Genomic DNA, 144,179 nt, shown 5'->3' on the forward strand with positions numbered 1-144,179 from the left:
AGTATTATCTAGAAGACGGGATCTATCCAGAATGGTCAACTTTGGTTCAAGCTTATAGTCAGACAGGCTTTAGACCGACGACTGCAAAGGATAAAAAGTACTTTAACCGCCAACAAATGGCTCTGAGAAAGGATGTTGAACGTGCTTTTGGCATACTGAAAAGGAAGTTCGTCATCATAGATGGCCCGACACGTTTTTTATATATTCAATAAATGAACAAAATTATGCTAACTTGTATCATTCTGCATAATATGGTTATTGAGGAAACCATACGTGACCCAACCTGCACTAGTTTTCTAGAAGAAGATTTGAGGCGAGGCTTGTGGTACAACATGGCCATTTGGGAAGAAAATATAGATTTGCCACTGACAGAATCCAAAATCGAGGACTCTATGGGAAGCTAAGGGAATATCTAACTAAGCAGCTTTGGGCATAAAAGAAGCAAGAGAAGATGCGCGGGGGCATTAATACCTAGGAGGCCGAGGCTGATAAATGTTTTTTTTTTACGGCAAAGAGCAAAATTTATTAGAAAGGTTCTTTATCACTAACGCAGTGATAAAAAAGACGTGAGCAAAGTTACATGGATGTGTAGATAACAACATCCCAATTACACATAAGAGTAGAAAGATTGAAACCAGCAAAAATATTTGTATGCATAACCCTATTGTATAATAATGTCATGTACCTGCATAAGAGAAGAGGGTGCCCCTGATCATAATCCTGGTGATAGTTAATATTTAATATTAATTGTTGATTAGTAGTTTAATTAGAGTTAATTAATAGTTAATGATTTATTGTAATAGACGGTTAAGATGTAACCATCTGTGTGGCTTAGTGGTCCTTGGATGTAAGGATGGGAAACCTAAATTTATAAGTTATGTGTCTGTAAGAGAAGAAGGCAAGCAAATTATAATTAAATTATCTATTTATCGATTTAGGTTGTGTTCTTAGGAACCAATAGGCTTGATTCATGAGAATTGAGATATTATCAGTGTTTATGATCCAATTCATGTTATTGTACATCTAGATAGATAACATTTGGTATCAGATACACTTTCCTGGGTTACATTTCTTAATGGCGGAACTTCGACAAACCTTGCAAAGTATACACCGCAGTTTGGATTTTATTATCAAGTTCTTCAACATTCCCAACCCTAACCCCAACAACACTGCTGCTTCAATTGGGTTTTTAGATTCGAAATCAAAAATTGGAGAATCTACTACACCGATTAGAGATTTCAAGGTTGTTGAATTTGAAGAGGCAATACCAATTCCTATGGGTATTGATGAAGAAGCAGATGATTTGCTTAAGTTGGAATTGATCCCTCCATTTTTCTTTGTCGATAATGAAGAAGTTGATTCTCTAGAGGATTTGATTCCTTCATTTTTATTCGATGAAGCAAATGAAGATTCAGCCACTACTGTAGACTACTCAATTGCAACCAGATCTGCGAGTTTTCAATTCAATAAAATCGTGAAAGATTTTGAAAGTAAGAATCAGATGAAATTGGGTGAGTGTTTAAACATTCTTCTTAATTCTTCTCATAGCATATTCGATCGTGGAAAAGAGTTTAAAAATAAGACAGGGACTTCTCGTTTTGCTACGTGTGATTCTTGTTTTTGGTTTATTTTGGATAAATTCTTTGAGGAAAATGTTCAGGAGTTGATTTTTGAACACGGGTACTGGTCATTTACATGGTTTAGAGATAAAATTTCTTGTATGTTAGCTAATGGTAGAGTTTCTAGTACTTCCTGGAAGATGTTTGCTAAAATTCTTCTATTGAATAATGTGGGTTGTGAGAACGCAAATTGTATCAACCACAAATTGCTTACAGTGAAATCCTTTCACTCTGGTTTCAACTTCACTGATAAAGTATTTGATCGGGGAAAATTAGTTCAAATTATTGAGGGGTATTTCTATTCAGCTGGTGATTATGAAGACTATTTTCATACAGCTACTTCTTGTATGATTATACTTACTGGGTCGAGTTTGATGGATGAATATAATGGTGATTCTGTAAGTAATTTTGTAAGTAGGGAATTCCAGAGCTTGGGTGTTTACATGCATTTTTGTTTGTTGGTCATGGTGACTGTTATGCTGCTTGCAAGTTGTGTGATAAAATATCGTTGCAGAACAACGTATAGACTAATTTTATGACTCACTTTGTTTGAGAAGTACACTCGGTTAATGTGTGTTTGTATGATGAAATTATAAATACTAGTAAGGTGTTTGTTCAGATGTGCGTAGAAGAAATTTTTATTTTACAGCCGCGGTGTGGTTTGCTTCATGAGATTGCAGTTCATTCTCTCGGATTATTGGTAATCACTCATATTAATTTAGGGAGGTTTTTGTGACGCCCCAACTACTACACCTGCTTAGCTTATAGGATTACAACCTAACTGAAGTATCAAATCTAGATTGTTGATCATAAGAATCATAATTACATAAAATTCTATCAATAAAACCCAAATTCTCTGGCATTGTATAGATGAATTCCTTCTGATAGATATGAATACAATAATGTGTTGTTTTACAGAATAAAGATACATATAATAAAAGATACACAGCATCTCTATATCGATAAAGCTCTAAGATACGGAAACGGAAGTCTTCACGTACATCGTCTTATCTGGAAACTGAGACTGAAGTGGGAACGAATGAGCACATCATCTCAAAGGGTGCTCAATGAAAACATGTAACTCTCAAGTAATCACTAACATGCTTCACAGTTCTAAAAGAATATAAATTGAAAGAAATAAGAAGTAACTAATCATGCAGCAATTTATGCAACACGAAGCAAGTGTCACTCTAACCTCGCCAAACTCATTGGAGAAGACGACGCGAGAGGAACCCTAATCAATAATAATAACATCGTCCACACAGAGTGCTCATACAAACCATGATTCAGAATATTACCATCAAGATCAGAAAGTTAGACAAACAAGTATAATATGCACACGAGTGATTTCCCCAAAATAAAATAGTATATATAATAACGAAACGGGGAAGAAGCCGCCCTACTAGGTAATATTATAATTGGGAAGAAGCCGCGCTACTATATATTATTTATATACTATCGAAAGGGGGAAGAAGCCACCCTACTAATATATTGAAACGGGGAAGAAGCCGCCCACTTAAGTCATATTAAAACGGGAAAGAAGCCGCCATACATAACTTAGAAAAGAGCCGTGGGGAATCACAGACACTCCTTGCGGGGAATTCATACAACACATATTACACGCTCATCAACGCACATACAAGCATTTACATAGATAGTAAAACACACAAACATGCCAAAAGTAATAAAGACTCATCATGCTCGCAATAGATATAATGCTTAATGATTACAAGAAGGTTACAGAGTTCCCACCTGATTTGATGACAATCCAAGCCTACCTCGAGATCCACGATCCACTGGTTCATCCTTTCAGTCGATCTTTGTTAATAAAGAGTAACTGTTAATCACATAAGCACTCTAAAAAATTAGCCAAAAGGCTCTTATATACAAGATTCACAACGAGTTTATCTAATGGTTCTAAACCCATTTATAGTTCTACACCTTTTCCTTTTCTACCTTTAGCACTTCTAAGGGTTTACTAATCCAATTGGGTTGATTCTAAAGTTCATTAGATATGTCTTAAGAATATCCACAACTTTGTAGAAGTAACCAAGGTTCAATTCAGACCACAAGGGTCTTATTCATATTCATTAAGAAAATTAACTCTAAGCCCAAGTCCACTAACAATCCCATTAACTATGGTCCATCCCATCTGAGTCAACTAACGGTCACTAATGGTCATAGGTCAACTAAAAATGTCTAAGTTTCAGGTCAAAGTCAAGTCAAACTAGTCAGGTCAAGGTCCTGGTCAGGTTAACTGAGTCAGATCGGGTCAATTCCTGGTTACTGAATTAATTCAGTCAGAAGACTGATTCAGGCAATAACTAAACCGAGTCAGACTGAATATGTTCAGTCAGACGGGCCAAAGGCTCAAGCCTGAGCCATTATACAGACCACAACTTCTTAATGTGCTAAGATAACACAACATAAACAATAATACATCAATTTAAGTTCAAACAACACAATCATTCTAATACTTCATAATTCTAAGTTGCAACTCATCTACCAAACATAGAATCACACTAACTTCAGAGTCACAATCTTCATATCTGCAATATCCATCCATTTAACAACATCAACAAACCAAACATCCACTTCTTCAATTGTTATCAATTTTAGTTCTTCATATTCTACACCTCAGCTGGAACTGCTATCCTCATCATCACCTAAGACCTGTAATTTCACAAATTATCTCCACTGATATGAACTGCATCAGTTCAACATCATTAACTGCAGTTAAATTCAACAATCCTCCGCATTAAATCTCAATTCAAACATCTCTACAATATATAATATTCATTTAACTCTTCAACCCATTTTCCTCTATTCTGTCAAACTAATCCAATTGAGATCCACCACTTCAACATCCAACAGCACCAGCTCATTCTATTTCGTTCTCTACTGCAAACTCATATACCCAATTCAGGTCTCTCCATTTCCTGAAATGTACTAGTTCAACACCATTATCACCTCCATCTCCATTGGCATAACTATTTTATGTTTCACCATCTTCTCCACCACTTCCATTGCCACTTCACACTACAATTACAACTCCAACACCCTGCAATACCCATTACAGCTCCATTTACCATATAAAGTCACCACCACCAATTACTTTCCTTTAGAGACCTTCCCTGCGTTAGATAATCTAATCTACAACTTAACTAACAATCGTCATTATCATCTGAGATGCAAACTCAGGATTTCTAACACCACCACCATTTTTTTCTCCATGAAGTCTGACATAAACCTGGATTACAATCCACAGTTTCATTTCTGCACCATGAACACCAACAACTGATATTATGATCTTCACATGCAACCTGAACTACATCAGTGACAATCCATTGAACTCCTTTGCTCTTTTCCCAATTTCAGAAATCTTCTTCAAATACCTAATTTCATATTTACTCTCTGTTGAAGCTTAAATCAACAATTCAAACTCAATCACCAGCACCAGCTTGAAACAATATCATTCTCTTCCTTGAATCTCCAATGTTTCTTCATTAATGATTCAACAACAACTGCTCAACCCTAAAAAACCCTAACCTGAGATTCGATTATCCTAAAGAAACTAAAATTAAACTCTATACTTCACCAAACTTCAATTAAAAAAAAACCCATCTATAATCTATCATATTAAAAATGATTCAAACAACAAAATCAATCAACACAAAAACCCTAAATTATCTTACCCTTTTTATGTTCTTCCAGAGCCAAATCGACATCAACATCATCACCTTCTACCTTAATTCATCAAGTTACCCAGACTACTGTGACTTGTTTACATAAAATTTAGGTTTAATTCCATGGAACTGAATCCCACATAGAAGAAGGAAGAAGAACAAAAAAGAAGAAAGAAGAAGAAAGAAAAGAAAAATGAAAGAGAAATAGAAAGTCCTTGATCTTATCGATTTGGTTTTGAGTTATCCATAGAGGTGCCCCGAGAAGAATACTCGGTTGCCTTGATAACATTTTAATGTGAAATTACCATTTTACCCTCCACATAAAATAAGAGATATCTTCTTCGTCCGATGTCCGATTGAGGCGTTCGATTATTCCATTTTGCCTAATTTTTCGAAATTTATCTAGTGGTACTAGTTTCATGTCTAAATCGTTGTTAGGTTAATTTCTATTAATTAAGGTTCATCTCTAATTAATCGAGTCATTAGCGGCTTAGTCGTCTCTTGACTAGTCTAATAGCGTTGACGAGTCGAGAGTCCTTACAATTTGCCTGTATCTATGATTTTATCATGTTCAACATTGTCATCATACTTCACTATGGGTTCTTATATCTGCAACATTGGGTCTTCTTTCATGATGCTACAATTTTTGTTGAGAGGGAACTGACGGCTACAATGGCTGCTAGAAATGTAATTTTAGGTCAATTAGATGAGCCTGTAGTGGGAAGGTTCAGTAGTGATGATGCGGATATTCTCGTATAAATTCAATTTGATGTGCTTACTGATACAACATTCATACTTGCTGGATTGTTGGAGGTTAGTGCAGGTACACAGGGGCACAAGAAAATGTTGTCAACACCTAGAGACTATGAAAGTTTTGATGTTTGCGAGACGCCTTTGCATTCCCATTGGATTTATTTGAAACCATTTAACTACATTCCTTGTCTGATTTTTGGTTGCAACTATGTGGTGGGGGTGTATTCTTATCTTTCCTCTGGCTACTTACTTCCTGGTTTCAGTTACTTTTGGGGTTCGACATCTCACAAAGGCAGATTCTACTTGGACCCGATCTTTTATACAAAGCATGAGAACTCAGGCCATGTGCATAGTGTTTCATTTTCGATTTATGTGGATGTTGGTGGACTCCTTCAGGTGGAACTCTACCGTGTGTTCTTTTAATTTCTGGACTGTGAGGAACATTACTTGGGTTGATTTAGATTTTGCTTCAGATTTATACCTTGCCACCAGCTGGTTTTTGCTATCCACCACATTACAGGGCATTAAAGCTTCTCAGCACTTTACTGCAGTTCGCTTGCCAAGCCATGGAATTCTTTTCACCCAACTGTGGGATTTTTGGTTTTCGCCAACAGTGAATTCTAGCCAGGAAGAGTCTCTTCTGATGGGAGTTACCATGCTTGTTTGTACTGATGCTCATATTCTTCTCACACAATTTCCTTCTTGCGCATTCGTTAAACCAAAGGTATACTTCTTCATATACATGATTTTGGTTACTTCGATGTATACTAGTTTACCTAGTGTTGTCTATATTCGCCTCTTATTTGACCGTGGTAAAGAAATTGCACATGTGGAGTGGTGGTCCCTCTTATGCTAGCAATATCTCCAAATTTTATGTTACATCTTGTTTGATTGCTAATAATGGGTTGATTTTCACGAATGATTATGATGGCAAATATGCTCATGAACTGATTTTGGAATTAGAGTACCATTTCGTTATGTGGTTTGGACTCTCGCATGTGTTTGAGTTTATTCTAAATGGAGAAAGGTGTGATGATAGTCATCTGGTTACTGAAATGCCGCGGCAAGATTATATTCTTTGGTTTATTTTGATACTATAAATGGAAAGGAAAACGGAGGTTGGCAGTAAACCAGAGTTGTTTGGTCAGTTGCTTCTCAGGGTTACTAATCTTTCTCACCTCATGATACTTTACAAGCACAACCTCTTCAGTGGTTTTCACACTGTAATCTACACTATTTTATTGCCGCTCTTACCGTTGCTACCACAGATGAATCTTACACGCTCGCATTTTCCTGCCACGAGTTTTACTCCATGTCAGTTTCGGGTGGCTATAGGTGGAGTGGAAAAACTACACCAGTCAATCTCACCTAAGTCAAACGCCGATATGAAAGGGGGTATTGGTATGAGTACTTATCCAGCTGGAGGTGTTGATGATTATAGGGATGCCGTTACCATGGACAACACAAGACAACCAGGTTCAGGTCAATGGTGGACTTTACAGAAAAGAATCCTTCTTGGTGGCCATTTTCCTTTGCAATTTCTTTGCAGACAATGGACCCGTCCTCGCAGCTAGTTTTCTCAACATGTCCCTGAACAAGAGAAGAGGGTGACATGGAAAATCAGTTCACATCCTTGGGGACAAGTATATTTCCAAGGAGTGGGGATTGTCATGTACCTGCATAAGAGAAGAGGATTCCCCTTATCATAATCCTGGTGGTAGCTAGCATTTAATATTAATTGTTGATTAGTAGTTTAATCAGAGTTAATAAATAGTTAATGATTCATTGTAATAGACGGTTAAGATGTAACCATCTGTGTGGCTTAGTGGTCCTTAGATGTAAGGATGGGAAACCTAGATTTATAAGTTATGCGTCTGTAAGAGAAGAAGGCAAGCAAATTATAATCAAATTATCGATTTATCGATTTAGGTTGTGTCCTTCGGAACCAATAGGCTTGATTCGTGAGAATTGAGATATTATCAGTGTTTATGATCCAATTCATGTTATTCTACATCTAGGTACATAACAAATAATGCTTTGACTTCCATGATAATCTAATTAGTGGGTCTACTCAAGTTATTGTAAAGTATGTTATTCCTTTCTCTCCACATACTTCACCAAATAGAAGACGACAAATACCCCCAAAGACGTTCGATTTTCTTTTTACTTTTCTTGTTGTACTACTCCCACAAAGTTCTTCTAATATCATTTGCAAAAACCAATCTGATTCCAAAACTATGCAAGATATAAGACCATATCTCAAAAGTTGTTTTGCAATGCATAAATAGATGAGCATTGGTTTCTATACCTTCCTTGTATAAATATTCCAATGTTGGAGCCCTATTATAACATAAAATCCAAACTAAAAATGAGACTTTTAGCGGTACCTTAGGATTCCAAAGTTGTTTATCTGGGAAAGAAACAAAACCTTATATTTCTAGAGCCTCATATGCCGATGCAACCGAAAATCCTTCGCCATTCTCATATCTCCAATGTCTATCATCTCTAACAACATTATAGAGAATAACATTAGGGTCACTTATAACTTGCATCAATTGAATCACCTCTTATACTTCAAGTTCATTTAAAGCTCTTACAAACTGAAGGTTCGAAGCACCTTGATCAGACACCATGTCCTGCACCGTTAGTTTTTTACCTTTGGAAATTCTGAATAATTTAAGAAATCTCAGCCTCAACGACTACTCTCTTACCCATACATCATCCCAAAAATAAATTCCAGCCTCATCCATTAAAATCAAGTTGGTACCAGATTTAGTAAAATCTTTTGCTTTTAGAATAAGTAATAGTTTTGTTGGGGTGATTCGGAAACAAATCTTTAATTTCTCCTCCAAATTTCTGAGCTATAATTCTTCTCCCCGGGTTTTTTTCTCGCTGCCATATCTTCAAACCCATTTCACATGAAGAGTCTTATTTACAAGATGCAATTTCTTTATTCCTACACCTCTTCTGCATTTTGATATTGTAGCACGTGTCCACTTTACCCAACTCCTTTTCCTAGTTGCTGAACCCGACCCCCAAATAAAATTCCGCATAATTCTCTCTAGTTCTTTAACTACACTATTTAGAGTTTGAAACATAGTTATGTAGTATATTGGCAGACTGGCTAAAACACTTTGTATCATCACCAATCTATGACCCTTAGATAAGTGAGTTCTTTTCCAACCTGCTAACCTTTGTTGAAACTTTTGAATCACCCCATTCCAGATTAATATACTATTTGATTTACTACCCAATTGAATTCCCAGATAGTTCATAGGAAGTTGAGATGAAGAACATCCAAAGGTTTCAGCACATAAGTCAGCGTTATGCATTTGCCCCATCCCTATAATTGTGATTTTTCTAAAATTTACTTTTATCCCCGAGATCATTTCAAAATCTATAAGAATGTTATTTAAGTTCTGCACTTGTGTTTCATTGTCATCTAGAAATACTATTAGGTCGTCAACATATTGAAGTTGAGTTATCACAGTACCTTGCTCTGATACTTTGAAACCAGAAATCAACCCTTGATTTTCCGCTGATTTAAACATAAATGAAAGAACCTCAGCAACTAGAATGAATAAAAACGACGATAACGGATCACCTTGTCTGATTCCTTTATGACTTTTAAACAACTTTGTTGCTTCACCCTTGAGTAACACAAAAAATCTTGGTGTTGAAATACTCCATTTGATCCAGATCCTCCATTTATGACCAAACCCAAACCTAGCAAGTGTTTTATCCATACATCCCCAGTTTACGTCATCGAACTCTTTTTCAAAATATTAAACGTGAATCGATAAGTTAGGAAGCAATCACAATGCCATCATGTATCTGCCTCCCATACACAAAAGCACCCTGGAACTCTGATATAATGGAAGGCATCACCAACTTCATCCTTTCTGCTAATAACTTAGAAATGATCTTATACATGCTACCAATTAGACCTATGGGTTTAAAATTATGGAGGGAAACTGCACCTTTGCATTTGGAATTTGAATAATATTGGTACAATTGATTCTCCAGTCTAGTGAACAGTTAGACTCAAATTTTTTAATTACCAGCAAAAGATCAGACTTAATTACCTTCCAAGCATGCTTATAGAACTCCATTGTAAAGCCTTCAGGACCCAGACATTTATTTGTACCAAAATGGTCTACCACCTGCTTCACTTTCGTCTCAGTGAAATCCTTTTCTAAAGTGATATTTTCCATAACAGAGATAGAAGGCATCTCAAGATCATCGAAACTAGGTCTTGACACATGAGTTTCAGTGAAAAGAGAGGTATAAAAAGACTCTGTCTCTTGATCAATCTTCTGCATGTCAAAGCACAAGTTACCGTCAATGTTCAAATAATTAACATTATTCTGCTTATATTTAAAAGATGTGAACTAATGCGTATAACTCGAATTCCATTCCTTTCACCAACTTTATACCATCTTTCTTTCGCTTTTTGACCGAGTTTCCTAGCTTAAAAACAGAGACAAAGAAGTATGCTGAATTTTGGCTTGCTCCTCCGCCCCCACATCGTCATTAGATAAACCAGAAATTTCCTCTAAATTGCCAAGAACATCAATACTGATCTCTAAATTATCTATTTGAGACTGTAAATTACCAAATGTCTGTTTCTGCCAATTTTTGATGAAAATTTTACTACTTGCAATTTCTTGGCAAAATTGTAGTTGGATTTACCCACAAAACTAAGATTATCCCACCAAATTTTTAAGTTCACTAAGAAATCAGAATGAGATAATATGAAGTTATCTAACCTGAAAGGGGACTTAATCTTGTATCCAGAATTGCAGGAGAACATAATCTGCACGTGATCTGAAATTGGTCTACTTAATCTCAGTTGAATTGGCGCAGGACAATGAGCATTGAAAATGGGTGACAGAAGAAATTGTCCATCTTATTAACAGTGGGGGTTGCTGCAAATTCGTCCACGTAAATGTCCCTCCAGACAGAGGTAAGTCAATAAGATAAAATCTATTAACAAATGATCTGGATGACCTTGCATTAGATAACCGACCACCAGGTCTTTCCTTTCATCTGCACTAAACACCGCATTAAAATGACCACCCAACAGCCACGACTCTTCGAAAACCAACCTGGTATCTCTCAGTTCTTGCCAAAATTGACTATAATATCCAGAATCAGATGCACCATACACCGCAGTAAACATCCAAACAAAATCATTAGAGGCTAATAGATGTTGTATTTCAATTTCATGTTGTTTATTTTAATTAGATGTAACGATTTGGGAATATTTAAATTAGTTAATAAGTTAAGGCAATAACATTTAAATTAAACTTAAGTACTAAATAAAAATAAAAATTAGCTACATCATCGGCATCGGCATTGTCTTCCTCATTCTCATAATGGCCAGGTTGTTAGGGACTTGTTGTTCCGCCTTATCCATTTCCCTAGTCCATACAACAAGTTGTTGTGCATTCATTGTTGAAGTGTTCATGGAGAGTAGCTTGTTCATCTTAAAATCCCTGTAGTGTTGTTCTCGAGAAAGATGACTTTTTCGAAGTTGCCTTATTGCCAAGCCTTGGTCCCTGCTTCTATCTTGTTCTACCTTCTCCTCTAATTCCTTGAACTCAAGATAGTTGAACTCGTTTGAACCTCCTTCTAATACTCTTTGGGATGCGTTTCTCTTTGCTTTTCCGGCTTTTTGACCTCCTCTTCTTCTCTTGAAGTTAGTGTCAACGTCCAGATTGGTGTCTTTTGTTCCTGACTACCTGGAGACCCATCTTATGAATTCATTTCCTTTCGGTGAGGAAGTAGGCCCATCCATCATTTTGAAAATCTTGCGTGATTAGATCATGTGGTGATCTTGCAGGCATTTGATTACCTTCCAACAAGTATGGATTACAATTGTTAAGAACCTTCAGAATGTTGTGACAAGATTCGTGTTGGAAACCAGTGTTGTCGGATCTTTTTTACTCTTCCCGACATCTTCGTTCCACATATGGTTCAGTTTCACCACTTTTTTTGGAAGGCCGCATTTGCGTGATCAAAGCTACGTAGGCACTAACGTATTTGCTAATTGAATGAAAACGATGAGACAACCCGTCGGCATCACGATGATTGATGTTATTACCGGTTTCTTCAGAAAATCTCTTTGAAATTTTTCCATAAAAAGTATTTTTTTTCTTGTGAGCAACATTGATTTTATCTAATGTAAATAATACATAATTTCAAATTGATTCGTCTTCATCGAAAGTATACTTGACACCACGAATTCTAGTACCTCTTGCTTGAGATTGTTGTTGGGATTGTTGCGCTTGTTGCGAGGGGGGTGTCATATTTGTTAGAAAAAATGGATTATTTGAATTTTTTCTGATAAATTGGGATGGTATGAGTAGTTGTGTCGAAAAACAAGGAAAAAATGGTATCTAGATGGTATGAAATTGAGAAATTTAGAGGTAAAGGTGTAGAAGGTATGAATTTTAAGTTTGAATGAGCTGAATTTATAGGGAAAAAAGTAAGAGATGTTGGATGGCTGGACTGAGATGTGGCCTTTGGCGTTTGATGATCAACCGCTGGCGGGTTATCACAGCCCGCGCGGTTTCCTTCACCCGCCAGCGAGTTTTCTTCGCCCGCGAGGTTATAAATGAGACGCACGTCTCATGTTGGTCCACAGTGACAATCATTAAATTTGTTGATCTGGCGACCTGTTTTCATGTTTGTTGAGTCCATAGTGGGAGCAAAATAGGTTTGTTAACAGAAAATGCTCTACGTTCGAGCGTACATGTATCGAGACATTCATCTAGCTAGATACTAAATTAGGTTGCATTTCTTAACAAGGTTCTTCTCAAATATGACGACGTCATCACAAACAGAGCCGGGCTCCAAAAGTCCTTAATGGAGCTACGTGGCTTTCTCCGAGACACAAAATTTAGTACCCCGTTTTCATCGACAAATCATTTCACAAAGTTTAAACCTAACAGTCCACTTCTTTCTAGTTCAACAGTACACAAAAATGGCCGCTATAAATGCAAATTTCAATTCGTCATACCAATTTTTCTTCACTCTCGATTTTGATTTCTCCACCACCGCCTTGTTGTCTCTGTTCAACAACTAACAAAAACAAGAGTCCTTCCTGAATTTTTAATCAATGGCGACCAGTACTTCGTAAGAATTCTCAGTTCTTCTTTGTGGGTTTTCTTAAAAATTGTAAATTTTGTGTTTTTATTTGTGGGTTTTTAGAAAAATTAAGAATTCCGTGTTTCGATTTGTGGGTTTTGCTTCAGAAATGTTCAGGTGGAGGCTCTGCCACCTGCGCTTGATTCTACTTCAGAACCACCTACTATTTTTGATGGAACAACAAGATTGTATATTGCTTACATCTGCCCTTATGCTCAGCGTGTATGGATTGCCAGGAATTGCAAGGTTAGTACTCTTTGTAAAACCCTTGGTAGCTTCTTGGAAATTTTAACCAAATGATTTCTGATTTGTGATATTTGAGGTGTAGGGATTGCAAGAAAAGATCAAATTGGTACCAATTGATCTACCAAATAGGCCTGATTGGTACAAGGAAAAGGTGTACCCTCCAAATAAGGTGACTATATTTTAAGCACAATATGCATGTTTATCCATCACTTTTAGGTGTAAATTGAGGCAATTGGACTTTGTAATGAAATTGTAATAGGCTAAAAGCTTAAGAATATCTTGCCGGTTTTGGTCCCGAATTCTTTGAATTCTCTTCATTGATATTGTTTCTTTTTGTATCCTGCTAATTACAAGAATTGCAAATTATATTCAGGTACCAGCGCTTGAGCATAATGATGAAGTGATAGGGGAGAGTCTTGATTTAATCAAGTATCTTGATACCAACTTTGAAGGACCTGCACTTCTCCCAAATGTGAGTTATCAATCTGTCTTTATCCTTGATAGTTGAATTTATTTCTGGCTTTTAAGTGTGGGCTCTTACGAATGTTTTGAAAATTTGAAAGGACCCTGCCAAGAGAGAGTTCGCAGAGGAATTACTATCCTATGCAGGCGAATTTAGTAGCGGTGTGATTGGCTCGATCAAGGGAGGCACATATGTTGGTAAGAGTGAACCCTTTCCATATTTATGTATTTGATTTCAAATATGAAATTGAAGAATACAAAGGAACTTGCGGCAATAGATAAACTAACTTTGTAATTCATGGTTGAATTTCATTAGGTGCTCCCTTTGACTACCTAGAGGCAGCCCTCTCCAAATTTTCTGACGGGCCTTTCTTCCTAGGTGATTTCAGTCTGGTAAAAGCAAAATCCGTTTTGTAGTATATTTTATTATAGCAATGTCCAGCTTCGACCTGAGATTTATCATTCGCTGAATCTTTATACGTCTGTTGAATCCTTAGTTGTTGGGAAGTACCATCATTATGTTACACCAGCCAATTCCTTATCATTCTTCTAGTTTTTACCTGGTAACTGAATATGGAATTCTAATGGAAAATCCTTGATGTGTCAGGTTGACATAGCTTATGCTCCATTTGTTGAAAGGTATCAGCCCTTACTATTGGATGTTAAGAAGTATGATATCACGACAGGAAGGCCGAAGCTAGCATCATGGATTGAGGTAGTATACTCAACATTCCCCATTTTAATTTGCTAGTTTCGTCATTTGATTTTCTATTAGTGTCACTGTCATGGTTAATTGTATTCTTAAGAAAGGATAAATTTTGTCCACGCCCACGTCTTACACTCTTTTCAGTTAGTTAATATTGCGGCAAGTTTTACAAATTGAATGATCAATGTTACCCATCTGTAGCTAAAGTAAAGGCTTATATTATTGTTGAGATAAATCGTTGAACTACGTCTGAAATGTATAATAGGTACTTTTGATTTCGACATTGTGAAGCTAAAACAATGAATGATATGATCTTGCAGGAGTTGAACAAAATCGATGGTTACACACAAACCAAAGTTATTGATCCTGCAGAGATAGTTGCAAACATAAAGACAAAATTCTTGGTTAATAATTCCGCTCATCCTCTACTGCATTGCTAGATCTGTTGTCAAAATCTCTTAATCAAATCTTTAGCTGTTTCATTAGCAGCTAAAATTCTCTCTTCTTCTATTTCTGCAGGGACTTTGAGTACTATTCCATGCTTGGAAATCACCCTTCATGAAGCCTTTCACTTGAACATGTCGTACTATAAAAGTGAAGTGTTTTATTGCAAGCTCTGGTTGATATAACAATAATGAAAAAACTACATAAATGCGTATGTATTTACTGTTTGGAAGTTATAATTCCATCTCATAATAATAATAAAATACAGATTACATGATTGAAGCTATTCTCCGGTTCTTTCTGTCAGCATTACTAAGAAACAGATAGACCTGAAGCCTGAAGGGCAAAATTGTACACATGCAGGGCAATATGACCAACGAAAACACGATGTATCATGTAATTGAAGTTTGTAGTCAATCATGACCTGTGCACAAGATTTTTGATTAGATTTTGTTTCTCTTTGATTGTTAATTGAGCTCCAGGCCAGGAGGAAATGCATGTTGCTGCAAAAGAATTCACCGGAGAAATGCAGCAGTTGCATTATCCAATTTCCCTTGAACCAAGGGACTCAATGAGACCCCTCCCCTATTTCAGTCCTTGGGGTAAACCATGTGCCCTGTCCCACATCCCTTGACACCGGACTCCGTCCTGAAATCTGGGCAACCACTCTGATCCATACAACTGAATTTTATTTGTTACAGGACTCATTAGAATCAGATTCTGGAGAGTCTTTTTAGAGAGAAATACAAGGGAATTCTAGTGTTGACTATCTATTTCTTAACCATGAAAAGCCTTATGAGATATACACGCCTTCATCATAGAATCTTAAAACCTGAAACAAACAAACCCAAAAATCTCTATGCATTCAACATAACAGAAAACAACCCATTTTCTCTCTTCCTTCTCTGATTTTGCTTGTTTTATGAAAAGAAATCAAATGGGAGATCATTATGAGAAGAAAGCAGTAGGTGGAGGAGGGTGGGAACAAACAACACCCAGAAGGAATAACTCATCTTACTTCAATATTGGTGGTATTAGAAATCTAATAACATGGTTTTTCATTGTCTGTTCATTGATTTATATTCTTTATTCATCTAATCTTCTTCTTACTAATGAGCAACAAGGTTGTGTTTACACAACTAGCACCATCTCATCATCAACTGATGTCGCAGCAGCAGTTGTTGATGATGACCCAACAACAACAACCCTTTCTTCTGCTTTCACCAACTCATCTTCCGATTCTCTTGTATCTCTCAAGCAAGATGTAGAAGAAGAAGATGGAGATAAAACTCGGTTAATGCAGACCAGTATAACTCGTTTTGATGACACACAGCTAAAACATGTATTCTTTTGTATTGCTGCATCATCAAAGTTATGGGAACAAAGAAAAGAATATATAAAACAGTGGTGGAGGCCTAGAGTTACAAGAGGAATTGTTTGGTTAGATAAAAGAGTTAGAACTAGAAGAAATGAGAATTTACCAGAGATTCGTATATCTGGAGACACGAGGCGATTTCATTACTCGAACAGGCAAGGTTCAAGATCAGCTCTGAGGATATCAAGAGTTGTTTCAGAGACACTGAGGTTAGGTTTGAAAGATGTAAGATGGTTTGTGATGGGAGATGATGATACTGTCTTTTTTGTAGACAATGTAGTCAGAGTGCTTTCGAAATATGATCATAGGCAGTATTACTACATTGGGAGTTCTTCTGAAAGCCATGTTCAGAATATTTTCTTTTCGTATTCAATGGCTTATGGTGGAGGTGGGTTTGCTATTAGTTATCCTTTAGCAGTTGCGTTAGAGAAGATACAGGATCGGTGTATGAACCGGTATCCTGGGTTGTATGGTAGTGATGACAGGATCCAGGCTTGCATGGCTGAGCTCGGCGTACCCCTCACCAAAGAGACCGGCTTTCATCAGGTAGCCAGTCATAGTTGTTTTCATTTATAACTAAACTAGAAATTTCAAGCTGAGAATTTAGACGTAATACAGAATTATCTGGTTTCGGTTTAGATTTTCGCTCTTTATGATGTTGAATTTCAATGTACCTGTTTATTGCAGTATGATGTGTATGGAGACCTATTGGGTTTATTGGCTGCTCATCCTGTTGCTCCACTTGTTTCGCTGCACCATCTAGATGTGGTTGATCCTATATTCCCTAAAATGAAAAGAGCTAAAGCTGTAGAACATCTTTTTGAAGGCACGCAGTTTGATTCATCGAGTATAATGCAACAATCAATCTGTTACTCCAAGAAACACGCATGGTCGATTTCAGTTTCTTGGGGATATGTTGTTCAGATATTAAGAGGTGTAATGTCACCAAGAGAACTCGAAATGCCAACAAGAACGTTTCTGAATTGGTACAAAAGAGCTGATTACACTGCATATGCATTCAATACTAGACCTGTAACTAAACATCCATGTCAGAAACCTTTCATTTACTATATGAGTACTGTTCGATACGACAGAGCTAAGAAACAAACTATTAGTGTTTACATTCGTAGAAAAGAACCACACCCGTATTGCAGGTGGAAAATGGAGTCTCCAGAGAAAATCGAATCAATTGTTGTCATTAAAAAGCCAGATCCACTTCGTTGGCGCAGAGTAAGCTTCTTCTGTATAGACACCTGCATCCATCTCTACTGTCATTGCTGTTTGTTAACTTTGATTTTGATTTGCATTCTGTTGTTTCTGCTGCAGTCGCCGAGAAGAGATTGCTGTAGAGTTCTGCCTATGAGTAAAAATAAGAGCTCGACAATGTACATAGCTGTGGAGCAATGCCGGCCAGGAGAGATTAGTGATTTTTAGCGAAGGAAAAACAGGAACAGATTTTTGAAACACTGAACTATGTTAACTGAATCCAAATCGAAAACTCGGGTTTGTTTACATTGATATTGTCAGAAAACCCAATTGTCAGATTTGGAAAAAAGGTTCTCAGAGCACAATGAAATGTTCGATTTAACACTACTGTTTCATTACTAACACAATGCTGAAATTTCAATTCTGAATGAATAGCAATTCAAAGAAACAAACAGATTACCGAGTTTCGTTACATACGATTAAGATTTGCAGGAGAGTCCATCATATAGCTTTACTTGTTATATTTTCCTTGATCTCCTTAGCTTTACTTGTTGTATTGGTTTTGATCTGCATAGCTTTACTTGTTATATTTGTTTTGACGGGCATAGTTCTACTTGTTAGAAGCTTTATCTCTACGTTTTTCGGAACACTAGCCGAAGAATACAATGCGGTTTGATTACCACCATTAGTATTGTTCTTAAATTGCTCTGGCACCGGCATTTGTCCTACAGTTATAATTCTTCCGCCTGCTATCTTCACATCAACTGCATTACAGCAAAATCAAACATTCAAAGAATCCGATTAGTTAAACAAGAAATAATGCATAAATTTCTCAAGAACCCTAAAAAATTCAAATTGAAGAAACAGTGTCAAAAACCAGAAGAAACCCATGAAAGTACTGCTCATAATCTTTAAAAGAAACCCATGAAAGTAAATTATGTTCAATTTCAGTAACAGGGTTGAAATTTCAAGAAAATAGAAGAAACCCTAGAATAGAATTTGAGAGAAATTAGAGAAACAGATAATGTACCTGGATGAGAAAACCAGTAGAGAATCAATACAGAGACGAAAACAATCATAGGAATAACATGAATCCATCTTTCAGAAACAGAGAATCTTGTTGAACGAGAAGTACTCGTTTCTTTCTTGCTGCTACCACCATTAATGGATGATGTTGAGACATAGAGTGGTAATAAAAACTCATCATCATCTGAACTGTTATTATTATCTGTTGATTTTCTACTTCCTGAAGATCTTTTTACAGAAACCATTGGTATGTTTATGTATTCATCAGAGGTACGAATTGAAGTCGATTGTCTATGCATCTTTAATGTCTATGTGAGGAAAACAATCAAGAGGATTAAGAAACTTGAGAATGATGAGCAAGAACTTGTGAGAGAGGGAGAGAGCTTTGAAGTTAGGAATTAGTCCAATGACCGGAGACTTGAATTTTCTTTATGGTGTTTATAGTTTCCTAGTGGTTTCTTTGTTGGTACTCAGCTAAGGGTCGGTTCAGGTTCTGGACTTGTGTGGTACTGGCAATTATTTTCGGTGGTCGGTCCAGACTATTTATTTGGCGTTTCAAGATGAACCTGGCTAAATTGGGGCATATGCCACTTAATTGGAAAGATAAATCTAGGATGTCTGACTCATAGAAGGTGACAGAAATTCACCCTATTTTCATAGAGTAACTCTCTTTAGAAGAAAAAGAAATGCCATTAGTTGGATTAAGAACTCCTTGAATACTATTCTAACTGATAGAGATAATATTGGAAATTCTTTCAAAGATTATTTCAAAAGCCTTTATTCTTCCCACCCTCAACAGTTTCAAGATGAAATTCTTGCTGACCTTCCTATTAAATTTTCTGAGGAAGTTAATGCTTTGTTAAATATGCCTCTTACTCCAAAGGAAATAAAGAATGTTGTTTTCCAAATACGGGGGCAGACGGTTTTACTGGTCTTTTTTACCAAAAACATTGGGATATTGTAGGAGATGCTGTCATTGATATGACACAAACCTGTTTCAGAACATGGCATATTGATAAGGTCTTTAACCATACTAATATTGCTCTCATTTCTAAAGTCCCTCTTGCTGAACTTGTTACTCAATACAGGCCAATAGGGGTCTGTAAATTTATCTATAAAATTCTTTCAAAAACTCTGGCTAATAGACTCAAACCTTTTATGAACAATATAATTTCCCAAAATCAAAGTGCCTTTATTCCTAAGAGGAGCATTTCTGATAATATTTTGCTTGCCAATGAGGCCATATATGCGGTAAACCATAATGACAAAGTTGAAGGCATAGATGCCATCAAACTTGATATGTCTAAAGCTTATGATAAGCTTGAATGAGATTTTCTAGAAAAGGTTTTAACTAAAATGGGTCTGTCTAACCACTGGGTTAAGCTCATAAACCAGTGTGTGTCCACTGTCTCCTACTCTGTCCTTCTTAATGGGAGCCCGACTGGTTTCTTCCAGCCTGAAAGAGGTCTCAGACAGGGAGACCCCCATTCTTCCTATCTTTACATCATTTGCTTTGAAGCTCTATCCTCCTACATTGATAGTCTTCAAAAAAAGGGTATTTTAGAAGGCATCAAAGTTTGTAAAGATTCCCCTGAAATGACTCATCTTTTGTTTGCTGATGATTCTCTCTTATTTTCTAAAGCTATTATTCATAATTTTCAAGTCATTAAAGACTATCTCCAAAAGTACTGTCTAGACTCTGCGCAAGAAATATATTTTGATAAATCTGGCATTTTGTTTAGCAGGAAGATTCCTGAACATAGGAAAACCCTTTTGGCCAATATTCTAGAAATTTCCAGCAAGGGATTTGGGAGAAAAATATCTTGGCACTCCTACTGTGTTTTAAGCCTCTAAAATCCAAACTCACATGGGTATTCTCTAAGCTGTTGATTCCATAATCTCTATCTGGCTTCATAAGATACTATCCCAAGCTGCTAGGACTACTCTAATTAAGCACATTGGCCAGGATATCCCCCTTTTACAAATGGGAGCCTTTCTTATCCCTAAATATCTTTGTAAACAAATGTACTCACACCTCTGCAAGTTCTGGTGGGGGAAACCTTAGACCCAAAAGACAAAAAGTTGCACCTGCTTGGTGTGGGACATTTTATGCTCCCCTAAAGCTGAAGGGGGTTTGGGTTTTAGGAAGACTGAGCTAAATAATCTGGCTATGCTGGCTAGGAATGCCTGGAGAATCCTGGAAAATCCTAATTGCTTACTGGCCACTGTTCTTAAGGCTAGATACTTTCCTAGAACTGATTTCTTGAATGCCAAGTGTACTGGTAAGTGCTTTTGGACATGGAAGTGTCTTCATGTCATCAAGGAACTAATCAAGCCTTTCATTTCTTGGATTGTTGGGGATGGTTAATTTATTGACCCATGGTGTGATAAATGGATACCTACTTCCACTTGATCCTAGTACTAAAGTGTCTTATTTTATTGATTTTCAATCTAGAAGTTGGGATGTTTCAGAACATGGCATATTGCTAAGGTCTTTAACATATTAATATTGCTCTCATTCCTAAAGTCCCTCTTGCTGAACTTGTTACTCAATACAGGCCAATAGGGGTCTGTAAATTTATTTATAAAATTCTTTCAAAAACTCTGGCTAATAGACTCAAACCTTTTATGAACAATATAATTTCCCAAAATCAAAGTGCCTTTATTCTTAAGAGGAGCATTTCTGATAATATTTTGCTTGCCAATGAGGCCATATATGCGGTAAACCATAATGACAAAGTTGAAGGCATAGATGCCATCAAACTTGATATGTCTAAAGCTTATAACAAGCTAGAATGGGATTTTCAAGAAAAGGTTTTAACTAAAATGGGTCTGTCTAACCACTGGTTTAAGCTCATAAACCAGTGTGTGTCCATTGTCTCCTACTATGTCCTTCTTAATGGGATCCCAACTGGTTTCTTCCATCCTGAAAGAGGTCTTAGACAGGGAGACCCCCTTTCTCCCTATCTTTACATCATTTTCTTTGAAGCTCTATCCTCCTACATTGATAGTCTTCAAAAAAATGGTATTTTAGAAGGTATCAAAGTTTGTAAAGATGCCCCTGAAATGACTCATCTTTTGTTTGTTGATGATTCTCTCTTATTTTCTGAAGCTACTATTCATAATTTTCAAGTCATTAAAGACTATCTCCAAAAGTACTGTCTAGACTCTGCGCAAGAAATATATTTGAAAAATCTGGCATTTTGTTTAGTAGGAAGATTCCTGAACATAGGAAAGCCCTTTTGGCCAATATTCTAGAAATTTCCAGCAGGGATTTAGGAGAAAAATATCTTGGCACTCCTGCTGTGTTTCAAGCCTCTAAAATCCAAACTCACATGGGTATTCTCCAAGATGTTGATGCCAGAATCTCTATATGGCTTCATAAGATCCTATCCCAAGTTGTTTGGACTATTCTAATTAAGCACATTGGCCAGGCTATCCCCCTTTTTCAAATGGGAGCCTTTCTTATCCCTAAACATTTTTGTAAACAAATGTATTCCCACCTCTGCAAGTTCTGGTAGGGGGAAACCTTAGACCCAAAAGACAAAAAGTTGCACCTGCTTGGTGTGGGACATTTTATGCTCCCTTAAAGCTGAAGGGGGTTTGGGTTTTAGGAAGGCTGAGCTAAATAATCTGGCTATGCTGGCTAGGAATGCCTGGAGAATCCTGGAAAATCCTAATTGCTTACTGGTCACTGTTCTTAAGGCTAGATACTTTCCTAGAACTGATTTCTTGAATGCCAAGTGTACTGGTAAGTGATTTTGGACTTGGAAGTGTCTTCATGTCATCGAGGAACTAATCAAGCCTTTCATTTCTTGGATTGTTGGGATGGTTAATTTATTGACCCATGGTGTGATAAATGGATACCTACTTTGGGTTCTGCTACACCCAACCCTCTAGTTCCACTTGATCCTAGTATTAAATTATTTTATTGATCCTCAGTCTAGAAGTTGGGATGTTTCAGAACATGGCATATTGCTAAGGTCTTTAACCATACTAATATTGTTCTCATTCCTAAAGTCCCTCTTGCTGAACTTGTTACTCAATACAGGCCAATAGGGCTCTATAACTTTATCTATAAAATTCTTTCAAAAACTCTGTCTAATAGACTCAAACCTTTTAGGAACAATATAATTTCCCAAAATCAAAGTGCCTTTATGACTAAGAGGAGCATTTCTGATAATATTTTGCTTGCCAATGAGGCCATATATGCGGTAAACCATAATGACAAAGTTGGAGGCATAGATGCCATCAAACTTGATATGTCTAAAGCTTGTGATAAGCTTGAAATGGATTTTCTAGATAAGGTTTTAACTAAAATGGGTCTGTCTAACCACTGGTTTAAGCTCATAAACCAGTGTGTGTCCATTGTCTCCTACTCTGTCCTTCTTAATGGGACCCCAACTGGTTTCTTCCATCCTGAAAGAGGTCTCAGACAAGGAGACCCCCTTTCTCCCTATCTTTACATCATTTGCTTTGAAGCTCTATCCTCCTACATTGATAGTCTTCAAAAAAAGGGTATTTTAGAAGGCATCAAAGTTTGTAAAGATGCCCCTGAAATGACTCATCTTTTGTTTGTTGATGATTCTCTCTTATTTTCTAAAGCTACTATTCATAATTTTCAAGTCATTAAAGACTATCTCCAAAAGTACTGTCTAGACTCTGCGCAAGAAATATATTTTGAAAAATCTGACATTTTGTTTAGCAGGAAGATTCCTGAACATAGGAAAGCCCTTTTGGCCAATATTCTAGAAATTTCCAGCAGGGATTTAGGAGAAAAATATCTTGGCACTGCTACTTTGTTTAAAGCCTCTAAAATCCAAACTCACATGGGTATTCTCCAAGATGTTGATGCCATAATCTCTATCTGGCTTCATAAGATCCTATCCCAAGATGCTAGGACTACTCTAATTAAGCACATTGTCCAGGCTATCCCCCTTTTTCAAATGGGAGCCTTTCTTATCCCTAAACATCTTTGTAAACAAATGTACTCCCACCTCTGCAAGTTCTGGTGCGAGGAAGCCTTAGACCCAAAAGACAAAAAGCTGCACCTGCTTGGTGTGGGACATTTTATGCTCCCCTAAATCTGAAGGGGGTTTGGGTTTTAGGAAGGATAAGCTAAATAATCTGGCTATGCTGGCTAGGAATGCCTGGAGAATCCTACAAAATCCTAATTGCTTACTGGCCACTGTTCTTAAGGCTAGATACTTTCCTAGATATGATTTCTTGAATGCCAAGTGTACTGGTATGTGCTTTTGGACTTGGAAGTGTCTTCATGTCATCAAGGAACTAATCAAGCCTTTCTTCTCTTGGATTGTTGGGGATGGTTAATTTATTGACCCATGGTGTGATAAATGGATACCTACTTTGGGTTCTGCTACACCCAACCCTCTAGTTCCACTTGATCCTAGTATTAAAGCGTCTTATTTTATTGATCCTCAATCTAGAAGTTGGGATGTTTCAGAACAGGGCATATGGCTAAGGTCTTTAACATACTAATATTGCTCTCATTCCTAAAGTCCCTCTTGGTGAACTTGTTACTCAATACATTCCAATAGGGCTCTGTAACTTTATCTATAAAATTCTTTCAAAAACTCTGGCTAATATACTCAAACCTTTTATGAACAATATAATTTCCCAAAATCAAAGTGCCTTTATTCCTAAGAGGAGCATTTCTTATAATATTTTGCTTGCCAATGAGGCCATATATGCGGTAAACCATAATGACAAAGTTGAAGGCATAGCTTCCATCAAACTTGATATGTCTAAAGCTTATGATAAGCTTGAAATGGATTTTCTAGAAAAGGTTTTAACTAAAATGGGTCTGTCTAACCACTGGGTTAAGCTCATAAACTAGTGTGTGTCCATTGTCTCCTACTCTGTCCTTCTTAATGGGACCCCAACTGGTTTCTTCCATCCTGAAAGAGGTCTCAGACAGGGAGACCCCCTTTCTCCCTATCTTTACATCATTTTCTTTGAATCTCTATCCTCCTACATTGATAGTCTTCAAAAAAAAGGGTATTTTAGAAGGCATCAAAGTTTGTAAAGATGCCCCTGAAATGACTCATGTTTTGTTTGCTGATGATTCTCTCTTATTTTCTAAAGCTACTGTTCATAATTTTCAAGTCATTAAAGACTATCTCCAAAATTACTGTTTAGACTCTGCACAAGAAATATATTTTGAAAAATCTGGCATTTTGTTTAGCAGGAAGATTCCTGAACATAGGAAAGCCCTTTTGGCCAATATTCTAGAAATTTCCAGCAGGGATTTAGGAGAAAAATATCTTGGCACTCCTACTGTGTTTCAAGCCTCTAAAATCCAAACTCACATGGGTATTCTCCAAGCTGTTGATGCCAGAATCTCTATCTGGCTTCATAAGATCTTATCCCAAGCTGCTAGGACTACTCTAATTAAGCACATTGGCCAGGCTATCCCCCTTTTTCAAATGGGAGCCTTTCTTATCCCTAAACATCTTTGTAAACAAATGTACTCCCACCTCTGCAAGTTCTGGTGGGGGGAAACCTTAGACCCAAAAGACAAAAGGCTGCACCTGCTTGGTTGGGACATTTTATGCTCCCCTAAAGCTGAAGGGGGTTTGGGTTTTAGGAAGGCTGAGCTAATTAATCTGGCTATGCTGGCTAGGAATGCCTGGAGAATCCTGGAAAATCCTAATTGCTTAATGGCCACTATTCTTAAGGCTAGATACTTTCCTAGAACTGATTTCTTGAATGCCAAGTGTACTGGTAAGTGCTTTTGGACTTGGAAGTGTCTTCATGTCATCAAGGAACTAATCAAGCCTTTCATCTGTTGGATTGTTGGGGATGGTCAATTTATTGACCCATGGTGTGATAAATGGATACCTACTTTGGGTTCTGCTACACCCAACCCTCTAGTTCCACTTGATCTTACTATTAAAGTGTCTTATTTTGTTGATCCTCAATCTAGAAGTTGGGATGTTTTAGAACATGGCATATTTCTAAGGTCTTTAACATACTGATATTGCTCTCATTCCTAAAGTCCCTCTTGCTGAACTTGTTACTCAATACAGGCCAATAGGGCTCTGTAACTTTATCTATAAAATTCTTTCAAAAACTCTGGCTAATAGACTCAAACCTTTGATGAACAATATAATTTCCCAAAATCAAAGTGCCTTTATTCCTAAGAGGAGCATTTATGATAATATTTTGCTTGCCAATGAGGACATATATGTGGTAAACCATAATGACAAAGTTGAAGGCATAGCTTCCATCAAACTTGATATGTCTAAAGCTTATGATAAACTTGAATGGGATTTTCTAGAAAAGGTTTTAACTAAAATGGGCCTGTCTAACCTCTGGGTTAAACTCATAAACCAGTGTGTGTCCACTGTCTCCTACTCTGTCCTTCTTAGTGTGAGCCCAACTGGTTTCTTCCAGCCTGAAAGAGGTCTCAGACAGGGAGATCCCCTTTCTCCCTATCTTTGCATCATTTTCTTTGAAGCTCTATCCTCCTACATTGATAGTCTTCAAAAAAAGGGTATTTTAGAAGGCATCAAAGTTTGTAAAGATGCCCCTGAAATGACTCATCTTTTGTTTGCTGATGATTCTATCTTATTTTCTAAATATACTATTCATAATTTTCAAGTAATTAAAAACTATCTCCAAAAGTACTGTCTAGATTCTAGGCAAGAAATAAATTTTGAAAAATCTGGCATTTTGTTTAGCAGGAAGATTCCTGAACATAGGAAAGCCCTTTTGGCCAATATTCTAGAAATTTCCAGCAGGGATTTAGGAGAAAAATATCTTGGCACTCCTACTGTGTTTCAAGCCTCTAAAATCCAAACTCACATGGGTATTCTCCAAGCTGTTGATGCCAGAATCTCTATCTGGCTTCATAAGATCCTATCTTAAGCTGCTAGGACTACTCTAATTAAGCACATTGGCTAGGCTATCCCCCTTTTTCAAATGGGAGCCTTTCTTATCCCTAAACATCTTTGTAAACAAATGTACTCCCACCTATGCAAGTTCTGGTGGGGGGAAACCTTAGACACAAAAGACAAAAGGCTGCACCTGCTTGGTTGGGACATTTTATGCTCCCCTAAAGCTGAAGGGGGTTTGGGTTTTAGGAAGGCTGAGCTAAATAATCTGGCTATGCTGGCTAGGAATGCCTGGAGAATCCTGGAAAATCCTAATTGGTTATTGGCCACTGTTCTTAAGGCTAGATACTTTCCTAGAACTGATTTCTTGAATGCCAAGTGTACTGGTAAGTGCTTTTGGACTTGGAAGTGTCTTCATTTCATCAAGGAATTAATCAATCCTTTCATCTCTTGGATTGTTGGGGATGGTCAATTTATTGACCCATGGTGTGATAAATGGATACCTTCTTTGGGTTCTGATATACCCAACCCTCTAGTTCCACTTGGTCCTAGTGTTAAAGTGTCTTATTTTATTGATCCTCAATCTAGAAGTTGGGATGTGTGGCGACTTAACACCCACTTTGATAATGCTTATGTCCAGAAGATTATCACTATTCCCTTAAGCCAGCTTTGCACTCCTGATAGGAGGCTTGGGATCTTTCAAAGAATGGCAAGTTTTCTTCTAAATCTGCCTACTTGGGTCTCAGAGGCCTTAGGCCTTCCCCTTGTAAAAACCCTTGGAAGCGTATTTGGAAATTTAGAGTTCCTTACGGAATTCAAGTCTTTTTATGGAGAGCAGCTAGGAATGTTTTTCCCTCCAGAACTATCCTTCACACTAGAATGCCTATGCATAGTGTGGATTGTCCTAGGTGTTCTGATCCTCAGGAAACTATTATGCATGCTTTGGTCACTTGTCCCTTTGCTAGCAGAGTCTGGTTCATTTTTGATTTCAACATAAACACTCAGTTTTTCCAAAATAAGTCTTTTATTGATTGGCTTCTTTTCTGGTTAATTGAACCTCAATCTAAACTCCTTGAGGATGATCAATGTCCCTTTGTGGCCATTTTATGGTCTCTTTGGACTAGTAGAAACAATTTCATCTTTCAAGACATTAGGGAAAACCATACTTCTGTCCTTGCTATAGCCAGAGCTATGCTCCTCACTAGGAAGACTAGTCTGCCTGTCTCTACTTCTATCTCTGTCAGTGTTTATGATAAATGGATGCCTCCCTTTATTGGTTGGATTAAATGCAATACTGATGGTGCCATTTATATTATCTCTGGAGCAAATGGTTCAGGGTATGTGATGCCAGATTTCACAAGAAAAGCAACCTTTTGTGCATCCTTAGTGTTTGAAGTTCTTTCTGTTGAAGAAGCTGAAGCAAGAGCCATCTGGACGGTTCTGAAGAAAGCTTGGGAGGAACGTCTAACTTACATCATCATAAAAAGTGATGCAAAGTCCCTTATCGATAATTTTCAGCTAGGAATTTTGAGGGTAACTCGTGTACTGATGTTATCTTTAAAGACATTCAGCTTTTCTCTTCTAAGTTAGTTGCATGTATCTTTACTTTCCAACCTCTTTATTGTAATTCTTTAGCTCATGAGCTTGCTCAATGGGATAAAAACAACAATTCTACCATGTACTGGTTTACCCCTCCTGTCTGGCTCTTACCAACAGTTGAGGAGGACCATTAGCCTTTTTGAAGGCCTTCGTCTAAAAAAATAAAAAATAAAAAAAGGACTTCGGAAATTCAATTCTTGGAGCTGCAAGAACCTTTGTGAAAATATTAGTAGCTTGGTCCACAGTAGAGGTGTAAGTGACCTGTAAAGATTTAGACTGAACAAGTTCCTTAACAAAGTGGAAATCAAGAGCCAAATGTTTCATTCTACTATGAAACACTGGATTAAAAGCAACAGCGGTAAAACTCTTGTTATCACGGGAAATGGTAGGAGACAGACAAGAAAACATGAAGATCCTTAAGCAAGTGAGACAGTCGTCAAACTTCAGCATTTATTAAAGCAAGTGACATATACTCTGCTTCAGTAGAACATCTAGAAACAGTTTGTTGCTTGATGCTTTTTAGCAAAACAATTAACAGGATTTGCCTTAAAGCACAAAATCCATTGGTAGATCTCCTATCAGATAGACTATAGCCTAATCAGCATCTATAAATCCTTGAAGAGCATCAAAACTTTTGGAGAAGAAAAGACCCTCACCAGAGTACCCTTGATGTATCTCAAAACTCTCTTAGATGCAACAAGATGAGAATTAGAGGGAACATGCATAAACTGACAAATCTGATTTACAACAAAACAGATTTCAGGCCTGGACCATTTAAGATACTTCAGAGAGCCAATCAAAGATCTATATTTTTTGGATTAGGAAGAGGGACACCATCATCAGTACTAAGCTTAAAAGAAGAAGGATAAGGAGTAGAATAAGGCTTTATGCCCACCAAATGTGTCTTAGTCAGAAGATCTAAAACATATTGTGTTAGAGCACTGCTCGGTAGAACTCGCAAGCATTGCTATCTCAAGCTTGTTTGTCAAGTTTAGTTGCCAAAACTATAAGTCTTGATTTCTAGTCTACTTATAGCTATGTCTCATATTAGGATATATAGAATGTGTAGTTGAGCTTTAGACTTCATAGTGTTCATCGATTGAAGACGAAGAACTACTAAGGGGATCTTGTGGAACTTCATCACAAAAAGGTATGTGGAGACTTGAACTCATCTATCACTCAGAAGTCTATTTCTATTCTATCTCCTATTTAGACAAAAGTCGTATAGCTACATAGACTTTACTTTATACACATATTTGATATTTCGAGTTGAGTTTAAATCGCTTACACATTTCTCGAAATATGTGTCGGTAAGCTTTCGCTTTAACCAAGTTCATCTTTATTCTTGACGAAAGTCAAAAGATGATCATGTGAAAATCACCTGGTAATATCTTACATGATTTGTGTGAGACAAACATTTGATGAAGACTCGGAATGTTTCGTATTGATCTATTGATCACTTGAAAATTGCATTGAAGCTAATAGTTTGTGTGAGATAGTTATTCCCGTTTTTCAAGAATGTTTCAATTGTTAACATGGATTTTAGAACATTAATAACCATTGATTGGATATAACACCATATGCCTACTTTTATGAACTGTTGCAAGTTATTCCAAGTCCGGGAACCATAATATGCATACTCGTATGCGTACTGGTTTGATAGTTGAAGTCCGGGAACTTAGTATGCGTACCGGCTTAACAGTTCAAGTCCAGGAATTCAACTGAGTTTGGTCATGTGCGTCAGTATGCGTACCCATTCGCATACTGGCGAACCCAAACCAAGTCCGGCTACTTAGGTACGCGTAGCTGTTTGCATACTTGAGTGGGTTAAGTTCTAAAATCGGTTTGTTCATGAAGAAATACATTTATATAATAAGGAATGCAATCTTTTGCAAACCGTGGCTATAATGTTCATGAATTGATCCGAGTGAATCAAAATCGATTTTGCTTCAATAGTGTCGTGTATACTTCTATGAGAATATAAACAATTGAACAACTCTAGAACTAGTTTCATTTGAGTCATTTGAACTAGTTGTGATTAAGATGAACAAGGTTGATATGAAAGTGCTCATATGGATAACTTCGGTTAACTATTGTTGATCCAAATAAGTGTACACGTTTAGGTACGGTTGCCCATATCTAAATGAAGTCACATTTCATTTGTGTATAACGAGCTAAGTTCGATCTAACGGTTGAAAGATATTAGCTTGAATATAATCAGGTTTTCATCTAACGGTGAATATTGAATGCTTTGTTACCAAGGTAACATTGATTGCAAACCCTGATTTGAAGACTATACAATGGAGAACTCTATAAACTAGGAAACTTAATCCCCACACCTCCTGTGTGATACTAGTTGCGACTAGAGTCGATTCTAAAACCATTATAGGTTAACGACTTAAAGACTTCATTGGGAGTCTGAAACCAGACCCAACTATTTTCTCTGCAGTTGCGTGTTCTGATCTTACTTTGTTCCATTGTATTGAGTACTATCTTCTTTAAGATTTTCTCGAGATTAAATCTCCGATAGGTAAGATAAAAAATAATCACAAACATCTTCGTCTCATCGTTTGTGATTCCACAATATCTTGTTTCGCTACCATACAATTAAGATTATTGTGAGGTGATTGATATTACTAGGTTGTTCTTCGGGAATATAAGTCTGGTGTATCAATTGGTTCATGTTCACCTTGATTTATCAAAAGATGGAACAAAAACTCGTAGGAATTTATGTGGGAGACAAATTTAACTATTCAATTGACTTTTCTGTGTGATACAAATTTGTTTATCACGTCTTTGGGTCGTAGCAACTCTTAGTTGTGGGTGAGATCAGCTAAGGGAATCAAGTGCGCAGAATCCGGCGTGGTTCAAGAGGCGTAAGAAACGCGACTGTACCTTAATCAGTATGAGATTGGTTAGGGCCCAACTACATTCCAGTCCGAAGTTAAAATGTAGTAGGCTAGAGTCTGTAGCGGCTTAATATAGTGTGGTGCTCAAATATGGACTAGGTCCCGGGGTTTTCTGCATTTTTGGTTTCCTCATTAACAAAATTTCTGGTGTTTGTGTTATTTGTTTTCCGCATTATATTTTTATATAATTGAAATATCACAGGTTTGCGTAGTTCAATCAATTGGTGAATCCAACCTTTGGTTGTTAATTGAAATTTATTGACACTTGGATATTGGTTTTTGGTACAATCCAAGTTATTTCTCATATTAATAAGGCTCACAGATTTCTATCTGTTCGATTGCAGTTTGATTTGAGAAATTGAGATATAACTTTTCGATGTATTTTCTTTGATTGAGTCTGACTGTCTAGTTGATTCTGTTGGAAATATATTGGAGTTAGTCCATACAGATTGCTTAAACGAAATATTGGGTGTGGTTGTTAGATCCCCGCTTTTTCATACTGGTATGTGAGCAAAAATACCCTCTTAACCTCCAATCCTAAGAAGTAATGTAGATCACCTAAATTCTTAACATGAAACTGAATGGATAAATGAGAAATAATGTGATCACAATGAGTAGAACAAGCAGTGCCGGTTATAATAATATCATCTACATAAACTAAAATAAATGTAATCTAATCCCCCAGTTTTTGAACAAAAAAAGATGAATCAGTTAAAGAAGGCACAAAATCTAAAACTATCAAAGAGTCTGGAAATTTCTCATACCAAGCCTTAGGAGCTTGTTTAAGACAATATAAAGACTTCTTAAGCTTGCAAACAAAACTCAGCGTGATATGGATCATTGAAACCCTGTGGCATTCACCATATACACATTCACCTTTAAGCCACCAAGCAAAAAAACATTACTAATATGTTGTTTTTCAATCCTCCAATCAAAATTCACAACAAGAGATAAAACTACTCTGATAGTAGCAGGCTTCACAGCGGGACTAAAAGTATCATAGTAGTCAATACAATTGACTAAAACCCTTAACAACTAGTCTAGATTTATATCTTTCTATGGTACCATTAGGATTGAACTTGGTCTTGTATATCGATTTGTACCCTACAAGATTATTTGAAGGATCCGGTGGAACCAAATCCCAAGTACCTGCATCCTTTAAAGCCCAATTCTCATCATGCATTAAAGAAACCCATACCTTCCGCTTTGACGCTTGAGAAAAATATGTTAGGGTTGTAACAGATAGCGAACTCAGATAAGTTGAAGGAAGAACATGTTTATTGGAGAATAAAACCTTTGGTTTGAAAGAACTACTCTTACCTCTTGTTTGCATAAAATGATAAGATATAACAGAAGTATTAGTAGGAGAAGCAACAGGTAAAGGAGAAATGACAGAAGGAGATATAGCTTGAGGTAGAGAAGATAAAGATGACACTGGAGAAGAAGAATGATCAACATAAGAAAATTCTAAAGAAGAAGAATCTGAAGAAAGGTTATACTTGAAGAAAATGAGTCTTCATGTAAGACAACATGTCGACAACAACCTTCTTAGAAGAAATATCTAGACATCTATACCCCTTATGAGCGGAACTATTAGCCCCAAAAAAATACATTCAGAGCTCCTTGGTTGTAACTTATTGTCAGTATATGGTTTTAACCAAGGGAAACACAAGAAACCAATGGTTTTGAGAAACAAATAATTAGGTTTTCTGTGAAACAACTTTTCAAAAGAACTAGAAGTAAGAGAAGCTTTTGTAGGAAGTCTATTAAAGACAAAATTATTTATAGAAAGAGCATCAAACCAAAATTAGGTGGGAAGAGGGGACTGGATGAGAAAGGTTCTAGTGGTCTATATCAAATGACTGTGGTTAGGCTTAGGAACACCATTCTGCTCAAGTGTATGAGGAAAAGTGATTTCATGATTTACACCACACTAAGACAAAATCTCCTTTACGACATTGTTTACAAATTCACCCCCTCCGTTTGTTCTTATGATCTTAATAGAAGAATTCGATAAATTTTCAACAAATGTATTGAATTTAAGAAGAACAGAATGAAAATCAGATTTACGAACAAGAGGATAAATCCAACAAAATCTTGTACAATCATCTATAAAGTTACCATAATATTTGAATCCATTAACAGAAGTAACATGAGAAGGTCCATATACATCCATATGTAATAATTGAAGAGGAGCAAAAGAAAGAGAACTAGACAAATGAAAAGGTTGTTTATGGCTTCTGCCAAGTTGACAGGCAATACAAGAAAGAGGATTATACGGTGTGTAAGTTGAAGTTCTTTGGAGAGTCTTGTGAAGTTCTGAATAGAAGGATGAGTCAATCTCCTATGCAAAATAGATTGTGAAGCTTTAAAACATAAGAGCGCTTGAGTTGGCGATGGGTGACTAAGGATTCATTGAAAGGATAAATTCTACTCATATTGGATCCTTAAAGTATCTTCCCTGATTTCAAATACTTGATAGTAAAATCATATGAAGTAAATGTTAGAGAGCATCCATTGTCTTTGGAAAATTTATGAACATAGATAAACTTTTGAGCAGTGTTTTAGGACCCAGCCCATCCTGGCAGGTTGGACCCGAAAATCGGTGACCCAGTCATATTCCCGATCAGATTCGAAGCTGACCCAGTCATTAGTTTAAAAACTACTTTTATTTTGACAAATCGGTTAAACCGGCAGGTTTAACCAGTAAAATGTTTAACCCAGCTGGTTTAAAACTGGTTTGAACTTTGAACCAGTGCACTATAATTTTTTAAAATTTTTATTTTTTTTTCTTTGATCATTCACTGAAATTATATCCGCAATAAAAGGATTACGATTCATTTCAAGGAAAAAGAAATACATATTTAATCTAACCCATGTTCTTTTAGATCCATAACAAGGAATTATGGTATTGAAAACATGGTTCAAAAATTAAAGAAACAAAAAGGAAAAGAAATAAAAGGAACCATAAAAGTAAAGTAAAAATAAACTCCGCATGCTAGATCTCCCAAATAATCAATCACAGAACAAAGAAATGACCAAAAAAATACGAAATCCGTGATGAATTAAAGTATACAGACGGAGAGAAAAGATAAAAGAGAAGTTAATATTTCAAACTTGTTAGTACAAATCTTCACTAATATTGTGTTAATCTTTAGAGAGATAGAGGCCATGGTCGGCGTAATTGTGATGGAGGCACAGACGGTAATCAATAATTAGGTTAGGAGAGAGATAGAGAGATAAGATGGGATGGGTGTAACAAGAGAGAATCGTGAGATGCTTTATAATTTAGATAAAGATTAGACACAGGGGAAGAGTTAATATATTAACAAGCTAAGAACACGTGACCTAGTGAACCGCTCGTCAAACCGGGTAACACTGACCCAGTGACTTCTCCGGTTTGATGTCCAGTCAGGGTCTTAAAACATTGGTTTTGAGTTGTTGTAGGAACATGAAAATTTTTATGAAGAAATAAATGTTGTGAGGGAATTGAATTCAAAAAAGAACCAGAATTCAGAATTTATGTGCCTGCATCATTAGCAATAATGACAAAAGTATCACCAGCAGAATGACCAGAAGTAAAACCAATATTTGCAGCATCAGAAGTAAGATGATGAGTACCTCCAGTATTCATATACCAAGGATTGCGGCCTAATACATTTTCAGAAGCAAGCATGACTTTTAGATTCTTAGGAGGTGCCTAACCTTGATAAGAGAAGTTCATTCTGTTCTAGCATTCATCAGCACCATGGCCATACTTGTGACAAATCTGACAAGTTGGTCTATTACTAGAGGACAAACTGAGAGGAGGTGGTACTAAAGTAGCAACATGCTAGCACTAGTATCAGGAGGAGTTGGTAAAATACCACCACTACCTCTACCAAAACCTCTTTCAAAATTGGGATTAAAAATTTGATTACAACTTCCTCTACTATAAGTAGGATTAAAACCACGAGAAGAACCTCTACTAAAATCTCTACCAGAATTATAACCTCCATAGAAACTATGAGGAGCGAAGAAATAACCATTTGTAGATTCAGCATGAGCAGTATAAAATCGATTATTAATAACAGGTTCTTCACTAAGTAACAGATTATGAAACTCAATACTAGAAATTGGTGGATTACGAATACGAATTGAGGTTGCAAAAAAAAACATAATCTGAATTAAGACCCAATGAAGTGACCACTACAATTTCATAATCAAAAGCACTACAACCTTAAGCACTAATTGATCACAAGGTTGTTCTATCTCACCAATATAAGCAACGACTACAGATTTCCTTTCTTGAGAGACATCAGCTTGGTTCGTAGTTGAACCGCATGAGTAAAAAGAGTCGAGCAAAACGTTCTTTAATAATTCTCCATAATTTATGAGATGTAGATGCTCCAATGAAATTGGGGTATGACTAAATCCGAAGTTGTTGAATTAATATACATAATAATAGTAACACCTTCATTCATCCAATCAATGTACAGATGATTCTCAATCTCATTATTAGTATTGTATCGATTTGTAAATTTAACATGAACCTCATGAGATCCATCTAAATATTTCATGATTTTGAATTTTCTAATAAGATGAACCATCAATGATTTCTAGGTGACATAATTATCATATTTTAATTATAGGGTAACGATAATCAGAAGTTGATTGAGAGGAAATCGAGAAAATGAATTGGAAGTTGGATTTTCCATTTAGCAGAATAAAAAAAGTAGATCTGAGATTTTTGAAGAAAATTAATGAGAAGAAACTCACAGAAAAGAAGAGAGGAAGAAAAGAATTTGTTTCTAGTATAATCGAAACTAGAAATAACCGAAGAAATCTCTGTTATGATACTAAAATGGAAACCAGGCTAAGAGAAAGAGATTTTGATTATCATTCCATAACAAACAGATTCTTACATACAGAGAGAATTATGTACAAAGACATAATAATGATTTTGTTAGAGAAAAGATTAAAAACTAATAACTAGAAGACATCTAACAGAACTTAATTGCTTAAAAAACAAAAACTTAACACTTAATGTAACAAAAGTGTAAGAATGAAAAACAATAATGTCTTTGTTATTTCAGTATATTTATCAACTATAACGCAAAGAAAACATAATAAGGGGACCAAGCCAATGCCTCAAAAGAGATAAGAAATATAGAAAAATAAAAGAGAAGTCATACATGCTACGGATTATCTAAAACAATAAATAGTTGGACTCGATTCGTCACTTCTCATGGATGAACGAATAAAAATTAGTGGCTCATTGCACCATCATAATCCAGTAAAAGCTCCCCCACTTCGCTAGTAAATTGCAACAACATTGAATATCAGAACTAAACTGAAGATGAAACTTCATGTAATTTTCTCAGTGAACTTCTAATCTCCAAAATACCAACGAAAAATTAGATAAAGCTCTAATAACATGCATTGACTCAAACCAAATACGAGTCATACCCTTATTTTGATCAATTCTAAAAGAAACGTCTTACTCATAGTGTATCCGTGCAACATATATCTTTGTACTTCTTGTTGGCGTGGACTTCTGCTCGAGGTCTTTTTCAGGGTGACTTTCTGTCATCTTACTAACGGAAAACGGAAGCACGGAATGTAGAAAATACGGTAGAAATAAGGATAACTGAAATTAACTCATATTTTGATTGATTAATTTTTAATATGTTAAAATTATCTGTATAGTTTTTCTTTAATCAGAAAAAGTTGTATTAAAAATCACACAATCCGTGTGCGGATTAATGCAAAGATAATTCTTTCTTCACATAGATCTGATAGTTTTTTTTTTTTTGGAAGCTTGTTTCTCAGCCTTCTCTCGATCTCGTTTATACATTCTTCCAAAATTGCATCAAATTTTTTTTTCTTCTTTTGAGTACTTATAATAAAAGCATGCATCATATAGATTGACACGTCAAGCACCTCAGGTGACCATGACTAACTATTTTATCTATCCGGATCGTTGGAAAACTAGTTGATGACAATACCTTGGTTATTTACAAACATATCAATTTTGCTCAAGTACGCAAGGGGGGATTCTAAATAAATCTCTTTATTATGGAGACAAACAAAGATGCTTAAAAAAGTTTACCCCATGTTTGCCAAAATCTTCTCAGACAAATGAGTAACCAGATTTTGCCGAAATCCAGAATATATAATTCTTGTATCCATTTGGCGTCCTCATACCAGATATAGCTCGAAATCATTAGAAAACGACATACTAATTATACGATAAAGAAAAAAGAAAAGAAAAATGGGAACACAAGAGAGAAATATAAATATACATGCCTCTCGTATAATCATCGACTCATGCGAATGCACAGATGAATTAAGCGCTACATCGGACACTAAGTGAACTAGCTAATTAGAATAGATAAAACGGATAAGTAACTGTGTTGCATGTCTTATTACTTTTCGTTTCACTTCAAAGTATATCACATGGTAGTACATGGATATGGTATATATAGGCCAGAGTTGCATGCATCATTAGTTTATGCCACAGCACATGTACACATGGGAGCATCTAATTACCTTTTTATCCTTTAATGGATAATAATACTAATCCGGTTTAATTTTTTCCAAATTTAGTCAATCATGAGTACGTTTACACTTATATTTAGATAGTTTTATCTCCTCTAACGGGTTGAGTATAAGAGACAAGTGTAATTATGAGCATCCAAAAAGTGACATACTTATAACAATATCAAGTCTACGACAATAATACATGACCACTATCATACGACACCACAAAAATCTACCACCATCAAGTCTAAACACCATAATAACTGTTAGAGGCTCTTGGATGTATTCCCCTAGTTGCATATGATTCTTTAAAACTATTTAACCAGCTATCAAAAGTTGCTCATAAATATGAAGATTCAATTGTTCATGAAGCTTTTGTTTCAACATCAACTAAGTAGCTATCAAATTTATGACCATAATAAAGTTTTCAACATCTTCCAACATATCATGAATCTTCCTGAGAGGAATTGTTGAGTCCACCTAAATGCGAGATGCGGTTTTGATAATATCTGAAATTTCCGATCAGTTGTTGTATCTTTTGTTTACAATTAAATTAACAAGTGTCTTTGGATTTGGAAATTCCAATTTTGTAGTTTCCTAAAACCAATTTAAAAAATATTTTATATACACCGCAATCTTTTTACGAATTTACCTCAACGAAATGTGGCATACGCAAGGTGTGAGAATAATTCATAAAGAAATTTTTTTTTTTATATATATGAAACTAGTAATTTGAATTTTGCACAAAAATTTCTAAAATATATGTTTACCTCATTGTTAGATATTATTATAGTTATCATTGAATATAAGGATTTGTTTGTTAACCAAACAATATTTCACTTTTTCCCTTCTCCGAATGTTAATCCACATATAATTAATCCTTCTTAAGATAAAGAGGAACGTTGAGGCTGATGTGGCGGAATCAAATTCATTTTCAAATTTTATGAAGATACAGAGTGTCACATGGCATATTCAGTTATGTTTGAGGAGATATACCCGATCGCTAATATTTGAATACAATGAATATAATAGATACATCTTAACAGTATTTAGCCACAAGTTCTTACCCAACAAAAAGATGCCTTTTCAAAAATGACCCTTCACGCGGTTACATCACTTCAAATTATATAATACAGTTCGCCACCATTTATATACTTTTTGAATGTCGTTCTTCCCAGTTTTTCTTTCATTGAACAGAAAGAAGCCAAGCAGTGGCCGAGGGAAAGGGGGGCTAACCCTGGCTATTACTAGAGGACAAATTGAGAGGAGGTGGTACTAAAGTAGCAACATGCTAGCACTAGTATCAGGAGGAGTTGGTAAAATACCACCACTGACCCAGTGACTTCTTCGGTTTGATGTCCGGTCAGGGTCTTAAAACATTGGTTTTGAGTTGTTGTAGGAACATGAAAATTTTTATGAAGAAAGAAATGTTGTGAGGGAATTGAATTCAAAAAAAGAGCCAGAATTCAGAATTTATGTGCCTGCATCATTAGCAATAATGACAAAAGTATCACCAGAAGAATGACCAGAAGTAAAACCAATATTTGCAGCATCAGAAGTAAGATGATGAGTACCTCCAGTATTCATATACCAAGGATTGCGGCCTAATACATTTTCAGGAGCAAGCATGACTTTTAGATTCTTAGGAGGTGCCTAACCTTGATAAGATAAGTTCATTCTGTTCTAGCATTCATCAGCACCATGGCCATACTTGTGACAAATCTGACAAGTTGGTCTATTACTAGAGGACAACCTGAGAGGAGGTGGTACTAAAGTAGCAACATGCTAGCACTAGTATCAGGAGGAGTTGGTAAAATACCACCACTACCTCTACCAAAACCTCTTGCAAAATTGGGATTAAAAATTTGATTACGACTTCCTCTACTATAAGTAGGATTAAAACCACGAGAAGAACCTCTACTAAAATCTCTACCAGAATTATAACCTCCATAGCAACTATGAGGAGCGAAGAAATAACCATTTGTAGATTCAGCATGAGCAGTATAAAATCTATTATTAATAACAGGTTCTTCACTAAGTAACCGATTATGAAACTCAATACTAGAAATTGGTGGATTACGAATACGAATTGAGGTTGCAAAAAAAAAAAATCTGAATTAAGACCCAATGAAGTGACCACTACAATTTCATAATCGAAAGCACTACAACCTTAAGCACTAATTGATCACAAGGTTGTTCTATCTCACCAATATAAGAAACGACTACAGATTTCCTTTCTTGAGAGACATCAGCTTGGTTCATAGTTGAACCGCATGAGTAAAAAGACTCGAGCAAAACGTTCTTTAATAATTCTCCATAATTTATGAGATGTAGATGCTCCAACGAAATTGGGGTATGACTGAATCCGAAGTTCTTGAATTAATATACATAATAATAGTAACACCTTAAATCATCCAATCCGTGTACAAATGATTCTCAATCTCATTATTAGAAATTGTATCGATTTGTAAATTTAACATGAACCTCATGAGATCCATCTAAATATTTCATGATTTTGAATTTTCTAATAATATGAACCATCAATGATTTTTAGGTGAGATAATTATCATATTTTAATTATAGGGTAACGATAATCAGAAGTTGATTGAGAGGAAATCGAGAAAATGAATTGGAAGTTGGATTTTCCATTTAGCAGAATAAAAAAGGAGATCTGAGATTTTTGAAGAAAATTAATGAGAAGAAACTCACAGAAAAGAAGAGAGGAAGAAAAGAATTTGTTTCTAGTATAATCAAAACCAGAAATAACCGAAGAAATCTCTGTTATGATACCAAAATGGAAACCAGGTTAAGAGAAAGAGATTTTGATTATCATTCCATAACAAACAGATTCTTACATACAGAGAGAATTATGTACAAAGACATAATAATGATTTTGTTAGAGAAAAGATTGAAAACTAATAACTAGAAGACATCTAACAGAACTTAATTGCTTAAAAATCAAAAAACTTAACACTTAATGTAACAAAAGTGTAAGAATGAAAAACAATAATGTCTTTGTTATTTCAGTATATTTATCAACTATAACACAAAGAAAACATAATAAGGGGACCAAGCCAATGCCTTAAAAGAGATAAGAAATATAGAAAAATAAAAGAGAAGTCATACATGCTACGGATTATCTAAAACAATAAATAGTTGGACTCGATTCGTCACTTCTCATGGATGAACGGATAAAAATCAGTGGCTCATTGCACCATCGTAATCCAGTAAAATCTCCCCCACTTCGCTAGTAAATTGCAACAATATTGAATATCAGAACTAAACTGAAGATGAAACTTCATGTAATTTTCTCAGTGAACTGCTAATCTCCAAAATACCAACGAAAAATTAGATAAAGCTCTAATAACATGCATTGACTCAAACCAAATACGAGTCATACCCTTATTTTGATCAATTCTAAAAGAAACGTCTTACTCATAGTGTATCTGTGCAACATATATCTTTGTACTTCTTGTTGGCGTGGACTTCTGCTCGAGGTCTTTTTCAGGGTGACTTTCTGTCATCTTACTAACGGAAAACGGAAGCACGGAATGTAGAAAATACGGTAGAAATAAGGATAACTGAAATTAACTCATATTTTGATTGATTAATTTTTAATATGTTATAATTATCCATATAGTTTTTCTTTAATTAGAAAAAGTTGTATTAAAAAGAACACAATCCGTGTGCGGATTAATGCAATGATAATTCTTTCTTTACATAGATATGATAGTTTTTTTCTTTTTTTTTTGAAGCTTGTTTCTCAGCCCTCTCCCGATCTTGTTTATACATTCTTCCAAAATTGCATCAAATTTTTTTTCTTCTTTTGAGTACTTATAATAAAAGCATGCATTTTATAGCTTGACACGTCAAGCACCTCAGGTGAACATGACTAACTATTATATCTATCCGGATCGTTGGAAAACTAGTTGATGACAATACCTTGGTTATGTACAAACATATCAATTTTGCTCAAGTACGCAAGGGGAGATTCTAAATCAATCTCTTTATTATGGGAACAAACAAAGATGCTTAAAAAAGTTTATCCCATGTTTGCCAAACTCTTCTCAGACAAATGAGTAATAGGATTTTGCCGAAATACAGAATATATAATTCTTGTATCCATTTGGCGTCCTCATACCAGATATAGCTCGAAATCATTAGAAAACGACATACTTATTGTACGATAAAGAAAAAAGAAAAGAAAAATGGGAACACAAGAGAAAAAAATAAATATACATGCCTCTCGTATAATCATCAACTAATGCGAATGCACGGATGAATTAAGCGCTACATCGGACACTAAGTGAACTAGCTAACTAGAATAGATAAAACGGATACGTAACTGTGTTGCATGTCTTATTACTTTTCATTTCACTTCAAAGTATATCACGTGGTAGTACATGGATAGGGTATATATAGGCCAGAGTTGCATGCATCATTAGTTTATGCCACATCACATGTACACATGGGAGCATCTAATTACCTTTTTATCCTTTAATGGATAATAATACTAATCTGGTTGATCTTTTACCAAATTTAGTCAATCATGAGTACGTTTACACTTATATTTAGATAGTTTTGTCTCCTCTAACGGGTTGAGTATAAGAGACAAGTGTAAATATGAGCATCCAAAAAGTGACATACTTATAACAATATCAAGTCTACGACAATAATACATGACCACTATCATACGACACCACAAAAATCTACCACCATCAAGTCTAAACACCATAATAATTGTTAGAGGCTCTTGGATGTATTCCCTTAGTTGCATATGATTCTTTAAAACTATTTGACCAGCTATCAAAAGTTGCTCATAAATATGAAGATTCAATTGTTCATGAAGCTTCTGTTTCAACATCAACTCAGTAGCTATCAAATTTATGACCATAATAAAGTTTTCAACATCTTCCAACATATCATGAATCTTCCTGAGAGGAATTGTTGAGTCCACCTAAATGCGAGATGCGGTTTTGATAATATCTGAAATCTGCGATCAGTTGTTGTATCTTTTGTTTACAATTAAATTAACAAGTGTCTTTGGATTTGGAAATTCCAATTTTGTAGTTTCCTAAAACCAACTTAAAAAATATTTTATATACACCACAATCTGTTTACGAATTTACCTCAACGAAACGTGGCATACGCAAGGTGTGAGAATAATTCATAAAGAAAATTGTTTTTTATATATATGAAACTAGTAATTTGAGTTTTGCACAAAATTTTCTAAAATATATGTTTACCTCATTGTTAGATATTATTATAGTTATCATTGAATATAAGGATTTGTTTGTTAACGAAACAATATTTCACTTTTTCCCTTCTCCGAATGTTAATCCACATATAATTAATCCTTCTTAAGATAAAGAGGAACGTTGAGGCTGATGTGGCGGAATCAAATTCATTTTCAAATTTTATGAAGATACAGAGTTTCACATGGCATATTCAGTTATGTTTGAGGAGATATACCCGATCGCTAATATTTGAATACAATGAATATAACAGATACATCTTAACAGTATTTAGCCACAAGTTCTTACCGAACAAAAAGATGTCTTTTCAAAAATGACCCTTCACGCGGTTACATCACTTCAAATTATATAATACAGTTCGCCACCATTTATATACTTTTTGAATGTCGTTCTTCCCAGTTTTTCTTTCATTGAACAGAAAGAAGCCAAGCAGTGGCGGAGGGAAAGGGGGGCTAACCCTGGCTATTAATAGAGGACAAACTGAGAGGAGGTGGTACTAAAGTAGCAACATGCTAGCAATAGTATCAGGAGGAGTTGGTAAAATACCACCACTGACCCAGTGACTTCTCCGGTTTGATGTCCGGTCAGGGTCTTAAAACATTGGTTTTGAGTTGTTGTAGGAACATGAAAAATTTTATGAAGAAAGAAATGTTGTGAGGGAATTGAATTCAAAAAAGAACCAGAATTCAGAATTTATGTGCCTGCATCATTAGCAATAATGACAAAAGTATCACCAGCAGAATGACCAGAAGTAAAACCAATATTTGCAGCATCAGAAGTAAGATGATGAGTACCTCCAGTATTCATATACCAAGGATTGCGGCCTAATACATTTGCAGGAGCAAGCATGACTTTTAGATTCTTAGGAGGTGCATAACCTTGATAATAGAAGTTCATTCTGTTCTAGCATTCATCAGCACCATGGCCATACTTGTGACAAATCTGACAAGTTGGTCTATTACTAGAGGACAAACTGAGAGGAGGTGGTACTAAAGTAGCAACATGCTAGCACTAGTATCAGGAGGAGTTGGTAAAATACCACCACTACCTCTACCAAAACCTCTTGCAAAATTGGGATTAAAAATTTGATTACGACTTCCTCTACTATAAGTAGGATTAAAACCACGAGAAGAACCTCTACTAAAATCTCTACCATAATTATAACCTCCATAGCAACTATGAGGAGCAGAGAAATAACCATTTGTAGATTCAGCATGAGCAGTATAAAATCTATTATTAATAACAGGTTCTTCACTAAGTAACCGATTATGAAACTCAATACTAGAAATTGGTGGATTACGAATACGAATTGAGGTTGCAAAAAAACATAATATGAATTAAGACCCAATGAAGTGACCACTACAATTTCATACAAAAGCACTACAACCTTAAGCACTAATTGATCACAAGGTTGTTCTATCTCACCAATATAAGCAACGACTACAGATTTCCTTTCTTGAGAGACATCAGCTTGGTTCATAGTTGAACCGCATGAGTAAAAAGACTCGAGCAAAACGTTCTTTAATAATTCTCCATAATTTATGAGATGTAGATGCTCCCACGAAATTGGGGTATGACTGAATCCGAAGTTCTTGAATTAATATACATAATAATAGTAACACCTTCAATCATCCAATATGTGTACAAATGATTCTCAATCTCATTATTAGAAATTGTATCGATTTGTAAATTTAACATGAACCTCATGAGATCCATCTTAATATTTCATGATTTTGAATTTTCTAATAAGATGAACCATCAATGATTTTTAGGTGAGATAATTATCATATTTTAATTATAGGGTAACGATAATCAGAAGTTGATTGAGAGGAAATCGAGAAAATGAATTGGAAGTTGGATTTTCCATTTAGCAGAATAAAAAAGGAGATCTGAGATTTTTGAAGAAAATTAATGAGAAGAAACTCACAGAAAAGAAGAGAGGAAGAAAAGAATTTGTTTCTAGTATAATCGAAACCAGAAATAACCGAAGAAATCTCTGTTATGATACCAAAATGGAAACCAGGCTAAGAGAAAGAGATTTTGATTATCATTCCATAACAAACAGATTCTTACATACATAGAGAATTACGTACAAAGACATAATAATGATTTTATTAGAAAAAAGATTAAAAACTAATAACTAGAAGACATCTAACAGAACTTAATTGCTTAAAAAACAAAAACTTAACACTTAATGTAACAAAAGTGTAAGAATGAAAAACAATAATGTCTTTGTTATTTCAGTATATTTATCAACTATAACACAAAGAAAACATAATAAGGGGACCAAGCCAATGCCTCAAAAGAGATAAGAAATATAGAAAAATAAAAGAGAAGTCATACATGCTACGGATTATCTAAAACAATAAATAGTTGGACTCGATTCGTCACTTCTCATGGATGAACGGATAAAAATCAGTGGCTCATTGCACCATCGTAATCCAGTAAAAGCTCCCCCACTTCGCTAGTAAATTGCAACAATATTGAATATCAGAACTAAACTGAAGATGAAACTTCATGTAATTTTCTCAGTGAACTGCTAATCTCCAAAATACCAACGAAAAATTAGATAAAGCTCTAATAACATGCATTGACTCAAACCAAATACGAGTCATACCCTTATTTTGATCGATTCTAAAAGAAACGTCTTACTCATAGTGTATCTGTGCAACATATATCGTTGTACTTCTTGTTGGCGTGGACTCCTGCTCGAGGTCTTTTTCAGGGTGACTTTCTGTCATCTTACTAACGGAAAACGGAAGCACGAAATGTAGAAAATACGGTAGAAATAAGGATAACTGAAATTAACTCATATTTTGATTGATTAATTTTTAATATGTTATAATTATCCGTATAGTTTTTCTTTAATCAGAAAAAGTTGTATTAAAAAGAACACAATCCGTGTGCGGATTAATGCAATGATAATTCTTTCTTCACATAGATCTGATAGTTTTTTTTTTTGAAGCTTGTTTCTCAGCCCTCTCCCGATCTCGTTTATACATTCTTCCAAAATTGCATCAAATTTTTTTTCTTCTTTTGAGTACTTATAATAAAAGCATGCATTTTATAGCTTGACACGTCAAGCACCTCAGGTGACCATGACTAACTATTTTATCTATCCGGATCATTGGAAAACTAGTTGATGCAATACCTTGGTTATGTACAAACATATCAATTTTGCTCAAGTACGCAAGGGGAGATTCTAAATCAATCTCTTTATTATGGGGACAAACAAAGATGCTTAAAAAAGTTTATCCCATGTTTGCCAAACTCTTCTCAGACAAATGAGTAACCAGATTTTGCCGAAATCCAGAATATATAATTCTTGTATCCATTTGGTGTCCTCATACCAGATATAGCTCGAAATCATTAGAAAACGACATACTAATTGTACGATAAAGAAAAAAGAAAAGAAAAATGGGAACACAAGAGAAAAAGATAAATATACATGCCTCTCGTATAATCATCGACTAATGCGAATGCACAGATGAATTAAGCGCTACATCGGACACTAAGTGAACTAGCTAACTAGAATAGATAAAACGGATACGTAACTGTGTTGCATGTCTTGTTACTTTTCATTTCACTTCAAAGTATATCACATGGTAGTACATGGATAGGGTATATATAGGCCAGAGTTGCATGCATCATTAGTTTATGCCACATCACATGTACACATGGGAGCATCTAATTACCTTTTTATCCTTTAATGGATAATAATACTAATCTGGTTGATTTTTTACCAAATTTAGCCAATCATGAGTACGTTTACACTTATATTTAGATAGTTTTGTCTCCTCTAACGGGTTGAGTATAAGAGACAAGTGTAAATATGAGCATCCAAAAAGTGACATACTTATAACAATATCAAGTCTACGACAATAATACATGACCACTATCATACGACACCACAAAAATCTACCACCATCAAGTCTAAACACCATAATAACTGTTAGAGGCTCTTGGATGTATTCCCTTAGTTGCATATGATTCTTTAAAACTATTTAACCAGCTATCAAAAGTTGCTCATAAATATGAAGATTCAATTGTTCATGAAGCTTCTGTTTCAACATCAACTCAGTAACTATCAAATTTATGACAATAAAGTTTTCAACATCTTCCAACATATCATGAATCTTCCTGAGAGGAATTGTTGAGTCCACCTAAATGCGAGATGCGGTTTTGATAATATCTGAAATCTGCGATTAGTTGTTGTATCTTTTGTTTACAATTAAATTAACAAGTGTCTTTGGATTTGGAAATTCCAATTTTGTAGTTTCCTAAAACCAATTTAAAAAATATTTTATATACACCGCAATCTTTTTACGAATTTACCTCAACGAAATGTGGCATACGCAAGGTGTGAGAATAATTCATAAAGAAAATTGTTTTTTATATATATGAAACTAGTAATTTGAGTTTTGCACAAAAATTTCTAAAATATATGTTTACCTCATTGTTAGATATTATTATAGTTATCATTGAATATAAGGATTTGTTTGTTAACCAAACAATATTTCACTTTTTCCCTTCTCCGAATGTTAATCCACATATAATTAATCCTTCTTAAGATAAAGAGGAACGTTGAGGCTGATGTGGCGGAATCAAATTCATTTTCAAATTTTATGAAGAGATATACCCGATCGCTAATATTTGAATACAATGAATATAATAGATGACATATTCAGTTATGTTTGAGGAGATATACCCAATCGCTAATATTTGAATACAATGAATATAATAGATACATCTTAACAGTATTTAGCCACAAGTTCTTACCGAACAAAAAGATGTCTTTTCAAAAATGACCCTTCACGCGGTTACATCACTTCAAATTATATAATACAGTTCGCCACCATTTATATACTTTTTGAATGTGGTTCTTCCCAGTTTTTCTTTCATTGAACAGAAAGAAGCCAAGCAGTGGCGGAGGGAAAGGGGGCTAACCCTGGCTGTACCCCTTTTTTTTTTGTAAAACTTGACTAGACCCTTACAAAAACAAAAAAAACAAAAATTAGCCCACCTGGTGCATAATTTAGCCCACTAGCTAAGAGTAATTTAGCCCACCAGTTAAGCCTATACTATACCTTCCACTTTCCTCTTTCTTTTTCGTCCGCAGAGAGAGTGTGCTTCAATTTCAACAGAAAAAAAAAAACGCCGAGAGAAACAGAGGCGAATGAAAGTGTTGATCGCCAATTTTTTCAGGTAAGGAATTTTTCATTTATACCATCTATTATTATCATTCAGTAGTAACTAAAAACCCAATTGTTTCCTCCTGCTACTTAAAATTTTGAAAAATTGATTGATGTTTAGTGTTCTTCAAATTTTCTAGGGTTGGTATTTTTTTGGGTTTGATTCCGAATTCGATCAAGAGGCAAGAGCTATTGGTTTTCTAATATTGATACAATGAATTATGAATATGATATTGAACCATTGATTATTGTTATTATAATTGTCTGTAACTATTTAGTATCTAGGGTTTGGGTTTTATAATTTTTTTTGAAAGTACAATGTTTTGTTCTGATTTCTTGATTAAATTATAACCTGTTTTAATTTATACTTCAGGGGTTTGTAATATTTATTGTAACAATTGTTGAATTGTTCAAGTTTTGCATAACAGGTTACAATGTCAAGTCGATGGGCTAAACGAGGGAGAGGTACTTTGAAAGCATATTTCCAAGCTCAAAAACCTGATCAAATAGAAGAAGGATCAACAAGTAATGTTCAATTTGCATCTCCATTAAATGATAGAAATCATGAAGTACCGATTGTAAACCACGAACATGAAGAAGTTGGTGGCCAAAGAACTGAATTTGAAGCAATGAGTACTCAATGTGTACCTGAAGTTGTCGAAAATGCATATGTTTCTTCATTAAAACGGGACCCTGGATTACGTATGCCAATTATGCAGTATCCGGTTAACAAACGCGATGAAGTTCGCAGAGCTTATCTACAAATGGGGCGCAATGTAACAAGACTTGCTAAGTATCCAGGTACCCTATTTGGAACGCAACTTCGTCGTTTTTCTGCTATGTGGTTTGATGAGTATCACTGGGTTGAGTATTCAAAATCTAAAGATGCCGCGTATTGTTTCTATTGTTTTTTGTTTGAGACAAAGTCTATCAACCAGACCAGAGTATACTTGTGAAGGGTTTAGAAATTGGCATAATGTTAAGAATGGAACTAAAGGTGCATTTTTGGCGCACATGGGGAAACCAAATACTTTTCACTTCACTTCTGTAGAGAAAGGTCAGAATTTGAAGAATACATCGCAGCACATTTCTACAATTTTCGAAGTACAGTCAACGGAGACTATACAGAAAAATAGGTTACGGTTCATAACATCAGTCGAATGTGCCAAATGGCTAGCCTTTCAGCAGTGTCCTTTTAGAGGCCATGATGAGTCAAAAAGTTCAAAGAACCGTGGTAATTTTATTGAGATGATAAAGTATTCATCTACACTCAACGAGAAGGTGAAAGCGGTTGTCTTAGATAATGCTCCTGGAAATGCTAAGTATACCTCGCCTCAGATTCAGAAATAGATTTTGAATATTATTTCTAACAAAGTCAGAAACAAGATTCGTGAGGATATTTGAGATAGGAAATATTGTATACTTGTGGATGAATCTAAAGATGCTTCAAACAAAGAACAGATGGTGCTTGTTTTAAGGTATGTTGATAGTAATGGATATGTGCAAGAACGATTTTTTGATATTCAGCGTGTAAAAAATACATGTGCTTTAACTCTCAAAGAAGGTATAGTTGATGTTCTTAATCACTATAATCTTCCAATTGAAAATATTCGTGGTCAAGGTTATGATGGTGCGAACAATATGAGTGGTAAGTGGAATGGGTTGCAATCCTTGTTTCTTGAAGATTGTAAACAGGCATACTATGTTCATTGTTTCGCACATCGACTACAACTTGCTCTTGTTAAAACAGCTGAAAACTTGGGTCCGGTTTGGAAGTTTTTTTCAATGTTAACCTCAATTGTTAATCTTGTGACTGGTTCTTCACAGCGTATAGCTGATTTCCATTCAGCTCAAGAAGATGACATTAACGAAAGATTGGCTGCCGGTGAACTTGAGACGGGAAAAGGGGCTAACCAAATAGGTACGTTGCCACGAGCTACTGATACTCGCTGGAGTTCTCATTTTAATTCTGTATGCAGTTTAATTGACAAGTTTGATCCAACTTGTACAATAATAGAAAATATTAGTATGAATGATCCAAATGTGACATGTGGTGTTAGTCAAGCACAAAGTATTTTTGAAGAAATTAGAGATTTTAAGTTTGTTTTTGTGTTGCATTTGATATATGAAATAATGGGAACCACTGAAATACTATGTCAAGGCCTTCAAAAGAAAACACAAGACATTGTTAATGCCATGGCTCTAGTCTCAAACACCAAGCGTTTACTTACGAAATTAAGAGAAGATGGTTGGAGACATTTTATCGAGACGGTGTGCCTATTTTGTGCTACCCATAATATTGATATGCCTAATATGGAGGATCGTTATATGGTAGGTACAGGTCATTCTTGCCAACAATATGATAACATCACTGTGGATCATCATTATCACATCGACATTTTTAATGCCACTATTGATTTTCAATTGAAAGAGTTAAATAGAAGGTTTCCTGAAGATACAATAGAATTGCTGGTTCTTAGCTCATGTTTGGATCCTCGAGAATTCTTTAAGTCATTTAATATTGAGAATCTTTGTACACTTGCTAAGAAGTTCTACCCTCTAGATTTCATTCCACAAGAAGTACACACTTTGAGAAGCGAATTACGACATTATGGGGAAGATGTAGTCAACCATCCAAGCTTTAAGAACTTATCTACTGTTTCGGAGTTGTGCCGACAGTTAGTGGAAACAAACAAGGCAGAAATATACCCTCTAGTTGATAGGTTGATTCGTCTTGTATTAACTCTTCCAGTTTCTACGGCAACAGCAAAACGATATTTTTCAACAATGTCGTGTGTTAAAATAGCCCTTCGTAACAAAATGGAGGAAGAATTTCTTAGAGACTGCATGATGCTCAACATCGAAAATGTCCTTGCACGAAATGTCAGTATAGATTCGATAATAGATGAATTCTCTGCTCTCAAGGATCGCAAGGCAAAACTGAAGTAGTGATATATATAAGGATCTAATGGATAATGGTTGATATCTTTTTTTGGTAGAACACTTTTTTTGTATATTTGTATCAACCTAGACTATTACACACATATGTATATATATATATATAAGAATCATTTTTTGTATTCATGGTGTTCTCTTGTGACTAACAAGTAGTAGATTTTAAGAGATTAGTTGAATACTAACCAATTCAGATTATTTTGGTCGGATTGTTTCAACCTAGCTGACCATGGATGTAAGGTACAACTGAAAATTAACTTTCTGCCTATATTTACAAAGTTATGATTCTTAAAATTCTTTTGATTTACCATCTTTGTATATGTTTTTCATTGATCGCAGGGCCAGGGGTGATCCTTAGTTATTTTCACAACCAACAATTGACGTTAGTGGTAGTTTAGTCAGGCATCAGCAGAAAATAGACAACATGTGGTAGCGGGCACAGCTATGAATATCATACGAAATTAAGAGAAGATGGTTGGAGACATTTTATCGAGACGGTGTGCCTATTTTGTGCTACCCATAATATTGATATGCCTAATATGGAGGATCGTTATATGGTAGGTACAGGTCATTCTTGCCAACAATATGATAACATCACTGTGGATCATCATTATCACATCGACATTTTTAATGCCACTATTGATTTTCAATTGAAAGAGTTAAATAGAAGGTTTCCTGAAGATACAATAGAATTGCTGGTTCTTAGCTCATGTTTGGATCCTCGAGAATTCTTTAAGTCATTTAATATTGAGAATCTTTGTACACTTGCTAAGAAGTTCTACCCTCTAGATTTCATTCCACAAGAAGTACACACTTTGAGAAGCGAATTACGACATTATGGGGAAGATGTAGTCAACCATCCAAGCTTTAAGAACTTATCTACTGTTTCGGAGTTGTGCCGACAGTTAGTGGAAACAAACAAGGCAGAAATATACCGTCTAGTTGATAGGTTGATTCGTCTTGTATTAACTCTTCCAGTTTCTACGGCAACAGCAGAACGATATTTTTCAACAATGTCGTGTGTTAAAATAGCCCTTCGTAACAAAATGGAGGAAGAATTTCTTAGAGACTGCATGATGCTCAACATCGAAAGTGTCCTTGCACGAAATGACAGTATAGATTCGATAATAGATGAATTCGTTGCTCTCAAGGATCGCAAGGCAAAACTGAAGTAGTGATATATATAAGGATCTAATGGATAATGGTTGATATCTTTTTTTGGTAGAACACTTTTTTTGTATATTTGTATCAACCTAGACTATTACACACATATGTATATATATATATATAAGAATCATTTTTTGTATTCATGGTGTTCTCTTGTGACTAACAAGTAGTAGATTTTAAGAGATTAGTTGAATACTAACCAATTCAGATTATTTTGGTCGGATTGTTTCAACCTAGCTGACCATGGATGTAAGGTACAACTGAAAATTAACTTTCTGCCTATATTTACAAAGTTATGATTCTTAAAATTCTTTTGATTTACCATCTTTGTATATGTTTTTCATTGATCGCAGGGCCAGGGGTGATCCTTAGTTATTTTCACAACCAACAATTGACGTTAGTGGTAGTTTAGTCAGGCATCAGCAGAAAATAGACAACATGTGGTAGCGGGCACAGCTATGAATATCATACTATGTTGTTTGTTCTTTGTTTGCCGATTTTTTTTTTTAGCCCCCCCCCCCCCCCCCGCCCATTCAGAATTCAAATTTTTTGGCCCCCCCACTGAAGCCAAGGAACCGGAAAGCTTCATTTGAAGCGAGGCACGAAAGAAATATATATCTGTGTAGAAGAAGTATTGGTTCAAAACAAACAAACAAAATTAACACAAAAAAATGGTTTGATGCTTAGATACGAGCAGCTCTCTTCAAGCTCATGTAATCCCCAACATCAGCAATCTGGATAAAAAAAAAAAAAAAAAACAACGGTTTAATGCTCTTAATTTTAAGCTATACATGGCTTTTGTGTACTTGCGGACCAGTAGTGAGTCTTGATGTACATTGTGAAGCACGTAGCATCTCCTTTTTGTCCTCTTCCTATTGTAAATTTGTTGCGAGTAGCTTATCAGAGCTGAAAACATAACATCAGAGATAACATTCTTCAATATGAAACAATGTATATAATAACCCTTCCTAAATAAAAAGGAAACATAAGAAGGCTTTATTGTGGCAAGATTCAGGAATTGACACCAAAGAAAAGAAAGTTTTGCGGCAGTAATGCTTCACAGAGTTGTGATGTCATAAAAGGCCATTCATTAATAAAGAAAAAAAAAGTAAAAGAAACTACCTTGGAGAAGAACTGCCACTGCTCGTGCTAGCAAGACATTTCTGAGGCAGAAAAATTGTATTAGTTTCAGTATGAAGAACTACTCAAAAACATTACTTTAGATGATATGTACTCACGTCTTTCTGGTTCAAGTCATTTTCTTCATACCAAGAGCACCGACTCTTAGTTTCCAGTTCAACTTTTCTAAAGTCACTTGTACAGTCTTCAATGTCATTTGCCTAATGAATATTGACGATACGAGTTAAACTACTATAACCAACAATAGAGGATTGTTATAATACATAAAACCGCAAGCAGAGCATTTCAGAAAATTATATCCGAGAGAATTACCCCAACTAGATTTTCCCACACCACATTTGTGTTACTGAGACATTCAGCGGTGGTTAAGTTATACAGGTCGTCCTTATGATGGAAGAAGTTAGGAAAATTATTTTTATATGATTCGATTGTATAACGATGAGAACTAATAATTATCAGTTGAATTTTAATCGACATTTATCATGGTAGAAAAGTGTGTCCGCCAGAAGAACACACAAGGTTCTCCATCCCTTAAACATCGTTTGATACCTTCAATCCTATAAAATGAAATGATAAATAAAAAACAGAGATACAAAATAAATCTCTTAAAGTAAATTAAAGTGATAGACACCTATGTATGGTCAATCTGGTTATGCTCTCTCCAAAAATGCTCTAATCAAATACCCTGAAAGTAAGAAAAAGAAATACAAGGAACAACTTTAAGGAATGCATAAATTCGTAGAGAAATCTTTATAGAAAATGAATTTATTATCATATATTCGAATATTACGCACGCTTTGTATCTCCAGAGACTCCCGTGTGGTAGCCGTCAAAACCATACTCCTTCTCGACCTCTGGGTATAACTTCGATCCCAAAAAAGTAACAGTAGCAGGATCCTGAAGCGTTATGGTGGACAGAGTAATAAGGTTGACGTACGTTAAAGCTAGAAAATGATACTAAACAATATATTTGCTGATGGAATTACGAGAAAACTTTATCTCATGCAATTTTAGAAGTAACACACCATCAATGACAAACAAAACTTTAGAGTTCAAAAATACATGACAACCATTGGCCCATGTTGAAGGTTGGACTCTGTAAGATATTGAACATGGTACCTGTTGAGATGCATGGAGTCTAGTTGATACCACTCATGACATAGGGACATGGATAACCTAATGAATGTGAAACTACACCTATCTCGAGTGACCCGAATACTTAAGGTGCTCATCTTTCACTTGCAGCTAGTTTCACTATCTTGAAATGCATACCTCTGAAAATCTTGGATAGACTAGCCAGCCATGGTAACATGGAATTCTGAAGAGGCGCATAACTTCCACCTCTCGCATCCCGCCATGGAAGCTTTCGATACTGCCATGTAAATCGCTAGTCTTTCAGTCCAACCAAAGGAAACATAATTGATAGAAATGTTATCAAATAAAGCAATAAAAAATAAAAGGAAGGTCGAGTACTTTCTGAATGTCAGATCGAGAAATACGTCGGACACCATGCTAGAGACAGACTCTATAACATTATCCATATCAATATCAGTTCCTTGATCCCGAACCTGATCCAAAAAACAATGTCAATAACAAAGTCAACTGATAAAACCACATTTTTATACAGTGAATTAAAAACCTACAAAATACTCTTACCTCTCATAGTAAGTTGATAACATGTGTGACCAAATCGTTAATCCACATATAATGATAAAAAATATATTACGAGAATCTTTTTTCAATGGGGCTCTTCTATTTTATTGAGTCCAAATTTGTGCACCCTTCTAAAATCGGGGTGCAAATTTCGGCCCTCCCTATTGGAGGAATAATCGGTTAGAAAACCACTAGTTTCACTTATTTTGTTCTCTCTTCCTTAATATTTTCGGTCGTTTTTAATAATCATAATCATCTTCATCGTCCTTTTAAAAACATATCTTCATCATATTTGGTTGAATTCATCATGATTTTTTTATTTAACCGGCCTATATATCCATCGATGTTGGATTATTGAACATGAAAGACAATATATAAAATAGAAGAAATATTCTCGTTATATGTATACCATGTGGGAACTTCAAAGATGAAACCAAAAGACAAATTTTCTTAACTTTTTCATGTTAAAACACAGATATATAAAACCTCAATTGTTTTAATTGTTTTTTTGAGAAAATATTATCGGGTTTAATTTTGGGGAAATATTGAGAAAAACAAATATTTGTGTTAATTGGGCATGTAATTTAATCAATTGGATATCTAGTGATCCACAAAAAATGTAAGATTAATTAGGTTTTTAAATCGTCAATATTTGACCTGATGATATATATACCTAATCGCTGTCAGTATGATCGCTGGCATTATCAACAAGCTAATCATCAAAATTTGATTAGAATATGTCCATAAATATTCTTAAGTTTTCCACAAAGCCAAACTTACAAGTTTGTAATCAATTGGAACGAAAAGTTAACTGAAACGTCAAAGATATCAATAGATAAAAAAGAATCATGAGAAAAACAGTGGACAGAAAAATGGAAAAAGAACTCTATGTTAGAGTGAAAATATGAAGTTTCAATAAATCAAAGGCTACGTAAAAGCTGGTTTTCTAACTGATTATTCCTCCAATAGGGAGCGCCGGAACGTGCATCCCGATTTTAGAGGGGTGCACAAATTTGGACTCTATTTTATTTCTGGTCAATCATTTATTTTTATTATGTTTTTAATATGTTGTATTTTAAACGAATGAGATGCGTTTTTTACAATAAGTTGGTATCAATTCACAAAGTATATACATTATGATATTACGAATTCATTAAACCATATTCTATCACGAATAAGTATTTACCCACATTTGATAAAAGTATATTTATTGATTTTTCCTTCGATTGAATCTCTTTACTATATTTTCAATATAATGCATTTTGACTAATGAGACATTTTTCATAATTAAATTATTACCGGCACACACGAGTAAGTAGTTAAGAAGTTATGCAAAAAGAAAAGAACCTACCATAAATTTTTTATATAAAAACTAATATCTTGGTGGTAGTTTCCTTCAAAAATTTATCATCTTCAACAGAATTCTATAACAACTACTAATTATAGAGTAGGAATTAGAAACAAAGGCTAAATTTATGATGTAAGTAACCTTATCCATATATTTGTTTCAAAAATTGATTTTCGTGATAAATTAGTTGTTAATTTCTTTTCAAAGGATTTATACTTGCTAGTATCTTAAGTTTAAAATAAAATAAAATAAAATAATCCAATCTTTCCTGAACTTGGTTTAATACTTATCGATTGAAGAAACATAACTAAATCTAATGGATGTCCTACATCCGTCTCGCCATCTTGAAAAGAATTCGTCCCGCATTACCAAAATACCAAAGAACACGTTTCATATCATGCCTACTATCTTGAAAATAAATCATCTTCAAGTTCACCAAATATTGTAAAACGACCCGCCAGACAAATAATATATTTTGAGTAAGTTGATGATTATTGAGTAGGACACCATATAATAGATCGTTGAACTCAAAAATTGGTGTCGACGTAGGTAATAACTGGAGTAGTAATTATCTCGCAATACTTTCGAACAACAAAAATGTTCTTATTAACTAGCTCTTGATCTTTAGGAATGCATAGTACTTCGGCTTGACTAACTTTAAAAATCTACAGGCTAGGTATTAATGGCGATTATATTATTGGCGAAGAAAATGTTGATGTTGAGAGCTGTAACGTTGGAGGAGTAACCACATGAAGACTGTCGAGTTATGACCAATCCAATTGATCTAAAGTAATCTTTAGATTTTCATGGGTTCGTCATCTCTTGTCTCTTATATCCTTATTCAGCTTAGCTTCAAGAAAAGTTATCCGATTTTAAAAATCTAGTGTATTATTCCGCAAAAACATTTTTCCATGTAAACAAACAAACAAACCATTTCTCCAATATTCAAATAAAGGTAATGGGTTTGAATGAAAGATAAATAAACATGCCAACTTCGATCTTATCACCACTAAGGTTCAAAGTAAATATGCCTCTTTGGCAACACAAATTTTCATTGCAACAATCATATGATATGAGTTATTTCGCTTTTTTTTTACTCAACTGACTCGTCGGAATTTGAGTTATTACATCCGAACATGACTTATTGCATCTCAAGTCTCGACTCCACGATATGATTATATAAATTATTTTATTAATACACTCAAAGATATGGACAACGAATCCAGCGTAAAATTATACTCCCTCCGTACCACATATATAGGTGGAGTAGTCAAAATCTCTTACATTAAGAATTTTTTTTGATTTTATAAATTTCTATGTTTTTTCCTGTTTTACCCTTAAGTATTTTCCCAATATTGAAGACATACACTAAATTGTGATGATTCCCAAGCAAATAAATAAGAATAGTAGAAATACAAAATCGTTTTGAAATTTGAACCCGCCAATATACTGGTACAAGGAAAAATGAAAATTCCAACTATTAAATATATAGGTACGCAGGGAGTACTTGATTCAAATACCTCCGAGTCACATGTATGAGCCGAGTAAGACTCGAGTGAAAGATGAAAAAACACTCTCACATCCAATGTAGTTAATATCGGATATGAGTTCATCTCGGCCGGGACCGATGCACTGGTACGATTTTATATCGGGGATATTATCGTTGAAATATCGGTATGATATCGGTTCTAGATTTAGAGACTATAATTTTATATTAAACATTTTCTCCACACATTTTCGGATAAGATATAATAGATAACATCAATTTTATCAAAAAAACAAAAGAGTAACTTTAGTAACTTGCTTCGAGAGCTACATGCACCTCTACTACCACCTGGAAGACTTTCTTCGCCAAAATTAACCTTAAACTTTATAGAAAACGACCAATACCGTCTCATATCGGGAAATGTAGGAAAATTTCGTATCGACCGATACGGCCGATATTTGACCGAAACGGCCGATATTCGACCGATACGGCCGATATTATCGGGCGAATATCGTATCCCCGATATCCTTCTTATCGTATCGTTCTGGACCGATATCCGAAATATCCCGATATATCGGCCGATACGGCGGATATTGACTACATTGCTCACATCTGTTTCGATCCAAGTTCCGAGTCAAATTCAGTCAGTCACACGACTCACACCCAAACAAACAAACAAGGTGGTAGAGGAAATTAAACCTTGCCGTTTCTCCCACTAATCGTTTCTCTCAGAAACCATGATTCCATCTCAAGCTTCGCACCATTCCTCAATCTATAAAGATTTTCTTCCTCCAATCTCAATTGTGAACCATCATTTCCTTCTTGAATCTCAACTGTAAACCATTTTCTTTTCTTTTATTTCTTATCTTTTAGGGTTCTAATCAACTGTTCTTCTATTTCGTCTTGTAACCAAAGAAGAAATCAAACCCACCCCCTTTTATTTCATCATCAGTAGTATACCGAAGAAGAGTCAGTGAAGATTTTATGGTTAGAAGCATGAATTATCGGTGAATTTGTTTGTGTGTTTTGGGTAATTCTCAGTATTACATTTACAGAAGCAGCTAATGCCAGAGTAAGTAACACGAAATGACAACCCTAATTTTCTTGGTTTTTGTTTTGTTGCGACTGTTATATTTATACTTCATTGATGAGTATGTTAATTTTGCAGCTGGAGCAACGGCTATGTGGGGGAAGGGACTTAGGGACAAGAAGCTGGTGGAGAAATTGTATGCTGAGCAGAACTAGGTCAGATTTGTTTTTGTTTAATATCTGATTCATTGTTAGTGTTTGCAGAACTTGATTTTGAATTGATGGATTTATTGTGTGATGTATAAATCTATATTCTAGGTTACTTTGGCCATGTTATAGGATGGATTATTTTTTAGGGATGGTGTAGTTAAGGTTATGTTTGGAGTGTGTAGCTCTTGTTTACTAGAGGTAGTAATACTGGACAATACTGGCACAATGGCCTTGAATATCTTGTCACTGGTGAAACTTATCGATAATCAATTTTAGGCCCATCAATAAATCTTAAAGACTGTTAAAGAAGTGGCATGATATTATATGGCCGGTGTCGGGATTCTGGCATATCCTTGTCCTGATTGGACGTTTCATTCTGTAATTGCTAACCAAATCGTAGAAACTGAATATTGACCTCAAAGATCAAATGCCAAGTGGTTTAGGTTTTCTACTCATATTGATGCCTCAGTGGTAAATACCCGATGCGTTTGTTAAAGGTATTTAATAATTTAAGATTTATTCAAATAAATCTAGAAAAATCTAGATTAGTCAATGTCGGTTGGAGAAGGCTAGTTTTCTAGACTATAGAAAGTCTAGACTGATCAATGCTAATTGGTCATGGTCTAGAGTATTCTTTCACTAGACTCTTCCTGGTTTTTTTTTAGTCACGTGTTCTCTAGAGTTTTCTATCTCTAGAATTTTCATCCTAGTCGGTTAACATGCTTATAAATAGGCAGTGAATATTTCGTGTTGAATCATCCGAAAAATCAAGTGAGTGAGAGTTAGTAAGAGTTAAGTGCTAGAGTAAGTCCACATTGCGCCAACAAATTTGGTAATCTCCTATTCTCCATTACACTGCAAAATCTATGGCGAGATTTTGATAATTTACTTATGAAAGAAAATAAATAAACAAAAACGAAAATGTCACAGGAATGTTAGTATAGCACTTTGGCTTATACTACTTACTCCGGCACTCAATTCTTACCAACTCTCACTCACTTGAGTTTTCGGATGATTCAGAATGAAACATTCACCGCCTATTTGTAGGCATGTTAACCGACTAAGAGGAAATTCTAGAGATAGAAAACTCTAGAGAACACGTGATTAAAAATAGGCTAGGAGAGTCTAGTGAAAAAACACTCCAGACTATGACCGATTAGCATCGATCAGTCTAGACTTTCTATATTCTAGAAAACTAGCCTTCACCAACCGACATTGACTAATCTAGATTCATTTAAATGAATCACAAATTATTAAATACCTTTAACGCCCCCTCTTAATTTGTGATGTTAAGCTATTCTCTAAAATGATTGAACCTATATACTGTAATGGCTTTTGTGAAAATGTCGGCATTTTGTTCAATTGTCGGACAAAATTGGAGCTCAACTTCCTTGTTTTCGACCAGCTCTCTGATGAAGTGGTGTCGTAGCTCTATATGCTTCGTCCGTGAAAGACTGGATTTTTTGTCATTACAAATTACGGCTAGCTCTGGCTTGTTCACACTACAAGTTTTTGCTAGACAATTCTAGAATCTTTTTATCATTACAAATTAGACGTTCCAACACCCCCTCTTAATTTGTGATGCTAAGCTTGTCTCTAAAGTGATTGAACTTATCCAACTGTAATGGCTTTTGTGAAAATGTCGGCATTTTGTTCGATGGACAGAATTGGAGCTAGATGTACAGCCGGTAAAAAAAACTTTAGAGAGGCTGTTGGTCACTTTTGAGATAAGTGCAAACAAAGTTTGCTATTGTTAGAAGTCTAGATAAGCTAGATAATACCTAGTGAATATTCTAGAGAAATGTAGAGCATGTATGATGGTTTATGTAAGCCTAAATAGGCATGATGTATACTCATTTGCAAGTAAGCAAGACACATCAATACAAAAGAGAGTTTAAGAAACTACTAAGTCTTGTTTCACAACCTTCTTCATTAGAGTTGTAGGAGCACAACCTTCTTCACTAGAGTTGTAGGAGCTCTGTACGAGCAACGCCATTATGCTCGTATATCTCCGCAAATATTACTCAAGTGTTCCTAGCTCTTTATAAAATTAAAGATATCTAACTGCATTTAAGCCTCAGTGGTAAACTGAATATTATGCATTTATGCTCAGTATCTTAATTCTTAAGTACTGTTCTGGTTAGTTGAAGAGCTAGGGAACACTCAAATATTCGAAGTGTTAACCAAGATGCAGATAGAAATCGCAATGAGTGCCTGTTCGTAAATAATAAGTTACAAACCAAATGATAGCTTAGCTCCTTAGTTTGACTTCTCTCAGTTTAGATCGATGTAGATCATCATGCTGCACAATTAGCCTATAGATACATTTGGGACAGTACAAAACTGAATTTCTGCACCAATTTAGGGCCAAGTAACAAGGGTCCTGCATTATTTAAAAATTTGAGGTGTCTACAGTACAGCATCAACATTCCTACTTGGATCTGACACCGCTAGGCACAATTGTGGATATTGCAGTCACCATTAGCCTCTTGGGTTTCACAAAAACCTAAAGCAAATAAAGCACAACTAAAATCTTAAGAGTATCAAGCCATGTTCAACACCCCATGCCAGTGTGTGTCATTCTGAGGTCGCTGTGTTTCCATATCATGGTTACATTTGCATACACTTAGAATACTTCAATTGATCTTCATCCCTTGCTTGTCTAAAATTGTAGACATCATCAGATTAGTGTAGTGTTTGTTTCTTGAATCCGTTTATATTGTATCTTCCATTTTGACTGCTGGATATATTATATGGGTGCCTCGTCAAGTATTTGTATGTCTTGAAGAGTATATTCAACATACTATGTTCCACTAGATATTTAGCCTGCCATATTTCTCAAGTGTAGTTATTCTTGTTAAAGCACTGGAAAATTGACCGAAATACTAAATTGTAGCTAAGTGAATTTCACATGGAAGCTATATGCATTATTATAAATTTCAGTGAAGGATGACTGCACATCTGCTTGAACATTTCTATTACTAAGAGAGCTGAAAACTGCTGTGTTTTTCTGTGGTGGTGAAGGATGCTAAATTACTATCTTAAAATTCCGATTCCCTTTTGTGTCTTAGCAAATTGACCCGCTTATATCCATCAACCTTATTTTGCAGACAATGAAAACTAGGCCCGTTGTTCCTGGCTTGTTCTGATTAGAGAAGAGGCTGGAATATGATGGGAGGTGGAATTTCAGATGCAAGGAATGACTGGGGCTTCACTACTCTCCCTGAAGCAGAGGTTATCTCCTTCTCCCTCTCTCTCGTGATTTATTCTTAAGTTATAGCCTTACTTGCAACCTCATAAAAGTGCATTTGCTTAAATCTCAAAATCAGAAGATGCATTACTGAATTCACATGCGTAAGAAATTGAAACTTGCTCTCTATATTAGTCAGAAAAGATCTCAGGGACCTCATTCTTGGAGCCACCTTTGAATTAACATGCCAACTGTCAGTTATTTGTTCATTCTCGACGCCAAACACATGTAAACGCCTTGCACCGAAGGCATAGAAAAAAAAATCCTAGTTAAAAGTTCGGCCAATAATTTTGAGTTTCGATTCCGAAGTACTCCTTGCTCAACTCTGGTCTTGTTTTTTTTGTTTTTCATGATAAATATGAGTCTGGACTTGCTTCCTCCAAAATAAACTTTTGGGTGGATCTAATTCAGGCGTATGCTTTATTTGGTTGAATTTATGATCTTTTGGATTAACATTTAAAGTGGCAACTTTTATTTTGAATGTGTTACGTTCTTGGTAACTTAATTTCTCCTATATGTGTTTAGGGCGCACCACTAGCTGTTTTTTGAATAAACAATGTCTGACACATGTAATAGGGATTTACTCTCACAAGAGAAATCCTATTGTTGTTAATCTGATTCACGTTTTGCTGAAACAATCGTTGTTAAAATGCTGGTGAACTTTCTGTTAAAACTAGTCGCTTTAAGACCTGTGAAAACTGTTGAAAAGACGATTAGCAATATAATGCAAGGAAAAGGTGAAGGTGAAGACAAAAGGGATGAGGATGACAAAATCAATACATAGAAGATACCTAGTGGGATTACTGGAAGGGTGAGCTATGTTAGACTTGAATGAATATCATAATCTGAACTTTGAAGAAAGTGTTTCGAGTTGCATTCTGAATCTTTGTAGTTTCCAGAGTAGTGTTTCTGGGTGCAAAAGACTTCCTGTACGATCTGGCATGTTTCTTGAGTCTGTTTCCAAGTTACGCCTTTGTCACATGCTTTTTCTGAAATTCTTGAATATGTACATGATCAAATGATAAATGCTCGACCACTACCTTTCTATGGGTACTCCAGAAATCCTCTTATATGCATTTGTATTGTTAAAGTACTTTCTCAGGTCCTTGGATTTATCTTGTGATTTATATTTTTGTAGGTAAGGTTACTTTGGCCATGTTATATGATCTATTATTTTTTAGGGATGGTGGCTATGGGGAAAAGTTAGGGTTTTGTTTGGAGTGTGTTTCTTCGCATGTTAGATTGTTTTGTTTTGGTCTGTTGGTGTTGGATTGGTTATTCACTGGTTAGAGTTCTTATGTTAGAATGTACCTTTTCTAATTTTAGTCTGATTTTACATTTCCTCGGGGAATTGGCTTATCATTGTTGAAATGAGGATTTTTACTGATCGACTCTTGGGAACGAAAGTTAGATTGTCATGAAATGTCATCAAAGGGGTAGTTTAAGGGAGTTTAGTGTGTTTGAAGAACATTATTTTAATTAGATGACCATTGGTGTGGATGTTGTTGCTGGATGAAAGAGAATCAGATAAAAGATAGAAAATAACATTCTTTCAAGAACAGATGCACAATGTACTTAAGAGAATGACTTTGAGGGTTATCAATCAATTCTTAACATCATTTTTTCACTCCCTAATTTGGCGGTCTTATAATTGTTTATAGGGCTCATCTTATCCTGCCATTTAAGCACACAAAATGCCGTTTCTTTTCTTTTTTTCCTTCCTGCAGAAATACCTCATGTGGAAGTCGAAAACTGGAAAATAGGCCCCTGGCATCTTTAATTCAGATATATAGTTAACATATTTGAAATCTTGTGGGATATTATTCTTTACTATGTAAACTCTTATCTCAAAGTTTTCTGCTTTCCGATATTCATAGTTTGTATTGTAGGAGTTAGTAACTCGTATCTCAAATTTACCTGTTCAGAAGTCAAAATGCTCTTGCTTTCGCAATTCAAATCAACACTTAAATATGATGTATTCTAATGCATATTGGTGATCCTAGTTATGTGGTTATTACACTTTAACTGAAAAGATTATCAGTGGTTATGTGATAACTAATGACTATTCGCATTACCAGCTTGCCAGGAAGAGTATTATCTACCGGTCAACATATTTGACTTGTGATGCTCATTTTGCAGACAACAAAGTTTAAATTCAATCTCTACTTGCAAATGTTGGTGTTCTTTGGATGACTTACTGTTTTAGTTTTGTCTGAATTGAGCTATTATGACCCAAAGACTAACTTCTTTCTCTTTTGTGTCTAACTTGGTTCCTATGTACCATTGGGCTGAACACAATTATTTTGTTGTGGATTGGAGTTCGGTGAATATTTGAAATGTCGGCAAACCAAATTTTGTAGTTGTATGATTTTGGGAGGCTTTTTCAATTTGTGGAATCTATTGTGTACATTTAGAGCAGTCATAAAGATGCATGTGATACTAATGACGTTACAATCATGCTTCCCTTGTACCCTAGCTATATTATCTTGGTTATTAAGATATGTAAAAGAGTCTATTTCAATGACAGTTCTTCAATCATCTACGGTTTTACCATCTGCAGGGAAGTTCTGATGTTTTATAGTATACCCTGTGCCTGAAGATTTTCCTTTAATTTCAGGAAGAGGCAAAAGCAGTTGGTCAGTTGTTGTTACGAAGGTGACGAAAGGTTGCTTAGGGGGAGAATTTATGCCCAGTGATACGCTTGCAAAACACCTATTTTATTGTAAGTCTTTTCTAGATACCGAAAGCATTACTGCCTTATGGTAATCCCTTTTCGTATTACCTTTTGAACATATGCAGTGCTACGCTTGCAAAGCACCTATTTCATTGTAAGTTTTTTCTAGATGCCGAGAGTGTTAATGCCTTATGGTAATCCCTGTTTCATATTACCTTTCAAACATATGCAGTATATGAAGATGTTTGTTGAGCGATATGACACACTTCCTGTATGGCTCTACCTCTACAGCTGAAGGACTAGTTATGAACTGTGAGTCTAGGATATAGGGTTTAGTTTACCCACTTAATGTTGAATCTGGAAACGTGGCATTTGCTCCTGCTTTTGCTTTAGTTCATGTTGCATTTAGTTTCTTTTATCCTTTGTCGAAATGATATTGGTTTCCATATATATTTGGGTTCATATGTATGCTATCGGAAAATTCTTGAAATAGTCCACAGTACATACAGCCCAATGATATTTTAGTATCACATGCATCCTTATGCCTTAGTCTCTTTTCCTTCTTTCTTTTTAAGGTTGTTAATTGTATTTTGGTTTTTCTTTGCAGCTTAAGCTTGGAATGATTGTTTTGCCGCAGGTACACCTTCTGGTTAGCACTTATCTTCAAGAAAGCTTAGAACTTATAAGTACTTGTAGTGGGGTGAATTCGGGATTTATTTGGTGTTAAAATATCTTTATCATTTGCTTACTCATTATACTGAAATTGTTACTATTGTTGAACATTTTCTAATTTTCTGAAAATTTCGACTTGTTTGCAGGTGCTGATGGCAAGAAAGGTGGTGCTGGGCATCAAGCAACTCCTTACCCCCAAGGGAGGAAAAGACCCCTGCAAGAGGAGGCAACATGTCAAACAAATCTCCAAAATCTACTGGGTCAGTTTCATGCAATTCTTATAGCAAGTAAACATATCTCGTATTTGTTTTAGGTGTTGCTTATTTTATAGAACCACAACCACTGGGTAGCATACCTTTAGTCTGTAATGTGGAATGTAAGTAGTATCACCTAGGATTAGCATTTGCAGGAGGGTAACTCTAGATTTTCATGCTATGGAATGATGAAAGATAATATAGACGGGAACAGTTACAGGACAAATCTGGCTTTTACCCCTCCAGAGTCCTTGAGAACTGGTAGGTGCAATAATAACAAGGGTTTATAAATGTCTTTTATCATTCTCTGTCCTATTACACCCAATCAAGGAAGGGTGTTCGTAGTATCATTCTCAGTAGAATAATGTTTCATTATTCTCAGTAGTATGCTATGTACAGTGTCACTTTTTTTACGGCTTCTCAGTAGCATTCCTTTACTGCTTGATCACATCGTAACAAGGCATTTACCAAGCTGTCTGCTTGGCTTACTATAGGCTCCATAGGTACAGCGCGTCACTTTTTTTTACTTAAATCTTCAAATAAGTGTGATCTCTTTTCCTTGTTCTTTTTAAAGTTGTTAATTGTAATGTTTTTCTTTGCAGTTTATCATTTTGCTGTGGGTACATTATTCTGGTTAGCACTTATCTTTAAGAAAGCTTAGAACTTATAAGGACTTGTATTGGAGTGAATTCAGGATTTTTTTGGTGTTAAAAAATCTTTTATCATTTGCTTACTCATTAGATTTAGATTGTCATATTGTTGAGCATTTTCCAATTTTGTTCTAATTTCCTGAAAATATCGACTTGTTTGCAGGTGGTGACTGCACGAAAGAGGTGGTGTTGGGCATCAAGCGACCCCTGCAAGTGGAGGCAACAAGTCAAATCTACAGGGTCAGTTTCGTGCAATTCTTGTAACAAGTAAACATATCTCACCTTTGTTTTATGTGGATTATTTCATAGAACCGCAACCACTGGGTAGTACTCCTTTAGTCTGTAACTTGAGATACTTTATAGTACAAGTCGTGCTGGTACTTTCATCAAACAAAATTCCCAGATTTGGATCTTGAACCACTGTAGTTTGTTAAAGCTGTAAAATAAATTTTTTTTTTTTTTTTTTTTTGTAATGTTCATGTGATAATTGGTTCTAGCTACATTTTGCAAACACTATTACCCTACATTGGTACTACTACCCTACATTGGTAGGTAGGAGGATATTTGGATGAAGGGGATCATGGGAGGATAAAGGGCAGTAGGCCACCATTAGCTTAGCACCTTGTTACATGATGATGGGTAATAGACAAAGGGACATGATAGGAGCACGTGAATGTCACGTGACGTGATTACTCCACTGGAGCCACCAGAGTTTTTGCTAGAAACTCTAACCACCTCTCCACGTATACCCATAAGCAGACGAAGGTTGGTTCGATGAGATCAATAATAATCCAGAAAGCAAGAGCAATCTAGACAGAGCCCATCATTAAGAAGACAAAACAAGAAGATGCGTTTCCACATTAGGGTTCCACAAAACAAGCTTGTTGTGTGCTGCGTCTTTTAGATACAAAAAAAAAAAAAGAATAAAAAAGTGCGAAGTTCATTATGGAGGAGACACATATGCATCTCTGCATGCTGACACCAAATACAACGTAGACACGCATCTCTTCTCCCATACCCTCCACCTTTGTCATCTTTTATGTATGTCAGGCTCTCACCAATTCTTTTCATTTATATAATAAACTCTCATCTTCTTCATTCATTCACTCGCAATTTCCCTCACTCTCTGGTAATATGTCTAGTAGTATGTATGCAGCAGAAAATAACCATTATAAGAAACTCCTTGGTCATCATCAAGGAGGAATTGCAGATCTTCCACCAAGAAAGCAGCTTCTTACTAGGAGATCTTCTAACTTGATGATACCAAATATTTCTTTTGATGATCATGATGATGATCATTTTGAAACAGTACTACTGAATTTTCCTCACAAGTTCTTGCCATGCAACAACACTTCTGACGATGATGAGAATGATCCGTATGCAAGTGATGAATTTAGAATCTATGAGTTTAAAATCCGACGTTGTATGAGAAGTAGAAGTCATGATTGGACTGATTGTCCATTTGCTCATCCCGGTGAAAAAGCACGTAGAAGAGATCCACGTAGGTATCATTATTCAGGTAATGCTTGTTCTGATTTCAGACGTGGTAATTGTCTCCGTGGTGATTCCTGTGAATTCTCTCATGGTGTTTTTGAATGTTGGCTTCATCCTACTCGTTATAGAACTCAAGTTTGTAAAGATGGCCGGAACTGTAAACGGAAAGTTTGTTTCTTTGCTCATACACCTAAGCAACTTAGGGTGCTAGTCCCTCCTCGTGATAGTCCTAGAACAAAACCCCATCATCATCTCTGTAATTGTGTTTACTCTCATTCTTCGTCTTCGTCACCAGTTTCTTCTTCTTCTCCTACTTCTACACTAATGGGGTTCTCTCATTTATCATTGTCTCCGCCATTATCACCAACAATATCTCCTAGTTCATCATCAGAGTTAACTCCTAAGCAACAACAATCTCTTCTGGGAATGTTGAGTTATAAAAGTAAGTTGATGGAGCTGGTAAATTCTTTGGAAGCTATGGATTTGAGTTGTATTAATAATGATTCTCCTACTGCTGCTGCAATGATCAATGACAACAATTTTTCTTGGAGTGGTGGTAATAACAATATTTCTTCTTCTTCTCCTAATTATGAGAATCAGGAGCAGTTCTTTATGTCTCCTAATTCAACTACTACTGAGTCACCAAGAAATAATAGTGGATTCAAGCAGCGAGATTATTATAACTTCTCTAATAATGAAGATTATGGAAATGGTGAATCATCATCATCTTCATGCCCTCCTGATCTTGATTGGGTGAATGAGCTTGTGATGTAAACCATGGTCGAAGCTATATGTAAGATTTGTTCATCACTTAGAATAATGAGTATATAATTATGTTTATGGGGATTGGTCGTTGATGGTGAAGGGGTAGCTATTGATTTTTAATTGGGTTGTGTCGGTCTAATTAGTATTTTGGTTTGATTTTTGTTGTTTGATTCAAAGGAAGAAGAAGGTTCATTAAGATATAAGAAGAGCTTGATGTTTTGTTTAGTTCCTTGATTGATGAGGTCCAAGTACTTCTCTCAAGTACCAAGTTGTGTTTAGTTGTGTTTGATTTTTGAGTGATGTTTTTGTTTCATGTGCTGTATTTATATCCCAGAATAATGGAATAGCCTGCTTGTTTAAATGTTGCATTTCATTTCGCAAAAAATTGTCTCGTAATACTCGTATGCCGTTTCACTGTTACTAATTGAGTGCGTCTAAAACTACATGTTGAAGAGTTCCGGCAAGCATTTTACCTGCACTCATGTCGGCGGGGCGGCAGCCGCTGGATAGTGCAATAGCCCGAGGCTAGCAAGGTTTAGGGGTGTAGGAATGCGCGATTATCAACTGACCAAATAAAGCTTAGCAAAAATTAATGCACCGCCACACAGGCCCCTAAACAGAAAATACAGAATTAACCGCAAAGGAAAAATGTTCTGTGAGCGCTTTAAATTTTGTAATATGATTTTAGTTGTCCAGTTCTTCTTGAGCAGCAAATTAACAGCCAACCGAGTGTAGGATCAGAAATTTTGCATATGAGTCCATAGGAGCACTAAGAATCAAAAATAAATTGTACATAAATTTCTCAAGAACCAAATGAATTGTGCATTGGCAGTGGCAGAACTAGACTTTGATTAGAGGAGCACTAAGTTTTTGATTAAGTACACCTACTTTTCGCATCACTAAGTTGTTGATAAAGTGACCCGCTTTCTAGAAATTTGTTAAAGTTCAAAAGACAAATTCCATGTAGCTAAGTAGCAGGTGGCGGTTATCTTTTCAATTAAAAATCATATTTATCCCTGTACTACATCTTTTTGATGGGGAGAGTAAATGATCGGACGATCCGGAAAATTGTGTAACGATCCGGGACCGGGTTCGACAAACCTGAAAACGTTGTCACGATCCTGAACCGGGCTCGATGAACCTAAAAAAATGTTGTAGAAGGTCGTTTTCATCTAACCAAAAACCCCAAAACACTTGAAATGATGAACACTTTTTGGGAAATGATGTAACGAACCTGAAAACGGTTTAACGATCCTGAACCGGACTCGACGAACCTGAAAAATGATGTATAAGATCAATGTGACAATAATAAAAGGGCAAATATGTAACGTAAATTAGTCTTAACTAACACTAAGATCAATGTGGCAATAATAAAAGGCAAATATGTAAAGTAAATTAATCTTAAGTAACACTAAATGGAAAAACTAACGTGAGGATACTTTAAAAACTTTTAAAAAAATGGGGGCATTTTTTAGTGGGTATCCAAAAAGCGGGGTCCTTCATCAAAATTCTCATACCATTATTCATACTTGTATAAATTTACCACCCCAACACGTTGGTCAGATAATTTTTGATCTTGTTGCATCACAACGGAGTAACTTAATAACCACCAACATAACTTGATTGATTAAATGACGTGAGCAAAATTTAATCCTTATGCAACAAGTAGAGTATTTTTGTTAAGCATATGCCGAATTTGCCAAGGAATTATTGACTACCATGAATCAACTCTATTATGCAGAGATAAAATCAATACTTGTTTGAATCAGACTAGGCATTTGCATGAACCAGCTGACTCAAAAATACATTTCATACAAAAACAAATTCGGGGAAAAATGAGCTGACACTCTGCTAAGTCAGTTTTAATCCTTCTTTCATCTAATCCATCTCCACACTGAAAACTTGAACAGATATTAAGAGTAAGACTTCACTGAAAACCCTTCTTCCATGGGTTATAAAAACAACAATCAGTGTAAAAAATGCTCCACTTACCAGTAGCAGCTTCTCTGGGCCGCAGGTGGAAACTTTTTTACAGTCTGGCCACCTAAAAATTGAACTCAACAGTATTGTTTATGCATTCTGCATTTTGGAAAATTCTTTATACCTATGATGTCTGGCCGCCTAAAATCCGAAGGCAACTCTTTGCAAAAAATCGGGTCTTCGCTTACTTGGCATCCGAAGCAACCCTGTAATCTGTAGCTCTGTAACTGCTTTACAAAACCTCGCCTGAATTGAAGCTTCACTAATGGACTCAACCTCAACTGTAACTCTTCTCTTTTTAGATAATGGTGACATCTGCAACTTTCGCTTACCTTTTTTGGTATTACTTTGAGGATGAATTATAGCCTTGAATGATTGAAACCAGTCATGGAGATTGATCAGATCACCATGTTCTTGAGCCAATTGGTAGATAATTGAGGTATCATTCATTGATGGTAACAGAGAATCCCCACTCTTGTTACAACAACTGCAATGGAGATAGGTATGGGATTTGAGAAGATCAACTTGAATCATTTTCCTTGGATCTCCGATCAAAGCTGACTGCAGTACATCGACGTGCTTAAAGCAGAAAATTTCATGGAACGGCAAAGACTCAACCGGCTTTAGATACTTCTTAACCATACTCTCCAGTAACTTAACAGCTTTCAAATTCACTGCTTTCTTGTCTTTTTCAATATTCAGATGGCTGCGAGATACTGCCTTCTTGGGCGAACCAATCCTTTTTTTTTTTGGACTCTTTCTTTCACCAGGAGACGGAGATGTTACCTTCCTGGGTGAACCTATCCTACCTTTTTTTGGACTCTTAATTTCACCGTTAGATGTTGGCTTCCTGGGTGAACCAATCCCGTCTGGTTTTTTACTCTTGCTTTCACCATCAAAATCTAACATTGACAGCAACTCGTCCACCTTGACATTTATCTCTGTAATCCCTTCAGTGTGTTTTCTCCAAACCCGAAGCATTTGGGATAATTGTGCAGGCGGAAGATCCTTTATCCTGCGTACTGCCTGAGAAATGAAACTTGTTTTCCGAGGACCAAACGGTTCTTCACTATGCAGAAAAATACCACCTGAGGAAGCCTTTACCCGGTCTTCAACAGCACCAGACTGACGATTAGGATCAAGCGCCTCGCAAAAAATATCAAATAGTTTTATTCTGTGAAACTTCCCAGCTTCAAACAAGCACAAAACCACAGAACTCCAGTCTTTCCGCAAGCTCTTTACCTCTGACAAACCAGAAACGAACGTTTCGGTGCTCATACTTGTGACGTCATCCATAAGTTCACAAGATCGTAAATCAAAAGCACACTTTTTCATTTCTTCGGGGAGTGATTCACACATTTCCATCCAGAAACTATGACTATCTTCACTTAAGAAGCCTTCACATAAGAAACTTAGAGGTTCCATTGAGAAATGTTTAGAGCAGGCAATCTTCAGAGCCCCGACGAAAGATGTAACTGTTCCATCTTGCCTTAAAAAATAATTTCTCAGAAAAACAGCCACTTTATGTCCAATGTCGAACCCCATACATAATTTAACAAGAACAGCCTCCATGATTGCATCCATTCTCTCAGATGGAAAACCTAAAGTGAACTTACATGGTGAGAGGTATTGCAGTGCATTGGATGTAAGTAACTTCTTAGGAGCATCGATGGTTGTTGCAACTCCCATTATTAAGATGATTGGAATCTTTATCACCCACTCCCTCAAAATTAAGATGAACTCAGATAAGACACATCCATTGCACCTTTCAATATCATCAATGATCACAACTATGGGATTTCCACTGTTTGCTGGTTCAGAATGCCATTGCGCTAAGATACTTATATCAGCTGCATCTGGAGTGAACTTAATCAACTGCCTCAGCAGACTTCTAAGACACCCACCAATTCCACTCTTGGCAGTGAAGTCCATTGATGAAAGAGTAACCACATGAGAATCATAAGATTTCAAATGCATGGCTAGTTCTTTAAATGTCAGCAAATCATCAACAAACTCCACATTTTTCGTCAGTACAAAACCAATAAAAATCTGTTTGCAAGTGATATCAGTCAGTGGAGGGTATGAATGTAGGCCACCAGGGGTTCCAGCAGATTTGATTGAAGAGAAAGATTCGCAAACCCATTGGTGTATCACATCAAATACGCTGATATTGATGTTCCTCAAAACATCCTTGATAGTTGTATCAATCTTAGTCCAAACCAAATCAAATGCCTCAAGACGCACCTCTTCATAATCCTCTTCTACCACTTGCTTGGTTTCCTCTGATTTCTCTGCAGCTTTAGGAGAAGATAGGGACGCTAACTTGCTCCTGGTTTTTCCAGTTCCAGAAGCTTTTCTACTTCCTTTTTGAGGCAACGCCTTGTGCAGAACAAAGAAAGGCTGAAGATTGTTTTCCCCATTGTCTGCAATTGGTGATGCAGGTGGAGAATCTAGGCTTTCAGACTCCATGGATGCTGTTGGAAAAAAACTTGTTAGTCAGTGCATGAGGGGAATAAATAAACACCATTAACCATCCATATAAAAAAAAACAAACCATGTCATTTCCCCTGGACGACAAGCGTGGATAACTAAGATTTCAAGGATTCCATTTTCGTCAAGTCACTAACCAGGTAAACTTTCAAGTATGGGATTCACTGTATTCGAGTTTTGTACACATCGATTTCAACGATTCCATTCTCAGTCAACTCACTAACCAGGTATACTATCCCTAAATTTCTACAGTGTGCCATTGTATTAGTCCATTTTCAAGTAAGAAAAAGGAATAAAAACACATCTTTATCACAGGATTGAAAGTTACATAAGTAAAATTTCAAAAGTTTTCAGTAAAGGTTCAATTCTCATATAACCTAAAATTAATTTGTGTGTATTAGACGATTCGAGTCAAAATCAAAACCCCAGACACCAATCCTCAAATTCCTCAATACCCATCTCCAATTCCGCAAGAACAATGCCAAATCTATTTCAAACATCACTTTAGTCATTAACTAATTTCTAGACACCAAAAAAAAATCAAAAACCCTAATTTGAAAACCAAAGATTAGAAACAAATATAGGCATAAATTTTGAAAGATGTCTCACCAGTAACTGATAGTAATCAAATCCTTAGAATCAAAATCCTGCTGGACGCCTGTGATTATTGTAGATTTAGGCTGCTGGTCTTTGAGAGGTGAGATGGGGGAGTGAAAGTGAGAGAGGAGAAAAATGGAGAGGGTGATTTTCCCGCCAAAACAAATGTGTAACTTTAGGTTAAAGAAGATGCCACGTGCGTTTGTTAGATCAGATTACCATTTAACCCTAACGCCAATCCATTTCCCGAAAACACCATTTACCATTTCCCCATTTCCCATTTAACAACGGTAAGTTGAGTGATTTCAAGACTATCATGAGTTTAAGATCGAATACAAGAGAACACAAAGTAACAAGAAACGTGAGAGTACAATACCGAAAAATCCGACACGAGAAAGGGAAGGATTATCGGAGTAAGACAAATACAAGTATGAATAAGATCCGGTTAAATCAGAAGAAGGATAGTTTTTCTTGGAATTAAATTCCAACCATTTAGTTTGTTTTTCTTGTTTAGAAAGAAATGCTTCCAAAGTAGGAGTGATTTGCTCAAGTCTCTTGTAAATAGTGATGAAGCTTCCGTCGTCAAAAAGACCACCGATGAAGAGTTTGTCGCCGGAAAGTTGATGATGAAGATTCCGATGAAGAGTTCGTCGCCGGATACAACAAAGATGGAGATTTCGTCGTTGGCGAGCATCACTATTGATCTTAGAACCCAATCCAATAACCTAAATCACCATTAAAGCGAAGATAAACCTCAAAAGAATAGAGAAAACCATCAAATCAGTGTAGATAAGTAGAAAACATAATAAAAACTAAACCAATCTACTAACTAACCTAGAAAACAAGTAAAAATGAAGAAAGCTGCTCATATCTGAGCAGAGAAGGATTGTTTTTGTTGGTTTTGTTGGGGAAGAAGAAGGAGTGAGAGGGAGGAGAGACAGCAGTACAATGTAACAAAAAAAACCATAAGAATTTTCCGTTCATGAAGCAAACTTTAGGTCTCGCTCGAAAAAAAATGCTTGTGATACATAGAAATTTTAAGTTACAGTGCAGTTTTGTTCACCGGGAATTTTAGGTAACATGACAATTTTTAAGTCTCAAAGCAGATTTTCAGTCATCAAACAAGTTTGTTGGGACTTGGGATCACTGTTTGGAAAATTTTGTTCAGTATTACATTTTGAGTTACAATAACGTACTTTTACTTGCAAGGATATGAAACAGAAATCTAAGTCACGTTGAAGTTTTGGATTGAGGTCAGATGAAAATGTATGGTTATTGGGCAGTTTTCTGCTAATCATGCATATTCTAGCTCCTACACTGTTACTTACAAGGATATGAAACAGAAACCCATACTGTTAAGGCTGAGTCGCTGAGCACAACTACCTGTATTTGGATGGGTTTTCCGAATTGGACACGGGTGCAACATCTAAAATCCGTCACCCGACTGACCTGCCCAGTTCAGGGGTAATTGAAGCCGGTTCCTATGGGAGTGGCAAACTTGAGAGTTTGCCATTTTTGCACCCACTATGGAGCTGGCAAATCGGCCTGGCTAAGTGGAAAATTTGCCACTTAGCCAGGCCAGGTCAAGTTTCCACCGAGCGGTTGAGTCTCGACCGCTCGGTCAAGACTACACCGTTAGGTGTTATTTACACCGCTAGCGGCTCTTATAAGACCGGTCGGTCTAGTTTACACTGCTAAGTAGAATCTGATCCAACGGCCATAAATCTTTCCTCCTATAAATACCACATTCCTCTACCATTTTAACTCACACCTTCTTCCTATTTTCTTAGATTTTCCAATGACTCAAAACATGTCTATGGCTCAATTCATAGAAGAGCAATATGCAACCGAAAATCAAAGAGTTGCACTTCGATCTAGTGTGCAAAATGAAATAAGAAGAGAAAATAGTTGGAGAGTTGCACATCAGCGCAATTTTAGCACGTTGAAGATGAATGCATCTGCAGGAATTATGTTTTCTTCACTAATCATCCAATCGTTGATGGCGCATTACGGCTAATTCCGTTTTGGGGACCCGTTTTAATGAAATTTGAAGAAGAAACAACGAACCTCAACAATCGCAATTCGATGGTGTTGAGTGCTCGGTTCTCCATAATTTCCAAGAATGTTAACAAGTATATTGGTATGATAAGGGAAGAGGCTCGAAACATGAGAAGTGGTGAAACCCTGCTGGAGATTGATCAAAGATATTGTGCAAAGTGGCTCCGTGACAACGGAGAGAAGTTCCGATGTGCAAATTGTTATGAAATCTTAAAAGTGTTGCCTCAATTTAATCTAGCTTATCAATTCCAAGTTCTCAATTTTAATTTATGTAGAAAACTTTAAATGAAGATTATTATTTATCAAACAAAAGTGCAATTACATTAACGATTTAAACAAACCACGATTCATATTAACGATTAACAATCTATCTGTTAGAGCATAACTCGATTGAACCCACCAAGCGTTGGTATGTCAAGTTTGGTTGTCATATTTTAGTGAACCAAAACTCATTTCAAGAGTTGCTTGATTATATATGCTAGAGTCAACTTCGTATAGGTTAGCTAGAAAGTTACTAGGATATGAGACTTATAAGTATTACGTGAAGACTTGAAGAATGTGAAGAAGTAAAGAGCTACATCAACGACATCATCCTTCCTCTTGAGTTTAGTAATGTTTGACTTGAACTGTTTCATTCCTAACGTATCTTTCAAGTCGTGCATATTGAAAATGTTAGAGCACTGCTCGGTCGAACTCGCATGCGCTGCTATCTCAAGCATGTTTGTCAATGTTAGTGATCAAAACTATAAGTCTTGATTTCTAGCCTATTTATAGATGTCTCGGACTAGGACATAGATAGTGTAGTTGAGCTTAGATTTCACAGAGTTCATCATTTGAAGACGAAGAACTACTAAGGGGAGTTTGTAGAACTTCTTCGACAAAAGGTATGTGGAGACTTGAACTCATCTGTCACTTGGAAAGTCTATTTCTACTATCTCATATATTGAGACATAATTCGTGTTAAGATATAGTTTTCTCTATACACATTTGAGATTTCGAGTTGAGTATATCTCGCTTACATATTTCTCGAAATATGTGTTGGTAAGCTTTCGCTTCGACCAAGTTCATCTTATATCATGAGAAAATTTCCGAGTAACATCTTACATGGTTTGTGTGATACAATCATTTGATGTAGGCTTGAAATGTTTCGATAATGATTATTTCAATATCTTGAAAATTGCTTTGATGCTAATAGTGTGTGAAAATGACTGTTGTCATTATAGAAGAATGTTTCAATGATTGAAATAAAGAGTTGAGAATGTAACCATGTTTGGATATAAGCATATATAGTGTGTTCGCACATTAGTGTATAAATCCATAAACCGGGAGCCAAGTGTATGCATATGTGTGTATTCAAAATTGGTGAAGGAGACAGGTTAAGTATGCGTACCCGTACGCATACTGGCGAAAGTTTTCGAACCGAAAATTTCTGCTGAGTTTGGAAACTAAACAAACTCAAATCAAGACTTATAGTTTTGATCACTAACATTGATAAACATGCTTGAGATAGCAACGCATGCGAGGTTGATGAAGTCATAGCGATTCATCATACAACGACGAAGATCTATACAAGGAACCGTGGAACTTCATCAACAAAAAGGTATGTGGAGACTTGAACTTATCCATCCCTCAAAAGTCTATCTCTTCTATCTCCTACTTCTTATGAGACAAAAGTCGTATGCTATATAGACTAGATCATACACATTTGACATTTCGAGCTGAGCATTCATAACTTATCTTTTATCTCGAAATCGTGTGTTGGTAAAGCGTTTCGCTTTGATCAAGTTTATCTTCACCTAGTGACGAAAGTCATGAAAAGTTTCAATCACTTTGATAATTGCTCTGACGTGAATCGGTCTGTGAATAACGGCTACATAGCGTCCTCTGAGAATGTCTCAATGATTGAAATGAGAGTTTAGATTACATAACCATGTATTCCTTGAACCGAAGTTTTCGAACCTTGTTGATCAAGAGAAATCTGGAGGATTTTGGAATTGGCTTGCCAAGTTCGCGAACCCAGTCCGCAGACTCAGTCCGCGAACTGTCGGAAGTTCTCGACCGAGAATTTCTGCTGGATTTTCTAAAACTCGTTTGTGTGCTAAGTCCGTGAACCCAGTCCGCGAACCCATTCCGCGAACTGGTGGAAGTTCTCTTTCTGAGAATTTCTGCTGAGTTTGGAAAACTCAACCGATTAACTTAAGTCCGCGAACTTGTTTGTGAACTTAAGAGGTTATGGTCTAAAGATGTGCTCTGAACATGAAATATTAAATTAATAAGGAATTCTTTATGCAAACCGTAGATACAATGTTCATGAGACGATTCAATCGAATCGAATCATCTTTGTTTCAATTGTGTCTTGCGTAGTTACATAAGATCTCATAGCAATTGAACAACTCTTTAACTAGTTCATTTGAGTCAATGAACTAGTTATGGTAAAGAAGAACAAGGTTAATATGAAATGCTCATATGATTAACCTTTTGGGTTACTATGTTGAACCAACATACACGTACACGTTTGGGAATGATTTTCACGAACCCAGTAAATGTCTACCCAAGTGTGTGTGACAAGCTAAGTTTTCGATCTAACGGTTGAGCAATATTAGCTTGAATCTAAATCAGGTTTTCATATAACGGTGAATAAGGATTGCTTTGTAACTAAGGCAAAACCCTGATTTGAAGGTTATATAAAGGATACTTCTAGCATTGTGCAAAACTAATCCCCACACGTCTGTGTGCTACTAGTGCCCCCGCTAGAGTCGATCTCCATTAACCTTTGATTTTCTTCTCTAAAATCAGGTTAACGACTTAAAGAGTTCATTGGGATTGTGAAGCCAGACTGATACTACTTTTATCGTAGTTGTGTGATCTGATCTTGCATCTTCTATCGTACGAGTACATTCGATTGATTGGCTTGAGATCGTGAGAGTTATACGATAGGCAAGATAAATAAGTCACAAACATCTTCGTCTCACTGTTTGTGATTCCTCGACAATCCGCTTGTGTAGTCAGGAAGGATTGTAGAGAGGTTATTGATTAATCTAGGTTGTTCTTCGGTAATATAAGACCGGATTATAAATTGGTTCATGTTCACCTTGATTTTATATCAAAAGACGGAACAAAACCTAGGGTTTATCTGTGGGAGACAGATTTATCCTTTGATAGACTCTTTTGTGTGAGACAGATCTGTTTATTATCAAGTCTGTGATTTTGGATTGCAGCAACTCTTGGTTGTGGGTGAGACCAGCTAAGGGAATCAAGTGCGCAGTATCCTGCTGGGATCAGAGGCGTAGGAGCACAACTGTACCTTGGATCGATGGGAGACTAATTGGGGTTCAACTATAGTCAAGTCTGAAGTTAGTTTTTAGTAGGCTAGTGTCTGTAATGGCTTAATACAGTATGTATTCAATCTGGACCAGGTCCCGGGGGGTTTCTGTATTTGCGGTTTCCTCGTTAACAAAAATTCTGGTGTCTGTGTTATTTCTTTTCCGCATTATATTTTATATAATTGAAATAATACAGGTTGTGCGTTCGTGATCATCACCTTTGGTTGTTGATTGATATTGATTGATCCTTGGACATTGGTCTTTGGTACCGTCCAAGTATTCCTTGTATTTGATAAAGACTCGCTATTGTTTTTAGCTTGAGTAAAAATCAAATCAAGAGAGAGATATTAACTCCTTGAGATACTTTTATCTAGATTGAGTCTGACTATCTAGTTGATTCTCTAGCAAAGTATTTCGGAGTTAGTCCATACAGATTGCTAAGCGAAATATTGGGTGATGTTGTTAGACCCCCGCTTTTTCAGATCTTGTTGTTTCTATCCTGTTGAGTACAATTGAAATAATCTTCTCGAAATTTTATATCCCCGATAGGCAAGATATAAAAGTAATCACAAACACTTCGTCTCATCGTTTGTGATTCCACAATAACTTGTTTCGCTAGTCGATTAAGTTTATGGTGAGGTGATTGATAATTCTAGGCAATTCTTCGGGAATATAAGTCCGGGTTATCAATTGGTTCATGTTCACCTTGATTTATCAAAAGACGAAACAAAAACTCTTGGGGTATTTCTGTGGGAGACAGATTTATTCAATCTTATAGATTTTTCTGTGTGAGACATATTTGTATATCAAGTCTTCGACTTTGAGTCGTAGCAACTCTTGGCTGTGGGTGAGATCAACTAAGGGAATCAAGTGCGTAGTATCCTGCTGGGATCAGAGACGTAAGGAGCGCAATTGTACCTTGAATCAGTGTGAGATTGATTAGGGTTCAACTACAGTCCGGTCCGAAGTTAATTGGTAGTAGGCTAATGTCTGTAGCGGCTTAATACAGTGTGGTGTTCAATCTGGAGTAGGTCTCAGGGTTTTTCTGCATTTGCGGTTTCCTCGTTAACAAAATTCTGGTGTCTTTGTTATTTTTTTCCGCATTATATTTTGTTATATAATTGAAATATCACAGGTTGTGCGTTAAGATCAATCAATTAGAATATCCAACCTTGGGTTGTTGATTTACATTGATTGACACTTGAACATTGGTCTTTGGTACCGTTCAAGTTACTCCTCTTATTCAATCGGGCTCGTAGATTTCTATTTGCTGACTGCGGATTGAATTAAGAGTTAGAGATATTAAACTCTTTGATATACTTTACTCTAGATTGAGTCTGACTGTCTAGTTGATTCTCTAGAAAGTATATTGGATTAAGTCCTCTCAGATTTCCAAACGAATTGTTGGGTGTGGTTGTTAGACCCTCGTATTTTCAGAAAACATAATTGCGAAGCTGTGAATATTATACTCTAGTTAGACATAGTATTAAGGAATTACAATATGAAGTCTAACGTCTATATTTTGAACTTCATATATAAGACATCGACATAATCTTATGAATGCTATTGTGATTATGTATGGGTACGGGTGAATATTTCGTCATAGGAAACAATGTTTTACATTCGTTTAAAGGAAGTAAATTCATAAACTTGTTTTGTGAATCGACAGGGAAATCGCTAGGCTTATTGGTATTGTTATTCATTGCAAATCTTTTGAATTACCAATATGAGTGTTTAGTATAACCGCTCATAACTTGTTTATGTATCTTGGTAAAACTGTTCACAAGGCCCGACTTTTGTATTGGTATGACTTTTATTAGTGAAACCGATCTTAAGTAATCACCTGAGATGGTAAGATCGATATCTTGAAATTGGTGTGACCTATCACAAGAAAGAGTGTAATCGATCCTTGTAAGAGGTTTAACAAGTTTTAGTAAGTTGGTGTGACCGATCCTATAACTTGGTCAACCGATCACAAGTTTTACCATAATAAGTGGTAACCAATCCTAGTACTTAGTTAGCCATTTTATGGTAACTAGTGTAACCGATCCTAATACCCACTTGGAGGTAGATCCGAAAATTTATGTTGAGGTAGAACCGTGAAACCCATTAATGGTGATTTGATAGGATAATCAATCACTTAGTTCTTTGAAGTCAGATGAACCAGTTCTAAACTTGTTTATAAGTGTGGCAAATCGGTTCCAAGATTATGAGAATATGAAAAAGGGTTTACAAAGTAAAGATGTCGACATACTTTGAACATGTGCAGTAACTCTTATCTTTTATTGTTTAAAGATATTCCTTAATAGCTAAAGGAGAATCCCGGATCGAAATAATTGAGAATCTTTTAATTAAGGTTTTTAGTTTTCTATGCTTTTAATTTCCAGCAATTAAAATGCATATCTTTAGAAAATAAAAATTAGTAATGTGCATTTACTAGTTGGAGATTTTCTACCGAGATTTCGGTCAATATTTAGACAAAGCATTTCCAGGAATTATGAAAACCATTTATGCCCTTATTGCATATCTTTGAGAATATTCGATTTTGGAAATTCCTTGGTGTCCAAACTTCCTTGTCTATAAATACTGAAGTTTGCATTTCAAGCAAACTAATCCTCAGAGCCAGTAAAACCACCTAGTTGTGTTGTTACTGGTGGAGCCGTCTATTCGGAGAGGAAAATACCCTAATTAGGCGAAATCTCTTATGACCGATCGTTTTAAAGAATTCTTTGGGACTGGAAAGCTCTACGAGTACCGTTGGTGGGAAACTAGATAATTGCAGCTTATTATTAGTTTTCGATTGATTTGATTGACTAACGGTTATTGAACTTTGATTGCACCTAGTTTGTTTATGCTTGAGAATATTCTCTTCTGATATAAGATTCACTCAAACTAAATCGAAGTGTCGACGGGGATCTTTAGAACTGTTTGTAGATCTAATAGCGTCTTGTGATAATCCATCGTTAACAGACTCTGTTCTGTGTGTGATTAATCACAAGAGATTCAAGTTGATTGTGTGCAGGTGTTTATTGAAGATCAAAGAAGATCTGAAGACAAAGAAGATATTTGGTTTCATAATCTTTAGTGTGCACAAAACTTGTTTCGGCTGGAAAGGGATCCAACTATAATCGGTTTATTATTGTGATAGATTTGATTGATTAGTTGAGTAGATCGACATCAATACGATTCTTTGTGATTCAAAGTATTGATTGCATAGTTTTAACAATTACTTTGGTAGTTGTTGAAGAGATTGATCTAAAGAACTGACAAAGGAGTTTATTGGGATAAACGGAAGAGATTTTTGTCAAACTCATATCACTTGTTTGAAAAGAGTTGTTACCGAACAGATTTGTGGTTCCTTTACTGTTTGGAATACGAACCAAAGGAATTGTTCCAAGTGCGTGACTTATTGCAAGTTGGAGGTGCATGGATACAAACAGAACTAAGTGAACTATAGGTTTAGTTGTTTGGTCTCAACTATACGAAGTTAGTTTAGATTTTGTATAGCGGCTTAATCTTGAGAGTATTCAATTCTGAACAAGGTCCCGGGGTTTTTCTGCATTTGCGGTTTCCTCGTTAACAAAATCTTGTTGTGCCATTTACTTTTAATTTCCGCATTATAATTGTTTTATTATAATTAAAGTAAATTGCACTTTGTACGTTAACATGGCACTTGATATTGATCCCATTGGTTTTGGTTATTACCATACCTTTTATCAAGTGATCATTTTGTTGTTGTATTGTCTCGATTCCATATCCATAGACAATCACACAAAGTATATTGGTTTTCTCTAATTGCCTTTGATATTTAACTCACGAGTTAGGCCAGTTCGGACTAAACCTATATCAAGTGGACACTGTGTTGAAATATTCCTTGAGTAATTGTTGCTCCAAGAGGTTTATACACAGTGGGTATTGTATAGGTTGTGATCAAAATAAAAGATTGTGGTATATTTGGGTACCCTCGTCTTTTCACTATCAAACTAACGATTACCAAATATATAATCCCCTAAGCCTGTTTGATCTTGTGAAAACTCATTATTTGGACTCTGAGATGGTGGTTGAGTAGCATCAGGTGATTCATAACCTTGAAATGGTATCAGAGCCACTAGAGGTGCTTGAAATCGGTGAAATGCTGAACTTGCTGGGGTATAAATTACGGATTGCCTAAATGCATCCATATTTATGCCACCACCAGGAGTAATTACAGGACCTTGGGGCATTAAACCAATAGGAGACTGGAAATCCGTCTCCAAGTTTGTTGTTGTTGGTGGTAGCTGAGTCTCTTCCACCATAGTCTCTTCCATCATAGTTTGAGTGTGATGACGACTTCCACTTGCACGACTTCTTGTATTGCTCTCACCGGGCATTTGAGAACTTGACCCTATCAGGAAATTCATAACTCATACTCTCCCTCAAAGCCCGCATCTGTCTCAAGTGAAAATCACAGAATTGATTGGTAAAAAGCGCAAAATTTCTCAACTCGTTCTGATACTCTTCTTTTGTTGCCACCACACCATCGTATGTATAGTTCTGCTGCATACTTTCACTAGCAAGTGGAACTGTAATAACATCTCCACTTGGTGATAAAGTCTGGACTTCCCAAGATAATGGAGTCATATTTGACGACCCCATTTGACTGATAGGATACGTATATGCTTCGCCTGTCGGTGGTGGGGGTTGGGATGGAAGATCTATAGTGGCAAATTGCCAATTGCTGTAAAGTCAACACTACCTAAGTTTTGTGGATGAACAAAAATATTTAGCTTGCGTAACTTTTGAAACCAACTGTAGTAATCATAGTCATCTTCTGGTTCTTGGATCAAATCATCAGCTTCTTCCCAAGGTTGTCCATTATTTATCAACTTTATCCAATCATCATATGAAATTATTGAAGTTGGAAACGGATTGATTGCTTTTACCTTTCTTCCTTGTAGCTGAAACAGATGTCATTCTCCGTAGTACCAAATACCCTGACCACTAACTGGACTGTAAAACACAAGTCTTATAAGGCTTAACTGAAGCATGGCTTGTGCCGCTGGTTCATGGAACTCATCAATCACTGTATACGGTACTGACGTAATGTTGACACTAGTTCTGCACACTTGTTGCATCCTTTGCATAACAACAACATTTTGACCATCATTAATCTGACCAATCCAATTATCAGCTTTGTACTTTTACACGACTGGAAAAATTAATCGTTTATCGTGAATATCAGGTTCGCCGACCTTAAAGTAAGTATACCACCAATACTGAAAAATAACATTGACAAAAATTGACGGGTTAGTACATTCACCACTGGTTTGACAACTCAATAATAAAGATTTTTGTTAGAGGGAGAGTAAAAACGGATCTGAGGAGTACAAAAATCGTTGTTGACTCAGTAAATTGAACCGATTTAATAAATTTGTATAAATCAGACAAATTTAACCTTGTCCTAGCACTTACCGATTGCCAAAACTTAAACTTCCATTGATGCGACAAGTCTAAGTATAATTATAAAACAGAATCAATCCAATGGTGATCTTGTTCAATTAAGCAAGATTTTTGGTTTTTACTGGATTTTCATTTGTGGTGATTTTAGTAACTAGCACCAAATCTATTTTAATGGATCTTCTATAAACAAAGTACCAGAAGAATTCAATTTAAATAAGGGTATTGAAAATAATCAAAAACTGTTGATATGATAAATCAAATCAAGTTGGACAAAATTAAAATGATGAGAAGGAAGAAGCATCTCAAAACCAAAACAATAGTTAGGGCGTCTAATTATCATGTGGGTATCAATGAAGCTTTTAAACTTTATTTTGAAGAAAAATCTTAATTAGTTAGATATGAAAACAATATCCATATCCCCTTCTTCTGTTTTTGGGTTGAGTAAAGCTCTCTCGATTGTTTATCCAAAAAAAAGGTAATTCATCATCTACAAACTATGTCTGATGCATCGTTAGATCAATACATATAAAGTCATCAAATCATATTGCTGAATGAGAGAATCCTACTGTTAACACATCAAATAATACTGCTGAAAGAGAGAATCACATTGTAAACACATCAGTTCCTACGCAAATCCGAGAAGAAAAAATTAAGTTTATTATTGTTATTAATGGAGGATTGAGGATTAAGTTTATGGGTAATTTTGTCCGACTCAGACAAATATCTTAACTCAGTCCTAGTTAGCAAGTCAATTACGATTTTTGCTCTCCTCAAATCCGTTTTTGCTCTCCCACTATCAAAAATCATAATAAAACTAATAAATAGTTCTTACCTCCAATACGACCCAAAATCCATTTAAGCTATCTATCTTCTTAGTTGAGAAATCACCGAGACATATGTATAGCTCAGCTAAAATTGCAGAACCCCAATCATAATTTGGCGCTTTATTTAAATCTTCTAAAGATTCCAAAAAACCAATTAATGACACTGAGCTACCATTGGGGAAAAAAAACTTGGCCTAGCATCCATAATACAAAAATACATTCAAGCTCGGGATAATCTTCAGCTCTGTCTATCCCCTTTGCATGGTAACGGCTCAAAAAAGCCTTCAACCCAGACACTCTTAATCCATATGAGTGTAAGTCTCTGGATTTTGGCTTTCCTCCAGTATCATTTGAGTACAAGGGGGGTAATTGTTTCCATCTTCCTTGTGATATCCACTTTAATTGGTTAAATTATGCTATTTCATCCTCACTTTTTATTCCAGTCAACATGTACAAATCTAACGGTGTGAACCCTAAAAACAACATGGTCATAAAATTAAAGTTTGTATGTGGAACTAAAATTTGTATCAAACTAAAAAATTGAATCTCTAAAAATTAAAATTTGTTTCTGAACTAAAAATTAAACTATTGAATGGAAAAAATAGAACTTACCACACTCGAAATCCTTAAAAAAGAACGTATTTTCAGTGTTACACCAACATTCACAAATAACTCGCACAATTTGAGTCTTCTGGTTTTTTCCTTTCCTGAAATATAAACGCTGTCAAGGATATCTTCTCAAGGATTCTTGAACAGCTTCGGGGAGTAACCCAAACACTTTAGTTATATCAGACCACCCACCTCTTAATTTAGGTAACAAAACTCGCTCGGGATGGTTACATAAATGCGTAGATGTTACACCAGATCCAACTAGTTGCCTAACATTAGCGAACTCGTGTTGTTTATCCTGAACCCATACGATATCACTATCTGCAACAGATTTTCCTTTTTCTTTCCTGTTTCTTTTCCTTTGTCTATTTGTTTGGGAACTACTCATTTTTTAAAAATCGCTCTGGTCTGCTCTCTAGAGAAGGGAAGAAATTTTTTTTGTGAATGAAAACCGAAAGAAATAGGGATATTTATAGGCGGTAGAGCACCGACCGTGGACCGTCGAGATTAAATCGCTAGCGGTGTAAACTAGACCAGGCGATCGAAAAGAGACCGCTAGCGGTGTAGTCTCGACCATTAGGTGGAGACTCGATCCCGTATCTTTGTGGGTTAGCCACCCATAGGAACCGGCCTGATAGGCACTCCAAAAGCCCATTACAGTGAGCGCCACTATTTTCCTCTTTTAGTCTTTTTGTTTTACAGAGGAGAAGAGGAGGGGAAGAAGAGATTGAGATTGAGAGAGAAATGGAAGGAAGAAACAGAATTCATCTCAGAGAGATGCAATTAGGAGGAGGAGGAAGATCATCACAAATCCCTCTCCATCCAATCGAGAACCACCACCACCACCACCACCTCCAACAACCAGATTTCCACCCCCATCAAGCCCTAATTGAAGAACAACTCCACCACCAACACCGTGAAATGCAAAACCTATTATTAGACAATCAACGATTAGCAGCAACACATGTAGCACTCAAACAAGAAGTTTCAGCATCCAATGAAGAAATCCGTCACATCTCTACTGTTGCTTCTCAGGTGAAAGCAGATAGAGACATTGAAATCAGAGAATTACATCAACATTCATTGAAATTAGAATCGGAGGTTTTAACAATAGGGAAATTCAGTGCTGAGTTAGCTCAAGCAAAGGTTGATATACATAAATTGAATGCCAACAAATTGGAGTTAACTTCCAAGTTGCAGACAGTTAATGGTGATCTAGTTAGGGTTCGTCAAGAACGGGAAGAAGCTAAATCAATTGAGTCTGACATCGATGCCATGCGGATTGAGGTTCAAAAGGGAAGGTACATTTTACTGGGGCAATTGCCCCCCATTTGAACAAATTTATGGATTTTGAGTATTTTGATTAACTGATTAAGGGATTTGGTCTTGTTGGAAATCGGGTAGGGCTGCTATTGAGTTTGAGAAAAAGGCGCATGCTGAAAACCTTGAACATAAGCAAGTATTGGAGAAAAACATGAATGAATTGACTCGAGCAATTGAGAAACTACGTTCCGAGCTTGCTGACGCGGAGAAGAGAGCTCAAGCGGCAAACACAGCTAGTGCTTCTGTCATGGTTGCTCCAAACCCAGGTATTTGATACTAAAAGTTGTTGGCTTTTGTTGTTTTGGAGATGTTCACACTAGACTTAGGTGGGGTGGCATCCATTTACTTTTATCTGAGCTGTTGCGAGCAAATTATACTTCGAATGATTTCAGGTCCTGTATATGCTGGAAGCTATGGACATCCTCAGATGGGATATGTGGGAGTCGGACATTCATATGTGAATCCTTATAACATGCATCACATGGTATGTGCTTTTTTCATGTATCAACTCAAGTTCATAGTTTCACAATGTTTCCATCTGAGCGAATCATTATGAACCACTTTTATTTTTGTTTACATGGTATGGAGAAGCTTGACAAATGTGTTGATGACATGAATGGTCTTCTATTAACTATGCTCGCAGAATTGTAGTTACTGCCTGGATTTTAGGTTAGCCTTTTAGGAGGAGACATGTGTAAACTTTTAACTTTCAGGAAGTAATGTTTTCGCACCTATCAACTTGTGATGTCTCCTTAGATTTCCAAACTTTTAACTTTCAGGAAGTAATGTCTGATCTCTGGGAACAAACAAATCCTTCCTAGTGGAAGTTGCTTTCAGACATGTTCCATACTTGCCATCCTAACTCTCCACACCCAAGTTCAGTTATAATATGCAATATTAATAAAGTTGATCATACATTTCAGGTGGAACCCAATTTTGATGCTCGGTTTCAGTATGGATCAGAAGCAATTGCATATGCCCCATATGGCGTACAACAGAGTCAAGTGTATAGATGAATCCTGTTAGACATTGACATTTACCAAAAAAGAAAAAAAACAACAACAACGTTAGACACTGAAACACCAGGAGTCAACATGTAATACGTTTCTTAACCTAAAGATTCTTATTCATGCCTTGCACAATATGAGAGAACTTAGATTATTTTTCTTCCGGGTTGCCCCAGAAAATAGATTTTTCTTATCCTCCTGGGTGTTTCAAATGTTATAACTTATAATGTTATCATATAGATTCAGCCATCGGACGGACGTTTCAAATGTTACAACTTATAATGTTATCATATAGATTCAGCCATCGGACGGACGGCTCAATCCGAGTCAGTTCCTGAATCTGCAGATTAGCGTTGTATTTGTAACTGAGACTCTGATCTTGGTGCTTTTGCACTTCAAGATTTGCAAAATGTTGGTTTTACTTTTTTGGCTTGAGAGATGTGAAATAGACAAATAGTCCACCAGTTCTTGTTACGTTGGACATAAAATCGGCTGGTAATTTTAGGTCAGGGAGCATTTAATTTTGAGCTTTCACAAATTTTAGATCACGACGCATATAATTTTGAGCATCCCCTTGACAATTGAGATGTTGTTGGACAATGATGTATTAGGCTAAGTCCTATGGTATTCTAATCTAGCAGCTAGATTAGCAGTCCACGTCAGCTAGGACAACCTCGTAAGTCCTATGGAGTGGCTAATCTAGCAGATAGTCGCTGAATGGAACAACGCTGAACAATATAGCGCCCAGGTGAACGCTGAATAGAACATTGCTTGACTTGGTCAACTAAGTTGACAACACTGAACGAAGCAGCGCCTGGCGCTGAACAGAACAACGCCTGGAAATCAGGTTTTCTTCCTCGCAGAACCCCCTCTCCCTCAGTTCTTCCCCATTTCATTTCTTCACTCAAACACACCCGAAAATGCATGTTGAAGATCAATGATTCTAGAAATTTTTTTCTCAAATCCTTCTGTGGGTTTGTTCTCCATCGAATTCTTGATCGTTTGAGAGTATTTTCATTCAATTCCGTCCATGAAATTGATTGCGGTAAGGATTTAAAATTTTAGGTTTTTTTTTTTTTTTTGATTTTTGATTATGATGAAAATTTGATGAAATTGATGATTGATGGTTGATACAATGCATGATTTAGATGATGTGTTTACATGATTTAAATGATATGTGATTGAAATTGTTTTATAGAATTTTTGGGGTTTAATTTGATTATTTGTGATGAACAAAAAATGAAATTTTGATTTTTGTGATTAAAATGAATGATAATTTATATGATTAGTTTGTAGGTAAAATTTGTAGGTAAATTTGTATGATAATTTGATTATTTGTACAATAAAAATGAATGATAATGAATTATGATTAGATTGGTACATGTTAACGGGAATTCCCACTGGTGACCCTTTAAAGCAATTTTATTTAAAATTACTAGGGTCACCAGTGGGAATTCCCGTTAACATGTACCAATCTAATCATAATTCAATATCATTCATTTTCATCATACAAATAATCAAATTATCATACAAATTTACCTACAAATTTTACCTACAAACTAATCATATAAATTATCATTCATTTTCATAACAAAAATCAAAATTTCATTTTTTGTTCATCACAAATAATCAAATTAAACCCCAAAAATTCTAAAAATCAATTTCAATTACATATCATTTAGATCATGTAAACACATCATCTAAATCATGCATTGTATCAACTATCAATTTCATCAAATTTTCATCAGAATCAAAAATCAAAAGAAAAAAAACCCTAAAATTTTAAATCCTTACCTCAATCAATTTCGTGGACGGAATTGAATGAAAATACTCTCAAACGATCAAGAATTCGATGGAGAACAAACCCACAGATTTCTAGAATCATTGATCTTCAACATGCATTTCCGGGTGTGTTTGAGTGAAGAAATGAAATGGGGAAGAACTGAGGGAGAGAGGGTTCTGCGAGGAAGAAAACCTGATTTTCAGGCGTTGTTTTGTTCAGCATTGTCAACCTAGTTGACCAAGTCAAGCGTTGTTCTATTCAGCGTGCACCTGGGCGCTGTACTGTTCAGCGTTTGGCACTGTTCCATTCAGCGATTATCTGCTAGATTTGCCATTCCATAGGACTTGGGAGGTTGTCCTAACTGACGTGGACTGCTAATCTAGCTGCTAGATTAGAAGACCATAGGACTTAGCCTAAGGGTTCCCTTGGTAACCGTCCCTGCAAGTGCAAAGATATCCTTCACTGCTCAGTACAAACACTGTTATTCTTGCATGCATGCGTAAGTTTTGGTGTTTAGTTGAGCTTGTCCACAACTCATTTCTCCTATGGCCCAATCAAGCACCACCGGTATGACCTTTGTTTCCTTACGAATGCCTCCATCCAAAAGAAGATCTGATGCTGTGCTGCCCTACCTCAGCCACGTAATTGCTAAGGTGCACGAGTTGTAAGATGAAATTGCAGGCTTTTCCTGCAAGAGATCATACTCATTTACCGGTAAGCACATCTGAAGTAAAATTTTTCAAACGATTGTTATCTGGCAACAACCACTGGTGCCAGTGCAAACTCCTTCGAACAGATTTCCGTGACTCCTACACTTTGAAACACAAGTGTTAATATGTGTTAATGTTGTCATCTGAAACCCTTATCACCATCAATGCTTGTGTGTGATACTGTATGCGCAGAATCAACCAAATTATAACTCATTACATTCTCAGGAACCGCGTGTCAGGATTCATTGTAACATCTGGTGGTTAACAGGGATTCGACGCGCACTTCACCATCTGATATACTTAAAAATTCTAATGTCCCATTAATCCCGAAGAGTTTGGGAGGATCATATGTGAAGTATTGCAGCTCATCTGGAATCCAATCTTCCTACTACCTACAGCTGGGTCCATAAAGAAGCAGCCATCACCTATACCAAATGGGTATGGAATGGCAACATTCCACATTTTGATTGACAACCTGGTTTTGCCTGTAAGAACGTCCATGGTTCTGCTAAAAACAACAAAAGCCAGGAGAATATAATCTGAAAAACAAAGAAGAGCAATTGCTGATGCATTTTGATCAAAATTATCTGTAGTTTAATTGTTACTATAGGCAATTAAATGAGAAAAAAAAAACAAAATAATTTGAAAACATTATCTTGTTATCTTTTTCTAATGGTCTCTAGTACATCACGAAGTCGTTTGCTTGTTAATTTATTGTTTTTTGTACAGAATATGTATCTTTGAACTGGACTGCCTTTGGTTTTGTTTCCCCGGGCTTTGCACATGTATGTACGGGCCTCCACATCCAGACTGAAGGAAAATCTTTTAGGAAGATTTCCTAACAATTTTTCCCAACACTTCAACACCTTGGCTATTCCTGGGAGACTTCAATGAAGTGATGGACTAATCGGAGAAAAAGGTGGCAGACCAGTCACCTATGCACAAACACAATCATTTCTCAATTTAATGGTTCAGACGGGATACATTGATCTTGGATTCAAAGGGGACCCATTCACATGGACAAAAAATCAACAAGGCCAAGACAATATCCTGGAAAGACTCGATCGAGCAATAGCAAACCAATACTGGAGAACTGCCAACCCTCACGCTGGAGTCACTCATCTTCCACGAATAGCGTCAGATCATGCTCATATCCTAATTCAGACAAAAGCTTTAGACTGGTAAGGGAGCAAGAATTACAAAATTGAGCACCTATGGCTATCTCATCCTTAGCATCATCAAGTAGTTAACTCATCATGGGATAAGCTACATGACTCATATCCACCTTTAAACCTCCAACTCAAAGTCATATCAACCAGCGAAGCTCTCACAGAATGGATCAAGGCCAACTTCGGCCATCTTCCCACATTGATTAAAAAATCGACCGTGAAAATCAAAGCAGCCCAGCATCAATGTGCGACACAAACTGGTATTGAACTGGAAAATTGGGATTCAACAAGAAAAGCAACTCCGAATTGAACATCTAAATCTACTTGATTGCCACGCAACTTACTGGAAACAGAGCTGCAGAATCCAATGGCTTCAATCGGAAGACCGCAACACAACATTCTTTCACACCAGGGATACAATTCATAGAAGATGTAACAACATACAACAACTCCATGATCGTCAAAACACCTGGATTACAGATAAAGGGGAAATTATTGAGCTCATGATTGAGCACTTCACAAATGAGTATACTGCACCCAATACAGTAATTGACGAAAGCCTGTTTGAAGCATTATCTCCAAGGCTAACCCCTCAACAATGTAATATGCTAACAGCCGAAGTCACCCCTGAGGAGATTAAAGAGGCGCTCTTCTCAATAGGATCGGAACGTGCCCCAGGACCGGATGAATATACCAGTAAGTTTTTCAAAGTTTTTTTGGAAACAACACAACGCCAGATTATTGATATGGTTCGAAGTTTCTTTACTTCATTTAGTATTCTCCCTCTCATGAACCATACTAACCTCAAGTTAATCCCAAAGATTGATCACCCCTCAAAACCATCCCAATTTTGGCCAATTGGGTTATGTAATGTCACATATAAAATCGTTTCAAAGATACTGGTCAATCGCATAAGACCTTTACTCCCATTTTTGATAATCCCATATCAGAGTGCCTTTGTGCCACATAGATCCATTCATGACAACATAGCCATCGCTGCTGAACTTTTTCGCCACATCAGAACCTCAAACCGCACTAAAGATCCCAAAATAGCTCTTAAACTAGATATTCAAAAAACATATGACTCCTTAGACCGGGGTTTCATCAAACAAGCTTTCACGAGGTTAGACTTCCCATCTACCTTCGTGGATTATATTATGTTGTCCATATCGATAATAACTTATTCAATCAATATCAACGACACTCCTCATGGGTACATCACCCCAACTAGGGGAATAAGGCAAGGAGATCCTCTCCCATCCTATATATTTATTATATGCGCAAAATACTATCCACAAATTTGGGAATCCTTGAAAACCAGAAAAAAGATAGAAGTGCTCCGCATTTCCCAGAAGGCCCCTCCAATACTACATCTCATGTATGCGGATGACTTATTAATAACATATAAAGCAACTCCGGAAGGAACCAATCACCTCAAGCATCTGCTACAAGCTTATGGAAATTCGGCGGGTCAACACATCAACACATCAAAAGTGCAATTTAAACATAGGAAATCTTCCAGCCATATCTTTGCCCCAATCCTTCAGCGCCTAACTCGAAAGGGAAAAGGTTGGATGAATAAATTCCTAAACCAAGATGGCATATTCGCACTCATAAAATCGTCCCTTACCTCTACAACCAATCATCTCATGCAAATACAAACCCTTCCCACACCTATCCACAAAAAAAGTAGATCGTATTACAACAAATTTCTTCTAGGGCCATGACTCTTCCATCAAGAAACTCCACCCACTAGGAAGGGACAATCTATACACACCCAAATCTCAGGGAGGACTAGGCATCAAAAGCAGCAAGTAGAAAAACAAAGCACTTCTCATGAAACGAATATGGAACATTCACGAAAAATCTACCTCCATTCTAGCCACATTATATAATGCAAAATACCTCAAACAGACGCTCATTTTCGAAAACATCCCTCCCCTCCCACCATCTCCCATCCCATAATGGAGACAACTAGCATCGCTCATACCTACCTTTAAAACATCATCTCTTCCATCAAATTGGAGATGGATTAAACACCCCAATCTAATCAAACATGATTCCACAATTCAATAACAACATTAACCCAGTATTATGCTATCCCATTCAATCGGTTGCTGACATCATCGATCCGTCAATAAGGAACTGGAATCATGATAGGATGAATCTACTTCCCCAGCACATAGTACAACGAATCGTCAGCAATCCCATTCCACGGAACAACCAACTAGACAAGATCATTTGTCCTTTTACCAAAAGCGAAAAATATACGACGACATCAGGATATAACTGAAAATGCGGGGGTCTAACAACCACACCCAACAATTAGTTTGGCAATCCGAGAGGAGTACTCCAATATACTTTCTATAGAATCAACTAGAAAGTCAGACTCAATCTAAAGAAAAGTATATCAAAGAGTTTAATATCTGTTTCGTAATGTAATCAGCAAATCAAACAGATAGAAATCCGCGAGCCTGATTATTATGTGAAATAACTTGAACGGTACAAAAGACCAATGTTTAAGTGTCAATCAATAGAAATCAACACCCAAAGGTTGGATATTCTAATTGATTGATCTTAACGCACAACCTGTGATATTTCAATTATATAACAAAATATAATGTGACACAGAAATAACACAGACACCAGAAGTTTTGTTAACGAGGAAACCGCAAATGCAGAAAAACCCCGGGACCTAGTCCAGTTGTTCTTATATGTTACAATTCTGAGACGTAAGTATTCTAGTAAAAAAAGTCCTCTCACTTGTGTGTTGAATAAACGGGGATCTTGTTTAGTAAAAAAATACCGCGATATTGAGATTGCAAAGGAATTTGTGATGGCCAACATGATATTGTTAAGTTTTACTACTGGGAGGTAGGAGATGCAAATAATATTTCCATATGGAAGAATAAATTTTATTCCATCTATGAAAGGTCCTCGTAGGGATTTTTGTCCCACATTGCTTAGATGGTGCTTAATTGCGTAGTTTATAAGTTAATGGGATCCCTCGGCTAGTAGACCGGTTTTAGATTTGAGTCCTACCCATAGGCTTCTGACAAGTGATGGTTGGACCTTAACATTTGGTATCAGAGACGCCCACCACGACTCATGCCAATTCTGCGGAAGGGGTGACCTATTGGATGGATTAATGTGTGGGTGCACCTGTATATGGGCACAATTGTCACCATACTGAATACTTGTAGTCGAATGGATCCGCCATAAGAATGGGTCTACTGCCAATCCAGTCCGATAGAGTGGTCCAACAAGGGCGTTCGATCTGGAAGCGTGGTGGGATGTTGGGACATTAGTCCCACATTACTTAAAAAATGCTTAATTGGATAGTCTATAAGTTAATGGATCCCTCAATTTTTAGATAGGTTTTAGAGTTGAGTTCAACCCATAGGCTAACGATGAGTTAGTTTCGGTATCCTAAGAACCCTTCACAATCAAATCTAGTTTTCCAATATTATTGAATTTCCCCATTTGAGTGGTTTTGATGTGAAGTGTCGGAAACTAAATACTATTTAAGACTCGGAAACCTGCTGCAATAGGATTTAGTGTTGTTTTCTCATAGCTCACACTACACCATTTTTAGGATTTAGTAACCTACCTTGACTGTGGTTGACCGGGGTCTCAGCAGGCCTTTGCCATTGCAAAACAAAAACATAAGCTCCGTCGCGAATCATGGTCAGCAATGGTATTTCGCAACGGCGCCTGCGGTTGCTAAATTTTTTATTCACAATAGATGAGCGTCTTTTCTTAAAAAGTTTAGCAACAGAAAAAAAATGGCTCAGAATGAAGCCACGGCTCAGAAAATCACTGAACAGAGATTAAGCAAGGACAATATCACAAAATTTTATATAGATTGTCAAAAATCAAGTTCATAAAGTTCAAAATTATATTCAAGCTCATTCTCAAATACAAACTAAAAATTAGATGTCCATATACAGTTAATGGCGTATCGGTGTACCATATGTATAACTACAATTAGTGGCTAAGGCATTTGAGTGTTATTTTACTTGTCGGCAACAAACCCTTCCAGCGTCAGAAATGCATAAATACCTCATCAATCCGAACAAGCTACTGTAGAAGATCAGAACCGTTCCTGCACATTTTCGTGTCACATATCTTGCAACAAACAAAATTTGTTGTTAAACAACATAAATCTGCTCAATACAATAACCTGAAGTAAATGTTAGGCACAACTCAATTTTGAAATTACAACTGTCCATTATTCCATATGTGAGCATATGCAAAAATGAAAAACTCCAGCATGTCAATCACATGAATGAAGTAACAATGGTGTCCATGATAAATAGATTAAATCCACACAAAAAAAACCAGGTATGGAACATCATAAAAAGATCCGAACAAGAAATAGTAAAACCACTCTTAAAGCCAGCCAATCTATCGAAGGATAAAATAACACCAATAGTGAAAATTTAATCCCTACTTCGTTTCCCAGTTGACAAGGTCCATAAATTATTACAAGCAAAGTTAAACCCTAAGAAGAACCAAAAGAGGCCATGATATCAAATTTCAATATATAGAATACGAAATCACAGAGAACAATACAAACACAAGATGAAGGAAATTCATGAAGACAGTAAATGTAAATGAAATGATGAACTCATATTACCTAAAACAGGAGGGAAGCATGTGATGACTCGACAATTGAGCTAAAATGGTGCTAGTACTGTTACTAATCTGAGTTGCTAAAATCAGCTAAAATAGTATAGTGTCAGCAAGGAACTATTTAATGCGATTGTCGCTTTAATTAACAACCTCGTTTCGTGAAGGGTTTTTTTTGTAGAACTTTTATCATCTTATTTCCCATTTTTATCAGCTCACATAATGATCTCCATTATTTCTTCATCAGTCAACATCTACGTAACTTCATTTTCTTTCGGATATTCAAGACATCTTGACATTCATTGAATTGCGAAAATCCAACTTTTCGATTAAATTTTGCACGTTTTGAGTGATTTCACTATCTAGTTGTTCATTCGACGAATTGTCTAACCTTGTGTTATCTGTTGACCAAAGTTTACAACAAAGCAAAGTGGGTGATTGAAGAGTGACTTAAAGAATTAAATGTTCTACAGTATTTGAAAATAATTATATGATAATAAACTTATCTATAAGTTATAAAGATATTAATTAATAAATGTTAATTTATCGTTAAGCAAAATTAATAAATTTTGCGGTCCCAATAGCATTAATTTATAGAGTTTCTACTATACTTTTATTGAGGAAATATCCCATCACACTCTAAATGTCACATTATCTTACACTTTTTACGTTATTTTTGTGAATAAAAATAAAAAAATAACGGATTTGAAGCTAATATTTTTGAAAACGATCTGTTGCCAAGCTACGGAATTTTAACCATCGAAATTAAGGCCGGTAGATAAGGTTTAGTATTTCGGAATGCCCTCATTTTTAGTAAGTATATAGAGCTTTGAAAGATGATGACATCTCCAAACTATTTGCTTCAAGTATGTTATTGTTTGGTTTTTATCCACAAAAATGACTTAAAAAGTGTGAGATTAAGAGTGTGAAGGGATCCCTCTTCATGTTTATTTTACTGTGTGGCATATTTGGAAACTTCCGCGTAATGTCGTATTTGAGGACTTGCAGATACAAACTAGTAATACCATAAAGAGCATTAAAATTCACATAGTTGATTGATAGAGAATACACGGTTTTAATATTCAGAGAAGCAATAACGTTGTGCAAATTCAAACTCCTACATGCAGCTTACCTGATTCACCGAACATGTGATAAAACTGAATTTCGATGTTTTTCTGGGGATAATTGTTGCCTGGTACTCAGGTTTTTACCAACACTAGACTTTGGTCTAACATTTGTCCAACGTTAGGGGTTGGTACCTGGACTGATGGTTGACCGTAGTTGACTAGGTTAAGTCTAATTTGGATTTAGTAAAATCATCAATTTTTTATGTAATTTTATCTTAACCATTGATATGAGGTTCATACGGACGGCCACCAATATTTCACTTCATCTTCTTCCGCCTTCACCAAACCTAGAGTCTACTCTATTCTCTGCCTCCATATGTATATACTCTCCAAACCCATCACCGCCTCCACCGCCATCACTTTCGTCTTCTGGATCTAGTAGATCAATCTAGTTTCCCTAATTCTTCTTCATTACTCTCCATAGTCACATCTCAATACATCCATCACCCATTGTTATTGTTGTTGATATCTTTACTGTCATATCATTCTTTCCCCATTTTCAAAAAAAAACAACAAATCCATCACTTTGAGTTCAATTTACATAACGTTTTCAAGAAAATATCCGTCAATTTCTCATCCAAAATTTTAAATGTCAGCTTCATTCAAGCTTTTTACACCCAAAATTTAATTTCTGAATCTCCTTATGACCATGATGTTAGTTTCCACACAATGAAATTAATTCAAAATATCTAATCGAAGAAACTCAACATTCAAGATATATATGTATAGATCGAAAGAGAAAATTAATAATCAGAGGGTTATAAAAGTGGAAGAAGAAGACCCAACCCAATCGATTTCATAACCTCTACATCAGATCCATTACCCACTTTCTCTTAATCAAATTAGCTTTCGATGCTTTTGGTTTTGGTGTCAGATCGGATTTTCTTCAATAGTAACTTCTGATGCTATGAGTTTGAGAAGAAGACAACAGGGAAGAAAAGGGATTGTATGGTTCTGAAGGTGGAGAGGGGGTAACTGCTGTTTGTCTACGACAATGGAAGATTGGTTTGCTGGTTTTGGGTTTTCATGGTGGATGAGCTGGTGGTACTGTTTTAATGGGGAAGAACTGTTTTGTTCTTAGGGCTGTCAATGGATAAAAATCCGTCGGATATTGGTAATACCGATAAAGTTAAGGTTAAGGGTTATCGGATATCCGGTATCCGATAATATCCGTCGGAATTCAAAAATTCAATATCGATAAGGTTAAGGATAAGCTATCGGATATCGGATATTATTCTGTTAATTTTCGTTATCTACTCATGATACAAAAAACTTCCAATAATTTCCGATAATTTCCGTTAATATTCAATAATTTCCGATAATTTCCGTTAATATTCGATAATTTCCGATATTTACTTAGGAGAGACGTAATCAAATGGCTAAAGAGTAAACCTAAAGGGTATTAGGTATCGAAAATTTCCAAAATTTTTATGATATAGTTATACACTAACGGTATCGGATATTAACCTAACGGAAACTCCCTTAACCGGTACCGTTATGTTAATAAACGGATATCCGTTACGTTAAGGTTATCGGATATCGGATAGCCGTTATGTCGGATATTAACCTAACGGAATCCGGATGTTCGGAAACGGATACCGGATATCGAATATCCATTGACAGCCCTATTTGTTCTCTTTAAAAGTGGTTGCGGCGACGGTTTGAGGAGGAGAAGGACCAGAAGGTGAAAGAATTAGGGAAAATGAATGGTTAATGTGTAAATATTAGTAGAGTAAAGGGTATTATTGTAATCCATCACTTTTATTTATATTTTCTATGAATTTACTAATAATTACTACACGGAAGTAGGACTTAACCTAGTCAATATGGGTCAACGTCCAGTCCAGGTATCAATCCCTAACGTTGGAAAAATGTTAGACCAAAGCCTAGTGTTGGTCAAAACCCGAATACCAAACAACAATTATCCATTTTTTCTGCAGCCAGGTATAACAAACTAACAAAAATTGGATTAATACTTCGTGGTGATGCAGGTTCATGCTCTGCTATGATGGTACACCAACTCTGAATTACTTCACTACAAGAAAAGTTGGATTAAGCGATCAGGCATTTTTGGTTGGAAAAGCCCATATTAAATCGCTCTACCCCTTAAAGCGACTTAATTTGGCTCTCGCTCTCTAGTTGCAAAAGGTGGGATTTCAACAAGTCTAGAGCAGCTAGGCAATCGCTTTAGTAATCAAACAACTATCATGCAGCATCTTTTTTCTTAATTGCTTCATGGCTAGACCGACCTTCCTAGAGCAAGCAAAATAGTGATCGCTTTAAAGCTAGACCAACCAAAATACAGCAAGTGAAACGCTGATCACTTCATAGATAAACCAACGATAAGAGAGAAAGTGAAACGCCGATCGCTTCATAGATAGACCAACCATAATAATAGAGCAAGTGAAATATCTGAAGTTGGTTGCTTACATTTTTGAGCTACCAAACTTTTTGCCTGCTGCATCTGTTGTTCTGGTGCCGGAAGTATCTGGCCGATTACGATTTAGATAATCCCAAATTGAAATTAAAATTGATACTAACACAGATTATGAACCAAATTAAAAATTGAATCAAGTTTTATTATCACATAGATCAATTTACATCATTTCTTATAAAAAGATAACTGCAGCTCTTAACAAATAGCTTGATCCTTAAACCGACCAAACTTTTGGGTGCTCGCTAACATTTTAGTTGCCTAAGCCATGCTTTCTTGTAGTGACTCAAGTCAAATCCAACAGGACCCTGTTTCATATCACTAGGAAGCTTTTCGTACGGCATTTCAAAAAGATGTTTCGCGTAATCTGCACATTCTTTGGCTGTAAGAGGAATGCCATCACCTTTACCAATAGCTTTACGATATATTCTGAGGTCATCCTGTCCCAAACAAAATTATATTAGCATACTTGCTAAAGAAATGCCTGAAGTCAGTACATATGAAATTAATGGGAATCTGGAATCCATGGTGGTACTTACTTTATTGCTCATTCTGTAGATGATTTTATTGAACCAACCTCCACATCCACTTGGCACAGCAAAAATATTGTCACTAATTTCATAGATCTTGTCCCTCTCCTCGGTGCTGGGCTTTTGGGGTATTCCTGATCTTCTGAGAATCCGTGCTGCTCTTGGATTCAAATATTTAAACTCACACCCGTCAGTTGCAATGTAGGTTCCAGCCTCGTTCCTCACTAGGGAAACAGTTGTACCAAAAATAGGACAAATATTCACATCCATGATCTCTACACCACGACGTTGCTCAAGTCTAAGCCGTCCCATTTCATGTGGTTTCAGCGGGGCTGGTAACGAGTTGAAGACGCGAGCAGCCTCGACTTCATGCAACACACGCATGAAAACAATGTCACTCATACGCATTTTCCTCTTAAACGTGCATTTAGCAATCCCGTCTCTCTTTGCCGCCTGCCCAGTACGAAAATCATTAGAAACACAAAGAACAAAGTTCACATGAATGCCAAAGCTCCCGATAAGACAAAAACAGATCAACCAAAGAGGATATACAACTTAGACATTCACTCGGAGAAACAGTCCATGCCAGCTGCGGAAAACATAAGAGCGATGCAACATACATACGACTCATGTATAGAAGTCGAAAGAACATTCTTTCATGACTTCTAGTATCACAAAAGAAACTGGATGGCAACCTGTAATGTATATCTAGATACACATCATAAAACTATATTAACACTCAAGACCATACACAGAAGAGAGGATTTTGTTGGTAAACTTTGCACAAACCTCGTTAACATGCCCCCGATTTCCACTCTGAGTCCAAATAGGTGAACCTATAAATTCAACAACATCAACATCTTCTGGTTCAAACTTGATAAGAGACTTCCTCTGCTTGATTTTTAGAGGAGTTCCTTTCAGCTTGATTTCCTTCATTATCTTCATCTCAGGCTGTAAGTCAAGAACGACAGCCTTTGCTGCTACCCGAAGCGCTTCCTAATTCAAAATGCAAACCGTTTGGTAAAAGTAAGTATACATGATGTGGGTCATCGCACAACAGATAAGTAGCACCTTCAAATCGCACCCTTAGATTTACAAATTGAAGGATCGCTCATTATGAGGAAACCAGATAAGTGACATGCATGTTACATTAACCAAACTATCACACATCGACATGCAAGAAAAACTAAAATACTATTCAAAAGTTTAGAATAAAGTCTCTGGAAATTCATTATTTTTGTTTAGTTTTCTGATCTTTGTCCAAATGATTTCCAAGAATCAAGGACAAGTTATATGAACTTAAACATATGGTTGATTGTTTAACTTGTAATCTTGAAATGCTCGTTTTCATTGCAATACGAATCAAACAAGTATAAAGTTCAAATCGAATACACTAGACCTTAGCAGTATCATTGTCCTAGAAGTGGTTATGTAACTAAGACTGAGTGGCATTGTTGTCGTAACTCTTGAGCATGTAAGATTGGCAGGAAGAATCAACTACAAATTGAAATTAGTAATAAAGAACTAAGAGAAAGAGAGAGACAGACACAAATCAATAATATTACCAACCTTGATTCAGTAGAAGTTGGAACCCAGCATCGGCTTCTTCTTCCAAAAACCTCACTAGTTGTTTCACCTCCAGATGTTCCTACCAAAATCAAAATCAAGTCAAAATCAGGTCAAACTTCATAAGCAAAGAGACAGCATCATATATAAAGAAATCCTATAATACAATCAGAAGAGCTATACTTACAGAGAGACGAGCTCTGTATTTTTCCACTCTGAAACACATTCTTCTTCATCCCATTCACCCTTTAAAAAATTCTCTGAATACCACCTGCGAAACTAAAAAAATGAACTGTTAAAAAATCTCTTCTTCTAAACTCTCAGGGAGGAAGAGAGGGAAACGGTCTGTCTTACTTGTTGGAGGATTGATGATAAGCAGATTTATAAGTTGTGCACATAGTGATGTTGATACAGAGCTTTTCTTCTCCTACTCCTTACCCATAATAAAACACAAACTCGAAACCTTAAACCCTGGATAAACTTTTCGCAACCTGCAAAATAACAGTACAGTTATGTATAGTGATTCTTTGAGCAGAACTAATTTTTTTTTAAACTTTGGAGTATTTTGGGAAAGGAACAAAAGCATGATCTGTAAAAGGGCAAGAATCTAAACACAAAATTCCACGATCAAGTCCGCCACAGAAAAAAAAAATACAACCAAAAAACTTTGCAACAATGTTTATATGGTTGGTCAAGGGAGCAATACCTTGGCAGCTCTTGTCCCTTCGTGAAACAGCGGTTTCTGGTTTCTCAATGTTGAAGAAAGATGCTGAACTTCGATTGAGAGAAGAAAAGTCCAATGCTTTCCACCTATAACATTGGAGGGTAAACAAATTAGATTAGCATAAAAAAAAACAATATGCTAATTGCTTAAGGAAATAGTTATTTGCTTATCAAAGCTCCTCCACCACAAGTCCACAATTGCACAATCTGCGAGATTCCCCGAGTACTGGTAACTCTGATAAACTCTCTGAATCTTAACCACAGAAGCATTAAATTATCAGTTCCATGTTTTTGAAGCTCACTGACTCTTCATTGATCACAATATGGGATTCACTGGACTTCAAAACAGCTTATGAAGGTTGTAATTTTTCAAACATTTTTTGTAAGGTTCGGTAAAGATGGAAAATAAATTTCGCGTAACGATAACCTTAACTGGAAGAGGAATATACCTTGAGCTATTGCAAATGCTAAACCGTATCAACTAGTTATATATGTCTTGTAAATGATCACTACTACCATAAGAGAATAATAGAGCAAGGTCCTACAAACGCTGCAACCTTTTCATGAAATATTAGCTATTAGAATTCCATTTTTGGCTTTCATAAGCAGTTACGAATTCCATCCATAACAGATAAATTGACGAGCCACAGAAATTTTAGACTCGAAGTAACTGCTTGATTCTTGAAAGGTCATAGACTTTTAGGTAAGACAAAGTGGGAACTAGGACAAAGAAGTATGCGACACTGAATTCCAAAAACTAGAATGGTTTAAGTTCTAGTCATCATTAGCCACATTTACCCAAAATAAAACTACAGTAGCAGCCTGCAAGGTAGCTTGCTAGTCGATCCTTCCCATGAATAACAAGTTACAGAAAAGAAAGAAAAAGAAGAAGAAATTAGATAAGACTAATTCTTAAGAACAACAAGAGATTTACCTTAGAATCGAAAGATCTTGTCGTGTCGTGGTCAATGGAGAAAAGAAGGAATTGACTACAATGCAGTCAATATCATCTCCACTTTCTTCTTCACGACAACCTGACAGCAACACTCAGTCTATCGACTGCAATTTCTTGTTCTCCTTGAGACTTCTCCTTCTTAAATCTCGCAATCAACCACTCTTTTCTTCCCATCACAATCCCATCTCCATTCTCTGAATCGATTGCACCGAACTCATCCAACTACAGTCAGCAACAACATCTCTTCACAGACCACATATGAACCCCCAAATCAGATTTTCATTTACACTGAATTACTTCCCTTACCCCATCTCGTCTAACTAATTATAAGTGTTCTTCAATCCCATTCCGGTAATACCCACGAACCCCTAAATACATTCAATCCGGCCAATACTTCAGCTGAATCCCCAGCTAAGAAAGTCCCAAGAACAGCTACCAATGGATCCAATCTTGGATTACAGATAAAACCCCCAAAATAGATCATATGATGACCTAAATTAACGACCTGGTACTGCTGATTTTGATAGTAGACCTTGAGATGAATCTGCCAAGAGACAACCAAGAAGATACCATCTATATTTTTCAACCCAAATCTCTGCACCATGGAAACTGGAAGTGATGGCAGCTGCTCGGATGATGAAGGTGATGCTCTCAATTCCTTCTTTTCTATAATCAATTCCACATAATCAATCACAGAATACTTGATTATCAGCAGAATCCTCCATACATTTTATTTGCTGCTCTTGAACCCTAAATTCACCAGATCCCCTTTTCTTCCACCTGAATTCTTCTCAGCATCTCAAATCCGCCAGACCCATTAACTCAACATATCATTCCAACAACACCCATCTTCTAATTTATCACCAACAACTCCAGAATCATCTTCCTAACACCACCAGAATTCAATCCCACAACCACTAAATCATCTACTGAGATAATAGGTTGAAAAAATTGTTTCGATTTCGTTGAAGAAATAATATGGTTTTACTGAAATTTGGTTGAAGAATTAAGATTTTGATTTTGAGGAGATCTTGAGATTTGGTTTCGTTTCTTCAACAATGAGGATGTAGGGTTTCTGATTTGCTTCATACTGAAACAAATCACGGGTGAAAAAAATCTTGAGTGAGGGTTATTTTTTTCTGAGGGAGGCGCAACTTGACTTGGGGTTTTTTTCCTGAGGGAGGGGAAGATGAGAGACGAGAAAAGTGGGTGAAAGAAAAAAAAAACGTTTTATGTAAAAGAATTTTAACGGACAAGATGTGGTAGGATGGGGTCATACGGATTATGAAATCTTTTGGACGGTGTAGATTTAAGTTTAGAGTGTCATACGGATCAAGGAAAGTGTGTTTTATTGTGCATTGTTTTTGTGTTAATACGAACTCATGTTTTCGGTTCAATTATCAACCTTCGACATGAAAAAAAATCTAAAAAAAATATTAATAAATTTATGACATTGTTATTGACATTCTGATATAAAAAGATCCAAAAAATGTATAAGAATGAATGGGGAAATGAAAAATGAATTCGATAATTGGTGTGTTTCGTTGTGCTTTCTCTTTGTGTTTTTGTGCTTTCTCTTTGTGCTTCCGTTTTGAGTTTCGACTAGTCGCGTAGGTCATGGAGTAATTTTGAAAATTCATACAGGTCATGAAGTACCTTTAGTTCATACTGGTAAACTCAGGTTATAAGACTCCTAGAGATGGACCACGAAATTCAGAATGGTTTTGTCTTCAAACTTATCTAGATACATCATCAAAATTGATGAATATAAAGCTCGGTGTTGATTCGAACTTCAAATGTGGTATAACAACATATAAACTATGAGCCAAAAATCTTCGGGATGGTTCTGACTTCAAACTTAGCATGATACATCATCGAAATCGATAAATATGAAGCTCAGTGTTGATTCAAACTTCAAATGTGGTATAACGACATATAAGTTATGAAATTAGAAACTTCGGGAGGGTTCTGACTTCAAAATTAGCTGGATACATCATCAAAATCGATAAATATGAAGCTCGATGTTTATTCGAACTTCAAATGTGGTATAACAACATACAAACTATGATCCAAGAAGCTCCGGAAGGGTTCTAACTTCAAACTTAGCATGATACATCATTGAAATCGATAAATATGAAGCTCAGTGTTGATTCAAACTTCAAATGTGGTATAACGACATATAAGTTATGAACTTAGAAGCTTCGGGAGAGTTCTGACTTCAAAATTAGCTGGATACATCATCAAAATCGATAAATATGAAGCTCGATGTTGATTCGAACTTCAAATGTGGTATGAAAACATACAAAATATGATCCAAGAAGCTCCGGGAGGGTTCTAACTTCAAACTTAGCATGATACATCATCGAAATCGATAAATATGAAGCTCAGTGTTGATTCAAACTTCAAATGTGGTATAACGACATGTAAGTGGTGGGCCCGGGAAAGCGTATAAAATTGAAGCGTAATGAAAACGGGCCTACAGTAATACCGCAAGTGCACGGTCGTCAGTTGTAGCTCGTGCAAGTACGGGTCGATCCACAGAGACTGGGGGTGTTTTGTAGTGTTTAGCTATTTTGGGTTCTAGTTGGCTATTGGGCTTTAGGTATCAAAGGGTTGTGGTACCAATGGGTTATGAATACCCTTTGGAACTGTTGGGCTTGGAATACCCTTTGAGTAAATTGGGCTTAATGGGTTTGTTGTAATGATGAAGTGCTTTAGGCCTTGGGCCTTTGAATGATAATGAACTGTGAACTAGGCTTTGGACTTAAACTTAGGCTTGGGTTCTTTCGATGTGAACTGGGACTTAGGCCTTAACCTGGATTTTGAACCTGGGCTTTTAGCCTTTGGTTCTAAGCTGAGCCAAGCTCAGTTGCAGCATCAGCAGTGGCTTCAGCAGCAGCAGAAGCAGTGCACAGCAGCAGCACAGCAACAACAAGTAGTAGCAGCAGGGGGAGAACAAGGCAGCAGAGCACTAGGCAGTGAATGCAGTAACAAGAACAGGAGAAACAAAAGAGAAGAAAGAGCAAATAGTGGCAGTGAAACTGTGATATTTACAAAGCAATGAAGATGGTAGTGAAATAATGAGACAATGGATAATAAAACAATAAACACAAGAAAACAGATACAAATACAAAACACAAAACAGGTGACAGTGGCAGTGGAGAGTGATAGTGAAGAAAAGCAAAGGAAATGGTGAAAATGGCAGTGAGGATGGCAATGGAAATGAAGCAAAGAGAAAGACCAAGGCAGTGAAGTAAATGTGACAGTGAAGCAAAGGTAACAGTGGCAGTTAACAAGAAACAAAGCCAAATAAACCAAGGCTGTTAGCCAAGGGCAGGGAGGAGTTTGCAGCTGTGGCTAAGCTAAGGCTTAGAATCCACCTTGTGTCCTAGCTAAACAATGCAATTCTAGATTTAAAAACTTAAGCATCCAACTAGAATGGGAAGAAAATCAGCTTGCTCACTGATTTGCCCCTACAGGCATATCAGAGCACCAACTACTTCCCATTACTCAAGCAAAACAGGCCTTCCTAGCAATTCATCATTCATTAGTGCACTAAGGTTTCATCTGAGCCTCAGCAGTGAACTCAGAACATAATTAACACTACAATGGAACTAAACATGATCATTTAAACTACTAAACAGTGAATGAAAATTGCAAATGAAGAACCCTAAAAATTAACAGTGAAATCAAAATTGACATTAAATTAAATTAACCCAATTAGGGGGTATCTCGGCTAACCAAGAACACCCTTTAACATCCTACATCACTTCCCTTTTATAGCTTACAACAAAATACAAAACCCTAATTCGAAACCCTAATTTTTTTGGGGAAAATCAAATTCGACATACCCATGTGTAAATTGGCTTCGACCCATGCTTCTTGATGTTCTACTGCTCCTCCTCTAGCTCTTGTTGCGCTGTTTGCCTAGCCCTAGACGTCTGTGAACCCTAGCTTCTCTCACTGTAGAGTTTGTAGCATCAGGACTCGATGCTACAGACGAGAAAGGAAGAGACAAGGGTGGTGATTGAATCCTGAGTTTGTCGGGGGAAGGTGGTAGTGGTGGTGTTCGAGGTGGAGATGGAAGAGATGGTGGTGATGGAGATGGCAGAGTTGCAGAGAATTTGGGAAGAAGAGAGGAAGAACCCGATGGAGAAGAAGGGTCCGTTTGGTTGGGTAATAGGATTCGGTGACTAGGGTGTGAAGCAGGGATAACGAGGTTTGATGATCTGCGACAAGGAGCGATGGATGGGAAGATGGTAGGTGGATCCAACGGCGATACGGAGGTAAGCGTGGAGCGACCGTCGGATGAAGGGATGTAGCAAAACGGACGACCCAAGATGGAGATGGGCGTTGCGATGTAAAGCGGGGGCTTCGGAGTTTGATGTGCGATGATGGAGCGACCGTAGGATGCTGAAATGCTTCGATCTGACGGCTGAAATCCGAGACGGGCTTGGATAGTGGAAATGTGTTTAAGTAAGGGTTTTGGGCCTTGGGTATGCCAAGCCCATATCTTCTTTAAGGACAATTCTTCTTCTTCAAGCCCACTTCTAGCCTTTTGGTCTTGTGCACAACATTCTTCGCGGCTTCCTTGTGTAATTCCTCCCGGCTTTTCACTACTTTTCTGCTCTTTTCCGCTCTGCTATTCATCCAAACTTTATTTATTACCTAAAAATGCAAAATTAAGTAAGAAAAATATTTATTCTTGAAAACAATGAAAATACAGAATATGGGATAAAATGTAGAATTAATTCACAAAAGATGAGTTAAATGCCAAGAAAAATATATAGAAATATGCACTTTTTAGCACTCATCAGTAAGTTATGAACTTAGAAGCTTCGGGAGGGTTCTGACTTCAAAATTAGCTGGATACATCATCAAAATCGATAAATATGAAGCTCTATGTTGATTCGAACTTCAAATGTGGTATGACAACATACAAACTATGATCCAAGAAGCTCCGGAGGGTTCTAACTTCAAACTTAGCATAATACATCATTGAAATCGATAAATATGAAGCTCGGTGTTGAAAAAAACCATATTTTGGCATATTGTATGCATACCATGGCTCTGAGATCGGAAACTGGTCGTGAGTGGACTACTATAAGTCAGAATCTTCGTACGAACGATGAATTCATCCATTTACAGGTAAGATTCCTTTGGAATATACCCTAAAACCTTTTTAAAAAAACACATATTCTAGCATAATGTACGCATACCATGGCTCCGAGATCGAAAATTTGTCGTGAGTGGACTACTATAAGTCAAAATCTTCTTAAGAACGATGAATTCATCCGTTTACAGGTAAGATTCCTTTGGAATATACCCTAAAACCTTAATAAAAAAAACATATTATGGCATATTGTACGTATAAAAAAACCCTTATATTTGGGATGCTCATACGGATTGAGAAGCAAGTGTGTTTCTGTTTGTGCTAATACGAACTCATGTATCCGGTTTTGTTATCAACATTCGACACGAAAAAAAATCCAAAAAAAATATTAATAAATTTAGGACATTGTTATCACATTATGATATAAAAAAATCCAAAAAATACATAAGAATTAATTGGGAAAATGAAATATGAAATCGATAATTGTTGTGTTTCTTTGTGTTTTTGTGCTTTCTCTGTGTGTTTCCGGTTTGAATTTCGACTAGTCACATAGGTCATGAAGTAATTTATACTAGTCATATAGGCCATGAAGTAATTTGTACTATTCATTATCGATAAATATGAAGATCAGTATCGATTTGAACTTCAAATTTGGTATAACTGAAAAGAAACTATGAACCACGAAGCTCCGGGAGGGTTCTGGCTTCAAACTTAGCATGATACATCATATTTATCGATAAATATGAATCTCAGTGTCGATTCGAACTTCAAATTCGGTATAACGACATAGAAACTATGAACCACGAAGCTTCATGAGGGTTCTGACTTCAAACTTAGCATGATGCATCATCAAAATCGATAAATATGAAGCTCAATGCCGACTCGAGCTTTAAATTTTGTATAACGACAACGAACCTATGAACCAAGAAGCTCTACGAGGGTTCTGACTTCAAACTTAGAAGGATACATCATCAAAATAGATAAATATGAATCTCAATGTCGATTCGTACTTTAAATGTGGTATAATGGCATATAAACTATGAACCACGAAGCTTCAGAAGGGTTCTGACTTCAAACTTAGTATGATAAATTATCGAAATCATTAAATATGAAGCTCAATGTCCATTCAAACTTCAAATTCGGTATAACACACTATCATACTACTTGAACCAACTTTGTCAATTATACCACCGCCCATATTTTCAGATCTGAAAATGAAGAGTTCTGTGGTGGTGAAGATGTTTATTTATGGTGAAGAAGATAAGGTTTCATACAGATAATGAAAATCTTTGGACGATAAAGATTTGATTTAAGACTGTCATACGGATCAAGGAAAGTGTGTTTTCTTGGTGCTTTCTCTTTGTGCTTTTGTGCTTCTCTTTCTGCTTCACACATATTAGATATGCAGTCTGTCTCTACTTCTATTTCTTCGGTCTAGATTTAAAAATAGATTCCTGATTATAAATTAGACCGGTCTTTTTATCTGAAACCTACTGTTTGGTTTATACAAGTGCATCTCAATCGATCGACCTTAGTCAATTTCTCCACATAGTTATCTATCAAATAAACCGAATTTTCGTGGCTTCACTTAATTTCATTTTTTATTGTTCAATCTTACCCAATGTCAATCGGCCTCACTCAGATTTTCCCAAAAATCATTAGGTTCTTTATCTATCATTTTAATTGAATGTTCATCGACCTTAATTAATTAAAGACATTATTTATCAATCTTGTCCAATATTACTGGATCTCGCTCAATTTTTCTTAGATTCCATGAGTTTATATGGTTATCGATCAAATAAACTAAATTTCCTTCGTTTTGACTTAATTTAACTTGTTATCCATCAATCTTACCCAATATCGTTGGACCTCACTCAGTTTCTCTTAGATAGATTGGTTTATCTAGTAATTCATTATTTTAACTGAATGTCCATAAGTAGTTCACCGAGGATGGGAACTACTGACAGTAAATCGGTAAAATTGACCAAGTTCCACCGATTTTTTGAAAAAAGGGAATTAATGATAATTTTAAAATTTTCAAGGTTTTGATAAAACACCTAAATCAATTTCATGTTAAATCATATGAATCAGATTTTTCCGATTCTTTCTTTTCTCTGTCCCAAATTTTTTTAATCACGAAATTAGGATACAAATAGTATTTAAGATCATACAAAATTGTGCAAATTACAAAACGAACAAGGAATTCGATTTTTCAAATTTATCTGGCCAATAGAAAGCCAAGATCTAGGTAATGATTGGAAACAAATTCGGTAATTACCTTTGGTTGTCAATTAGATAGAATTTCGAGTAATGTATTAGAAATGGACGTGAATGAACAAATGAATTATTATCGTAGAAAATATGTAGAACATATAAATTTTTGATTGAATACTACAAATGTGTATAAATCAATTGAATGAAAATGATTAGCAAAATGAGAAAGAATGGGAAACCCACCTCGTAAAATTAATATAGAACTTCTATTGAAAAGCCACCTCGTAAAATTTCTACAAATAAAAATTAAACATCTCAATATCAAACATCAAACCCTAGATTGGTGATCGCTTCCCTTTCCCATTATTAGAATCATCCACTTTCCTTTTCTGAATTGGTGGTCGTTATACCTTGGTTGCTGAGACAGATTTTTAGCAGCCAAACATATTTTGAATTGCTGATACATGGTAGCTTGAAGTAAATAGCTACTAACCTACTATTCCACTCGCTATGTAGTATTGGGAAAAATGCTGGAGCAACCCACAAATTTAATTAGTAGCTACGATTTAATGGGAGCATGTTAATAGCAACCAAAGTTTTTGGTAATTGCAAACGTGGTTGCTTAACTATTAAAGCGACCAAAATTTTGAGATCTTGCTAAGATTTTGGTCGCTTAAACCAAGTTTTCTTGTAGTGCTTGTACAATGTAGGATTGATTCAAAATGTTAACTGTCTTTTGGGTCACCAACATACTAATAGTAATTCTCATCTTTCTCATCTAATCATACATTGCAGGACTACCTTTGTGGTTTGGTCTTACTATCAAAATAGTTTTGGTAATACTTGGGCTTTTCCTAGTGATGTGAGGAGAACCTTATGGGAATGGAGTAACAAGAAATATAATAGAAAGCTTATGTGGTTATTTGTCGCTTTTTGTTTGGTGGAACGTGTGGAAGGAAAGAAATACAAGCTACACAGTAATATGAGTAGGAATTCTAAACAGTTGATTACAGAAGTTAAATCTCGGATGTTCGATTGGACAAAAAACTCATATGTTTTTGCTGGACTTTCGTTATCCACTATTCTTTGTAATTGGGATGTTACTTTTGATACATCCATGTAACTCTTGAATCTAGTCAATTTTATAGTGACTATGATTTCATTTTTATTAAATTTGCCTTTTTTCCGCCGAGAAAATAAATGCATTGTGTTGAGGAGTAGATTTGAGATTAGTTATACCCGTCCTAGTCACATCTAATGACAACACCTTCTAGGAATGGTAAGAGGGAGAACTTGCTTTCCATTGTAACTTGTCCTTCTTTATATAGACCTTCCAAAATCCCTTCCTTTTATGACATCATGACACATGTCCTAAACTCCCTTAATTACCACTAATGCCATTCCTTCTATAATACAACCTTCTCCTTTCCCATCAATTCCAACTTTGAGTCTGGCCATTTTTCCTTGGGGATATTTCTTTCTTTGTTCTTTATTTTTTGTTGGATCTTTCTTTAAGGATTCTGGTGCAAGAATTTATTGATTTGCTCTATGAGGTGATTCGGATTTGGAATGATTTTTTCGAAACCACCGAATATTTGTACTTCCAAATAAACCAATATATACTTACAATTTTATCAGACCATTGTAAGAATTCTTAATTCGTGATCCACTCATTTATCCAATTAACTATGGATTCCGAACCAATTCTCGTACTCACTGCTTCTAGAGAAAGACCAAACCAAATGGCTCTTGCAAATGGGAAAAAACGAAATAAGTGTTGTTCCGATTCTTGCTCCTGTCAATCGCACATTGGGCACTCTGTGTTTATGTCTGTATTATGAGCTCCGAGTCTTGAATTCGTTGGTAGGGATTTATGAGCTAATTTCCATACAAAAAATTTAATTCTCTGAATTACTTGTATCTTCCAAATTTTTTGCCAAGGAAAGGTATTTAGGCCATCGTCATCTTGGTTTTGATTTATTATAAAGTTATATACATTTTTTGCGGAGAAGATGCTGCCATCTGATTTTGTCTTGTTCTTGTCTTTTAAGAGAAATGGCTAGAATCTTGGATTTTATATACGGTTCAAAGTATGTGTTGAGCTTGTCTTGATCCCAAGTATCTTCAGGAGTTATCAACTCATTTACCCTCTGCGGAACAAAATCTTGAATATTAATGGGTTTTTGAATAATATTTGTATTAGGCACCCATTTGTCTTCCCATATTTTTGTAGAAGCTCCATTTCTTACTTTCCAGACAAAATTACCTTTAATGAGCTCAAGCCCCTTTTTTATGCTAGTCTAAATCCAAGATAATTTAGAAGACCTAGAAAATTCCAGAGGATGAGAGTTTGGGAAATATTTAGCTTTGAGAAGTTGATCCTAAAGTTGATCTTGGTCTGAAATGAGACAGCTGGCTAGTTTAGTAAGGAGAGATATGTCAAACGGGTGTGGGTTTTTGATACCTAGAGCTCCTTGAGAAATAGGTTTGCATATGCTGATCCAGGCCTTTATATAACCTCCTCTGCTCTTGGATTTATTTTTATTCCACCAAAATTCTCTTTGGATTCTGTCTATTTAATCTAGCGTTTCTTTAGGAAGAGAAAGCACTTGCATCTGGTACGTTGGAAAACCTTGAAGGATTGACTTTATTAGAACTGTTCTGCCAGCTTGAGAGAGTAACTTAGATTTACAACCTTGAAGAGTGACATAGTATTTTTCTAGTAGAGGTTCAAAATTTTCTTTTCTATTTTTATCAAAGAAAATACTGGTTCCTAGATATCTATCATTTTTTTGTCATTAAGAGAACTTTTAGAATCCTCGCAATGATTTTCTCATGTTTCGGGTGAATTCTAGGACTGAAATAGATACCGTATTTTTGTAGGTTTACCATCTGACTCGTAATCTCGCCAAATCTTGATAGAATATCTAACAGGTTTTTTTTGCTCGCCTAGGTCAGCTCTTGTGAACAAAAAGCAGTCATCTGCGAAGAAAATGTGCAAAATATTTAGGGCATCTTTATTTACCTTGAGGCCCGAAATTTTCTTTTCGGAAACTGCTTTTTCTATGAGTCTAGAAAGAATCTCCATGCATATCAAGAACAGGTATGGTGAAAGCGGGTCACCCTCTCTTAAGCCTCTAGAAGTGGAAAAATTCGGACTCGGAGAGCCATTTATAAGTATAGAAAATGAAGTGGTTGAAATGCACTGCATTATGAGGTTAACCCACGAATGACCAAAACCAAACACTGATAGGGTCGTTTGATGAAATTACACTCCACTCTGTCAAAGCGAAATTTTCTTTTTTTAGCTTTTGAGTTTTTCGTAGAGTGAATAATTTCATGGACGGTGATAATGTTATCCGTGATTTGTTTTCCTGGAAGAAAAGAAGATTGATTAGGGGATATCATCTTGTTTAAGATAGGTTTTAATTAGCATGTTAGCTAGAATCTTGGATATGATCTTATATACTGTGTTACTCAAGCTGATGGGCCTAAAATATGTTGCTTTGTGGGGTGGCTATTTTAGGAATCAGGTTTATGTAGGAATGATTTCATTCTGGGTTTAGGATTTCGGTTATGAAAAAAATCTTGAACAATATAGGTTATATCTGGGCCCATTATATCCCAGTTGGCTTTAAAGAAGCATGGTTGAAACCCATCTGGTCCTGGAGCCCCCCATTTATTCATCTTGGAAATTGTATTCCAAATTTATTCTTTTGAAGGAATAAAAATTGACAAAGAATTTTTCGACCTCAGAGATGCAAGGTTCAATAAAACTTGATAAGTCTTCCACCGAGTTGTTGTTCTGCGATGTGCCAATCTAAGTGAAATGGTTTACCAAAAGGGTATTGAGTTGATCTCTGTTTGTAAGCCAAAGACCTTATGGTTCTCTAAGAGAGTTTATAGAGTTGATTCTTTTTCTATTGGAATCTATAGCATGGAAGTATTCTGTGTTTTGGTCGTATTCCTTGAAAAAATTATCTCTTACCATTTGCTTAATTCCTCTTGGAGTTTTCTAATTTATCTAGATTTTCGGTGAAATTTTTAGATCTATGTAGACTTTCAATCCTATTATTCAGGGATTTAATATTTTTATGGATGTTTTCAAACATATCTGAATTCCGTTGAGATAAATCCGAGAATAATAGTTTAAGCTTCGAATAGATGTTCTTGTCCTGGGTAGTGTTAGAGTGAAAATTCCAAGAGTTGGAAACTATCGAAGCTAAAGTAGGATGTAACAACCAAGATCTAATGCATATGAATGGTTTTTGTAATTTTTGTTTTTCTGGGGTTAAAATAAGAAGGAGCGGTGTATGATCAGATCCAACTCTAGGAAGATGACTCACCTTTGTGTCTCGAATATTCTGCGTCCACTGGAAGGAAGTTAAATCTCAGTCGATTATTTCACATATATTTGCATCACCTTCTCTATTATTAGACTATGTGAACGACGCTCCTTCGTGCCCCGCATCTTGAAGCCCAAAAGAATCTATTGTCCGAAGTATGAAAGATTTGTTACTTGAACTGGTTTTATTTCTACCTTGTTTTTCATCTGGGTCTAGAATAATGTTTAAGTCGCCTATTAGTAACCAAGGTTTGTTGACCTATTGTGCAATATTAGAAATATATGACCATTGTTCAATTTTTCTTCCGGCTCAACTGCACTATAAATAAAAGTGATTAGCACCTCAGTTATTCCAATTTTTGTTTCAAAATGGCACATTTTAGGTTTGATGAAATTAGATGCATTTTTATGTTGTTGTGTGACGCTATTGCCAGCCCTTTTGCAATTCCCACGGAAGGTACTATAAACCAATCAACAAATTGGGATTTTTTCAAGAATAGTTCCATTCGAGACAGCGACGCTTTTGTCTCGGCAAGGAAGATTATGTCTGGCTTATAAAATTGATTGAGGTGGTTGAAGTGATCCTGAGTAATTGGAGGTCCAATCCCTTGGACGTTCCAAGAGAGAATTTTCGTAATGTCACAAGAACATCGGGTTGAGTCTACTAAATCTACTATGAAGTTGAAAGGAAAAGAATAATAGTAGATTAAAAAGTAGTTGTGAACAATAAATAAAAATTTAGGAAATGAGGAGACTAAAAAAATTCTCTAAATGATGGTAATAGAATTACACAGCAGTACAGTACTAACGACTAGAAAAGCAATGAAGGATCCTTCACAGGTAGAGTTGTATAATAAGTTTGGGTACACGTAGAAGTAAACTGACAACCACAATAAGGAAACACACAGATTCAGGATATGGTTTAAACAAAAAAGAACTTAGGAAAGAGAAATGAATAAAGAAATGCTAGATAGTCTGAATGATCTGATAGCAGCTAGTAAGAAGACTAAGCCAGACAGACCAAAACAAAAAAGCCGAAAGGAAAATAGATTGCTAGAGCTTGACTAAAATAACTACAGAAGCAGATTACAAGTAATTACAAACACATGAACTTAAAGATACTAGGTAGTATGAACAAAGTAGGGGTACATAAATCTAAAAACAGGAAACAGGAAAGAAAGGAATAACTACAAAAGTATATTACAAGTAATTACATGCACATGAACTTATAAAGATACTAAGTACACAGATGAACAAAGCAAGGATACAGAAAGCTAAAAAAAAGAACTAGCAAAAAATTAAGACAAAGTAAAAACAGAAAATATGAAAGCACATAGGCTCTAAGGGCTAGAGCATCATTGAAACACCAAAAGATTTTTGTTGTTGAGAGGGCTATCATATGCAATGTCGTTTCCTTTTGAATTTTCTTTCAACTTGGCAGGATTTGAGGTCGAGGATTCTCCTTTGAACCACTCATGTGGATAAGCAATATTCAGTTGAGGTTCAATGATGTTCATTGATCTTGTTTCACCAGTATGTTGGTCAGTGGGGGAGCTTTTTGAATAAATCTCAGTGATCTTAATCCTTTTAGGTGCAGGCAGAGCAAAGTCCCACTGCAAATAGTTTTGCATTATACATGAAAAGGCGAGGGTACCCAAATATACCTCAAGCTAAAACTTCTCCTATCTATAAGTCCTTTCTCTGAAAGTGATTGTCTATGGACAGAGTCGAGACAACACAACTAATCGGTTCACACTTCGTGTGATTGTCTATGGATACGAGATCGAGACAATACAACAACGAAGTATGTTACTTGATAAAAAGGTTCGGACTTAACCAAACACAATAAGATTCACTTATCAAGTAAATAGGAATTAACGTTTGTGTAATTTATTTTAATTATAATAAAACAATTATAATGCGGAAAATAAAAGTAAATGACACATCAAGATTTTGTTAACGAGGAAACCGCAAATGCAGAAAAACCCCGGGACCTTATCCAGAATTGAATACTCTCAGGATTAAGCCGCTACACAAAATTACACCTAACTTTGTATAGTTGAGACCAAGCAACTAAACCTATAGTTCACCTAGTTCCGTCTGTATTCCCATGCCTCCAACTTATAAATAAGTCATTTACTTGGAATAATTCCTTTGGTTCGTATTCCAAACAGTAAAGGAACAACAAATCTGTTTGGTATCAACTCTATTCAACCAAGTGATATGAGTCGGACAAAGACTCTTCCGTTTATCTTAACATAAACTCCTTCGTCTGGTCCTTAGATCTATTTTATGTTCAATTACCGAAGTAATCGTTTAAGATTAAGCCAACAACACTCTTAATCCAAAGAATTCTGTTGATGCCGATCTACTCAATTAATCAATCAAATCTACCACACAGATAAACCAATTATTAATTGGATCCTCTTTTACCAAAACAAGTATTGTGCACACCAAAGATTATAAACCCAAGTCAGATCTTCAATATTTGCTTTGTATTCAAATCTTCTTGAATCTTCAATAAAAACCTGCACACAATCACTTGAATCTCTTGTGATCATCACGCACAGAACGAAGTCTGTTAACAATGTATTATCACAAGATCGTCTTTAGAACTCACAACAATCTAAAGATACCTGTCGAAACTCTGAACTAGTTTGAGTGAATCTTATATCAGAAGAGAAGATTCTCAAGAATAAACAAACTAGGTGCAATCAGATTTCAACCACCGTTAGTCAATCAAATCAATCGAAAACAAAAGATAAACCGTAATTATCTAGTTTCCCACCAACGGTACACGCTAGAGCTTCTCAATCCCAAAGAAGACTTTAAACTGAGTGGCCGTAAGAGATTTCGCCTAATTAGGTTACTCTCCTCTCCGAATAGGCGGCTACACCAGTAACAACAACAAAACAGGAAGTCTTTTGTTACGAAGGATTAGTTTGCTAGAAAGAAAAACTTCAAGTATTTATAGAGAAGGAAGTTTGGACACCAAGGAATTTCCAAAACCGAAAATATTCTCAAGATATTCATTAAAGCACAAATTCGGTTTCCATAATTCCTGGAAATGCTCTGTCCAAAAATAATGATCGAAATCTCTTGGAAAATCTGATTAGTAAATGCACATTACTAATTCTGGAATGTCCCTACAAAATGAAATTAATAAACTTAATTAAAAGATTCTTAACTTACTTATGTTTCGATTCTGGGATTCTCATCCCTTAGCCGTTAAGGAATATCTTTGAACAATTAAAGAAATAAACATTCACATCACATGTTCAAATTATGTCGACATCCTTACTTTCTAAGTTCTTTTTCACACTTACAACCTTGAAACCGATTTGACACACTTCCAAACAAGTTTAGAATTGGTGCATCTGACTTTCAAGAACTTTGTGATTGATCAAACCAATATTCAATCACAATCATGGGTTTAACGGTTCTACCAAAATAAGTTTCGGTTCTACCTCCATGTGAGTACTGTGCATAGTCACACTAGTTTTCCAAAATTCGGTTGACTAGGTACTAGGATCGGTTCCCCACATATATATGGTATCTAACTTATATGTGTTTCACATGTCCATAGGTTAGTTCCCCTTTTCCTAAAAACATGTTGCACATGTCCATAGGGTCGGTTCCCCTTTCTGCTATAAACCTTGTTGCACCCCATACAAGGATCGGTTCCCATTTGTGATGTACTGCACCTCTTACTAGGTTCGGTTCCCCTTTCCCATATTTGGTCAGACAAAACAGAAACCCGATCATACCATCTCAGGCGATTACTTAAGATCGTTTTCACTAATAAAAGTCATACCAATACATAAGCAGGCCTTTGTGAATAGTTCTACCAAGAACACAAACAAGTTGTGAGCGGTTATACTCAATCACACATATTGGTTGTTCATAAGATATGCAATGAATAACAAAACCAATAACACCTGGCAATTTCCTTTTCGGTTCACAAACAAGTTTATGAACTTACATCCTTAGAACACATGTAAACATTGTTCCTAGGATGAAATCCTCACCTCATACCCATACATAATCACAATAGCATTCAAATGATTATGACGATGTCTTATCTACAAAGTTTAATGGTTAAGAAATAAACCTTGTATTGTATTCCTTAATACTATGTATATCTAGAGTTCAAATATGCTTCTCAGTTATGTTTTCAATATGCACGACTTGAAAGATACGTTAGGTAATGAAACTGTTCAAGTCAAAGATCACTAATCTCAAGTGGAAGGATGATTGTTGTCGTTGTAGATCCTTGCTTCTTCACATCTTCAAGACTTCGAAATACTTTTAATGTCTCGTATCCTAATACTTTCAAGCTAACCTATACGAAGTTGACTCTAGTACATAATCAAGCGACTCTTAACATGAGTTTTGATTCGTTTAAACTTGACATACCAACGCTTGGTGGGTTCAACCGAGCCATGCTCTAACAATCTCCCCCTTTATCAATTTTAGTGACAAAACTCTTACATCATATGGATAAATAAATTACAAGAATTCATTACACATGCGCTTGATTCCCGAATTCAACAACACAGTAAACTGCTTACGTTCAATCCTTGAAAATGTTGATGTTGACATTATAATAACAAAACAAATACTCCCCCTAAGGAAGATAGGTAGATATTCAATCCACACGTCTTTGTTATACCAATTTATATGACATGTTACTCCTTACTTAGTCTGTGCTTTCACTCTTTCGTTAGATAAACGTTCAAGCACCACTGTTCTTTTCCTTAGCCAGTATCACTTGTTTACTCCATATATTTAAAATTTAATATAAAATTAATGCCAGTATCACTTGTTTACTCCATATATTTCTCCCCCTTTTTGTCACAAAAATGACAAAGAAACGAAAAAATAAAGGACAACACGAAAAGAATCTTACAGATCTCAAAATAGACTTGGAAACCCGTAGAGTTAGGCACGAGGGTTCCACACACCGTGTTCTGATAACCAATATCAAAATCGAAACTACAAGTAGTTTTATTTTGATATGTTATCAAGGAAACAATTGTCCGAAATTTTTTTTCCAATTTAGTTTAGCAAACCAAAAATCAACTAAGCACTTTAGTCCCTTTTCTAAACCGATTGTACAAAAACAATCACTTAATTCGATAAGACCAAAATAAAGATAACTCTATTTTTTCTCATCAAGTTCTAATTATCCATAAAATTAGACCTTTCAATTTTAAACAAGACAAGTACTAGGTTAGTTAACTAGAATTTCTTGTTAAGGCATTCGATTAGACTTGAATAACCGAAACCTCACTTCGATAAGTCTAACTAAGATCAGAATTAACTTAGTTTCTCTTATCCGGAATCGAATTGGACTAAACAACTCATCCCGTACACTTTTTTTTTTTATTTCGTTAAGCCATAAATAATTCATACAAACCAAAATAAATCAACTTGCATAATTATTCACCTCTACCGGAAGCAATTGAAACAACATAGACATTAAAAGCACCACAATTGCACTGAAATTTTGTAAGCCTAAACAATTGATACCATACAAAAGCAAGATAAAAATAGTTTTTCTTGACCGGAACCAATTGAATCACACACAACATCAATTGTGCCGAAATTTTGTAAGCCTAAAAAATTGATACCACACAATAAAGCAAGATAACAATAGTTTTTCTTAACCGAAACCAATTGAATCACACATCCACACACACATCATGGAATAAATATCAATTGTACCGAAATTTTGTTAAGAAAAAGCAACAAATATATATAATATAAACTCAGACTTTTCTTAAACAGGAAAACAATTAACTAACAAGATTGTTACCTCAAATTTCGTATCCAATTCTCCAATATGTTTGCATCTTCATCCAAGGAGAATTGATATCGAAATATCATCACGTTGTCATCCTTATGCAAAAACAAAAGAATAACAACAACCCTCAACCTTTACCATAGAAAGGTTGAAAATCGGTTTTAACAATTGCAAGTAAGAGTTGAAAACCGTCGAAACACATATGCTTTTATGATAAACCAAAACCAATTCAACATATTGTGACTTTTTCACATATTATTTCTACCAGAACCCCTCATGATTCTTTGATAAAATCCTACCAACATGGGCTAGAACTTAATCCTGCTAAACCAAAAAGTCACCCAAACCATAGGGGTTCACAATATATGAGATCTAATATTGAGGTGGTAAAACCGAAATTAAACATCCCATAAACATACATAGCAATAAGATAAAAGCATTCAAGCATAGGCTATGTAAACCGAAAACTATCACAAGAAAAATTACCAATCAAATAATTTTATTCATAATAGTTTTATTCATTAATAGACCAATACAATCAATGAAGAAATCAAAAATTGATGTATATTTTCCTTGCAACCTAGTCCTTCATGTCATAGCTGAATGAAGGTGGATTACTACTCTTCAGCTTTTGAATTTCTTCAAGTAGAAAACATTGTTGCTTGACAATAATCTCTTGCAGATGATAAATTTTCGTGAAGGATTCTACAAGAGCATGTCATTTTGTCTTTGATTGAACACAAAGGTGTGTCAATGCCTCAATACACTGATCTTTCTTCAGAGTACTCTCTCTTTCCTTCTTGCTAAGCCAATCTCCCTTTCTGATTTTACTCTTAATATCAAGAGATAATCCGGACTTAGTTTTAAGATGATCTTTCTGATCTTACATCTTCTCTAGAGAAACCATTTGATCCAGACCCATAGTTAGGACAAGGAATGATCAAAATAAGAGAAGAATCTTTTTATATTTTTCATACTACCGAAAATATAATATTCCCAAAATTACGAATATATCAAATATCTTCAAATACTAGATATTATTTCCATAATCTACACAAAAGTTCCTTGATTTTTCTTCTTCCTCACTCAAAGATTTGGCACACATGGTGAGGAAAGAATTCTAATACCGATCAAGTGGCATTAGTATGACATTTTCTCTCATTATGGGATTTTGAACAACCAGAGTGTTCTTGATCTAGTATAGTATGAAAAGATCTCCTTTTGTTATTTCGAACTAACAAAGTATCTTGGGATTGACTGGAATTGCATATGCAACTTTTAACAATTCTGTTTTTGAGACAGTTTTTGCATCTTGTCTTATTTTTCCCTTTACCATTGGGTGATTTAATAACATCGAAAGAATGTTCATTCTTAAAATGGGTAAATCACTAATGGAGGAGGAAGAAATAATATTGACAACTAATGCAATGTTAGTTGTTTCCTCTTCTTCAGAATCGTATGAATCAGAGGTCTCATCAAGAGTCACAGCCAATGCCTTGCTTCCAGTGTATTTCTTAAGATTGGGAGAGTCTTTAGCAATATGAACAAACCATTTACACTTGAAGTACTGCGGGTGATATTCATCATTTTCTTCGTGATCCTTTTTGACAGGAACTCGATCATGTGGTCGAGAAGATCGATAAGTATCCTTAACAAATCTCTTGTTTCTTTTCTTCAAGAGATCTCGAAACTATCTAGTAATTAATGACAATGATTGTTCAATTTCATCATCAGAATTTTCTGCAATCTGTTCATCTGAATCATCCAACTGTGTATTCCTTTCCATTGGAGCTTTCGGAATTCTTGCTTTAAAAGCGATTCCTTTACTTTGAATAGACTGTGATTCATGATCAAAAATCTTTAACTTACCAACGAGTGTGCTTCCTTAGAGAGTTGAAAGATCGTTTGCTTCTATGATTGCATGCTTCTTAGAATCGTATCTAGATGGCAACGATCTGAGAATCTTGCATACTATATCTTTTTCAGAAATAGTCTTTCCTACCGAGAAACAAGCATTAATTATCTCAGAGAGTTTAATGTGAAACTCTTCAAAAGTGTCGTTGTCATCCATTCAAAGGTTTTCCCACTCGGAAGTGAGAGTTTGAAGCCTAGCTTCTTTCTATGACGAATTTCCTTCGAATACAATCTGAAGATTATCCCAAGATTCTTTCGAAGTTTGACATGTTGACACATGATGTTGTAAATCACGACTTATAGCATGAATAATAGCATTCAAACCATCTGAATTCTGCTTTGCAAGGGCCTTTTCTTTGTTCGAAAACTCTACTAAGCGTTTAAACTCTGTTTCTGGATTTTCTATCTTTGGACAAATATAACCATCGACGACTAATAGTCAAGTATTAAAGTCTCGTGTTTGAAGAAAATATCTCATAGCAAATTTCCACCATAGATAGTTTGTTCCGTCAAATCTTGGCGGTACGTCAATTGAATTCAATTCATGAGAACTCGATCTCATTCTTATAGGTTGGATCGCACCAAACACAGATTGTTAGATCTTTTCGTGTTTTCCTGCTCTGATACCAGTTTAAAAGGCGAGGGTACCCAAATATACCTCAAGCTAAGACTTTTCCTACCTATAAGTCATTTCTCCGAAAGTGATTGTCTTTAGAACTCACAACAGTCTAAAGATCCATGTCGAAACTCTGAACTAGTTTGAGTGAATCTTATATCAGAAGAGAAGATTCTCAAGAATAAACAAACTAGGTGCAATCAGATTTCAACCACCGTTAGTCAATGAAATCAATCGAAAACAAAAGATAAACCGCAATTATCTAGTTTCCCACCAACGGTACACGCTAAAGCTTCTCAATCCCAAAGAAGACTTTAAACTTAGCAGCCGTAAGAGATTTCGCTTAATTAGGTTACTCTCCTCTCTGAATAGGCGGCTACACCAGTAACAACAAAAAAATAGGAAGTATGTTGTTAAGAAGGATTAGTTTGCTAGAAAGGCAAACTTCAAGTATTTATAGACAAGGAAGTTTGGACACCAAGGAATTTACAAAACCGAAAATATTCTCAATATATTCATTAAAGCACAAATTCGGTTTCCATAATTCCTGGAAATGCTCTGTCCAAAAATAATGATCGAAATCTCTTGGAAAATCTGATTAGTAAATGCACATTACTAATTCTGGAATGTCCCTACAAAATGAAATTAATAAACTTAATTAAAAGGTTTGTTGTTATTCTTTTGTTTTGTCATAAGGGATTCTCAACCGAGCCATGCTCTAACAATACTCCAGTTGATTATATAAACTGCATGATTATCATTACCCCGTTGTGAAAAAGATGCACCCTCCCATTGTCCAGAGACAACATTAAACATAGGACTAGGCCTGATTCTTTTTTGGAACACCTTCCACATGTATGCATCATCATGTATACCACCAGTATTATAAAAAAGTTTAACCGATGCATTAAGGGAATTGGTGGATGCAGGCATGTTGCTGTTATGAGGGACCACATTAGTGTTATCCTGACTATTGTTCTCTTCAATAAGATTTTGCATGTAGTCAGAACATGTTACCTCAGATTGAGCTTGAGCAGCAGATGCACTGGACAAGCTGTCTTCCTGTAAAGCCAAATCATGTTGCATCATTACTGGCACTTTCTGTGGCTCTTCTTGTTGATTGTTTGGCTCAGCTTGTTGGTATTGATTCAATGCTTCCATGATAATATCTATTGCTGCTTGTTCCCCTGCATGTTGTTGAGCAAGGATGAAGTCTGCACAATTTTGGAGCTTGTGTCCTATGAGATTACATAATCCACAAAAGTTGTTGGGGAAGTTGTGAAACTAAAAGTTGATATCAATTGAGAATCCCATTTCATTTTCATCACGTACACTAAATCTCAGCCTTTGCTTGTATCTAATAAAAGCCCTCACAGTAATTGAGAATCTTCCATCTTCTTTGGGTACATGGTAAGAAAAAAAATGTAATCTCCCCCATACAAGCTAAGTATCTCCTTAGATTTTCATTATCCACTTGAGATGGGGTTAAATTGTGAAATGTGATGAAGAACATTTCAGTGTCTTGACTCCAGGTAACTAGGTTTTCAGTTCTCTCCCACTTCCTGATGCAGAATAAGTCACCAAATACTTTCCTGGTTGCAACTGCTAGCGCTCTACACATTTCATAATCCCTATCAAATCCCACTATAAAGACCCATTCACTAACTTTGTGAACAGATAAGCCACCTTGAATCTCCCATTGATATAACAAAGTGTTTCTAACATCCCAGTTGTTTCTATCAACTGGTTCAGCAAATCTTCCTAACAGACAACTTGTCCACAATTTTTCATTCTTTTGATTTCTTGAAGGTATCACTTCATTAAGATTAAAAGGTCTACCGTTACTCAGATTCAAGGATAACTGAAGTTGGTTGGTTAATTGAGAGACATCACCATGCCAAGCAACATACACGGTGATACAAAGACTCAACAAGAATGCTACTGAAACATGGTATTGAATTTGGGTTGAGGGTTTAAGAAGATAACTGAATGGGTTTTGGGTTTTAAAATGGGATTGAGATGTATAACACAGGTAAGTCTTCTTCATCTTTCAAAGTATTTATAGTAAGAGAGGGTTGGGGTTTGGGGAAATCGAATTAAAATACAAGATTAATGAAATCGAAAATAGGGAACTTCAATTCACAACCAAATTGGATAGTAGAATGGGTTAAAAATTTGAGATCGATAAAAATTGGAACAAGTGTAAAATTTTGAGGAATTTCTTACAGATGGCTAAGAGTTTACAGAAGATTAAGAGTGCTCTTCAAGTAATAAGATTCAATTGATGAATAAATTAAACAAGCTTCATAGACGGATTATAATCATTACCTGAAAAATCTTGCCGAGGATCAGAGTTAATCGTGTAGAAATGGGTTTCCGGCAGACGAATTATCATAACCTAAACCGCCACTACCAATCTTCAATTAAAAACTCCACCTCGACCATATCAATCAAGACCCTATTACAGAAATCTTAGTGTTTCGAATGATTTGAGACCATCAGAGCCTATGAGCAGCCGATTAGCTGCTCATGGCGAAGCGAACCAAACGAAGGAGAAGAAGAAGGGGAAAAAAAGGAGTTTTTCGTGGGAAAGCAAAAGAGCTTCGATGGATTGGGTTGGATCAGCGGGTTTGGATTCATATGCTCACCCCTAAAATTTAGTCCGTCTCTAATGAAGTACATTTCTGGCTGAGTCCCCCCCCCCAGGCAATTCCTAAACAGACTTGCAATTTGATAGTCAGAGTTTGGGTTGGGTACTTGATGTACACAGTACTTGCACACATGGGCTTCTTCCATCCACATTAAGGTATATCTCTTTTTCAACTGTTTTGTCCCAACGCTCGAATTTAAAACACACACGAACAACTTTTACATGACATTAGGAAAAAGAAAGACATGAAACTAAAAAACTCACTTGCTCTAGCTAGTCTTTATTGCCATTTTATTCTGCACATGTTGAGTTTTATTTTTTAACTAAGGAACTTCTACTGCATACAAGTCCGATTATTAGATAATAAAAGAAGAAGAAAAGAAAATACTACCTCCGTTTATAGAAAAAAAGGTAACTATCATTTTCTGTTATTTAGGCTATAAGATAGGTAAAATTGAAAAAAGGAAACCAAAATGAGATTCCGTCCCCTAAAGAGAGGAACAACAACATTAGAAAAAAGAGTCAACGTAGCAAAAAAAACCTAAAAATCTCATAACCAACGTTTGAAAAACCAAATCAATGAGAAAAGTAACAGCCAAATGGTAGTAAAGTAATTTATGTATTCGAAACCCGAATTACACATACTTATGGAATATCTACCCGATCTAACATTACAAATGAATTTAAAAGCTGAGGGCATTGCAATTCCCATGTGTAGCTAGCTAGCTTTAGGTCCTCCATCCCTAGCTAATGAGGTCGGCGCGGTAGTCTGCTAGCTTGTCAGCTGGGAAATTAGCCTCTTTGATAGTTATGGTCCAGCCTTCAGTGTGTGGAGGGGATGGTAGGCATCAGCTTCCATGGAATAGGCCTGGTTGGCTCGTAGATGTGAAGGCGAGAAACGTTATGACTCGGAGCAAATTGGATGCCAAACGGCACAAATTAGCAGTATATCACTTGCAAAAAGATTAACCCTGGCCATGGATTTTAGGTGGGGAACTCTGCGTTTCAGAATTATAAATGTCAAAGTGGACAACTCAAAATTTATAGCCTACAAGTCTAAAAATTCCATTTGCATCTTTTAGTGCTTTTTTTCATTTAAAAAAAATAAAAATAAAAATGACAAATGTCTTTATTGAATCTGAGAACTGAGATGGGGCTGTTTATCCAAACTGTCACGTAAAGTTAGTCCGTACAGTGTCTAACTGTGCATGACTACTCGCTTGAATCATTCATGACCAAAATGAGACCAAAGCTATTATGAGGATGCAGTGACCACAGTGTTCGATTTAAATGCAGCACAGCGATAGACAGACAGTCTAAGCAAGTGTAGAGAGACGTTTTTATTGGCTGTAATAGTGGGCTATCTGTCGGTAACTCCAAGAGTCAGGTTAAATTTACAATCAGTGAGATCAACTTTAAATGTTCATTTTTCTATAAATTTATTTTTCTTCTTTTTGTGCTAAAAATAAATAAATACTTCAACCTCTTTAAAATCCAAGCAATCATGTTGCGTCAACGGGAGCATTAGATGTTTCCGGTGACAAACTCACTTCTTTTGACTCACTAAATACAAACTATCTCGACTTGATCTGAGTACAAATGTTCTTATCAAAATCCAGAACAAAAAGACCCGGGCAAAAGCAATGCCAATGAACCCACAATGTTATTTTGATTGACCGGGGCATTTCTATACCAAGACTCCATGCACTACGCCCCTTTGTAGTTAGGGCTGGCTTAGAGATGCGAGAAGGCAGAGCTATTGACCATGCATGGGTAAAACCAGAATGGGTTCCTTAAGAAGAATTAGGATGCCTTCAACTTATTCATTCTTCTTGCATAAGCAGAAGCAAAACAGGAGTAGAAAGGCTACTGTCCATGGGAAATAGAGAAGCATCAATTTTTCGACCCATACCCGTACTCACTCGACAACCTTACTTTATATCTTGACTTTAAGTCATATGTATGCCCTACTCCATAGTTGTCTTTCTCGAAGAATACTCTCGTTATCAATTTTGCCCATCCTAGTAGATGCACGTCACACAAAATCTATAGTGCAAGATGTTGCCATTGATCAAGCTCGATGAATCAAATTAATTAAGGCTATATATATAGTTTTGACTTATGACATGCATATCATGACTCACGTTTGAATCGAATGGCCAAGATAAAATCTACATGAGAAATGCACCGTCTACCAAAGAAGAAAAAGAGCTGTAGAGATGACGAATCTAAAATAATATTTTAGTATGTTTCTTACATTCTTTGGGTGAATGAGACAGTGAGAAAGTCTGAGAAGGGAGGGGCCATGCCTGCATGTGGTAGAAAGAAAATTGCATTATTTCGTCATCATCACCTTATTATTATTTATTTCGACATTTAACCGAAAAACTAACTGATCAGACACGGATAGCTAGCTAGATAGATAGAAAGAGATGTCTTGCAGGGTTGTGTGCAGTAAAAACAGCATCTCATCTCTCCCTCTCATATCTGATCTTTCTGTCTCCCCTCCCCTCCTCTCTCTTTCCATTATCAAAACGATCAGGAGAATGATTTTAGATAAAAATGCAAAAGAGCAAAAGAGAAGAAGAGAAAAGCAAAAGAATGGTATCTGAAACTCACATTGAATGCTATTTCTTACTATCATCAGGGACGAAACAGTGTTGTCTATTGATGCAGCAATTGCATTTTGGTACACTGCTTCCATTTCCAACCCCACCCCACCTTTCTATCTCTCTCTAAATCTCACTAAGATCTCTCATTCTATTTGTCTCAATCCTTCTTTCATTTGTCTCTCTCTGGATTGTCTTATTACTCTCATACATGTCCTATATATCTCAATAAGTCTTCTTTGTCTCTTTAACTCTTTCTCCATGTCTAATATCTCATCTCTTTTCTGTAGCTCTTTCTCCATATATAGAAGAAGACTTTGAAGATCAATTATTGATAGATATCTGTAATCTTTAGCAAATTTAGAGAATATGTCGCCAGCAACAACACCTGCATCAACAAGGTGGTGTCCAACCACGGAGCAACTAATGATTCTTGAAGAAATGTATAAAAGTGGTGTAAGAACTCCGAATGCAACTCAAATTCAACATATAACAGCTCATCTTGCTTATTATGGTAAGATTGAAGGTAAGAACGTTTTCTATTGGTTTCAAAATCATAAAGCAAGAGATAGACAAAAACTTAGGAGAAAACTCATCAATAGACAACAACAACACCTTCTTCGCCACCACCAACAATTTAATCATGAACAACCTTCTACAACTATTGGTGTCGGGTCAGGCCTTCATCAGTTTCCACAATTTCTTCCTCCCCAACACGAGGTAATCATCCTCTCATGATTGTATTGGTTTGTTTGTTTTTGTTTTACTGTTTTTGAGCTATCAAATCATGATGTCTACTGTGCATGACAATACTAGGACTTGTCGTTGATGATGGTTTTCATGATTCAATGGTGTTCGCATATATGTAGGAAGCAGGTGGTGAAATAATGCTGCATCAAGAAGGAAAACAAGCAAGTCAAGTAATGAAGAGATACAAATGGACATATGATGATAATACTCCCGAAAGGCTAGTGTTGGTTAATAACCATCAAATGATGGGGAAATCATCACAATCACCATCACCGTCCTCAACAACAACAACAGTGAATATGTATGACCGTGATTGGTTGATGATGATGGATGTCATGAATCCACCAAAAACTTTCCAGTATCCTTGCTGCAACAGCGTTAACAGTAACACCTACTTCAACAACACCAATGACAATAACAGACCTATTCTCAAAACCCTAGAACTTTTTCCCGTTAAAAGCACCAATCTCAAAGATGAATGCTGTGCTGCTGCTGCTCCTACTACTACCTCACCTAAGCAGCAGCATCTCCATTTCTTATCTTCTGCAACCTGTTCATCCACAACAAGAAGCTAACTTAGACTTAGAGAACTCTCTATCTCTCTAGGTGTTTTTCTATCTTTCTTCATGTAGTTTATTCATGATTTATCGTGGGGTTTTCTTACTTTTGTCATCTTAGGTTTAAATTTCTAAGTTTATTTTAGTTTGTATGTAAGAAACAAAGACTCTCTTTGTATGTCTAACTAGCTACCCATACAGCTAGCCTATCTATATATTTTACTTTTTACTTTATCATTCAGAATGTCTCTCACTCCATATGATTTTTAAATGAAACTAGCTAGTTGTTGACAATTTAGCTTTTTGTTCTTTGTTTTGGTTTTATCTTGATAGTGTCTTTTTGTGTAATTCGTTTAAAGCTGCAAATTGTGTTCAAACACAAGCAAGTAGCTTTTAAGGACTTGTTAAAATCAAACTAGCTTAATTTATTTATTTTTATGAATTCGATTTGTATCGTAATTTGTGAGTTACAGACAACTGATAAACTCATCAAAGACTAGGGTAGTAGTCTGTGCAGAATCCTTGATAGCTAAATATGAATAACTTCACATAGCTGAGTAGGGCATGCATGCATGATTGCCGTATATATGAAACTCATTATCTCTGAAAATGTGGTCTAGAGATAAGACATATTATTATCTCTGGGTGGAGGCAGTAGCCCTGAAAATGAAACACATGTAGCTATAGAGCTAAGTCCTTCTGGATACCCTAGCTAGCTAGTTGTACATCATCTCTTTTAGCAATGCTGTAATTTGAAATATATATTATCAATTAGCAGGAGTCCTAGACTATTAGTACTGTACATGTATATATAAATGACTTGAAAGTTAAAACCCTACAATTCTATTAAGGACAATGTTGGGTCATATCCCTGTATTTGTAGAATCTATGAAGTTACTGGCCATATAACATACCAGATTCCTAACTGGTTTAGGAAATCGAAAATTGGTCCGAATTTGTTTGGGATAATTAGTTCCCTGTTCAACTGACGAAATTAGGGCTGCACAAAACCGACTCAACCCACCAACCCAATCCATACCCGCCCGAAATTATCCATATCCGACCCAACCCATCTAGAAATGGGTCGATTATGGATCACGGCATCAAAACCCATCGTATGGTGGGTCGACTGTGGATGACAGCTTCCCTCACCAGAGCCAACCCACCCACCTAAATATTTCTAAGTTAGTTCTAACTCTTATATTACCTATCCTAGATGAACCATAGTCGTTGAAGTAATGATATATAATGCCCTAACCCTAATCATCGCTAACTTCTCTTCGGTTCCCTTCAGCGGCAGCCTCTTCTCTCCCTCTCAGACTCAGTTTCTTTTTTTCACTCTCTCTTCGCTTTGTAAACCAAATCACATCATCACCAGCAACAATCAATCAACATCGTCACCAGTACAGTAGCAAACCAACACCCGAAGGTGAGACTAGGAATCATTGTAATTACTAATTAGGGTTTTGTTTCCTAAGATTTATTTTGGGTTGGCTAATTTTAATTGGGTTCTTAATTCTTATTTCAATTTTGTTTCTTCTTCGCAGGAAGCTGCAATATTATATTACCATCAACTGAAGCCGTAGTATATGAAGTAGAAACTGCAAAGAGAATAAGTCTGTAATTGTAATGTAATGTTCATTGTATTTTATGGTGGGTAACCCACCACCCACCTGATCCAACCCACCGTAATGTGGGTCGGGTGAAAACCGATCCATTGTAATGTTGGGTTGGTTACGGGTGACAACTTCAGTTACCCACCATCAGTGGGTTGGGTGGTGGGTGAGGCCAAACCCGACCCAATTCAACCCATGTGCAGCCCTAGACGAAATAAACACCTCTAGGAGTCGATTGGCAAAGTGACCCCATTTTTTTTGGGATATTTTGAGATTGATGCCCATAAAATGGTACACCTTTGCGTTTAGTACCTAACTTTATCGAGCTTTCAGTTTGGTGCTCAGTCAAACGATCGAGTCAAATGATTAACTTTGTTTGATCGTGTTGACCATCCAATTTTGAAATTAAAATTGTGAAATGATCAACGAGAAAAACTTTCGATTTATTTACTAACATTACCAAGTTAGACACGTGGGTTCATACTGATCATATGGTCAATAATTGGGAAATGACAAACCGAAAGTCTTTTTTTCGTTGGTCATTTCACAATTTTAATTCTAAATTGGATGGTCAATACGGTCAAACAAACTTAATCATTTGACTAGGAACCAAACTCAAAGTTGGCCAAAATTAGGCACCAAACACAAAGTTATATCATTTTGTGGGCACCAAAGTCAAAATATCCTCTCTTTTTCCCCTGGCTCCGCCCAGATACGGTGCATCCAATATCATCTGGCGATGAGAATACTAGAGAGGGATATGTTACCACCGGTTTGATACCATTAGCTCGGTTTTTATTTATTTTTGAAGGAAAAAGGTTAAAATTTTATTGAAAGGGAAAAAGGAAGTTACAGAAGAAGAGGCACACTAGGTGCACAAAGGCCTAAGCAAATGCTAGCCAAAACAAATAACCTCTAGGAAAAATGCCTCATGGAACATCCAATACAAAGCTACAACAAGCTACACATACTCTGTGACACAGAGTGACCAACAAACCCTACAGCTAATTCTTCTTTTTTGCAGAAGTTCCATTAGCTCAGTTATAAGACACAGTAGCATCCACAACTAAAAAAAGCTGAGTTAATTATGCTGAGCTTTAAGCTTTAGTACGTATAGCCAAGTACAGTTAAGAATGACCCCTCATATTATATTTTTCGCTTCAGTCGTCTCTTGGCCAATTACCATTTTTATTTTTGATCGGTCAAGTAGAAATTTCATTGAAAAAGGCACTTAAGAGGGGTGCCTTAATCTTATGATTACAACCGAACAAAAAAGGGGAACCGAAAGGGGATTCGGCTACCGAAATAAAAAAAACACAAAAATTACGGAGTCCGGTATAATGAATCCCATGAAGAAATCACAATATTTGCCGTAAGCCCTAACATTCTTGTATTTTATTCGGCCCAAAAGAACGCTTGTAATTTGATATCTCTAGTGAGGCTTGCCAAAGTTTTCTTTTTGTTATCGAAGGTTCTTGCATTTCGCTCTTTCCATATACACCACCAAATAGCAACCGGGATATCATTCCATATGCGGCTAAGTCTTTCGCCTCCCAAATTAAACTTCCAAGTCTTGATAGATACAATGATATTAGGGTCGTATGACCATCCAAAGTGGAACCCTTCAACGAAGTAATCCCATATTCTCCGGGTTCTCCAACAACCATAGAACAAGTGCGAACTCGATTCATCGTCTTCCTCACAAAAACGAAAAAAATTAGAGACATCCATACCTCTTCTTAAAAGTTTATCCGCCGTCATTACCCGATCATGAGAGAGAAGCCAAAGAAAAAAAATAATTTTTTAAGGGTACTCATTACTCCAAACAACGTTGATTGGATAATCCGGCTCACCTTGATCGTCGTTGTCTTTACTTCCATCCTTAACCGTATATTGACCATGATCACTACCAACCCAAATTCGGGCATCCGTAACCCCTTCTTGAATAGAGATGAAAGAGACAAGATTTGATATAGATAGCACTTCACTTGTAATGGATTGAGAGTATCTTTGCCTAGACATAAATGCCCACCTTACACCATCTTTCCTAACTTCATACATACTAGCCACCACAAACTCCTTGGTCCTTGAAGCTTCATAATCCAAAGGAAACATACCGCACAATCTTCCTTTACAAAGCCAAGAATCTTCCCAAAATTTAGTTTCCTTACCCGCTCCAATCTTGAATCTAATATTTTTATTGAAATCTTCAAGCTCTTTATAGATATTAAACCACAAGCTACCTCCTTTCGATCCTTTGGGTTGGAGAGTTTCCCAACCGGTAAATGTTTCACCAAATTTTTCAACTATGATCTTCCTCCAAAACGCTTCTTTCTCTACGCCAAAGCGCCACTACCATTTCTTTAGCAAAGTCGAGTTCACTTGCTTAGCTCTTCTTATACCAAGACCGCCTTTTTCTTTTGGTTTTGAAGATAATTTCCAACCAATATTGTGAATTCTTTTCCTATTTTCATCATCCCATAAGAAATTTCTCACAATTCTATCAATTTTCTTAGTTATGGAGCAAGGAGCAAGAAAAATAGAGAGATAATAAATGGGCAGGCTAGCTAAAACGCTTTTGATGAGAGTTAACTTACCTCCTCTTGCTATTGTTTTTCCATTCCAAGAAATAACTCTTTTTCCACAAATTTCAAGTGTTTTTTCCCATTTTTGGGTGCCTCCTACCTTATCTCCCAAAGGTAGGCTAAGATATATGCTAGGAATACTCGCATACTTGCATCCTAGCATGTTAGCATAATTTTCAACTTTCTCATCGACCACGACTCCAAATAAGTTATTTTTGGAGAAATTTATCTTCAAACCCGAAGTTAACTCAAAACAAAGAAGAAGGTAACGAAGGGCATCAACTTTTTCTCTCTTAGCATCAAGAAAAATGATTGTATCATCGGCAAATTGTAAGTGATTTACTTTTGTTCTCCCTCCTTGACGAAAAAACCAGAGATTTGATCTTGTTCTTGTGCTTTGTTCAACATAAAACTTAAAACTTTACCAACAATAATAAAGAGAAAAGGAGAAAGGGGGTCTCCTTGACGGAGTCCCTTTTCACTACTGAAGTAACCAAAAGACGATCCATTGACAACAACCGAGAACTTTGAGAATGTTAAACAATTTCTAATCCAAGCCCTCCAAACACCACCAAACCCCATTTTGAACAAAACTTCATTTAAAAAATTCCAATTCACATTATCAAACGCCTTTTCGAAATCAAGCTTACAAACCAACCCCGGTAATTTTTGACGAAGTCTAGATTCCACACATTCGTTTGCTACCAATACTCCATCAAGAATGTGTCTTCCTTTAATGAAACTAGATTGAGTTGTTGATATTAGAATAGGAAGGTATACGATTAAACGCTCCGCCAAAACTCACTAGTACAAACCTTCACATAGGCCACGTTTTTTTGGTTTACAGCCCAACCACGTTTCAGGTTATTCGTGTGGCTATTGGTCATCAGCATAACTATAACCACATTTTGTGTTACCATGTAGCCATAATGCACCATTTAGTCATGGGTTTAATCCTAAACCCATCAACTGTATCCATAGGGTATCGTTTGGTTATAGTTTTCAGTTTAATCCAATCACATGTAGCCATAGATGCGTATATGGCCACATTAAATAATTTTGTATGTGTCAAAAGTGTCGGATGACAATAGACACACCTTTTAGTCTGTGACAGAAAGAGGATTTATTTAGCCACATTGGTTTGTTTATGTGTCCATAATATCTGGTTTATTAGACACGCATATACTAAGGAATTGACACATTATATCAAACATGACAAAAGATTGACATATGGTTACACCATATTTTTTTTGGGAGGATTATGATATGGCTGCACGAAAAACAAATTGTGAACATAGCGTCGGATCCATTAGACACTTGAGATTGAATTTTAACTTTTAAAGTACTACCCATGGTTGTTACCGAGTCTTTTCTAGGCCAAATGCTCCTAGTATGCTTAATTTTCAAGCAACATATGCTAGGGTAATGTTTATGCATGTTCACTGCAATAAAGAAACCTCAAGCTCTGGTGTATAGAAGGATACATTACAAGTGATTGTGGCTTCCAAGGGAATTGCAATACATCGGGTGCAGCCGGGTGTTTTGTGAAAATAAAACACGTATAGTGGAGTTATGTTGTGTTACTTTCTCCCAGAATTCCCGATATATAACCACGCCAAAATCCAAAATGGGAAACCATATCTTAAACTTTTCATACAAATCTAGAAGGGACTGCAAACGACAGGAGCCATCTGTGAGACCAACCAAACCTGTTTAACTTATCAATTCACAAAAGCTTGTATATTTTTATCAAATATATTTAATGAAAAATTTTAGATCTACAACCAGTATATTTTATTTACCTCTTTCCAAAAGAAAAAAACAAAAATATTACATCAAATTGATTATGGAGCCAGCCACTCCAAAACTGCGATTGGAATAGGAATGCATTTCTTTTGCTCTTTATATAACAAGACAAAACAATCCCATAATCAAATTCTTGATGTTTTATATGCAGTGTTCGTGTCCTACAATCCGAGTGTCAAACTTATAGAGGCATCTGATGGCATAAAAATGACTTCGTCAAAGCTCGGGGACAATGTAGAGTGTTGAATAGCCACAACGAACCTGCAACAGGAAAATAGGGTTCTAAGTTCAACAAAAACAAGGAAGAAAGAACGAGGGCACAACAATTAATACAAGGTGTCAGCCCAACTCAACCTAAATTGTGGTCAAGACTTCTTACAAAGAGGACTTTCACAAGATATGGGAAAAACCCTGTCAAGTATGGTATTCAAAACGGTTGAGGGTTCAAATTGGAACAAGGAAAATAAGATTAAAATTCACTATTCTTCACAGTCTACACAATACAAACTCCTCACACAAGCAAGTGAACCGCTCCATGCAATTCACTTAGGAAAAAGCATCAGTCCGCGCCCAAATGCTTTCACCATAAAATTGAGAACCATAAGACCTTTAGCACCATCATTTTAAATGTTTTTTTTTGTGGTTAATGAACTGGAGTTTCCATCATACATCTACAGGGTTACGAATCTAATTTGGAGTACTTGGAATTCAATTTCACCATATGCTTTGAGTAATGTTATGAAGTGTATAAAAGATTTCTGAAATACAAGTACAACATGTAGTTATAGTGCATGTGCCCATAAATATATTCAAGCAATAGGACAAAAACATACCAACTCTCATTCTCTTGGATATTTCTTTAAAAGTGACCAGAGTAGCAAGTTGTCAAGTACAGTAGTAGCAATTTCAATTGAAGTTCCATATGAGACACGGATAGAATGATGTTATTCATTTTACAAAGAATAAAGCACGCAAACATACAGAAAGCATGCTAAGGAACAGGATTAAACATAAGGTCCATCGTTATCGTTCTTTCAATATCATGTCACTAACTGAATAACCACAGATTAAAGGAAATAAAGCGACGTACCCGCGGGAGTGTGTCATTTTGGCTTGCGTATAAGTAAACCTCGGCAGTCAGTTCGGAAGTAATCATTTCGGGATTCTTTACCCAAGTCTTGTGGATCTACAGACGGCAAGATATTATCATTCCCAGAAAAGATTACTGTACTGAATTCCTCATCGTTGCCATCATCATCTCTATAATTTTTGGGAGGTGTCACAAAAACAATAGACTTTTTCTTATCTAACTGGTCTTTGACATAAAATACCTGCTTAGCTTGTGAGGCTAAAATAAAAGGATCATTTTTGTATCCCAACATAGTAAGGTCAACAATCTTGTAGCCAAGAGCATCTCTTTTGACCCCACGTTTATTATCAACCCAATTGCACTTGAACAGATAAACTTTTCTTTCACAGTAATCTAACTCCCATATCTCTTGCAAGACACCATAATAAGAGGCTTTACCATATGTAACGTCATCATCTCTAGATATGTGCATGTCATTTGCTGCAACGCGTTCTGGTGAATTCTACCATCACGGGATCTTGTGCGGAATAGATATCCATTGATGCTATATACATTGTATTTCGTTACCTCGTAATGCGGGCCGTGTGATATCCATCTTAAGTTCTCTGAGATATTTTCTCTGTCGTCTGCCAACTCTTTTTCAACCTGAAATTCATTATTAGGATGAACCTTGACTTTAAAGGAATATAACACATCAAACAAGACACTTTTTCTATGACCTATTACCTCATTTTTTAACTAAGCGCCAAAAGTGTTAGAGTGCTCTTTCTCCAGCCATGCTCGCTTTTTAGTAGAATAGTTAGTTTCCAAATAGAGCTTGTGTCGGCTGGTATGTACAATAACCAAATGTTATAATACTTTGTACCAAAAAAAAAAACAGGAAGAAAAAAACAAATTAATACTTACTCTACGTAAGGCTCAATTTCAGGCGTGTTCTGCATTACATAGAAATGTGCTCGTCTCAACTCTTCAGGGGTAACTATACAAGGCTCTTCAGCTGATAACGGTTCTCCCTCCTGAGATGTATTATGCCTATCTAGTGGAATACCAATTGTCCTGATGCTTTTATGGTACTCACGATATATCTCAATCGTCTCTTCTGCAACATTCTCTTCGGCAATCCACAAGGTTGATTTTTGTTTCGCACATGCCCCTTTATAACCTTCATACACCTTTCGAAAGGATACATCCATCGAAAGCAAACCGGACCGCATAACTTCACTTCCCTGGTAAGATGTACAGTTAAATGAATCATGATTTCGAAGAAGGATGGAAGAAAATACTTCTCTAGTAAGCATAATGTCACACAGAGATCCTCTTGCAATTTATCTAGCTCTTCCACCTTGATTTCTTTGGCAGATATTGATCTGAAAAAGAAACAAAACCTGATAATAGCATATCTCACAGGTGTAAGCATAACTGATCGAATAGCAACGGGAAAAAATTGTTGCATAAGCATATGGTAATCATGTGATTTGAGTCCGATCAGCTTACGCTCTTTTAGGTTCACAAGGGTGGAAAAATTAGAACAATACCCTTTTGGAACTCTTAACTCGTATAGTGTCTCCAAGAATATGTCTTTTTCTTCCGTGGTTAATGTATAACATGCTGCGGGTAGTATCGTTCCTTTGTCATCTGTCTTAGGGTGTAACTCCGATTTTAACCCCAAACGCACCAAATCCTTTCTGGCGTTTAATCCATCTTTTGTATTCCCGTTGTGCAACAACGTTCCAACAAGACTTTGTCCCACATTCTTTTCGACATGCATGAAATCAATACAATGTTGGACATCATTATAGCGCCAATATCTAAGTAGTCGCTGCCATATGTTGTTCTTGCTCCAGTAAGTGGTTTCCCTGCCTTCCTCTTCCTCACCTGACCTATCGACTTCTTTTGATATTTTTCTGATGTGCTCAATTTTCGCTTTTCTGATGCGCTTCATCTTTCCACCTTTTCCAGGTTTAGCATGCACGTCTTCCCCTAGAGTATTCGTTTTTCTGATGCACTTCATTTTTCCACCTTTTCCAGATGTAGCCTGCACGTCTTCCCCTTGAGTATTCGTCCCCTTCTTTCCCCGTTAATTCTTTATACATCCTCATATATTTCTTCCCCGGTCATTGGTTCTGGAGCAGTCTCCCACTCTTGTTTTCCGCCAAATGCCCCCTTCTGCCTTCTGAACGGATGCTCATAGGGTAAAAATCTTCTATAACCAAAATAAACATTCTTGTTTGAGTCATGAATCCTAATACTGTGCGTTTATTTCCGACACACCACACAACCATGATATCCAGCGTAGCGACAACCACATAGTGTACCAAGAGCAGGATAATCGTTTATCGTCCACAAAACAACTGCACATAGAGTAAACATTTCTTGGGCATATGCATCCCATTCCCTTCTCAAATAAGAATTGAAAATCTTTAACAAGAGGTTCTATGTATTCCAATTTTCCTCGATTTTCCCCCAACATTACTGGATTGACACTTATTTTCCTAATTATCCATAAAATCCAATGCAATTTAAATCAAATTTACTTTGTTCCAACAAAATGTCTTGATCAAATTTAATTTTTTTAGATCGTGGTTTAACCCACCAGTCCAACCCAGTCCAGTCCATTATGGTTTTAAGGTTTTACTTATGTTATTTCCACATAACATCGAATAGGATGTCCTTAGTAGATCTAACGGTGGATAATAGTTATCATTAGCCCAACCAATAGTTAGATCAATAGACAAGAACCTCTTATCTTACGCTCTATAACACCTCAAATTTCTTTTTTTATTTTTCCTCCTCAACCAAAGTTACAGAGCGGAGAGAACTGGAGATAACTAAGCCGAAGGGGATAAAGTTCTTGGCTGAAAATCAGGGAAAGTTTGAGATTTGTTAGAGAGAAAAGGGTTCTAAATTTTGGAAATATTTTTAGCTCTACCGTAGGATCAAAATCAAATGGTGTTTTCTTAAGAGATTTTTCCCGAAAGAAGAAATCGTAGATGAAACTCAATATTTTTTCAGTTCACCCTAAATAATTTTGAGCGGGATGAAAATCAAATGCAAAATCTTTTGGGCGGGATTATTCAATCTGTTCGACTATATAAAGAGCCCTAAGATGATGAGGAATTGCATCCGATTTCAGCTAAATCTTACAAAGGTAGATCTTGTTCTCAATTTTTCCTTCATCTAGAAAGCTTAGTTATTCAAACCCTAATTGATTCAAACCTTAATTTTTGATTCAGACCCAATTGATTCAAAGGTTAAGTTTTGACACAAACCCTAGTTCTTAATTTTTGATTCAAAGGTTAATTTTTGACTCAAACAAAACCCTAATTGATTTTAGTTTCTGTGTTTTTTTTTTTTTTTTTATTAGTATGAGTAATTGGTACTTCTGATGTTGCTCTACAATCTTGTTTTAATTATTGGTTTCTGACAGAAGGGAATATATGGGGATACTGAGATTTTATAAAATTCGGTCAATTTTTAGTGTTTAGTCATGCATCTGATTTTGAACATAAATCAAGGTGTGTAAGAAGAGCAATAAAATTGATGGATTATTTTCATATTTGATTCAATTTTTAGTGTTTAGTTATGCATCTGATTTCTGAACATAAATCAAGGTGTGTAAGAAGAGAAATAAAATTGATAGATTATTTTCATATTTGATTCATTGGCAGCAGGGTTTATGCACCTATTTATGTCTTATTAAGAAGAAGACTGGTGTTCTCTTGGGAACTTCTGGATGAATCTATTACCCATTGTTCTAGTGTTTAGTCTAGATACATATATGCATGTTTAAGCTTTTCCTCTGTTATGCTTAGGATCTTTATGCATAATTTATTTATTATAATGAGTATCAATCAATACATGAATTTCCAGAGTATGTATATTTCATGACCGTGCATACACAGAGTGTTCTACACATAGGTTGTTGTTTGATTTATTAAGTTACAACTAATTTATATTTACAGCTTTTTTTTCTTTTGATATTCTGAGACCGCATCCTGCTCTTGCATCTAATCATACTATTACTTCTGTTAACTGTCATGCTAGTTGTATGAAAGGAGAGTTCAAGCTGTGCTTTCCTTTTTCTTTGTTATAGAATAGTTGTAGTTTTTTTTCCCAAAATACTATCATCAGGAGGAACATTCATCCAAGTTAGTACTGACATAATCAAGACCATTTTAATTAACTGTTATATTGAATACCAGACCTGTTCATCATCTCAAATGTTATGACATAATATCATGTTTTATAATCAAATCATCATTATGCTCGATTTTTGAATCGAGTATACAAGAATTAAATATATGCAAGCTTATTAACTTTTGACTTTTGATTGAAAAGAATTCAGACCATATTTAATTGAATCATATATATGTATATGCAGTTTCTGATATGCCTATACACGAGAATTCCAGTTGGGAGACAAAGTATGATGATGAGTATTCTGATAATGAGACTACAGCCCTGGAGGTTCAAGCTTTGCAGAATGTAAGAGAGTCAGAGGATGAAGGCGAAGATAACGATGGTAGTGGCACCAGTTCCGATTCCGATGGTGATAGCTCCAGTTCTGATGATGAATCTACTGAAAGTCCTGAACATCCCGGTAATGTTTGATCTGTTATACTAGCTTGTTTGTTTTGGACTTAAGTAGAATGTGTATACTCTTACACCATGTTTACTCTTATTTTGGGTTTTTAAACTATAAAAGACACAGGGGCTCCAAACAATACATCGGAGTCTGAGGAGATTACTGTTAGAGGTTTAATTAGACTTAAGAAGCTGAAGAAAAAAATTTAAAGGCAAGAAACACGTGATATAATTTGATAAACTTGGTCGATTTAAGGGGGAGTATACATGTGAAATTGATAGTTACATGGGCGTATTGGTACGTCGAGACATTGGTCTCAGGCACTTGAAGTGGAAGGAAGTGAAGTCAGTGCTGAGGGATAAGTTATGGCACGAACTATTGGTATGTATATGTTGATATATATTCAATTTTAATTATATTTTTGTTGGTTTACCCGCCATTAATATTCGATTCATATTGTGGCAGCGGTTTTATGAAATTGAGGAGACTAGGAGAAGACAAATTATGAAATATTTTGGTGAACATTTGCGCAACTTCAGAAGAAAGTTGTATGTAAAGTTTATAGTGCCTAATTTGGGTAAACCTGGTAAACTAAATACTATTCCTAAACCATATCGTTGTATTGCGAACCAAGAACAATGGGACGAGTTCGTAAAGTGGAGGCTGTCTGATAAATGCAAGGTTGTATATCACACGTTTTAGTATTATTATTGATATTAATTTAATTAATTAGTCTAAATTTTTTATGAATGAAATTCTTTAAATCTGTATGCTCAGGAATTGTCCATTAAGGGAGTGAAGGCGCGTGAGAGCCACAAATATAACCACAGGACGGGAAGAGCAGTGTATGCAGGGCTGTTGGAAAAATTAGTAAGTCCAGTTTCTTATCAAAAATTAGTATTATTTCCATATGATGATGTTCTGTTAGCTTGTATGCTTAATTAAAGAGTACATCTAATGATATGAAGAGTATGTATCTAATATTTGCCTTGTGTTTTTGATAATTACTAGATTAAAGAAAAAGATTTACTGTGGAGGAAGGCACATCAAAACAAAAATGGAGAATACGATGACGATGATGTCAGGGAAAAGGCAACACAGCTTGTAACACGAATAAAACTACCTAGCTATTTGTTCTGTGCTTAAGTAAATGTGCAAATAAGTTTGTTTTAATTGATTAACACTTTTAATCCCCTAAATTTTTTGTGCAGGAGGAGTTTGATAAGCAGCTGGAAGATGGAACTTTGACGAAAAAACCAGGCACTGATTCTATCACACTTGTGTTTGGGGAAGAACATGGTGGGCATGTAAGATGTGCAGGAAAGGGAGTGACTCCAACAACATACTGGCACCTGCCACGGAAAGGAGCGTCCAAGGAGCACATTGAACTACAGAAACAGCTGGATGATGAAAGACGCAGGAGCCAAATGGAGAGAGAGAGGAAGGATGAAGAAATGAAGGAAGCAATGAATGCACAGGCAAAAATGACGAGAAGCTTAGTGTCTCAGCTGAAATCTCAAGGTGTATTGAAAAAGAAAAAAACCAAGAGCAAAAAGGCACGGGTGTGTTTAACATCATTTAAGTAATTTTGATCAAATATATATTTCCTAATAAAATTGAAGTATCTAATATGTCAACTGCACTCTACAGAAGTCTCCTATTAGAGAGACGTCTCTTATGCATGAGTCCCCTGTTAGAAGCAATTCTTCAACTGAAAGGCGGGAATCTAATACAAATAGAAAGTACTCTGAATCTCAACACGTATCTCAGTCTACGGCATTGAAAGACAGTTCTGAACTCCAAATGGTATGTTCTTTTTCCAAGTATTTAAATATATATTGTTTTGAGTGTTCCATTTGTTGATGTTAATGTTAATGTAACATATCTGT

General features: G+C 36.0%; 9 protein-coding genes and 2 long non-coding RNA genes across 17 annotated transcripts; 7 read left to right on the forward strand and 4 right to left on the reverse strand.

The window, feature by feature from the left end:
• Positions 1-2,413: 2,413 nt before the first annotated feature.
• Positions 2,414-5,476, reverse strand: LOC113308361. Its single transcript, XR_003339688.1, has 3 exons — positions 5,315-5,476; positions 3,372-3,456; positions 2,414-2,643 (listed from the first exon to the last, which is right to left on the reverse strand). It is a non-coding gene; the product is annotated as an uncharacterized LOC113308361 (long non-coding RNA).
• Positions 5,477-13,015: 7,539 nt separating this feature from the next.
• On the forward strand, positions 13,016-15,514 carry LOC113307535 (glutathione S-transferase L3-like). The gene is made up of 9 exons (XM_026555967.1): positions 13,016-13,198; positions 13,318-13,456; positions 13,539-13,625; positions 13,830-13,928; positions 14,020-14,116; positions 14,235-14,311; positions 14,526-14,633; positions 14,945-15,028; positions 15,144-15,514. The coding sequence occupies exons 1-9, from the start codon at positions 13,182-13,184 to the stop codon at positions 15,150-15,152; spliced, it is 717 nt and encodes a 238-aa protein (XP_026411752.1). The 5' UTR covers positions 13,016-13,181; the 3' UTR covers positions 15,153-15,514.
• Positions 15,515-15,856: 342 nt separating this feature from the next.
• On the forward strand, positions 15,857-18,107 carry LOC113313707. Of its 2 annotated transcripts, XM_026562505.1 has the most exons (3): positions 15,857-16,989; positions 17,131-17,673; positions 17,770-18,107. In XM_026562505.1, the coding sequence occupies exons 1-3, from the start codon at positions 15,991-15,993 to the stop codon at positions 17,875-17,877; spliced, it is 1,650 nt and encodes a 549-aa protein (XP_026418290.1). In that variant the 5' UTR covers positions 15,857-15,990; the 3' UTR covers positions 17,878-18,107. The 2 variants fall into 2 exon arrangements, with proteins under 2 accessions (XP_026418290.1, XP_026418288.1); XM_026562503.1 differs by having other exon boundaries at positions 17,131-18,107.
• On the reverse strand, positions 17,711-18,953 carry LOC113313708. Its single transcript, XM_026562506.1, has 3 exons — positions 18,680-18,953; positions 18,127-18,413; positions 17,711-17,836 (listed from the first exon to the last, which is right to left on the reverse strand). Exons 1-2 carry the CDS (start codon positions 18,918-18,920, stop codon positions 18,151-18,153), a joined length of 504 nt encoding a protein of 167 aa, XP_026418291.1. The 5' UTR covers positions 18,921-18,953; the 3' UTR covers positions 17,711-17,836; positions 18,127-18,150.
• Positions 18,954-47,934: 28,981 nt separating this feature from the next.
• LOC113310927 (zinc finger MYM-type protein 1-like) lies at positions 47,935-52,269 on the forward strand. Of its 3 annotated transcripts, XM_026559745.1 has the most exons (4): positions 47,935-48,021; positions 48,437-49,929; positions 51,187-51,203; positions 51,303-52,269. In XM_026559745.1, exons 2-4 carry the CDS (start codon positions 49,470-49,472, stop codon positions 51,312-51,314), a joined length of 489 nt encoding a protein of 162 aa, XP_026415530.1. In that variant the 5' UTR covers positions 47,935-48,021; positions 48,437-49,469; the 3' UTR covers positions 51,315-52,269. The 3 variants fall into 3 exon arrangements, with proteins under 3 accessions (XP_026415530.1, XP_026415528.1, XP_026415529.1); XM_026559743.1 differs by lacking the exon at positions 51,187-51,203 and having other exon boundaries at positions 48,437-50,256; positions 51,438-52,269; XM_026559744.1 differs by lacking the exons at positions 51,187-51,203; positions 51,303-52,269 and having other exon boundaries at positions 47,977-48,021; positions 48,424-51,088.
• A 6,180-nt stretch (positions 52,270-58,449) lies between these two features.
• On the forward strand, positions 58,450-66,931 carry LOC113314354. Of its 3 annotated transcripts, XR_003342379.1 has the most exons (8): positions 58,450-58,829; positions 58,926-59,002; positions 62,107-62,230; positions 64,864-64,968; positions 65,528-65,557; positions 65,739-65,852; positions 66,449-66,479; positions 66,660-66,931. It is a non-coding gene; the product is annotated as an uncharacterized LOC113314354 (long non-coding RNA). The 3 variants fall into 3 exon arrangements; XR_003342380.1 differs by lacking the exon at positions 66,449-66,479 and having other exon boundaries at positions 65,528-65,569; XR_003342378.1 differs by lacking the exon at positions 66,449-66,479.
• Positions 66,932-67,526: 595 nt separating this feature from the next.
• Positions 67,527-69,101, forward strand: LOC113307772 (zinc finger CCCH domain-containing protein 2-like). The gene has a single exon (XM_026556219.1). The coding sequence runs from the start codon at positions 67,631-67,633 to the stop codon at positions 68,762-68,764; it is 1,134 nt and encodes a 377-aa protein (XP_026412004.1). The 5' UTR covers positions 67,527-67,630; the 3' UTR covers positions 68,765-69,101.
• Positions 69,102-70,450: 1,349 nt separating this feature from the next.
• On the reverse strand, positions 70,451-73,942 carry LOC113313812 (origin of replication complex subunit 3-like). Its single transcript, XM_026562605.1, has 2 exons — positions 73,835-73,942; positions 70,451-73,209 (listed from the first exon to the last, which is right to left on the reverse strand). Exon 2 carries the CDS (start codon positions 73,202-73,204, stop codon positions 70,877-70,879), a length of 2,328 nt encoding a protein of 775 aa, XP_026418390.1. The 5' UTR covers positions 73,205-73,209; positions 73,835-73,942; the 3' UTR covers positions 70,451-70,876.
• Positions 73,943-86,765: 12,823 nt separating this feature from the next.
• Positions 86,766-88,837, forward strand: LOC113309024 (protein FLC EXPRESSOR-like). The gene is made up of 4 exons (XM_026557455.1): positions 86,766-87,376; positions 87,480-87,664; positions 87,791-87,882; positions 88,322-88,837. Exons 1-4 carry the CDS (start codon positions 86,820-86,822, stop codon positions 88,412-88,414), a joined length of 927 nt encoding a protein of 308 aa, XP_026413240.1. The 5' UTR covers positions 86,766-86,819; the 3' UTR covers positions 88,415-88,837.
• Positions 88,838-100,386: 11,549 nt separating this feature from the next.
• Positions 100,387-104,093, reverse strand: LOC113313957. Of its 2 annotated transcripts, none has more exons than XM_026562725.1 (8): positions 104,014-104,093; positions 103,063-103,166; positions 102,711-102,847; positions 102,544-102,627; positions 102,360-102,438; positions 101,580-101,786; positions 100,800-101,243; positions 100,387-100,700 (listed from the first exon to the last, which is right to left on the reverse strand). In XM_026562725.1, exons 6-8 carry the CDS (start codon positions 101,733-101,735, stop codon positions 100,506-100,508), a joined length of 795 nt encoding a protein of 264 aa, XP_026418510.1. In that variant the 5' UTR covers positions 101,736-101,786; positions 102,360-102,438; positions 102,544-102,627; positions 102,711-102,847; positions 103,063-103,166; positions 104,014-104,093; the 3' UTR covers positions 100,387-100,505. The 2 variants fall into 2 exon arrangements, with proteins under 2 accessions (XP_026418510.1, XP_026418511.1); XM_026562726.1 differs by having other exon boundaries at positions 102,544-102,635.
• Positions 104,094-129,670: 25,577 nt separating this feature from the next.
• Positions 129,671-130,626, forward strand: LOC113311716 (WUSCHEL-related homeobox 3-like). The gene is made up of 2 exons (XM_026560519.1): positions 129,671-130,021; positions 130,171-130,626. Exons 1-2 carry the CDS (start codon positions 129,671-129,673, stop codon positions 130,624-130,626), a joined length of 807 nt encoding a protein of 268 aa, XP_026416304.1.
• The last annotated feature ends 13,553 nt before the right edge of the window (positions 130,627-144,179 follow it).

The sequence above is a fragment of the Papaver somniferum genome, chromosome 9, assembly GCF_003573695.1.
Source record: "Papaver somniferum cultivar HN1 chromosome 9, ASM357369v1, whole genome shotgun sequence".
NCBI classification, from domain to species: domain Eukaryota; kingdom Viridiplantae; phylum Streptophyta; class Magnoliopsida; order Ranunculales; family Papaveraceae; genus Papaver; species Papaver somniferum.

Bases quoted from the DNA above. Each gene is read 5' to 3' on its own strand.
- LOC113307535 (XM_026555967.1), top strand. The intron at 14,117-14,234 runs GTAAGAGTGAAC...GAATTTCATTAG, and splicing joins CAAGGGAGGCACATATGTTG to GTGCTCCCTTTGACTACCTA. The intron at 14,312-14,525 runs GTAAAAGCAAAA...TTGATGTGTCAG, and splicing joins TCCTAGGTGATTTCAGTCTG to GTTGACATAGCTTATGCTCC.
- LOC113313707 (XM_026562503.1), top strand. From the start codon at position 15,991: ATGAAAAGAAATCAAATGGGAGATCATTATGAGAAGAAAGCAGTAGGT. The intron at 16,990-17,130 runs GTAGCCAGTCAT...TGTTTATTGCAG, and splicing joins AAGAGACCGGCTTTCATCAG to TATGATGTGTATGGAGACCT.
- LOC113313708 (XM_026562506.1), bottom strand. From the start codon at position 18,920: ATGGTTTCTGTAAAAAGATCTTCAGGAAGTAGAAAATCAACAGATAAT. The intron at 18,414-18,679 runs GTACATTATCTG...GCTGTAATGCAG, and splicing joins CTACTGGTTTTCTCATCCAG to TTGATGTGAAGATAGCAGGC.
- LOC113310927 (XM_026559743.1), top strand. From the start codon at position 49,470: ATGGTGCTTGTTTTAAGGTATGTTGATAGTAATGGATATGTGCAAGAA. The intron at 50,257-51,437 runs GTTGGAGACATT...TAAGAGAAGATG, and splicing joins TACGAAATTAAGAGAAGATG to GTTGGAGACATTTTATCGAG.
- LOC113307772 (XM_026556219.1), top strand. From the start codon at position 67,631: ATGTCTAGTAGTATGTATGCAGCAGAAAATAACCATTATAAGAAACTC.
- LOC113313812 (XM_026562605.1), bottom strand. From the start codon at position 73,204: ATGGAGTCTGAAAGCCTAGATTCTCCACCTGCATCACCAATTGCAGAC.
- LOC113309024 (XM_026557455.1), top strand. From the start codon at position 86,820: ATGGAAGGAAGAAACAGAATTCATCTCAGAGAGATGCAATTAGGAGGA. The intron at 87,377-87,479 runs GTACATTTTACT...GAAATCGGGTAG, and splicing joins ATTGAGGTTCAAAAGGGAAG to GGCTGCTATTGAGTTTGAGA. The intron at 87,883-88,321 runs GTATGTGCTTTT...CATACATTTCAG, and splicing joins CTTATAACATGCATCACATG to GTGGAACCCAATTTTGATGC.
- LOC113313957 (XM_026562725.1), bottom strand. From the start codon at position 101,735: ATGAAGATAATGAAGGAAATCAAGCTGAAAGGAACTCCTCTAAAAATC. The intron at 101,244-101,579 runs GTTTGTGCAAAG...CGTACTGGGCAG, and splicing joins ATCGGGGGCATGTTAACGAG to GCGGCAAAGAGAGACGGGAT. The intron at 100,701-100,799 runs GTAAGTACCACC...TGTTTGGGACAG, and splicing joins TCTACAGAATGAGCAATAAA to GATGACCTCAGAATATATCG.
- LOC113311716 (XM_026560519.1), top strand. From the start codon at position 129,671: ATGTCGCCAGCAACAACACCTGCATCAACAAGGTGGTGTCCAACCACG. The intron at 130,022-130,170 runs GTAATCATCCTC...GCATATATGTAG, and splicing joins TTCTTCCTCCCCAACACGAG to GAAGCAGGTGGTGAAATAAT.